The 142,220-nt window shown below is 42.6% G+C and overlaps 7 protein-coding genes across 11 annotated transcripts in view; 4 read left to right on the forward strand and 3 right to left on the reverse strand.

Annotated features, from left to right (window-relative positions):
• cant1a (calcium activated nucleotidase 1a) overlaps positions 1-1,885 on the reverse strand; it is a 7,392-nt gene extending 5,507 nt beyond the window's left edge. The window contains exon 1 of the mRNA XM_030089436.1: positions 1,749-1,885. The gene's annotated coding sequence lies outside the window, so the exon portion shown is untranslated. The remainder of the gene's footprint in view (positions 1-1,748) is intronic.
• A 972-nt stretch (positions 1,886-2,857) lies between these two features.
• On the reverse strand, positions 2,858-6,746 carry syngr2a (synaptogyrin 2a). Its single transcript, XM_030090345.1, has 4 exons — positions 6,502-6,746; positions 5,325-5,562; positions 5,094-5,224; positions 2,858-4,302 (listed from the first exon to the last, which is right to left on the reverse strand). Exons 1-4 carry the CDS (start codon positions 6,598-6,600, stop codon positions 4,108-4,110), a joined length of 663 nt encoding a protein of 220 aa, XP_029946205.1. The 5' UTR covers positions 6,601-6,746; the 3' UTR covers positions 2,858-4,107.
• Positions 6,747-7,489: 743 nt separating this feature from the next.
• On the forward strand, positions 7,490-14,219 carry LOC115387568 (transmembrane channel-like protein 6). Of its 4 annotated transcripts, none has more exons than XR_003931393.1 (21): positions 7,490-7,583; positions 7,656-7,733; positions 8,330-8,448; positions 8,568-8,732; positions 8,804-8,956; positions 9,080-9,188; positions 9,291-9,372; positions 9,453-9,722; positions 9,798-9,970; positions 10,048-10,192; positions 10,359-10,502; positions 11,056-11,219; positions 11,510-11,600; positions 12,146-12,243; positions 12,329-12,424; positions 12,506-12,581; positions 12,727-12,855; positions 13,268-13,444; positions 13,557-13,635; positions 13,884-13,965; positions 14,078-14,133. XR_003931393.1 is itself a non-coding variant. In XM_030090342.1 (21 exons), the coding sequence occupies exons 2-20, from the start codon at positions 7,678-7,680 to the stop codon at positions 13,962-13,964; spliced, it is 2,412 nt and encodes an 803-aa protein (XP_029946202.1). In that variant the 5' UTR covers positions 7,490-7,583; positions 7,656-7,677; the 3' UTR covers position 13,965; positions 14,078-14,219. The 4 variants fall into 4 exon arrangements, 3 of the variants coding, with proteins under 3 accessions (XP_029946202.1, XP_029946203.1, XP_029946204.1); XM_030090342.1 differs by having other exon boundaries at positions 12,722-12,855; positions 14,078-14,219; XM_030090343.1 differs by having other exon boundaries at positions 8,619-8,732; positions 12,722-12,855; positions 14,078-14,219.
• Positions 14,220-16,908: 2,689 nt separating this feature from the next.
• Positions 16,909-19,409, forward strand: cenpx (centromere protein X). The gene is made up of 5 exons (XM_030089840.1): positions 16,909-16,946; positions 17,211-17,262; positions 17,352-17,405; positions 17,887-17,975; positions 18,134-19,409. Exons 1-5 carry the CDS (start codon positions 16,911-16,913, stop codon positions 18,146-18,148), a joined length of 246 nt encoding a protein of 81 aa, XP_029945700.1. The 5' UTR covers positions 16,909-16,910; the 3' UTR covers positions 18,149-19,409.
• A 35,115-nt stretch (positions 19,410-54,524) lies between these two features.
• Positions 54,525-61,735, forward strand: notum1a (notum, palmitoleoyl-protein carboxylesterase a). The gene is made up of 11 exons (XM_030089706.1): positions 54,525-55,065; positions 57,723-57,775; positions 57,900-57,995; positions 58,352-58,412; positions 58,496-58,554; positions 58,632-58,734; positions 58,846-59,037; positions 59,122-59,219; positions 59,311-59,458; positions 59,673-59,720; positions 59,834-61,735. Exons 1-11 carry the CDS (start codon positions 54,734-54,736, stop codon positions 60,135-60,137), a joined length of 1,494 nt encoding a protein of 497 aa, XP_029945566.1. The 5' UTR covers positions 54,525-54,733; the 3' UTR covers positions 60,138-61,735.
• Positions 61,096-115,287, reverse strand: LOC115387129 (ras-related protein Rab-26-like). Of its 2 annotated transcripts, XM_030089709.1 has the most exons (10): positions 115,102-115,287; positions 112,927-113,037; positions 98,624-98,665; positions 96,835-96,901; positions 91,926-91,978; positions 78,958-79,023; positions 78,684-78,740; positions 77,819-77,895; positions 77,529-77,662; positions 61,096-61,141 (listed from the first exon to the last, which is right to left on the reverse strand). In XM_030089709.1, the coding sequence occupies exons 1-9, from the start codon at positions 115,285-115,287 to the stop codon at positions 77,563-77,565; spliced, it is 759 nt and encodes a 252-aa protein (XP_029945569.1). In that variant the 3' UTR covers positions 61,096-61,141; positions 77,529-77,562. The 2 variants fall into 2 exon arrangements, with proteins under 2 accessions (XP_029945569.1, XP_029945568.1); XM_030089708.1 differs by lacking the exon at positions 61,096-61,141 and having other exon boundaries at positions 77,305-77,662.
• LOC115387128 (arf-GAP with dual PH domain-containing protein 1-like) lies at positions 63,297-71,600 on the forward strand. Its single transcript, XM_030089707.1, has 11 exons — positions 63,297-63,477; positions 64,395-64,525; positions 65,162-65,253; positions 66,533-66,615; positions 69,046-69,158; positions 69,386-69,532; positions 69,666-69,749; positions 69,870-69,932; positions 70,045-70,116; positions 70,351-70,579; positions 70,661-71,600. Exons 1-11 carry the CDS (start codon positions 63,387-63,389, stop codon positions 70,687-70,689), a joined length of 1,134 nt encoding a protein of 377 aa, XP_029945567.1. The 5' UTR covers positions 63,297-63,386; the 3' UTR covers positions 70,690-71,600.
• Positions 115,288-142,220: the final 26,933 nt, after the last annotated feature.

The following is a 142,220-nucleotide window of genomic DNA, read 5'->3' on the forward strand; positions in this document are numbered from 1 at the left end:
AGCTCAAGCTGGTTTTCACTGTTTGTGAGTGCAAACAGTTTTACAGCAATATCTCACTTCGAGATTTTGAGCATCCTTCTTTGAGTGTTTTTCAAAATTGGTAAGTTTAGAGTCATTTTTTATTTAAAACAACACTAAGGAACTTTCAGTTTTCGTTGATTTTGGCGGCGCCAGTGGACAAAAGCGGTAGTGTTTTGCCTGACCGAATACTACAGTTCCCATGAGGCCGAGCACGTGGTGTCATAAATTGCTGCTCCCGGTGGCATGCTGTTGGACTGAACTCGCCTACATTTGTTTCCAGTGGCTGTGTGAAGGATGGATAGCGACGAGGTAATGATCTAAATGAATCTAATGGTGGCTAAACAATGTTATATCGTGATGTGACGCATGCCGTAAAGCAGTCCGCACATTTGGAGCTTGTTAGTGTGCAGGGTTCCTACCACCCTCCTCACAGCTGTTCAGTCCAAGTGAAAGCAATACTGACGCCCTCAGCCCGTGACAGAGGGGTCATTCAACTAGTTGTAAGTCAAAGTATCATCACAAAAGATATTAAAATGTTTTATTAAGGTTGAAAAGTTCCTTAGTGTAGGTTTAAGAAACATCTTACCTGGTCATGTAGCTGGTAATGCAATAGTTAATTGATTACAGTATTATTATTACAATCTATAATCCAGTACTTTGGCAGGACAAGAGGATTTTTTCACTTCTGCTGCAATGTTTGTTCTTTGAATGGACAGATTTGATTTGATTTGATTTGATGTGATTTGACTACTCTTTTGTTTCTCCTGGGTGGTTTTACCCTTGCGGACAGTGTGACACAATTTAAAAAAATGTCTTCACAAATTTACCAACAATCATTCAAATACACAAAACTTTTAAGGAAGGGTGGCTTGTAAAGTTGCTCAGTGACATGTAGAGGTAAGAAATAAAGTACACACTCTGCAATACTGTTTCCTTCAGTAACTTGTTTACTTTTATTCCACACAATCTGTACTTTCTTTCGAATTGACACTGGGTGTAAAAATGTAAAAAATGTTCAAAGCAACTTTATGAATGATAGGTCGAACAGGTTATGTTTGATCCCATCCAAATGTTGTGTGAGCACTTTGCACAGCCGCCATCACCCTTTGGTGGATAAGTGTGTGAATGATATTTGCACACATGGGTGAAAGTAACTGTTATAAAGGTGTGCTGTACATGAAGGCCCATTCATTTTTAGATTAGATAAGAATATCAGTAGTTTTAACCACCTCTAATGACACAATGCAAATGGCTATATGTACAGTATCCTGACAATACAGAATCTGCACTGAAGCTCTGAGCTGGAACAGCTGTGGAGGTGGCCTTCAAAGGAAAGACTTCAAACAGACAGGGAGAGTGTGTGAGGCCCATAAACGGTTTACTAAGTGCTTTGAGGCCGATTTTAAATCATCTGCATGTCAAATACTACAGAGCAGATGTGCACGACACTGCAGGTCTGGTTTCACATGGACTGCATCCAATGAGAAGAGCCAGGGTGGCGATGTGATGCTGACTTGCGACAGAAACATGAACTGTGGGTAAAACTGATCTTGCTGCACATCTGGGAGGTGTCCCACTTATAGTGGTTTGTAAATGAAGAGAATTAAGATTCTCGTGAGTGTACTAGACATATATAAACTCACTCACTCACTCACTCACTCACTCACCTCGGCGCCTAACGGTCGGATGCCATCACAGACAGAGGACACAACACGTTCCGTACTCACCGAGAGGAACGTGGCTGTCCAGCTCTCAGGCCACCGGCGGCCGCAGCTCGCGGATGATCATGATATGTTTAAAAACTCTCCTTTCTCGGGCTCCTTCTCCCGCTGCGTTGTCCCGGACAGCAGGTCATCACTTCCTGGTTGCGCCGATGACGTAAGCATTGAACAGCGAGGACGTCGACGGAGCGAGTAATGCTGCCTTCAGGGACTGTCGGGAATATGGGTACAACATGTCTTCCTGGAAACACTTCGTTTTTACCTGCAAGAATTCATTTGGGAAACTTTTATTTATTTGACAATGGAGAAATAATGAAATAAAAATTTAATTTTTTTCCATAACAGCACAACAGATATGGATTTGTGTCCCCGAAGTTCAAACTCCACACTGAGAGACCCAGCCAGTGAATGAAAACATGGACTTGTGCTCACCTTTGCCACATGGCCCCAATATATTCGTTTTTATACTAATTCGAGACTACAAAATATCAAATTTGTGTCCAGAAAACACCAGTTTAGAGCTTTATTTTAGATGTTATCTTTGGAGCTTCATCTTTTACAATAAATCCAGCTTAAAGAATTTAACAGAGGGTTGGTAATACATTAAGAGGCCTAATAAAAGCCAGAACATCTGTTGAACCCCACACTGCTTCAGTATTCATTCAAATTAAATTCAATTTTATTCACACAGCACCATCTACAAAAAAGCAATCATATGGCTTCTTGATGAAAAAAAAAAATCCCCAATTATATTCTGTTTAAATTGCTTTCCTATACATTGAAAATTATTAAAGGTTGAATGAGCAACAACTTAGTACATTGAAGATGATAACAGACTGTTTATTTGAACTATGTGTCATTGACACACATGGACTGATCATGCCATCCAAAGGGTCCTATTTGATTTGATAGTCCATTATTTGATTATTTTACTGATTTCATGAAATGGCTGTTTCCAAAGTGTTAAAGCAGTATTTTAAAAGCACCCCTTCTTTACCAATTGAAACTACATCACGACAGGAACATACAAAATAAAACATCTTTTAAAATTTAATCAAAGACTAAAGCCAGGACAATGCAAGTTGAATTAACAGAAAATCATGGATTACATCAGATCACACTAATGCAAAAATGTTTTTATTTTACACAACAGAAATTCTGATAAAGCAACTGTACACCTTCAGGTACAAGCAGTAATTAGCCTGATCAGGACGTCTCCACTCTGACAACTCATACATTCATGATACAACTGAACAAACACAATTTATTTAAAGTTTCTCTTCCACGTCCCCTCATGGCTCTGCCTCTTCCTGTTCGGTAGCTGGATGTCATGCCTGCGTTAAACACTGAATTTGAGTCAATTGTTGTTCCGCACTCACCAATGCAATCGCTGCTCAAATATTTGTCAAAGGAGCACACAGGAGCTGCACTGAAGATAGAGGAGGATGAAGTTTGAAAGCACAGGCACAGCCAGGGGTTCAAAAACCATACGTTTTTTTTTTTTTTATTATTATTTGGCACACCTGAGTGATACAGGACATTCTGTTAAGGCACTTTGGGAATTACTGTAAAGGCACTGAGTCAAACAGTGGAAGTGTACAACCGCACTGCACAAGCGGGACAAGTGATGTAAAAAAAAAAAAAAAAAACTGGTTTATCATGTATCCTTTGGATGATAAGACTGAACAAATAATAAATATGTCACCAGTGTGCCATGAAGTGTAATGAAATATGGCAGAAGCAGCTGCTGACACTCAGAAGATGTGCGTTAGGCTTTTGCTTTTTCAAACTCAAAACACCCAAATCAGCTAAACTATAGCACAAATGGATTTAAAACATGAAACCACAAAGAGAAACTGTTGTTCAGTGCATAACAGTTATTTAAAGTGGTTTGTTTAAAAGTGAAATAAACACAGCAGTAGTTGATCGTGAGGATATTATCATTGCACAAAGTGATTAATAAAATGAAGCTTGCTGTGACGGCCAACAACTATTGTAATTGTTGTATTGTTGAAACGGTACAGTGTTGTCAATTTGAACTGATAAGCACTTTGGCTCTCGATCGGCACTCCAAACTAATAAAAAGGGGCATCGGAATAAGTTGTTTTGGTGTAAGAACAGAAGCGTCAACTGACTGAGACAGTAACCTTTAAATGATATAAAACAATTTCACCTGCGCAGCAAAAATCCACCAAACTAAAAGAAAATTAGTGTACCCAAAAATATGCAAACACGAAGCTGGAGTGCGGGGAACAGCTCGTTGTGTAAATGGAACCATTGGCATATGTCTTTATTTAAAAGAAGAAAAAAAAACAAAAACTAAACAAACTTCCTGGTGGCATTTATGCACGTGAATGTCCGGCCTTCAGTAAGATGGCGGCTGGTACTCTCCCGGCTGCTGCTGGCTGCTGGAGAAGGGCGACTGCTGGTAGCCGGTGGGGCCGCTGACGGCGTAGGGTGGGTACACAGAGCTGCTGTCGTTGGCGGGGTCGCTGTACTCCTGGTTGATGTCGGTCACTCCCTCACGATATCGTTTAAGTGCAAAGTAGAACAGGAGGCCCTGTGGGAAGAAGATCGTATCGACATTTAAGTTGATTTTCAGGGCTTTTTTTTTTTTCTATTGAATGACAGAGGTTGCCCTCTCGTGGATGTAGTGACTGTCTCTCATGTCCCATTGTGAGAATGTCTCCAGACTGAGGTTCTTTGTGGAGTTTGCATGTTCCGCCTCTGTGTTTTGCTCCGATAATGCAAAAACATACTTTTAAACCATTGTTAGCAGCCGCCTGCCTTTCTGGCTGAGTGGACGGACAGAAGAGTAAACGCAAAGTAACATTATCCTTCAAAAAAAAAAGTCTTCAAACTGGAAACTCAAATCAAAGTGAAAGCAAATGTGAGGTACTTTCCAAACTAGACAGTCCACTTGAGCAGAAGTCGGATCTGCCCTTAAATGCATCGTGAAGAGGAAACATAAACCTCTTTATTTTCCCCGCCCAGCTATTATGACACTGTGAGCACCTGCTGTTCGAGAATCATCTGATTCTGTTCCTCCAGATTTACGTTTTCAGCCAACATTAGATGTCTTTGTTTTTTCTACCATCACTGCAACAGTTTCTTTACTTGACAACAAATGACAAGTTTCTCAGACTCTCTGGACTTCTTCTGCTGCTCTGTTTCCATTGCACATACTTCCACTTCACTTTGAGATAATTAAGATATAGTCTACCATTTTACATATTAAGTATTGGGTCTTTAAAAACAAAACATGTGCACTGATGTCCTGCAGAAATGCACAGTGTCAACATGATTTTCCCCTGGAGACTGGGCGACACGTGGCGGGAATGCAAAGCTCACCCAGGATAAGATGGAGAAGAAGGAGAAGGCGATGACGGCCCGGGCGGCGTCCCCTCTTATTGACACGGTAGTCCTCGCCCACTGGTTTGACAGGAAGCAGAAGCAGATGAACCACAGTAAGGCCCAGACGCCTGTCCCACGATCAAAGGAAAAAAAAACACGGCAGAGATGAGAAGTGATGACAAGATTTCCTTCATTCCAGCATGCGGGAGAAAATTAAAACCAACTCACCTGTGAAGATCAAATCCCCTATCACGATGTACTTCCTCTCTTTGGCGTTGCTGATTTGTGGGAAGTAGGCATCCAATATAAGAAACACAACACAACCCAGGAAGGCCAGGATTCCAATTCCCATGGGGAAGCTGCAGGCGCCGTCGTTATCGTTGAACATGCACTTGACATCCGTGGAGGACGGTATATTGATGTATCCTTCTGCTGTGATTGTGGCGAAGACCACAATAGAGAACAACTGCAATAAAGAGACACAGAGAGGGGGGAATTAAGATCTAACAGCTGCAGAAGGACATGATTCATATCACGAGTTAAAGCAAGAAAAAAGTACCCAACATCTGTCAAACTAGTTCAGACAAGCAGAACCAAGCAGGTGATGGCAGCACTTAAGTTTCATATCTGGCTTAATTTCAATACTGTAGACAACACTTGAAAAAATAACTCCATCTTCTGATTCACAGCAAATAATTTTAATCCGTTCTGGGATATTTTAATGATGTCTTGAAATGTTAAATGATCCACTTTTCCCTCATGATTTGGACTAAGACTGACTGAAGCTGCAGAAAACATGTATTACAGATGTAAAGCTTCTGGACAGGATGGATTTTTTTTTCCCAAATCTGTTCACACTGACAATGGAGACAAAAAGGCAGTACAGAGGGTAGAAATCCAGTTAATGTTTAACATAAATATTGCTTTATTATCGTGGGAAAGAGGTCTGCTAAAGCTGCGTGGTTAAATAATAAATCGTTAAGGTGCCAACATGCAAACTTCACCCGACCTGCAGGTGACAACAGATGACGATAACAATGATTTCATTTCCGGATCTTTGCAGCTGACCCAGAAAAAAAAACCCAACAACGACACATTTATGCATATTTGACTTCTTTTAATCGCAATTAAAGATACAAACATTAAATAAATATCTGATACTAAATTAATCGGCTCTCATCAGGTGGTTGTTTTTGCAGTGACACAGCAGAGGATATGCTAACTACCGTTAGCAAATATGAAAGACTGCTTCCAAATATTATCAGCACACTCAGTTTGAAGTTTATTTACTATTTCAACCTAACGGACAGCTTGTGTCCCGTGTTGGCAGTGGGTACTGGTTTTAAGAAATGTCATTAAATAGTGAGTGTGGAGCGAACATCTGTTAACTCCGACGCTAACTCACCCAGCTCACACAGCGCAGGATCGTCTGCGGCTGCTTTATAAAGCTCTCCGGGTCGAAGGCACCGCCGGCCAGAGAGGCCCCGTAAGCGCTGCTCTGCATCTTTCACCCGGAAACAAACAAACAAAGAAATAAACAAACAAAAAAAGGCCGTATCCTGGCGTGTTTGAACAAGCTGAAAACTTTTCCCTGTCAGGAGACGGGAAGCTTCAGTTTGACATAAAGCTTCCTGACAACTTTTTAAGACCGCCCCTGCTGCGGCGCGTTCACGGACGCCTCGGAAATCAGTCAACTTCCCCGGTGCGGTATTTCAGTGAGTGTTGCCATCGGTCAACACTAGGTGGCGGTGTTGAATCACCATTTCCTCCTCAGCTTTCTGTCATGTGCAGAATTCTCCAAAACGAGGGTCCGGATTTGTCTCGTTTAATTTAAGCATCTGCACCTCATTGAGCACTCCTTTTTAATTCAGTTCATGGGGATGACTGATTGTGAATGTTTGGTTAGTTAACACAACTCCCATACAAATTATTTTTGTATGGGAGTTGCACAACTGTTTTTGAAGCTGGAGTAAATTTCAAATACAGGGTTCAAAAGGGAAAATCAAAAACCTTGAATGGAGGTTGAAACACTGTTTCTAAAATGTACTCAGCAGTGCTGAAAAACTCTTCAGGTTTTACATAATTCTTCACAATACTTGGCTAAAAGACCAACTTGTAGCATTGATATTATTAACTTTTTTCCACTTATTGAAGATAATGACTGAGTTATTACTCATTTTATTAACTATTGCTTTTTTAAACCTGTTCCTGCACTTCATTGGATGCAGGCAAAAGACACACTGCTGTGTGAATAAAAGACAGAGAAACCTCAGAGATGCACAAATTATGACTTTTGTTGTCTTTTTTTAAATAAAGGCTACTGTCTTACATTTGCATTTGTCTTCCACTTCTACTACCTAATGAGGAAGTTGATGTGATAAAGTCTGAAGACAGACGGTTTCACATGACGTTATCACAGGAAACACAGCAGCATATTTTACCAATGTCTTTGTGAAGCAGCGTTCCACCGGAGGATAACACGTAACGGTAAGGATCAATAGTCTGATTTCAGAGAAAACCCTCTGCTCCATGCGACTGACAGATACTGTGTATTTCCAGTGAACACTGGTCATCGGGAGTCATGGCATACAGCGTGGACTTCACTATCGACACGAGTGACACAGATTCTGACTATGAGTAAGTTCAACTTTTAATTCAATGTTCATGAAACATCAAACAACCTGAACAAAACCTGCACATCTTCGGATGCATAAAATACAATATAGATCTTATTCAGCAATGGTTTAACCATGTCTTTTAATAAAGTGTGTATTACTCAAGCGTGTATTATTGTGATGTACTGTTATATTGCTGAGGTAATCAGCAACAAGTAAAAATACTTTAAAATCTTCAAGTAAGGAAAATAAATTATAGAAAGAATTATACTTTTAAAAGTAGGCTACACATGATCCAAATTCTACTTATTCAGTTAACATTTTCAGTTGAGCACTCCTCTCGTTTGTGGTTTTCTGATTCTTAGCTGCAGAATGTAGTCTGTGCCATCTGTCAGTCATGCTTATTGAGGCATCTTTATTTGTGCTTGATGTTACTTTATGATCTCTTGACGTTCATCATTCAGATCATGAAAAAAAACATCTACATTATCAGAACTAATGTCGCGTTGAAGATTCACACAAAACTTGTTAATGTGTAAGACAATATTGCCGCATTAAGTACTGCATAAATAAAAACTGCCAGGGCTTGGGGGTGTTGCTCATTTTCCGCATTTGCAGAAACCTGGGAGAGGATAAATCAGGTGAGGAGTATTTCTTCGAGGCCGTCAGAGATCCAGGAGCAAGCAAGCGGAGATGGAATGAAACCCTGGAGATGCAAGTGTTTAGAGAAAGCAGAGGTACGAAAAGTGTGCTTGTCACGGCATTCTAATTAATCCCACTTTCAAAATGCTGTTTTCCCCTCGGAACAATAGAACGATACAAAAAAAAAGCATGACATTTGCTGCTGTATGGACAGGGGCAACTCTGGTTGGTGTTGAGAGACTTCTCAGAATGATGCTATTTTTAGAAAGCCTGTCGACCTCAAGTGAGGGGGATTTTGAGACCGTTGACGCTCTGCAGAGACACAGCTGCTCGGCTGCAGCTCTGAAGGCGCTCTCCTCCAGGCAGAGTCGAGCTGCTGGTGAGGATTCCTCTTCTCGCTGCAGCAGAACACTCATGCAGATGTTTAAAGCAATGCCCTCATGTCGACAGAGCTAAAAAGCCCGTCTTCGGTGGTTTCCCGTCGAACGAGGCGCTCATCTCAGCCGCGCCCACGTCAGCTCGTATCCCATGATCCTCCTCAGACCTTCAGACCGATCCAGGATCACATCGTCCAAGCAGAGGTGGAGGAAATCAGTCCTGAAGGTGAACAGTAGATGTAAAAGAAACCAAAGCTAAAGCTGAATTTTTCCAGCTGTCTTTAAAGCTGTTTCAGCATCTTTCACGGTTGTGGTGGATCATATGGTCGTCTGAACCTCCGCTTCACAGGAAGCGGTGACGACCAGTTGGTCTGCTCCCTCCGAGGCCTTTCAGCGTCTGACGGCACACGCAAACTGCGATCCTTGCCCCTGAGCCTGGCAGAGAAGATAAAGCTCAGGTGCATGTGACACCAGCATTGTGAGAGACTCAACTCCAGGAAATGGTTCTTTTTTAAAAAAGATATTTTGACCTCTGCTTTTCATCCTCCATCTTTTACCAGGCAGCTTGCTTTTCATGCTGAAACTTCAACAATCATCAGATATGTTCCATGCTACGCTAATATATGCATGTACATATCAAGGGTAGGTCAAAGAGTGTTTAATGAAGCTTTTTTTTTTTTTGCTGTGTATCTTCGACATGCTGATAGAATTTCCCCCCTCAGACTTGGCGTCACTGCCTGTTCGGCTGCCTCACCGCCTTCAGCTCCCTCCAGCTGTGGCATTCGCCCATGAAGAGGCTGAGCGGACGCCACGGGACCGGAGTGCTCTCCTACTTCCTGTTTCTGAGAACCCTGCTGTTCTTGAACCTCCTGATTTTCATCATCAACGGCTTGTTTGTGGTCTTCCCTCAAGCCATCCACCCTCCTCCTGCGCCTCCTCCGTACGACCACGAGCTGGACGTCTTCCCCGGGGTCTGGCTGTTCACCGGCTCGGTGAGATCTCTGTACGTTACATCCAAGCAGTTTGTTTCCAGATCTTGTCTGAACTGAATTTCTCATCTTCATCAGGGTTATCTCTCTCAGAGTTTGATGTTTTATGGCTACTACAGCCACACCCCCACTGACAGTTGTCCGACGGAGGAGTCTAATGACTGCAACACCTACGGGTACAGCATATCTACAGCATATTTCTTCACCATCGTCATCGCCTTCTTCGTCATCTGCATCTTCCTGGTCTACAGGTATGTGAATAACATGAGCATCTGTTTGGTTTTAGTTGTAAAGGGTTGTGCTTGTTGATCACATTGATCTCCTGCAGCATCTCCAAGTCCTTTGGGAAACATTTTCAAGTCCTCAAGTCCAATGGCTTTCTGGCGGTGAAGGTCTTCTGCTCCTGGGACTTTAAAGTCAGCAAACACGCTTCCGTCAGGCTTCAGTCTGAGAAAATCAGCACTCAGCTAAAAGTAGGCAATTATTTGAATGTTCTGTCAGAGTCACTGAGGCGTGCCGTTAACTTTCATGCAAATTCACAGTGTTACGTGACTCTCTGTCACATCAAAATTACACCTTTTGAGACAAACATTTCGCGGAGCTGCTGACACGACCTCACGGAGGCCCATCTTTCCACAGGAGCAGCTGTCTGAGATGATCAGAGGAGAAAAGTCACGGAGCTGCATGCAGCGGCTCTCGCGCTTCTTCTTTCACGTGGCGACGTGGATGATTTGTCTGGTCTGCATCTCCCTGAGCGCCTTAGGAATCCACCACCTGTCGGAGGTCAGAGGAAAACCTGCAGCAGTTGCACAACAGCAGTCATACCTGGCAGCAGATTCCATGTAACAAAGCAGCTTTACAGGCTTGCCACAAAAATAAATGACGAAAAAGAACCATTCAACTGTTTATCTACTTCTCCTTTTTCTTTCCTGTTTAGATGCTTGACTGGGTAGGGGTTTTTTTGTCTAGCAAGGTTAGATTGGGGTTTGAACATGGAAACCCTGTGATCTGAAGATGACTCCCTCTGTCTCATGAAGCAGATCGCCTCCTCTGGAAACGAAACAGACCTCCAGATTTCTCTGATGTTATTGGTGCAAATCAAACTGTATTGAGCTGAGATTGTCTCGGAGATTTGACTCGATGTGATACGAGATGAGCATCCCTTTCATTCTTTACTTTCCTGGGCGTTAATACCTTTAATTTAACATACTTCGAACTCAGTTCCCACTACTCCTTCAGCTCCACAAAAAAGAAGAGATGGAATTAACAACACTGTAGGGCAACGCAGCAGTTCTGCAGACGTGCGCTTCACTCTTACTGTGTATTTTCTCCACAGATCTCCATTACAGATGATCCCCGGAAAGAGTCTGAGCTGCAGCTCTTGTTGCTTCTGTCTGCAGCGGTGTCGGCCATCAACCTGCTGCTCCCGGGCCTCTTCAACCTCGCGTACGTCAAGAATACTGATTCATCTGCTGCATGCGTCTATATCTCCGTATTCAGGTGACTAAAATAAACCGCAGCGAATCTTCTTCGACATGTTCCTGTTAAAATGTCGGAAATGTTATCTGCAAGCAAAAGTGTTGATATTAAAATATTAAAAAATCGATGTAATGTTGGTGATTCTGGAAACAAAGTGCACATTTTTACACCCATATTCAGAAAAAAATACAGAAATGAGAATTTGAAAATATCTAAAATATTGCGACATAAAGTATTGCAATGTCGTAACTCTTGTCGTGACTTATTGTTGATGCTATTCTAAGCTCAGCATGTCAACGTGGTTTTCCTAGAAACCTTCTGCTGAAGGTCAGCATCGTGGGAGTGCTGTGTTACCGCTGGCTGGGGAGGATTGCTGTGGAACCAGAAAGTCGTGGTCTACAGGTGATTATCATTCTCATATTTAAAACTATAGGATGCAGCTACTCTGAGTCATCTGGCAGACTTAATTCCCAGAAAGATGCAGTGTTAGGATTCAAAGAAGTATTGTCTGCAGAAAACGGAACTAATGTCACAAAAATAGCTAAAAACCATGAGAAAAGCTAAAAAAAAAATTCAACACATGGTGAAAACAAGGAAAACAAAATATTGAAGAGCTTTTACAAAGGTGAAACTGGTAAAAATTGTACATTTTACTAAAGAAACTTATGATCAAAGTAAAACAGCAGATATAGGAGAACTTTACAAATTTATTTGACTGCATTTCAAAGTTAAAACATGTTTCAGGGCTGTCGGTGTGTTTTATTTGGTGGAAAGTGACAGAAAAGGCTCTTTTGATCCTGAACGTTGCAGCTCTCCACCCAAGCAGGAGTGAACCATGAGATCTGGAATACAACCCACTCTCCTTTTCAAGATTCTTCATGCTCTAAATAAAAAATAATAATGACGGTGTAACTCCATTCATGCTTCCTCTCTGTGTCTTTCTGCAGTGTTGGGAGAGTTTTGTAGGACAAGAACTCTATCGGCTGCTCCTCATGGACTTCATCTGCACATCACTCTACACTTTAATTGGAGAGTACTTTTGGAGGCGAGCGTCTGTCAGTCAAATAACTTCAACCTGCTGTTTGCTGTAAAACTCAAAGTTAACAAAGGGGCTTTTTTTTCCTTTCAAGACTTTGTTCTGGGAACAGGCAGAGGAGGAACAGGAAGCCGGTGTTTGACATTGCACGCAACGTGCTGGAGCTCATATATGGACAAACTCTGACTTGGTAACCGAATGATCATTTTTTTTAAATGTGTCCCAAAAAATGACAATGAAAATGATTTTGATTGTCCATCGTTCTCCCCAGGCTCGGGGTGCTGTTCGCTCCACTGCTCCCTGCTGTACAAATAACAAGACTGTTTGTGCTCTTTTACATGAAGAAGGTTGGTGCAGGAAATATTACAATCAGAACACAAAACGCAGTCCATAAATAATCCTAAATACAGCGTAGCGTGAGAAGCTAATTGTTGTACTTAAATCATCACTAAAACTGTCAACGTTAAATTCCTTGTTTCCTCCGCAGAGCAGCGTGATGGTGAACTACCGGGCCTCCAGAAAGCCCTGGAGAGCCACTCAAATGACGACCCTGTTCCTGTCTCTGCTGTGCTTCCCGTCATTTCTCGGCGCAGCGGTGTCTGTCACCTACACGGTCTGGATGTGAGTTCCACTCGCGACAGCATTGTGTGCATGCTTGGCCACATAGCTTTCTAAAAACAAATTCGAACAAGAAATAAACGTCTGCCCACAACCAGAACAACAAGTTGTCTGATCTCTGTTCTTATGAAGTGGAAGTTTTCTATTTTTCTATACATTGTACTTATAAAATTGGTTTGTTGTCATTTTCTGAAGTAATTTTTGGATAAAGCAAAGCAAAAAAAAACTAGATGGTTTCATCACATCAACTCTGAGATCTGTTTATATTTAAATATATCTTATTTGTTCAAAATGGGATAACTTCATCCCATTTTTCTTTTTTAAAACTATTACTTGTTTTCGTTCGAGCGAGACGAAGTGAAGAGTTGCAATCCCGACTGTATACGCTCAGATGCTTTCTGTCTGTTATTCACAGGATCAAACCCTCGCAGTCCTGCGGTCCGTTCAGGAACCTCACCGTGATGTACGAATCCAGTTGGCTCTGGGCTCAAAAACTAAAAAAGACTCACCCAGTTTTGTCTTGGCTCACCTGGGCCTACAAGTATCTGGTAGAGAATCCGCTCTTCCTATTTCTCACCACTGGAGTTTTTCTGTGAGTTGTAGTTGCTGTTTTATTTTCTTTTAACACCACTTTTAACACTAATCTTACAAATATTCTGAAAACATTGATTAATCTGTTTTGTTTATTATTTTACATTTTTCAGAATTGTGATTTACATTCAAACCCAGATTGTTGATGGCCAGAGGACGATCATCAGCCGGTTAGAGAAGCATATTGAAAACGTATGTTTTTCTGTTTCTGGCACCTAACATGCACACAATAAAATACTGGAATTAGTTCAAGTGTTCAACAATTGGTTCACAAGAGACAACAATACAAAACATTTGAATCTATTCACTTAATAATCTGATTATTTGTAGAAAATTTGAATAAAGTGACACCTACTCCAACACAAAACAATGTGGATGCGAATGTATGCCATGTGTCCGATATGATGACAGTGATTATGTATATTTAATCTGAAATACAGGAGGGCATGGACAAAAAGTTCCTCATTTCCAAACTACAAGAGCTTTCTGGACAGAATAGTCCGGTTTCCTCTCACAGATGAGGTAGGTGCTCTCTACAGTAGAACTTAATCTCTTTTCTTATTCATTTGGTGTAAATCCTCGAAAAGAAACGTGTTTAACTTGAATATTTTTCCTGTTTTTGCTCTTCCCTCAGTTTATGGCTGAACGAGTTTCCCCTGTTCCTAGAATGTTGTTTCTTTTATTGTGCACTGAAAATATTACAACTTATTGTTGCCTTGGGTCAAAGAAGTGAGTTTGTGATTGGTGAATAACAAAAGAAGGATTACTGTTATTTTCTTTATAGGGGTGACAAAATTTGAACTTCTTGGTTTTTTTTTTATTTATTTATTGTTTTTTTGTCATTTCTATATTGTTTGGGTATGAAAATGACACAGACAGGTGAAGATGTGCAACTCAGGCTATGGTTGATTTGCTTCTTGTGCCTTCATTGACTGTTTTGGTGTAACTTGGACCTGTGTTGACTTGCAACCAAAGGCAATAAAACCTCATTTTAAAAAAAGAAAACGGATGCTATATGATGATGGGATGTATCTAAATCTGCAGACAACCACAGTGGATCACTGTTATTTACTGGAAACGCTTAAATGACAAGTGCCTGATGTCTACAATTCAAAAAGAAGTAGATGTCTGTCCACTGGATCAGACTCTGGTTACCTGTCAAAAGAAGGGCTCAGCAGCTGTGTTTCTTCATAGTTCTCTGACAAACAACGACCAACGGCTAAAGATTTCATCGAATGTCCCTGAACGCCTGTCAAACTGTCTGGAATAAAAATGACTTATCTCTGCAACACAACCAGGGCAGATGCGACTATTTGTCGACTCCATCATTACCAAGTGCTCAGAAATGTCAGCCATTCCCTAAAACCATACATGTTTCTGTCTCATGCTGCACAACAAGTTAGTCTACCCTGTGACCACTTGTCATAAACATTTGGCCTTGAGCTTCACTTACATCAGGAATGACAGGAGGAGGAGATTTTCTTGTTGTGACACAGAGGGACAGTACATAAAGCCACTTCATAGGGAGGTGGGTTTCATCTGTACTACAGCTGCAGAGGCTCCGCTCATCAAAAAATGACATCCGGTAAGTTAGATTTCTTGCTTTCAGATTTCGTCTTCTGAGAGAAGGAGATCATACCCCAGTGACGATATCTGTGCTTGCATTGAAGTTTAATATTAAAACTGTCTATCTGCCCATCCCCAGGTAACATGGAAGTGCAGAAGGAAACCAAGAAAAGAGTGTACATCAGTTTACCGAAGAAATACATAGATGAACTGGCCAAAGCATATGAACTGGTACAACATGCATCTCAGTATTTTCAATTATTTTCATGGTTTTGGACAAAAGTAGCAATTATTTTGCTATTTGCCTGCCCTCTACAGGACCATGGGCTGGTTATTACTGACCTGAATCCCTACTTAAATGAAGGATACATCGAGGCTTACTTCAGAGAGTGGGGCAGCATCATCTCATGCAAGGTAAGGAAAAAGAAAAAAACATTCAGTTTAATGTTCTTCTTTTCTCTTTTGCCATCCCAGGTAGAGGATGATAGTCTTAACAAACTCCATTTAAACTGGATGCAGGTGAAGAGGCTGGGATCTGGGAAAGATAAGTCAGTGGCTTTCGTGAGGTTTTCCTCAGAGGATGAAGCGGACCGAGCAGACTGGGCCGGGCCTCACTTTATCGGAGGAACCGAAGTGAAGGTGAAACGATTCGTGAGTCCAGCGGTGAGAACAACTTTTATCTTCTTCTGTCTTTCACCTGTTCTTGTGAAAGCTTTGAAAATGGAAACTTTCAACTTGCAGATAGAAATTGTCATGAGCGTTAAGTGTAAATGTGCGATCTCTCTGACAGACGGGGGAGGATCCAGAAGAGAAGGCCATCCCAGTCTCGAAAAGAATTCAGCCGCGGCGCTCAATGGGCCTGGGCTACATCCTCGAAGATGCTCAGTGGTTGGAAGACGAGTGAAGAAACTGACAGATTTGAATATATTTCTTCTGCTGCTTCATATGGTTCATTATTGCTCTGAAAGGTTGTAGAAGTTTAATCGTCAACATGGCCTGAGGTGCCAGATCGTATCCAAGCTGGTAAAGGATGACCAAGAATAAAGGTGTTCAGTGCGGGTTCAGTTTTGCTCCATTTCTGAGTGATGTGTTCATCATGCCTGGGACTGTCAATAAACAACATGCATAGCATTAACTTTCTTCTTATATTAAAGCTTCTTTTCATGAATATCTTGAAATTCAAAGAACAAATGTTGAACAAAAACAAACATGTTGTTAATTTTCCTTTATTGGATGCATAACAATGACATTTTTAAATTTAACATTTTGTTTGTGAAAAATTAGGAAGACAAAAGAAGCCATAAGATAAATCTTTTTTTTTCATCCTACATTAAAATATATTGAAAAACTTCGATCATGGAACTTTCAGCGAAATTATGAATATGGAAAGATGAGAATCACATTTCCAAATGGGGAAAAATAAAACTGAGAACAATCTAACTGTAAATTTTCTGAAAGTTCCTAAAAATCTTTATTTTTATGTGTGAATAAAAGCTAAAGATTGGTGAATATTGATATTTTGTTGATATTTCAAACATTACAAGCATTACTTCATCTAAATTTTGGCTTATGTGGAAAACTGCATGATTGTTTGCTGTTTTCCTGGATTTAAATGCTCAATATTGAAAGAAACCAGAAATATTAGATAAAGAGCATAAACACAGGAGGAGTAAAACGAGTGGACTAAGTTGTTTCTATTCAACAAAGTTTCTAGGGTGTGGATTTAATTTCACAGAAAAATGTATAAATAACTTTCTAAAGTGTATTTTATGTTAAATTGGAGATTAATATGAAATTAGTTAAAACAAAATAAAATCAAAAAAATTACATGACGCAGGTTACGTCACGTATCATCAGCCAATGGCTGCGCAGAGCGCCAAGTTTGTCTGACGCGTCACAACATGGCGGAAGAGGAGACTGAAATAAGCTTTAAAAAGGTACGCGCAACAACATTTTTCCTATTTATGATTGCCGAATTAAAGCATAGTCATTACTGATTACGATGAGCCCGTCGTTTTTTATCACCGTCCCACATTTTAGGTGGATATCCGAGAGAAAGTCAGCAAATAGCCGTTTTTTGAACAGACCTTTGTTTGGACGTGGACAACATTTTAGCTTTCACGTTTTGTTTTAAGAATCTTAGACTTTACCTGTTATATGTTTATATGAAACCGTCACGGTGTTTTTTTCTCTTCATGTAGGAAACCGTAAGCAAACTGCTATGTGGTTTCTTCAAGGAAGACAAAACTAAACGTGAGTTCAACAGATATCAGCAAGTGACTTCCTGCAAATCCTCTAAAGCAGATTTTGAGCTTTTAACATATATTTTTTTTGTGTTATAGTTGGTGGTGAGGCAGCGCTGCTCATGGCTGAGTTGCTGAAAGTCTTTGTCCAAGGTAACACTTCTCTTTTCAATTGTTTTACTTATTCAACTTTCTTTTTTACCTCCTCTATGTTGTTTTTCCCGCTTGGCCCTGTGTTTATGTTCTGTCACTTTCGTATTTCCTCCCATTATCCTCTTCTTCTCACTATTACTTGTCTCCCAAACTTATAATGGCCTTATTCATCTGTTAATGTCAAACTCAATTTACCTGAGCACATGAAAGTAAATTTATCCAACCTCAGAATTTTTTTTTTTCATTGAAAAGTAAATTATCAGAAGAAACACCTCCCATTAGGCATGATGAAAGTCGTAATACATAATAGCAGCAGCTTTTCATCAACGTGCATTTTTATTTGTGATTTATCACTCTCATTGTTTTTACTTTTCTCACATTTATTCTCATCAAATGAAATTTTAAACTTTTCCCAACAGTCTCTCATTTGCTCCTTTAGGTCAGGACTACAATAATAAACGTTGTGTTATTTCCTTTCAAGAGGCTGCCATGAGGTCACTGAAACAAGCGGAAGCTGAGGACTGTGACCAGGTCGACATTGAACATTTTGAGAAGATCCTACCTCAGCTGGTAAGCTCCTGACTGTTAACACATGACTTTTTATCCGTGAACATCAACATGTTTCAACCCTGATTAGGGAATGTTTCTACATATTTATTCTGGTATTGTCATTCACATTATGGTTTTATTCTCTTTCACAGTCTAACGTATTTCTCTCTCCAATGCAGCTCCTGGACTTCTAGCACAGTGACGCCACAAGATGGAGCCACAGTTCTGTCTTCATGGCCACGGTTCATTACTGTTTCTGAGCTCAACATTTTCCATCGCTGTTTATATTTTCAGTCTCACTGCGTTTTAATTATCACTCCAATTCGAAGAGCATGAAGACTTCACCTCTGTATCGGTTTGAGCTTTGTGATTTTGAGTATTGAGTTCCGTTGGCCTCTGCACACCACCAGCACCAATAAGGGCCACCTGTGCTCCTCCGTGCAACAACAGGTGCTTCCAGCATGCTCCGTGGCGCCGTTCATCAAAGCCTCCAGGAGCAGTTGGAAGCAATTAGAGTAATAAGGGGAGCAGCCAGTCCCTTAGATGATGACAAGTGCCAGGAAAAAAGGAGTACCCCCTCCGGCCACTTTGAAGTTCCCTTTTGCTGTCCTGCGATGTTTAGTTAAAGGTGGGGGGAAGGGCAAAGGGGACCTCTGGCACAGGGGGGAAAGTTGAATGGGAGTGTGTGTGCACGTATGCGTGCATGTGCTGGCCAAACATGGTCGGAGACCACACGCGTAGATATCCTATTTGAGAGGAAACATAACAAAACACATTGGAACATGGTCCAAGAGGAGCAGGGTGTAATTCTGAAGGTAAATAAACAAAAGAGGCGAGCAGCAGAGGTGCTTTCTCTACTTTCATCACAGCAGAGGGGGAAGTCGGGCCTACAAGGGAGAGGGTAATGTGGGGTTTTCTAACCCGAGTGGCTCTGATGGTTTTCCACCGGCGGTGCAGCCGACCAACGTGTCTTTACTGTGAGTCAGCATAGCTGTACAACACCTCACACTGTTTATTTGTGTGGCTCTCGGGTGACTCACTGGTGCTTACAAGCGCTGCTCTCATACAGCTGGAAGCAACTTCGGCGAAAGTCAAAACTCCAGGCTCTTCGTAGGTGCTCAAGGACAGCACCTGGAATTTGACCCGGCACCTTTTCAGTACGGTTCAGGCTGGATTTGTGTTTCACAGGCGTCAGAGGAGGAAGGATGTTTAGTTTAATGATGCCATGAAGGCCACTTGGGCAGAAAAACGCTTTTTGTCTTGTAAATTTGTTTTTTGTAATCATTACAATATTTAATAAAAAAAACCATGCCCTGTCTGTTCCTCTCTATGGAGTTAATTTGACAACAGAATATCTTGTAGAAAAAAAGTAAAATATGCTAGTTAAAACATTTAAAACAGAATTTTTGTCCATTGTTATTGTATTTTATTGCCCCTTTTGAATTGATTTGGACTGTTCCCTTATAAAATAAAAACATTTGTGTGGAATCACTCTTTCCTTTTTTTGTTTTTTGGCTTCTCCTGTGGATGAGTTGTTGGACGTCCCCGTACCAGGAGAGTAAAGCACTACTGTACAACTTTTCTACTTATGCATCTTAGTGGAACAAATTACATCTGAAGGCGGTATTATTAAACATACGAAAGCAGTTAGGACAAGAATGGGGAGGGGCGTTAAAGAGAGTAATGAGTTAAAGCTTTTCTTGATCATACATTAAAGGCAGGGAGTGTCGACAGCCAGTCCAGACGCTTTGGAGAAGTTTTGCAGCGAGAGGCTTTTCCCAGGAGACACAGACTGATCTGTCTCCAGCCTCCTGGCTGGTCTCTACACGGCACTTCACATAGAATCAGATGTGTTTCTGTTAGATATCTGCCTGAAATAACAATTAATGTAATTGCTTTTTCAAGAAGTGCGTGTTATCTTGTCAGTGTCACAGCTTGGGTTGCGAAAAGCAAAGTTCAACCGCTTATACAGATGTTCTAAACCTTGTTTTCATTTAGGGAACTTCTAATCTGCACAAACCTCATAAGTCTCTGTCTTCATTATTCATGTCGCTCAGTGCCGGGTTTGTCAGGGGCAGTTATGTGCTCTCTTCTGACGACTCTCTGTGAGGGTGTGTTCGGGATCATGTTGGATTTCTCCTCCTAATTCTTCACTCAGTAGTCAGCGGTTGCTTTTTCTCTGCTGGAATGACACAGTGTCTCCCATCTCTCCAACTTTCTGTCATCTCAAAAGCTGCTTTCTTCTCGAGCCCAAACTAAGGTCCCGTCTGAGACAAGTCATCATAATACGCCCATTTCTAAATGCAGGCTTTTTTTCTGAGATGGCTTGAACAGCGTTCGTCTATTCGAGCGCACGAGCTGCAGCAAAATGTAAGCCTTCTGTGGCACATCAAACAACAGCACGGATGATAAATGTCCGCATGGAATGATTTTGTGTTATTAACACTGCAGGTCTCTGCTCCCTTTACCTAAAAGATCTCAAGCACATGTTGATATCAGGAGTTTGAAAAAGTAATCTCCTGTGTTTTATTTCTGTCATTCCTCCAAAAGCAGATTGATGAGAACATCATCAACACTGCAGCCACATGAGTTATTAGGCGTAAGTATAACTTTCTGTCTCATCATCTCAGTGTTTAAATGTCAAAATGTTTGAATGTGCTAAGTAAATATACAGTGCGGTGCCACGGTCCTTGGATGTTTGTGTGCGTGTGCTCGCATGAGTGTTGTGCTTCGTCTGGGGCTGTGATGCATTAGTGCTCAGGAGACAAGAGGCCCTTGTGGCCCCCTCATGGGCATGGGACTGTCTAACCATGGAGGAATGCTGCAGGGGACACAGAGTGAGCGCATTCCTCTCCGATGCCCCACGTGAAACTTGTGCACACATGAAAAGTTACCGACGTTTTCGGTTCCGTCCAAAACACAGAATACGGTCACGGGTGTTTTTCCCTGCCAGTGCGTGGACGTGGTGGACGCTTGCGTGCGTGTAAGAGAATGCAAATAACGGAGGCAGCGTCTCTGTCGACTGTATGTGCTGCCGTCACACGTGGGTTTCTGGGAGGCCCCAGGCCTCTCTCAGGGTCCTGGGGTCCTCAGGCTAAGCTTTGTTAAGGAATCACTGGGCCCACACTGGGGCTGATTAGAACATACCTGGCAGTTTGAGCCACTTGGGCGCTCCACTGGGATCAACCCTAAACGGTTGTGGCGCTTGGCTGTTAGTCGGAGGCTGAAGATGGTCTGCTGCTGTGCTCTATGTATTGGTTGGAGCTTTGGCAGCCGCGGGGGGCGGAAAGGATTCTTCCGGAACCAGTGAGGTGGATGATAAGGTCGGGGACCTTGGCACGCAGCTGAAGAGGGAAAGGGGAGCAAGAGAGATGTACAATTAGGCCCGCAGTTGGGTTATTTCTGGAGCTCTGTACCAATACCTTAACTACATTACCCTCCTCTTCCACCCCGAGTCCCCTTTTCTCTGTCCCTGCCTCCCTCCTCCGTGTGGCGGCCTGCACGGTCAGGGGATAGGCAAAAACAGAGTAATCCCCTTACATAACGCCGCACAGACTCCACGATTCAAGACCGTTCAATTAATTTTGGGGGGACGTCTAAAAATAAAGAATCAGTTCAGCCAAGGTGACGTCAAAAAGATGTGTGTGTGTGTGTGTGTGTGGGAGGTGGACTCGAACGCCAAACGAGCTGCTGAGAAGCAGAGGTCAAACGAGTGCTCTATTTTTAGGTCCCATCAAAGGTGGCGATATAAAAATACCCCAGCGGTGACCCCCGCACGATCTGTCAGTCATACTTAGAGGAACTGTGAACTTGAAGGTCAAACACTTGGAAAGATGAAAGGGCCGATGTTTGATGATATTTCAAAAGAAGCCAAGTAATGACCAAAATCGCTTTAGCTGGAGGCAGGTGGCACAGCGCGAGGTCGGCCTTTTTTCTTTTTTTATTCTTGTTCAAGGACTTCATCAGAACAAGGGGAAATTTTCAACGCAGCGACAAAAAAAAACGTAGACGAGAAAAGGCAAATTGTTGTCTGACTTATATATCCGAATCAGTCTTGGAATGATAAGAGGAAAAAGAGACTTTAGAGAGCTGTTCTTCAAGCCAGCGTAAACAAGAAACCAAGACACATTGCCATTTTTTGAACGGGGTCAGTAAGTGTGCCTCCTGAAGTCCAGAGGCCAGCATGTCGACTGTCTGTCCTCACAGTGGTCAGGGGGCACCGGAACTCTAAATTAGCCCCGGTGAGTCAACGGGACAGCTTTCATGTAGACAAGGGCTCATGTCAGATTGCAGGAGAGGTCAGGATGTAAGGGTCAGAGGTCAGCATGTAGTGTTGGTCCTTGTCTTTAACAGCTTCCTGTCTGCTGTGTTGTGCAAACCTGAGCAGTAATGCCTTGTGATGGGCGTTCAAAGTGAGGAGATTGATTGCTCCCTGGTACAGGTATGGGACCCGTCACTCCTCCTAAACTTCATCACCTTGATACCAAAGATCTGTTGATTCTAATGTGTTGATGAGTTCATTGAGAGTTTGACACATGAAGTTTCAGGCTGGGTGTGTGTTGGTTTGTTTGAGTGAAGAAGCAAAATGACATTTCAAATGACACACTTTTGGGTATTTTTGGATTTGGGTGGATTGAATGAAGTTTAGTACAAATTTTCTTCAGAATATGAACTCCAAACACTCTAGTACTGACTTTTACTGTAGTTTCCAATTTGCACTTCACATCAAAAATAAGATTTGATCTGCATTTTAACTCAAGATCTACAAGACTGTCGTGCACAAATGTTTTACTTACAGTTTGGATTCTTGGCCCTATATTTGACTTCAGTAATCTCCTGTAGTAGACATTCCCTCAACCACCACAACTTCCAGTTTCTAGTTATTTGATTAAAAAAAAACAAAAAACAAAAAAAAACATTTGTTTCACATTTCAATGTGAATGTACGATACAACCATCACTTGTAATCAGGCCTCATATTATTTGATCAAATCAAACTTTTTTTTGGAACGATCGTCATACATTTTTTTAGAAGTCTCCATTGTAATTTTCAATATGAATTTAAAAACAAATCTAAAAAAAAAATGCAAATAAACACTGCGTTTTTTTTGTTTGTTTATTTTTTCTAAAAAGAAAAACCAATTATCTGGTCTTGCACCTGACACATGTCTCCTTCACCAATGAAACAGATAACTGCCCTTGAATCTAATAATATTTCAGCTGCTGCGTTAGAATAGGACTATATTACATGATACAAAAAGCTTTGTATAAATGAAATACATAAAATTATATAACAATGAAAATAGCAAAATTTTTTGAAAAGAGAGGATATTGTGATAACTTACATGCCGTATTCTCTCTCCTTCTCTGATGGATAAACAGATTTACGTTGGACAAATCCGCAACTGCCACTGCAAACTAACCCTGAACCACAACATTCGAAAGTTTAACATCTTCTTTTAATAATGTATTTGATCTTTAACATGAATGTTTCCTTTCAAAGCACATTACAAGTCGCAGCCCTGCTGCTGCTCAGTTGCTGACTTTGAAAGTGCACCTGTTTCTGCACATCTGTGGTTGTATAGCACTGGAGGGAAGGTGAAATCCGGGGTCAATAGGTGACACAGCGGGGTACTCCACAGTGAGATGTCTCTTTTGCTCTTTGAGAGCAAAAGAATTGCAGGAAGCAAGCGCGGGCTGTTTTTGTTTCTCCAAAAGGAGCGAGCGGAGCAGGAGAGGTGATTTACCAGGCTGTCTTAACATCAGACTGGAAATAAACCAGAGCTGCTGGAAGCAAGTTGGCCTGGAGGAGAGGTGGATGGAGTGAATGCAGCTTCGCGTCACACAGCAGAGGCTGAGAAGATGTATGGGTCTGGGGAAAGATTGCTCTGAGAGGGCTACAAATCGTACAGTTTGATCCTTGCCTCAGTGACAATTTCTGATGATCTACAACAGCACAGGGGATGCCAACACAAACAGCCTCAGTGGAAAGGGGCAGACGCTCTGCAAGGCTCGGCACCATAATTGTTCTGCCTTCATCTGAAGGAGTGGAAAAGGCAATACTTGTTTCCAGGCATAAAATGTAAACCCTCTCCAAAAACAGCAAAGGAGCTGATCCACTCACAATGAGCCGCAATTTACAAAAAAAAAAAAAAAAAAAAAAAAAAAACGCTTCTCCTTGAAAAAACAATAATAAATTTGAAAAAGGCTTTAAAGAGCCTTCTAGTGCTCTCAGATTTCTGTGCATGAAACAAAGTGTCGGCATGATCAAACGCCACAAGGGCCCTTCAGTCCAGGTTAGGACAGACATCTAACAACGCTGGGAATTGGACAGGGATGCAACAGAAAGTGAGCAGACAAGTTCTTATGAAAACTAAACTTAGTGTACAGAGATCTTTGATGATGGTCGTAATGTTGTGGCTGATCGGTGTAGATAAAAGCAGAGGCCTCTTTAAAGAGATATCCTGGCGGAGCCTTTGGATGTTGCAAAGATACATTACACAGGCCGAGGAGCTTCAGGATGCACATCAATGGGAAGCCAATATCCTGCATCCTGATTCCATCGGGAAGCACAGCCGTGACGTGTCTGAGCGCCCAAAGAGAAAAGACCAGGTGTCCCCCCGGTTCTCTTCCATTTCCCCTCCATCCAGCGCTGATCTTCCAGGCTAATAGCACCAGCGATCTGCCACCCCTGGAACAGGAACCCGGATCACTGAGCTGTGGAGCTGAGTGGAAATTAGGACTTAGTTGACTAACAATTAGCACTCTGTCAGAGGAGCTCGGACAAAGAACAATTTAAAAAGAAAGTCGGAAAACAGGATGAGAACTAGAAATACACATAAGATCCGCTGTCCTGATCTATTCATAACACTATATATCAAACAGATATTTGATATGTGCTTTTTATCAAGGTCTCTGAAGTGAAAAAAAAAGCTCCTGGTTTGTATTTTTGGAAGAGATGAAGACCTTTCAAAAAGAAGTGTTGACAAAGACATTGTTCAGAGGGATGATATGAAATATTTCCACTACAGAAAAAAACACTGAGTTCAAGTCACGGGACAAAAACGTTAGACGCAGGTTTATCAAAAACACTGTGTCCATTGCATCTTCTTGTTTCATGAATGTCTTGCTCACTTGATAAACTACACACACCTAATTCAGTGATACTTCACCTGAGGTTGTGTCATGTTGAAATCATGACGGCCTCTGATTTAAGGATACAGAAACATCAATCCTGACCCTTGCAGGTCTTATTTATAAAGCTGCTGTGGAAAACGAGAATGTATAGAAATGTGGTGTGTTATGAGGAACTATTATGGGAAAATACTGTTAAACTCCTTTGTCTTTTTCACAAAGTGCTTCTTTTGGCAACATGAATACAACCCAAGGGCCTGGAGCTGCTGACCCAGACAGCACCGGACATGACACGCTCTCCAACATTTGAGGTTGAGAAACCTTATGCTTGTTGACGATTCTCCAGTCTTCTCTCTTCGTCTTTCTTCTTTGAAGAAATATTGTCACAACAGAAGAAAGGAAGCTCAGACACTGGGTAACAGTGTAAAAACCTCCCCATCGGAACGGTTTCACTCTGCACTGAGTCTCTGATGTTCGGAGGGGAAGCAGAACCTGTTCATCCACAGCTGAGTAAACTGCTTAAGTCTATCTTATATGACCACAGACATGATTTTTGAAATGGGAAAACCTCAAAATGTGGTAATGATAGAGATAGATAAACACAGTCATGTTTGATTGCCAGGCTTCCTTTTGTTATTCCACCATGTGTTTGAAGTCTTGAGAAAGTGAGCAAAGCGTTCGGGAACTTTCTTCAGTTTCTGCACTTTCTTTGAATCGAAAACCAACAGTGAAATCTGCTGCATGAGACTCACAGAGGAAAATGTGAAATGGAGCTATTGAATACTGCAGAAGCAGCCAGAGCCTCTGAGATCTCTCCTTGGCCCCCTGGACCCAGCTGTGTAAAACCTGACCACAATACGATAAGCCGTGGATCTGTTTCCTACACCGCCTATAAATATGGCCTAATTACTCGCCTTGTGGAGCTTGTGGGACAGATGTTACAGTTGTATTCCTCCACCTCGCCCCAAGTACATAGGCTATTGATGGTTCACAGACTGTTTACACTCTTTTCATTCATCTGTGCTATGACCATTCCCAGTTGTAGATGCTCGCCAACTCCTCCGGCCCGGTGGTTTACACAGCAGGGGCCCTCCAGCATGTGGAGCCCATGCTCTTTACCCTCTGCTTGTTTCGTGACTGCACACACAAGCAAATAAATAAAAAAAGCGAAGATGTATGTTCAAAAGTAATCCTTGGAGGAAAGGGCCTCGCGAGTACCGGATCTAAACAGACTCTGATGACTGTAAACGTCGAGCGAGTTAAACAAGTGACACAGAACATTAAACTTTGATCTGCTAATTATAGCAGGAAAAAACAAACTGGGACCAAAAACTGCTGTGATGAGATTTGACCGCATTACCTAGATTTTCCACTTTGAATACAAAAGGAAGATGAAAGTTGAGGTCCAGTAGGTGAGAATATTTTGTTTTCGTTTATTTTATACAATTCTCTGAAGATCTCAAGACATAAAAGTTGCTGGATTGAGAAACTGGACGTCAAGCATTTCTAGCACCTTATTAACATTTACAGCATATTCACTCTGTTTTGGGTCAAAACAGTGATGTGATTGATTGACACATCCATTTTCTCAATGCAGAGGTCGATAAAACTTATCAGCCTCTGACGGTAATTAATACTACTTCATCAGCAACCAACCCTCCCTTCCCTGATGGAAAGATCGCTAACGCTGGTTCCTTCACATTTCACAGTGTGATGTTATTGAAAATAGAGCGTTGAAAGTAGTGAAAATGAAGGAGTGAAGACCACTGTGCAGTGAGCTAAGCTAAACCTTTCAAGCTGAGGTTAGATTAAATTGATGAGACATGACCCATTTCACATTGCAGCCTTGTTTATACACGGTCTCACTGCCCTTTTTTTTCCCTATGAAAAGCAGTAATCGGTCCTGGAGCTCTGGCAATTTGGAGCCCGGAAATGTGAATGAGGGTCACATGAGGTGATCTCGCTCATAGAAACTGTATCTTTGCTTCAGTTCCAAAGAAAACTTTCAATTACTGTTAAGCTGTCAATTTTATCTTGCAAAGCTTTTGTGCCGCGCACAGGAATTAATACCTGCACCTTGGTGATGCCTTTAATTGCCATTTAGCATTAAGCCAGCTGAACAATAAAACGCAGGCCGAGGGGATGTTGTCAGGTTTAATGAGGCCCGCGGTGAAAGAGGGCCGCTGTGTCGGCGCCACCAAAGGCTGCTCCCTGAATTCGCCTCCAGTGGACCAGAGTGGTCCTGCGGGGATTTGATGGGCTGAGGGAGCACACACTGTCTCTCCCCCGCCGTGGGGGTGTGAGGGGCTGCGGTGGCATCAGTAGCTCTCGCTGTGCATGGCTTGGCAGGCAGAAAGCACAGCCCGGAGGAGGTTAGAACCGCAATGCCACGGAGCAAGGTGGAGGAGAATGACATTGTGACACTGAAAACGCCGGGCAGCGAGCGGCAGCCTTTGCTCTGCCTGACGGCAGCTGGTAGTCTCTTTCGCGTCAGCTGCAAAAAAGGAAAATGTACACTTTTGCAACGCTGCAAAAACACACGATTCAAAAAAAAAAAAAAGAAAATGCGATGACAAACTGAGAGCTCCACACCCGTATTTAAGCAGAGTACATGGTCCACAGTTACACATCAACTCCTCCGCCTTCAGACCCCATTCCAGCTACTTTGATTCTTTATTCGCCCGTCCCCTCTTTTAACCCCCTCCACCTCGTCCTTAAGTCCAGCTGATGGAGGCTCCTTTGTCCGCCGGCACCCGGGCAACAACATCAAAGAGCTGCTGGGTGTAAATGCAGAGTAGCTGAAAAACAAAACAAAACTGAAAAATAAAGAAGTCCCTGAGGGGATGGGAGATATTCAACAACAGCACCCCGGAGAGAGGAGGGAAAAGAGCTACTACATACAGGAGGGAGGAAGGGAAGAAAGGAACGAGAGAAAAAGAAAGAAAGAAAATTGTTCAGTGGCTGTTAGACATTCATTATCATTTAGTCAATTTACAAAGGTGTGGGCTGGGCTGCACTCGGTTTCGTGACAACAATAAACAAATGAGAAAAAAAAGAAGAAGAAGAAGAAGACATTACACTTTGTGAAAGACCATGATGACACTTTCTTTGTGCGGGATCATCAAAGCCCATTAGGGGACAGTGAAAGGCCTCCGCCGCCGTGCGTGACCACTTCCTCATTCAGTGACAGCTGAATTGTAGTATCGGTGGATTGTTGTGCGAGACAATGTCGTGCTTTTGCACTGAATGCTTCACTTTGATCTGGCGGGATGCCCTTGAAGCTCCATCAGAGGCTGATACGTTAACAGCCAGTCTGGTTATGGTTAGCTGTGTCCTCCACCTACCGCCCTGCCCGTCACTGATTTGTAGGGTATGGATAGTTTGGAGGGGGCGGGGGGGGCAAAGAGGGAGATAAAAGTCTTTCATCTCCGCTCCTATATGGGACTCCTGCGGAGTCACGCTCGGTGCGGCGGCGCAGCTCGTCTCCCGGCCCGCGACGTACCCGCCAATGGCACGCCGACTCGCGAGCTTGGCACCAGGTCTCCGCTCAGCGCCGAGCAAACCCTCTATTCAGCAAAGGAGGAGGAAACACAACTACATTGGCTCGCAGCTTATAATTAGGAGTCCTCAGCCTCAAAGAGCACAGCATCACCTTCATAATGGTAGGCTTCCGTCTGAGGCATTGGTTTAATACTCACTCTGAGTCCCGTCACACGGGGATGTGGACACAGGAGGAAGAGAGACATTAGGACTACAAAGAACACGTGTCTCATCAAGGATTAGAGCTTCACTCTTCCCTTAGTAGCCTAATTGCTGGATTGGCCAGATCAAAAATCACTTCATTGAGATCAAGGCTGCTGTCTTCCTCTTGTCTCACTACTCCGTTGCACAATAACTCAACAAAGGCACGGAGGGAGGGTGGCGAGGAGTGGGGGAGACGAGAAGTCATGGAGCGAAGATGAATGTAGTTCATGTTTAGAGAGCATGTTGTGTGATTAAGGGAAGCCCACATCAAACGCTGTGGCTTTAGTAAACCACCAGTTGAAAAACAAGATGCTTCTTCAGTGCAGAAGCAGCGCAGACCGGGGATGCTGTTGTTCAGAAGGCAGCCCAGCCCAAAGCCAACCCTCCCTGTCTGCCCGTGGAGACAAGCAGGGAAAGAGGAGACGCTGCAGACTGGCACTCAGAGCTCGTCTCGATGAGAGAGCAGGGTGAGCTGCGGACTTTAATTCAACGCAAAACGCGGCGAAATTAAAGAACTAATTCAAATTCCTCAAAAATTTACAAGTGGCTCAACGTAAACATTATACCTAATGTGTGTGTGTGTGGGTGTGTTTGTGTCTGTATTGCTGAGTTTAGATGTAAAACTAGGAATTCAAAGGCATTCGGATGAAAAAGAAAGCACATCAAAGCCGAGCCGAATCAAGGAAAAAAAATGTTCCAAAAAATTTTAACATTGTTAGTGGACAGCATTAACAGAAAGAAAAATGAAATCCTTCGTTTGGTTTGATATACGAACACATTTTGGATTGAGCTTTCGTGTTGTTGTTGCTTTCTGTCTGACATTCGTACCTTTTTTTCACCAAGCGCTCATCTCTGGACAGAAACGGAGCAATGTTGCGCCCATATGTGTGAGCATGTTTACTCAGCTTCGACTTTTAACTGAACCAATCTCGTGATTTCAACAACAACAACACGGCAAACTAAATTATGAGCAAGTTACGGTGCTAAACACTCTCCCCACTTTGATGGGATGCATAGAAAGTGTGCATGTGCCGACCAGCGTCGGAGCACTTCCTGGTAGATTAGAACAGGAAGATGCAAAGCCGCAAGTTTTCTGCTGTCTTTAACACAAAAGAACACACACACACACACACACACACACACACACACACACACACACACACACACACACACACACACACACACACACACACACATACACACAGTTCAACAGTCTCTTAAGTAAAGACATGGAAAGTTTATGTTTAAAACCGTAATCATGGAAATCTCCCCTTTAAACAATAAACTTTCAACTTTACCTCATCTCTCTCCTTGCCAGGACCACATCAAACAAACCCTAAGGTCAACATGGGTCAGCAAAAGGATTTGGATAATGATGAGGCTCAAAGAAAAAGATTGAGGGTGGTGAAAGAGAGATGGTAAGAGAAAGGGAGGGGAGCCGATGGGAACACAAGAAAGAATGGTGCTGGTGGAGAGAGGGAAGGTGCAGAGGCTAGGTCCTGTAACGACGGACCCCCTGATTACATTGTTGCACAAATAAACAGGCCCTCTGCAGGCTCCCTGGAGTCCAGCTGTGGCGCAGAAGAGGAAAGCTTTCATTTCAGGGGGCTGAGGTCGAGCCAGGCGAGTGATGGGATGGGGCCTGGCTGTCTACCCGCGCTGTTTCCTCACATCTCCATCAGCAAGTCAATGAGCGGAGGGAAGAGGGAGCATCTCATCGGAGAAGCTCATTGATTACTTGCTTTCCCCGGCACTTGCAAACCTATAAATGCTGTCAACACGTAAGATAATATCTGTCAGTTTCAGAGAGCTAAAAGAAAAGAATTATTGCTTCATTTTCATAACGGTGGTGATGATGAGGGACCTTCTGTATGCGGTCAGATAAGTGTTGAATAAAAAAAGGCTGAGGAAGACAAGGTTCAGATGGCCTCAAGCCACATCTGTAATCGTCTCTCCTTCACCTCTTGACTATTACAGAGTCCTGGTCCTCTCTTCTCTCTGTGTCCTGCAGCCATCAAGGCCCACATCAAGGCATGCCCCTCTCCAAATGTATGCCCCCCTTATTAAGGGGCCATCATCAGATAAACAAGATAAACAAGTCCAATTCCTGGCAAGACTGATCAAAGCACTCCACGTTAACCCCATGGCCAATTTCAAGTAGGCAAAAATCAAAGACAGATGAGGTCACATGTAAATGGAGGAAGCAAAGCCATTGTCCCTTTATGGGCACAGAAAGCCGAGGGGACAGTGAAGAGAGTGGAAGAAAGAAAGGAAATGTTTTAGTCACCTCAATTAGGATACATATCACGGTGGATCCACGATATCCTCGGAGGAAAAACAACACTTCTCCTCTTTTGCTCAGACATGTGCACCTGTTCACAGCCACACACGAAACCAAACATCAGACCGTGTAAGGCAACAGAGAGCGAATCCTTCTGGCGCTTCTTGGAGGTAAGACCAAGGGCTCCACTCCAACTACTAAAAAAATCATCTTGGCTGCTACTTGAGGGCGCAACAGCTTGGCAGCATGAAAGTCTGCAACAGTGATTCATATGCAAACTCAATTTTATTTTGGATTTCTCAGATAGGTAATTGCATCAAGCAAACCAAACATTTGAGCGTACGGCGGTTTCTCTTAAGTCTTTCTCTAAAGCTCTTGTGTCGTCACTCTTCTCTGAATCACTCTTTTTCCAAGTGTTCAAGCTAAAACTCCAGCTGAAAACAACACACTTGCCAAGTCAATAACTTTAGGCGTATTCACTGACACCATACGTTGTTTTTTGGAAACGAAATGCCAAAAATTGCTACAGATGTTTAGGGTGCAAAAAATGTTGTGAAACTTGTCAAGACGGAGAGATTCTGCTCATATGATCTGGTCATTCATATAAACCGTCTCTAGTGAGCCGCATTGAATTGTAATAATCAACTTCCACACCCCCACCAGCACCCTATGGGACCACCCACAGAGAGCAGAGGGGAACACGACACTGCCTGTAAGCCCTGCTTTTTACCAAACCTAAACACAATTAATGATAGAACTGTGGGGAGAAGCAGAGGCTTTGTGTCCCGACACTTTGATGTGTCCATTTTTTCACGATGACATTGTCTCGTACTGTTATATTAACGATCAGAATTGATTAGAAAGCACCAGCAGTTTGTTTAAATCTAGGGTTTCATTTATCATTCTAAAATTTGTAGCTCCGGGGCACAACGACGTTAAAAGCCTTCACAACTTAGGCCATGCTCTTCTGCATACTGTATGCTATTGTTTTTGTTTTTGTTGCTGGCTTATCACATAATGGGAAGAAGTGGCTTCAAACAAACAGCTTTACTCTCAAATGATCCTGATAATGACAGACCTGGTCTATATTTAGCTCCTGTCTCTTTTAGCGAGACCTGGCTGCCGTAGCTGGAAGGGAGAGACGTAAACAAAGCTGGCAGAGCTTAGGCAAGCATGTGATGACTCCATTTTGCTGAATGAGATATAAACCATAGGGGCCACGATCAGAGGAGGGTGGGGAAGATACGAGAACCGCCACACCACACCGAGCTTATACAGACATCACCACAGACTCTGGCTAAGGCTTGAGGTTTGTTTTGACGGACGGAGAAGCCTGAAGATAGGGACAGACTCTGTCAGGAGCCAGTGGGATGCCAGCGAGGATGGCTGGACTACCAACATGGCTGTTTGGCTACAGAAGACTCAGAATGTGATGACTTCTGCTTGGATTTTCTGGGCAGATAAGAGAAAACTAAGTAGAATCACTTTAATTTCTGTCTTACTTTGGCGTGTTGGGTAGAGGTGCTTGTGGTATTTGGGGTTGGGGGGGTTACAGGGTAGACAGGCCTAGCCCATTTACTTTAGTCCTGGCTAATTAAAAGACCACAAGTCATCTGATTTTTGATGGGATCAAAGAGACCCAAGTGTCCTCTTCTGTAATTTCAAATTGCTGATTTCTGTTATTAATTATACATCTAAAGTTCCTTTGAACAAGGCTGCAGACTATTCTTCATCAGAAAGACATAATGTCTGCTGCACCAAAAAAAAAAGACAGTCTGAAGACACCAAAGAAACGTCAGCTTACTGGTTCCAGTGAATCAGAGCTTCCAGGAAAATCAGCAGGCCTCGTCTTTTTGTATCATTATTATTTTTTTGCCTTGATTTTTCTCACAAAACGCTCAGTCCTGACGTCAGTGTATCGCTGTCATTTTGAGAGCCGTCTGGAAGCAGAGCTGAGGCTGTGATTGAACTCTGAGCGCTGCCCTGGAGCGGTACTTTGAGGAAGAAACCACGGAACCACAGATAATGCTTTGCAGTCCACTAGTCTCAACTACTGTCATCAGATTTTCACTTTGTACGATACTTGAAAAAGACTGTCGTCCCGGGCTCCTCCGGAGCTCTGGAGTCTTCTTCGCTCTAACATTGCTGATGTTAAAGTGAAGACATGCTACATGGAGCATGAGACTCGTGGTCACAGATAATCACTTATGAAAGTAAATCAAAGACTATGAAGATACAAATGCCTGGAACATGGTTTGTACGGTAGATGGACGTACAAAAACACTTCATTTCATTTGCGTCACGAAGGTCCAAAGGCGGTATTCATCTCATCATCAGATAGAGTAGATACAAGGATCTCCGGACAGACAAACACTGCTGCCATTGTTCTGCGTTGGGATCATCGAGAATCATCTGGCCGGAGTTTGTGGACAGAAAACAAAAACATCACAGTGTCAAAGCACACAATAAAAGTGAAACCACCTCTGTTGACTGGTTGAAGACAAGGACGGCACGAGACGCGAGTTCAAACACCGCAGAGTCTCTTCCTCGTCTACTTTCCACGGGTGTGAAGGCTTTTCAGGAGACAGGGGAAGGCATCTCCCTTTCATCCCTCACCACAGACAAACATAGACATATAAAAACATCCATGTTGAAAAGTGGCAATAGTCCTTTTAATTCCAGACAAACCCAATGTGAAGAACTTAATTACAGAACGGGGGCAACCCAGCCCTTTTGAAAATTGCACTTACAGTAAGACCTTTGAAGCAAATACTTCCTTTATCCTATTTTTTTTCCTTTTGTTCAATGTTTTGTCACTTGTAAAGCATGCCATTGACTACTGTGGTTTCTCGTGGGTCTCTGTCTTCTCTCGTTTGTCTCCGTCTCTGTCAGGCATTAACTCATCAAAGGCATATCTTTTGGACACACAGTGGAGAGCAAAAATACTCTAAACCTCAGTCTTTGCGCTGATTTTGGCTGGCACGATTTTTTTTTTTAATTTTGTTTCTTAAATAATCAATGACTTATTTGAATTGAGCAACACGTTGAAATCTAAAATATCTGCTATCAAACAATTACAGGACTCTGCCGTGGTAAACGCTGCATAACAGCGCAGCCTTTGATGGTTGTGTGTCAGACTGTACTCACTGCGAAAGCATCAGGAAACAACATTTGCCGCGAATAAAGTCAGCGCATTTATAGTTTTATGGCTCTTTGTTGACATATTATTACCTTTTGTTGTCTTATTAGGACCGTTACGACGTTGCGCCATGCTCAGACGGCTACAAATGGTGCTGACAGTCCGCCAGGTGCTCCTTTACAAACTGCTCCGAGCTGCCAACTGCCAATGCGAGGAACACAATCACCCATCAACTATTTAACCAACACAAACATGTGGGAAGTAATCCCACCGCGCTCAGGTGAAACAACTTCAAAGGTGGAGTGACATCATGCCCAGAAATGAAAAGCAGACATATCTGGTCTTTGTTTGGGAAGAATGCTATTAATTCCAATCTGTTGTAAGCGAACGTCTCATACAAGTTAAAGATTTCCTCTGCGTTCGCTCATTAGTTTCTCACAGTAAAGAAAAGGCAGAGGGGTCTGTGGTTGCGAGGGACCGGAGGAACCCGGCATCGAACCGTTACCTAAAGCCATCAGGAGGAGCCAGAGAGTGAAACGAGCACGCTGGGGGCCTTGTCTCGCTCTCATCTCTCTCTGGAGCAGCTGCAGGTGATGCTCTGCCAGGTCTAAGCCGAGGTGTTGGGTTCACCAGTAAATCAGCTTGGTCTCCAGTGATCAAACACTTTTTGTATTTCCCACACTTTCATGTAATCTCATAAAAGGCAGACCGCTCCGATGGACAGAGTGTGCCTGCCAAGACAGCCCGGCCTCCCATGCTGGCACCTCAGCGGGTCTAGCTCACGCTGGTTCTTTCTTTGGTATCAAAGCTTTGAAAGAGACACAATGAAATCTAACAGCGCTATAACACTTTTTGTAACATTCCCCGCTTCGCAGGTAAAAATCTGCAAACAGACATGAACAGAACCGGTGGTGTGCAGTAAAACTTTTAGGATGGCACTATCTGCTTTGTCCACATAACAGCAGAACGTGCGTGTGAAGAAAAAGGTGGCTGGAAGGAGACGTGAGTTGTAAAATGTCTGAAACAACAACAGCTAGAGCTTGGGAGACAGACAAAGTGAAAAGATATTTTTTTGATCTCTCAAAGTTTTTTCCTCTCTTTTGAACATCCGTCTAGCCTGTTTACACTCTGGTCTTTATTATACAACCCTGCCCTTGAAAGGAGAATGAACAATGCAGCTTTTTAGGAACCAAAAAAAAAAAAAAAAAAAGAAAAAGAAAGAAGAGAAGACTCTTCATTGACCGATCCAAGACACAAAGTTCACCAACCATGTCATCTCCTACCAAATTACACATTATATTATATGAAAGATCTCGTGATGCTCTGAAAAAGAAAAGGGTGATGGTTGTACTGGATGAACTGTTTCCAACCTCAAGGGAGGTTTACGGCTCAGTTTATGACAAATGGTCAGGAGAGAGACAAAAAGCCTACACCACTATATCCTCAAATGAAATCAATCAATAACCACAAAAAAAACAAAACGATTCAAGGATTGGATACACAATTAGCAATAAAACGAGGCTTTAGCTGATGTGCAGTCTCTCAGAACACGCTTTGTGGTCAGGATGTTTCGAATGAGCACCGCTCTCCAAGTTTAAACTACAAATAATATAAGTCAGTCACTGCATTTTAAAGTTCACCCAGCTTGTATAGAAAAAGGAAACATGTCTTCATCCCATAAGGTATTCCTGAAAAATATCATCAGTCATGTTGCTGTCTGAAAGCGCCATATGTTTGAGAATCAGTATTGTTTTTGTGTTTTTTTTTCCTTCTTTTTTTTCCTCTTTTTAACACTGTATGTTGTTACCAAATGTGCGTGTATACAAAGCCTCAAAGAAACAAGGCCACTTGTGCCCGTGGCGTCTGGCGGAGCTCGTGACTGCGCCTGTTTAACTCCGCTAACAGAGCACCGTTCCACAAAGCCCATCACGCAACCCACAGATGTCCCACAGAACAGACGGGACTGCTCCACAAACCAACGAGAAGCAGCAACAACCCCCCTGAACACACACACTCACGCACATGCACATGCACACGCGCGCACACGAGCACACACAAGAAAACAAAACAAACACATGCACGGACACATTGAATCCAATTCGACTGCTCTGAACTTCTCTAATATCTGTTAAATAGCATATTTTCTCACAGTGATTAGATACAGTTTGGGTATTGCAGGAACAGATTTTCATTATTCATTGTGGCAATCAACACTCAACCCTTCGTGCAGCTCTCATTCAAAATAGCGTGTTATTTAAAGATATTTCTATACTTTAATACTTAAAAATTAGAAAAAAGATCCAGTCAGATTGCTTGTAAAATGGTATGCAACTGATCAAACTCACACCATCTCTAGTCAAACTGTAAATGGTTTTGAAAGCCATGGTCATAAAACACAATCCAATATTCACAACAACTACACAGTAAGTATGGTTTTCAAGATTTACTGAGTCTATGGTAAATTAGTTCATATTCAACAACAATTTTCACGATTTATTGTTTTACTTGTGGAAACAAGAAATTCTTTGCTACAAGCCAAAACACTGCTATTTGTGCTAACATAATGACTATAACAAAAATCACACCTATCTCAATAATTTGAATAAATGTAACTACCTTTAGTTGCTCTGTATAAAACTATCTGGGAAGTGGTCAATACATGTGGTTAAAATCTAGCTGATTGATCCCAAATTATTTTGATTGTGTATAAATAAAATGAAGGACAGGGGTTTGTGAAGTTTTCTGAAATCACTTATGAGGTGCAGACATTTCATGAAGCCATAATTGAAGACATTTCGTAATAATGGTTATAAATAGCTGAGCGGCTTGACTAATTTAAAGATTTAGAGCGCAGTTGTTTGAATTGAAGACATATGTACCTATTAGGCAAGGCAGGTATGTGGGCTGTAAAACACACTCAGATTCACGTCATATCCTCAGTACTTATGGGGCAAATTAAAGACATGATCAGATATCCCTCTAAAGTTCCAAACCCCCCCCCCCCCCCCTTTTTTTTTTTGTAAATATGGAAATGTGTTTATCACATTTCTCCATCGGAACAGAGAAGCACCTGCACTCCAGTGCTACCAGGTTCAGGCTATGCAGGTTCAAACACTGTGAGAAATTCCCTTTGCATGAAAATAACAAGCTGTAGTGAAAACTACACACGCCTCGAGACAGAGGGGGAAATCAGGCACTTTTTTTTATTCATCTTTATATTCACAGTTTGACTACTTTTGAGAGCCGCCCGGAGCTCAGATGCAACGTAGGGCTCCGACATCAAAGCTTCCAAAGAAAATATATAAATACAAAACCATTAGCCGGCCTGTTTTCTTTAGTTAACATTTCAAACACACAGCGGAGTGGATCATGTTTTGGGGTCCCCGTGTCTGTAACTTCAATATTGATGTTGTTTTCCTTAACAGTCCCGGGGCAAACCGTGGTGCCGCTGCTTGAAAATCCTCAGCACCCTGCGCAGACACACCGGAGTCCGGCAGAACACAACCATCTTTCACTGCCGTGGGCGTCCCCCTGCCAGCTGCGCTGGAGGATGCAATGTGCATTCGGCCCTCGGCTCGGCAGCGAGAGGTCAGACATGCAGAGGCGGTAGCTGCACGGAGGAGAAAGACCCGCCGGTGGAGATAAAAATACATCATATCAGACAAACCGCCCTGACAAATAGACTCGCTTTTATTAGAAAATAAGATTATAAACAGAAGCACTTGACACTGTGAACTTCAGATTTGAGGGTGAACCTCCATGTAAACAGATTACCACTTCATTAAACAAACGAGGGCCTCAAAGAGTAACAAGCACTAAAGACACGCATACCAGAGAGAGGGAGAGAGAGAGAGAGAGAGACACTCAGATCCTCCAGCCACATGAGACGCTCACTGGCTGTCTGTCCCAGAAGTTATTACAATTCCAAACATTTATTGGAAGGAAATCAAAAAATGCGTGTCTTTTTTGTCTTCCCTCCTTATTTCTACCCACAAAATTACATTTGAGCAATAAAAATGTTTATAGGTTAGGTATATAAATGCTTGGGAATAGCACTTTGCGACTATTTCTAAACTTGCTCGGGGCTGAAATAACAACATGAAAAGGCACATGAATCAGTAAAAATAATGCTCCCAAGGAAAATAAAACCTCGCTCTGTTTCAAGTAGCTATTATGAAGGCACAGACAGCTGTCAGGAGAACTATTCCACGTGTGTGACTGCAGCGCGAGGCCGGCTGGAATCGGCCATAAAATCATGATGAAGCGCCGACTTTAGCGGCATGAAGTGATGCATGACAAAATCCTAAGAGTTACTACGATCATGGTCTGGTCAGCTAACGAGGAAGACCTGGCAGATTCAGCCAGTGGAGGTATTAATCTTCTTTAGTCCCATCTTTTACTCGGTCCTTTTTTGGTGAAATACCATGATTTGCTTCTTTGTTGAAAGACAAATAGAAAGTTAATGCTCCTCTCATGTCTGTAAGCTAAACATATTTAAAGTCTTTTGGAAGGACTGGAGATTCCCCCCAAAGATTCATCCTCGCTACCAGAGAGCCAAATTACGACACAGCACATCTACTTCAAGGACATATTTGAAATATGGCAGTTTATTTAATAAAGCAGCACTCAAATTTGAATAAACATGTATGTATTTTATATGTCTTCACATTAAAAGTAAACTGTAAAGTCAGTCATGGCGTGATAAACGCTGATAAACATCCCATTTCATCACGTTCTTCACATTCATTACAGTGAGAGAACATCAATTTTAATGTTACGCATCAGGTAAAAGGAGTGAGAAATTTTGTTTATGGTGGAAAATTGTTTCGTCAATAGGATTTTTCACACAACTTTCATCAAGCAGGCTGTCCACTGTGGGAGATAACACTCAACTTCAATTGAAAAGTATAATGGAGAGAAACAAATATGCTGATTTTGTAACAACTAAGTAAAGAAATCCTAAATTTACAATCCAAATGACCCTTTGTGTTGTTCGGGAATAATAAGGAAGAATAATTTGACTTTGTTTGTGAATTCTGGGGTCTTTCTTTGTGTGGTTTGCATGTTCTTCCATATTTTAGTGCAATCTGATTTTCTCTCACAGTCCACAGACACAAGTCAGCTGGAGTGTGAGCGAGTGTGTGTCTTGAGCTCTCTCAGTGTGTTTAGGCTGTGGTGACCTGTCCGCTGTTAAAATCTGCCTCTTCTCAATGGAAACTGGAACTGGTTCCAGTTCCCCTCTACCCAGATCTACGACGGATAAATAAATTTTACTATCACACATCTCTCGGAGGAACTAGTCTTGCAGCTTAACATCAAGCTGTGGAGACTCTTAACAGATTCTCTCGTCAGATATTGTTGTGACACTCGGTGCCCTCTCCTGTAGTCTGGCTTCTCTCCGAACCGTCATTTGGCCGTGGAACCGAGTTTGTCATCGTTTCTCACTTACCAACTCCTAAAGCCCGCAAGATGAAGAGTCTGGTTCTGCTGGACTTTTCCCTTCACACTGCACGGTATGTTCTTGTTTAGATATTTACAGATATATCGATTTAAACAGTAAAGATGCTGGAATGGGACATCAGAAGTCATTAAGGAACAGGTTAATTTATGCATTCTTCTCTAATAGGTTCCTTGTGCCGTCATGCCAAACATACTTCATAGAGGTAGCGGAGGGTCAAATGAATAATCTCTTCTAATCTCCTTTATCTCAGATGGGAAAAGTCGCCGGTCGTGTCCAGAGGAACATGTTCCGCTATGCCTCTCCGCTTTGTAGTCTCACCAGTTTGGACTCTGAAAGAGCGGTTTCATCTGATCCAATCACAGATGAGAAACAGACAAGCAGTGACACAGTGACACCATTGCAGAGGAAAAACAGACCCGTTCTCACTTCAAAGAGCCGGAGGGGGGTGCTTTTAAAAATCACACCGGCAATAAACTACGACAGAAGTTCATCGCTTTTCCACAACATGAAAGGGATTTTCAAAGTTATGTCTCCTCCAGCAGTTGCCGCTCCCTGACCCGCTTCTACCCCTAAACAAAGTTCATATCGGCGGAGGGGCTGGTGGCGTTGAGGCTTGTTTACATGAGAGGTGTTGCCATGGGAGCGGTCAAATTATTTACATTTCAAAGACAGAGGACAGCACGCCACTGTACGGCGTGGGAGAGGAGGAGAGAGGAGGCCCTACGCTTTAAACTCGCACTGCCTATAAATCAGAGCAACAACCGAATATCGCCTTTTTTTTTTTTTTTTTGTTTCACGTGTCTTTCATGCTTGCTGGTGTGACGGAAACGTACAATAACAAATACTCCAGGAACGCTTGAGCTGATCATGGCGGGGGAATGAATTACAATCCCAGAGACGGCGGACGAGAGACCGTCCTCCCTGGCATGACTAATTGAAGTAATTACAGAAGGGAGATGAAAGAGGAGCCCGGCCCTGCCGGCTCTTCACTCACTACCACAACATCAACATGAAAACAGAGACAATACGAGAAAAGGTGTAGAGTTTCGCACAGTGTGCAGAAAATGAGAAGAAGAGGAGGAAATAACCACGCTCTTGACGTGTCCACCTGTGGGACGTCAGAAAGTGTTATTTCACCCTCCTGTCATCAAAGGAAACAGAAGACGCACGAGAAGAAGGGCGCTTACAGGACAGGAGACGCATAAGAAGAACAAAATAACAGCAGTGCTGTCATTTCGGCGTCGGTGAGTGTGAGACCAGACTCCACGCTTCCTTTTGGGGTAGCTCTTTTATTTGCACACCGAACTGAAAACGCAGAAGATGGAGGAGAAGGTGGCAGGTGACACAGGCTGCACTCGATGGCTGTGACTGGAATTAGAGGTGAATCATGAGCAGTTGCAGCTCCCTCCTGAGGTGGAGGTCTGAAACTGCCGGACTGAAGTCAGAGCCGAGGGTTCCACAAAACATGAGCTGTTAGGAACGCAGCCAAAAGCTGTTGATAGCTGGCCTGAACTACGCATTGTATGTATGGGAGGATCTTCTTTCTGAGCATATTTGATATGACTGGCTGAATGTCTGTAAATGAATAAAGAAGAGATTTAAAAAGGGGAATAAAAAAAGAAACTTTTTCGACGTTTCCAGTGCGAAAGTATTTGGTTGATAAATTGACAGATGACCTTCCAGCACTGACTATCCAAATTTTGGGATCACAGCACCTTAAACTATTCTGATAACACACTCGCGACACAGCAAGGCTCTCAGAGCTGTTATCCTTTATTCTTATTTTTATTTATCTATTTTTTTTAACTTGGAATGTGATCATCAACTACATGGGATGTCACTTGCTAAGTTAAATCTTGTTCATCCCAAAGTTTCCATGGTCGTATTTCATCCTGGCTCGCTTTTTTTTTATGTGAGACATTTGTTTTAAGATGATGTGACCCGAATCTCATTTGGGTGTGAAATAAAGTGCACAAACATTTATAGTAAGTCCGAAGAGTCTTCGATCATTTCTGTGTTTTATGCTTTGTAGTATATGTGGCGCTCGCAACGGGAAAAAATAAAATAAAATTAGAGGTAAAGATGACAAAAGCATTCTGCAAATTACAAGGCTTTGTGTTTACTATTCTGAGCTCGAACATGACATTCAGTTCAACGGCACGGCTTTTACTTTTCTACAGAAAAAAATAAAAAAAAAGGGACGAAAATACCACAGCCGACTGGAAGTCCAGAGTGAAAAAAGAAGGGCCGTAATTACAGCCGGGGATGAAGAGAGAAAGTGAGTCGCCATCAGAAGCCTCATCTGCTCATCTTCATGTGTTCCTCACGTGAGAGTGTGGTCAGCTCTGGTATTGTTTTGCACAGCATGTCGACAGTCATTCCAGTAATGGCTATATATGCGAGTGCTGGGCCCTTAATGGTGTTTTCTGAAAAACACAAATTGAATCACTCCGGTTGATTCAAATCGAACACGATCGTATTATTTTTACAAGGCTCATGTTCCAGGGTTCCTCAGCCATGACAGTTTGACTTGCAGGCTGAAAGCAGTCTGAATATTTACAACAGTTTACAATTTTATGCATGTGACAACGGATACTATGCATGCATTTCTGTGGACGTGATGTGAAGTCTGCCATCTGGACACAGATGAAAATAGACTGTCACTTTGACTAAATACTTATCTGGAAGATAAAAGAACATCCGCAACAACAAATCGGTCTTTGTGCTCCCCCATTACTGATGTATGAGTTGATTGATGGCTGCTAGATTCTGTACTTCCATTCTTTGATTCATCCCATCTTTTTTCAAACAGACATTAGCAGGCCGGCCGCTCCATGGAGAGGAGCTCAAAGGGTTTTGGTTCTCCAGAGAAAGAAGACTTTTTAACAAATATAAATGTATGCTATGCATGGGAGGTTTGAATGAATGTTTCTTCATGATCAATGCAACTTTTAACAATGTACTAAAATGTTCTGCAAAGGGGCAAAAAAGCAAATGTTTTCACTATTCTCTTAAATCAGGGTTTTGTTTTTTTTTTTAATGTGCTGGGCAGGGACCAGAGAGCTTCAGGGAAGGCAAGAAAGATCTGAGTGTCAGGGGATTGCCTTTTCCCAGCAGGATTTATCCCTCCTAAGTCAAAAGGAATAACGACAAAAGGAAAATGTGGAGCGTGAAAGCAGAAATTATTCAAACACAGTGTATGATACATTTCACAAAAATGAACTTTGTTACAAAAAAGTGAGAGTAAAATCGTAACTGTAACATCCATGACTATGTATAAGGAAAAAAACCCTGATATTTAATATTTTAAACACAAAACATGCAGGAGAAGGATTCTGCTTTTTTGTTGATTATGGATCATAATGGCCGTTAATATTACCCGAGATTGTGAAAATATGGGAAAGTGGTGGCTTTCAGACAGGAAGTGTGTGAGCTTTGATCATTGGTCTCTGCTGTATGGTACCTTGTCTGTCTAGTGGCGTGAGCTTTTGCAACACGCACACACACACACGCACACACACAAACGCACGCGACTTGTGCAAAGATGCCTGAGCATCACTGTGTTTCCCTTCGGGCTGAACCTCCTGCTCTCAAGTAGATATCAAAGGCCTGCATTTACAGTTATCTCTGCTTGGCTGCGCCACGGAAGTAATCACTGCGGGTCAGGGGTCGGCACTCTGGCCCAGGACAGAAAAACAAGTGACTGACGTCGACTTCAAAGGGATGTGATCTCCTGACAGACTGTTGTTTTAGCCGGGAACTCTGGATATCATAATCAGGAGGGTGGAAGGGGACAGTAAGGGGGGAGAGCAGGGGAGTGTGTGGAGGGACGGGCGAGGGTGGGTGGTGGGGGACTGATGTCTCTGAAGCGAAGTAGATGAGAGAAAGACTACCTTTGAATAATTAGAGCCAACGAGATCAAAGAACGAGCTCAAGTTTGGTCTGCTTAACCTCCGTGACGCAGAAACTCGGCACCCCTGGAAAAAGTGCCATTTTGTGCTGTCCTGTTGTTATTTCTCTGGTTTGCGAAACCCAAAACCATGTTAAACATAATGGAAAATATTTGAGGTCTTTTTTTATTAACCAAGAACGGCTTTGATGTCCGACGTCTTTATTTGTTTTAGAAGAAGAAAGGGAAGGGGCAATATGGCATGCGAGCGATCTTTTGGAGAGAACGCGAAAAAGGGGGGCGGGGGGGGGGGGGAGGAATGAATGATATGAGAGCAAACCATGTTTGTTCATTCTACATAATCAATTAAACATCATTATCAGCCCTTTCAAGACCACTGACATGAAAGGCCAGCGGGAAATGATCAAAGTCGCAGAATTTTGTTTGAGCGCTGCCCCCTTCCCTGCTACTGTGCTCTGCTCTGGAACAACTTCACTGACGCCGCTTTGAGCTGATATGACAAAACGTTTCGTTTTTTGTTTTTTTTTTTTCCGTAATGTGTATTTCACATTTTACCCTGGCACCGCAAAGACGATAGACCAATTGATCCAGACATTCTGCGTGTAATCTGTTTTGGTTTTAGCTCTACAAAACAAAAAGCCAAAGCCAAAGAATGGTGGAAATTACAGCCTTTAGCTGAAAGACAAACTGAGAACATGAAACAGCATCGGGAGAGTGTAGTGTGTATTATCCACACCGCTTTAATTTCATCCTGCGTGGGGTGAAAACTCTCTCCGTCTGTCAGTTTTGACAAATGTGGGACAGAGCCGCTTTAATTACCTCAATTTGTCCCATTTTGCAACAGGTTAAGTGGAAGCAAATTATTGTTTTCTTCACAGCAATCGGGATGAGACGCTCGGCCGTACAGACCGACTCTTGTTCAACTTGTCAGCGGATCCGGAAAATAAATGTGCGCGGCGTCTTTGCTTTCTGACCCGTAGCTGCGCAAGAAAGTTCAAAACGGGCATTTCATCTAAAGGCCCAAAACCACAGGCCATCTCGAGTGTACAGATTCAGCAACTGGACACTTTAAATGCACGGCAGCATAAACAGAAGTCCATTTAGCCTCCTGGAAGCAAAAACAGGAGGAAAAGTGCAAGAAGGGAGTCACTCGCGGACATCCTGTCAAAGGAGAAGCGTGCGGGTGGTGAGGCATCGGGGCGGCCATCAGGAACGCCTGTGTTTCAGGGTGGTCAACTGAAAAATGGGAGAGGTCAGAAAAAGAGTGTCGGAACTTCTGAGGGCCGGGACTCATCGCTGCATTACTGCGTCCTCGCTGGTCTCAAGTTTCCAGGCAGGTGGGAGGCCATCAAACCTCATGACTAATCGAAGCCACGAACATTTCGTCTGTCATCTGCCTTTGCTCTGAATCAGAGCTGGCAGAGCTGCAAACTTTTCTAAATTGGCCCTTTTCCTTCACTTATAGACTCATTTCACCTGGTCTGCCTGATGATGGTGTGTTTGAGCTCCACGGTGAAAAACTGAGCAGTAACTTGCCTTTTGCTTTGAAATCCAAGTCTGTTCTACTTGAAAATAAAGCCCTCACTTGTCCATCAAAGGGTTTATATTAACCAGTAAAGTGGTGTGTGTAGCGCTGCAATTACTTAATGAATAAATACTCAAAAACCAGCTTTGGTCAGAATCAAACTCAGGGAAGCTTCGTCAGAACCAAAAGCAACAAGCGGCAAGCCGATTCATCCCCTGTGTAAACTTGCCGGCAGACGTCCAGTCGCAGAGGGCCTTGCTGTAAAAGTTCTGAGACTGTGCGTCGCTGGTGCGCAGGAGGGACATTTGATCTAAAGCCCGCGCGGTGGTCTGTTTTGTCTGTCGCAACTCACACACATACGCGCTCATTCACACGCGTAGGCACAGTGCTGAATCATGCCAAAAATGCTATTTGATCAGCGTCAGAGCCGGGAGAGGTGACGTCCCATCCGACGGGATTCACACGCTCTCCGGCTCCTCCGCACAAAAGGGCAGAACAACAATATTATGGCGTCCGCTGAGTGCCTACCCCCCAGTAAAAACATTTCTGTGAGAGTGGGCTTGACCTACCTCTTTTCTAGTATAAAAACACAAAGCTGAGTGTACTCCGACAGCTGCTGCCCGGGCGCCCTGTGGAGAACAGAAGGAGAGCTTTGAAGATCTTGACCTTCTGGAACAATAAAATGCCATCATCAAACGCTCTCCCGAGGCCGGCTGCTGACCGACACATCCAAGTGTCCGCTTGAAATAATTCATATAAAACTGTAGGGCTCGCGCTGCGTTTGATGCTTGCAGGATCGCCACCAATGTAAATCTAGAGTCATCTGATAATCCAGACAGGCAGCATGTGGAGGATGGTTTATACGACTGTGAATCAGACGCTCTGCAATACTTTTGTATATTGTCATACTCTCGATAGTGACTGAGTCCAGTTATATATCCTTTTGTGAAAAAAACGTGTGTTGGACATAAGTTTAGCATTAATCGCTCATTTAAATTCCTCCAGATGATTCATTTATCAGACATCACCAGACGATTCAGTGAGTCAAGAAGCAAAAGTAATCCCACAAGGCATCAAGGCACCTGCAAGCTGACAGGGAATCATTAAGTTGAAAATGATGCATTATGACAGTTTCACCGCCTTTGGTAATAATGCGCAATTTGAAAAAATAATACAAAATTACCTTGTATAAGCAATAACAAAATTAGTAAAAATGTAAGGCTGTTGTCAGTTGTTGAAGCTCTCTCTTGCTGCTCACCTTGCTTTAACTGCAGCTTTTTCTCTTCACTGAAGAGCAGCACTGTGACATGTTTACTAAAAACGCTCAGTGGAGGACCGCTGTCATTAATCCTGAAATTTACTCAGTCCTCCCTGCAGCAGCGTGTAAACAGTCTCACTCTGAACACTGTCAGTGTGACGTTCACAGCTCAGTGGTGATTTGTCAGTGATAATGTTGGCATGATACATAATGAATGTTGCAGTTTCAGTTTTTTTTGTTTTTTTCCTGCCAATTTGGTGGTGAGTTGAGGTCATAAATCTGTTTCATTAAAGACAGCTGTGCCTCAGTTGGTGCAGCGGTTTGATTCCCCATCCCCATCTCGTCCTGCCGATGTGTTGAAGTTACTTCGGGAGAAACACTGAATCACAGTTTGTTCCGATGCTGCGCTCCTCGTCCAGGACTTTCACACACACAATCATGCAAGGGTTTGTTGAGATAGCTCAAGCTTTAAATTAGCGAGAAATTTGAGAGCAGATTAGTGAAATGATCAGTTATATACGTATAAATTTTGCGTTTTATACCAACCTGCAGCAGCTGGTTGATCCAGCGATCGTTCAAGAATTTCATTTGATCAAAGCAGATATAGTATAAAATTAAAAAAAAACGCCAAAAAAAACCATTCTCTTAGCATATATCAAAGTTATATACACCCTCATGAAAGACATTCTTGAATTTTCCGTTTCTAACTTTGCATTAATTTTTCGGTTGAAATGGATCTGAGCTTCTGCTTTGTCAATAAATACATTCTCATAGTAAGGTCACACTTAACAGTTATTAAATTATAATTTTCACCCATGTTGGTCAAACCACACACACACACACACACACACACACACACACACTGCTGTGTTAAGTATCTCTCGTTGGATTTAGTTACTCATGGGCAGACAGAAACAGAGCTGGCTTCAAGACTTTATACTCGGCGGAGTTTGTGGTGGTTGCATAACTTCTAATGTGGTTTGGGAACATCATTAATCTTTTAGCTAAACTCTTTAATGGAAAGCCAATGTTTTCTCAAATAAAACTCACCCTGAAAACTTCAGTTAATAAAAGAGAAGTAATCACAGATGAAGCTTAAGTTTCAGTATATTCAAAGAAAATGCTAAATGAGGAGGTTTCTCATTTGAGGTAAAAACGTCAATATCAACTGTTGGGAATAAAGCCCAGTACCGATCAGTCAATGTGGCATTCTTCACAATTTGAAACATGATTTTTCAATCAACATGTAGATTCTATTCAATGTATTTCAACATTTTTTTCTTTATTCTTGATATACGCAAAACCCTGTGGTATCTATGTGTCTCTTCTGAGTCTCCAGCTTCAAGTTCAAGGTAAAATCCTCACAGCTTTGGAGAGAGTATCACTGTCTACTACCTTGAAAGAAAAGTCAGAGAGCTTTCCTTCTTTCCCACACTGAGTGAGACACGTTCAAAACGTTAAAGCGTGGAAGGAGGAGTGTTTTAGTACTGATCTCCGTTCAAGTGCTCGCAGCATATCCACAGATTAATTGTGTAATTTTATACACGAGGCTTCAGTTAAAATAGAAAATAAACGATCCTTTGATCCCGTATAAATCCACATTAGCATAACTGGCAAAAGGTGTTGCGGGGCAGAGATGCCAGCTGGGTTCTTGTGCTCGTCGAGCCGAGGTCTGCAGGCCCTCTACCTCCGTCCACATGTTGATCTTTACAGGGCACTCAAGAAACTGGTGTTGACAGCCTCGATTTGAGGTCAAGAGGGGGCCAGGGGTCAAGCACTTCCTGCTGACATGAAAGCACATCCAAGCACACCTTGCTTTTGGTATTTGTTGTCGGCCCCCCTGACCATCTGTACCTGCATAATCTGGGGCTCATCGGGCCCAAACAAAAGCCATGTGTTAATTACCTTTGAAGGTGTAATGACTTCAGGGCCGATCTTCATCTGGTTTCAAAGCGAGGGCCGGAGAACAGGTTACGCTCCAGACATGTTACAGTTGTCCTGTCTCTACCTGCTGCCTCGCTTTCATTTTCAGAGGCATAGCAGCGTCTTTCGGTCTTCCCAAAACTCTCCCGTAAACAAAGTCAGACGACACATGACTACTTCACTCTCACTTTTGCGGACTCTTAAATGAGTAAATTAAGGAGAGACTTCAGGCACATGAGAAATGCGACTACACCTGCCCTCCAGATGTGACCGCATTCACTTTGATGGAATTTCATCTTGTTCTCCTGATGTTTGGTCCTAATTGTTTTGTGCTCTTCGCTTTAGGAGCATTACTTCACACTTGACAGTCACTGGAATGTTTTTAATGTACATCCATCACAAGTGAAGGGAAAACAACTATTGAAGTAAAGGGAATATATAAATGATATTTATGACTAGGTAATTTTTTGTCCACAAATACCAAGAATGTGAACTATTTTCGAAAAGATCAAAACTAGATCAACAAAGCAAAAAGGTGCTGGTAGCAATTCGCTCATTAGTCATCACAAAAACAAGACGATGTGTCCCAGTCACTTTTTTTTTTTTTTTTTTTTTGCCCTTCGTGAGTAAAGCCTGAGTAACACTTTCTTCTTTCCCACAAATGACCACCTTCTTCCTGCCACAGGAGAAAGGGAAGTGGGTGTTGTATATTTCCAAACAGATACATTACAAACACAACCACAGGTGAACTCCGGGGCAGAGATGAGATCTTTGTGAGATGACACGCAGGTTTCAGTGACCTGGATGGCTTTTTGCAGGAAGCGGCTCTCCGCCGCGGCTCAATTTGGTTTTGTTGTATCTCTGTCCGTGTTTCAACGGAGATCACACGGCGATACTGCGAGCGTTTGTAAGGAGAGACACACTCTCGCATCTGAATACATCAAAGAGAAGCGCGCACTTGGCAGCCACATGAGTTATGTACCGTCTATCCCTCCTCGGCCGCTTGAAGATATGCAGTCATTCTCTACATCCTCTCGGCTGAGAATAAACAAACATGTCCTCTAATCCTTTTGAAATGTTTTTTTTTTTTTTTCCCCCCCGTTTGAAAATCCTGAACTCTAATTTCCAGTCACAGGATGGTCAGGGGTGCGCCAACACCTCTTGATCCTCAAGGGCATCCACGGGGAGAGTGCGTATGATGTGGGGAGACGGGCCCGCCTGCCCCGCACTCGCAGGTGGAGTCACACAGTGGTCCTGTGAGGCCGACGCCGGACGGAGACGCAACTTTGCCGGTGGAGAAGGCGTTTATAAATATCCACCTCACGCTACAGTTTCCTCGGTTTCCTCCAAAGGCAAACACCTCAGGTTCTACCTTGTAATTTATCACTGCTCTCTTCCCGTGGAGGGAAAATCAAGGGAAATGAAATGTTGAGTTGAAAGATTACAGTGCGAGCACTTGTCTTTATTTTCCATTTTGTCTCAATGTGTTGTTAATAATTACTGGGCCGGTTTCTTAACTATCTCTCAGCACACGCTGTTAAATAACAGTTAAAAAACACAAACCTGTCCTCAGCTTTTTTTTTTTTTTTTTTTTTTTAATCCACGGTACAAATAATAAGTGCCCTGTTGGCTCCGAGCGCTGTCAGCACGCCACACAACTTAATGTGTGTCTCAGATGTGTGTTCCTTTCATTTAAAAAAGTGAGGGTGTAAAGGCGGGACTGATGATTTCAGATTCCTGGGAGAAAATTCCCAGGCCTGGAAGAGCCTGTGGAAAGTAATCAAGTAGCATAGTGATGTAATTCTGATGAAAGGCAGCCTGTCAGACTGCTGGCAACTATGGGTGCTCTTTGGCATCGGCCACGGCCCACTATACACCAAAATATGACATCAAAGCAGGTACCCAGCCAGGCCAAGAGGCTGGCACTGATCATTGTCTTCTTTGATTACAGTAGCCTCTTCTTCTCACCGAGGGGATAAAAGAAAACGGCTGCTCGGTGTTAAAAGAGTGTCAAAAATAATGAGGTACATACCACGCGCTAATGGTGCCCCAGTGCTTCGGCGGACTGTGTGCTCACAGCATTGTGGGACAACTTTTTCAGGCAGGGAAATCCAGTTTCTGGAGCTCTCACGGGATATTTCTGCCTTTACATCGTGCGCTTGGCTTAATTTTTCAACCAAGGTTTTGACCACAACAGATTTCCCTTCCTGTTTTATTATTTATATTTTAAAGCACATTACAAGAAAAAGCCTGGTTACTATCAGGACTTCCTACCACGAATCTTTAAAGTCTACAGACTGAAACAAACAGCTCCAAATGCAGCTCTGAAGTGATTGAATAATGAGCATGTTTTACAGCTGGGTGTGGACTTCAAAAGAACCTCCCCATCGAGACGGGCAGGTTAAAGGACAAAAAGTGAATAATGTGTTACTGCTCTACTGTCATGACCTGTAATAAGGACCTTTCCATGTCCTTTGGCAAATCTGTGGCATAAATAAACATTTATGAGACTGAAGGCCCTGATTCTCCTTCTGTCTCAGTGAAGATGAGAATAGGCGTGCGGGCAGGAGACCTGCCGCCTCTCTGATGATAATAATAGCAGGTCTTGAGTGGTAATTGGTCTCTCTTCCCTCCTTCCTCACTACCTGGTAGAGGGCATTGCAGCGGGTGATTCAGGCAGCAGTCATGAATGGAAAACTCCTGCAGGAAGGCCACGCACTCACGCACTGGTACCTCCAACACAGCCCGGTCCGCCCCGGTCATCCTCCGGTACACAAACACATTCCTACACACATGCAGGCACACACGCAAGACGCGCATGTGCCCCCACGCTGGCGGACACAAACATCCATCATGCTTAGTTTGAAAGACCCGACAGGACTGTTTACAGGCAACGGCAGCTACTCTGCGACTATCACTCCGAGGAAAGATCAACAACAAACAGCTGACCTGTCAAGTGAACTATTTGATTACCCCTTGGTGCCAGCAGGAGCACTAATGCAAGCTGTCCTATCTTAAAAGAGTTCATTTTTATCAAACAGGGCATCATCTGTAACCAATAGAAGGTCTCCTCTTACGAAATGAGAGCCTGCTCGACAGATGTCTTCTGCCTCTCTTACTCTCTCTCTTACTCCCCATTTACATCCACATCTTAGATGGCACCTCTTGACTTAAGTCAGGATCAAGGCTGTTTACTTATTCTCTGGGTAATATCAGGAACATGTGGTGGGGGCACATGAAAGGAGCTCGACAGTGCGTTAACACCGAAAACCTCTGTACATGTTTGTTTTGGGTTTTAAACAATAGCTTCAACATGAAATTAAGGGGGTCTGCTTCCGGAGGTTTGCCTCAAGGTGACACGGAACAGAAGCTTGAGGTTTTCACAGAGGCAGATCAGAGATCTGTGACATTACAGCCACGTCAGCCTGTCAGCTAAACTGTTATTATGCATCCTCCCATACACACATACACATATATAGCTATATCTATATAAATATATATATACCTTGTGAAAACTGTGGTAATACATTTCAGAGAATCAAACAACTTATTAACTGATACGCAACACCTGAGTTGTATCTCCAACATTTTCCCACTCCCCTTTTCTCCTGGCTTTTAACAGATTTGCACACTTAAACACTTTGTGGCATAATACCACTAAACCCGAAGCTTTGCTGTTGTGACCTTCGTGGGATTATTGTGCTGCAGCTGAGCGCCACGATCACTAACCTGCCGTCATATGTTGAAACGTCGGAGACTGTGTCGTTGGGTGTGTAGGAGAGGGTGGCAGTTTAAAGGAATTTAAAGAAAAAGAGCACTTCTATGAAATATAAAAGTTTTATAGATGGTGATCTCCCCTTTGTTCTTCCAATGAGGACTTCCACCTGTTTCTGATGATGTGAGCCAGAGCCTGTCCCTTTCAAGAGGCTGATCCCTCCTGATCTCTTTGATGTAACCTGACCTAACAGTTCCAACTAGCAGGATTTGATGATCACGGATGGACCTTCAACAACAGCATGTGCAAATCAAAACTAACAGGCATGGGGAGATGGACGACAGGGATGTGTGAGCGGAGCTGGCAGGCTGTGCAGACAAGAGAGGGCTCACTGAGCTATGATGTGTCTAAACGCCAGGCAGGCAACGGTCACATGATCAATGCTGCCAGCCCAGACTTAAGCAGTAAAACCTGTGGATCTGTGAGGGCACATGCAACTGATCGGAGATGAAAGACAAGCTTTGACTTTCACAGGAGGCCTGGAGTTGGGGCGGGGGGCTACGGGGGCACTTCTGAGGGACTGCCATCAGAACAGCTGGGTCATTTTCAAATGACCTAATTCTGGGATTAATCCATTCAGACTTGCATGGTTAAATTTGTGTTCATGCTACAGAAAGAGGAATGGCAGGCAAAGAAAAAAAAAAAAAAAAGAGTAAGAGAATTACTGGTCAATGCCAGAAAGGCTTAGTGTGAAGAGTTTGAACAAGGTGCATGGTACAGAAAAAAAAAAAAAAAACCCACAGTGCACAAACGGTAGCAGAGCAGAGGAGCATTTCCAGAGTTTTATCCAACCTCATGCTGTTAAGGTTAGGTCACTTTACAACAGAATCCTTTTATTCTCCCTCTGAATATCAGATCCCTCAAAGTGCGAGCATCTGCAGCTCACACATCTTCGGTCGGAGGACGTTTTAACGCCGGGGCATCTCTTCCTAGCAGCGAGTGTGTCAGAGGCCAGTGTCCATCTGCGAGTGATTTAAGGGTTACATTTTTGAGGATGACGCGTGATAAAACGGGGAGGTATGGGTCAAAGTGACTTGACTCAATCTGTGACAGAGCCTCTCCTCCTGGGCCCTACCACATGTTTTAATCTATACAAGCATCTGTTTGAAGTTCCCAATGAATACCATCAGTCCTGCCAGAGACTTCATATCCATCATACCTGGCTATCCTTTAGAGCGCTGATTAAACATGGAGTTCAAGTCGGTAGGTAGGCTTGTGCTCTTATATTGACATTTTCAATGTAATTTAAGTTCACATCGTTTTTTAAACACACGACATAATGATATAAGTGAAAGATAAAGATTTATTCCTCCAGTCAGTGATTGTCAGTCTACTGTGAACTGAATCAGATATCTGCACCTCTTTCGAACCCTGTCAAACTAAATTACGATATTCCCACATCAAAAAGAGAAAAATCTGATTAAAAATCCCCCAAAACATATACAAAAGCAGAATGTATGGATAGAAATCACTGAAACGTTCACACTGTTAAAACTAATCTGAATTATGGCGTCTTGTCACATGGTCAAAAGTCCCCCACACACCATCATGTAGTCTTAAATCTTGTAAATGATTGTTTTCGCCCTGTGGAGTACACTTTAACTTAAATGTGTCCTTAAAATTAAGGGTTGTTCGAGGGAAGTTGAACTCAATCGTAACAAGGCATTCCTGTGCTAAAAAGCTGGCTTTCCATCAGGATGCTCTGCTCAACTGAAAATATACAGTAGAGCAGGAGGGTTTGGAAGAGACTGAAGTGGGAGGGAGGAGGCGAAGAGAGGGGGGAGAAAGAATGATGGTTGCTTTGATCTCCGGAGGCCTGTCTGGATTAAAAAAAGAACAACAACAAAAAAGTATTGAAGTTCCTCTTTCAAACAGTAAGAAAAGGTTCTTCCTCAACTTGTCAGAACTGGAATCGCTTTCAAAAAAAGTGCTTATTTATGATAAAGAGAAGGAGATTATCTGTCAACAATGATTATTATCTACATAGTTGGACACAGAATTATTATTAAGAATAATGACAATAATGAAGATGATAACATAAATATAAAATTATTTTAAAACGCTAAATATTACAGTGCATTAACACTGCTTTAGTTTTTATTTATTTATTTATTCCCAGTTGCTTTTCAAGCAAGTGTGCAACAAGATGCGTATTCTCACTTCATAAATTTGCGGTGGAATGGGAAATGGGCATTTCAGGGCCAATAAAAGCCACCACATCAAATAAAACATTGTGGATCAAAAGAACCAACGCATGGACATTTTTTTCCCTCTATAAATTAAAAAGGGGGTAGTCAGTCTGCCAGGCTGGATCATGCCCCGAGTCCTGCCCCACTCCTGCGATTGGCTGGACGGACGCGCAAGGGGGGAAAGTTTGAATAAAATACACGAGCATGGCACCAGTGTTGTCGTTCAAGCTCGTGCGCTTGGTCCAGACGCAAATCCCCGATAGGTGGGCAACGAGTTGCGGGCGCAGCCGGTGGTGAAGTTCCAACAGAAGTATCAACGTGACTGTGGCTGATCGGACAGGACTTTTGATTTTAGTGTAAAGTTGGAGAGTTTGCGTCTTTAAACACCTTTTTTTTTAACCCCCTCGAGAGTATCTTACATTTAAGAAAAACGGACGTTCAATGTCTAAGATGCCAGCGGTCAGGCTTGCTTCCTCCTCCCTGCTGCTCCTGGTGCTGATGCAGTCCGGAGCGCTCTGCGCGCGGAGGTTCCGGGGTGGCCGCAACCCTCAGCCGCGGCGCGCGCCGCCTCCCCCCACGTACCGGGGCGACACCACCGAGAGCTTCCCGCTGGACTTCACCGCGGTGGAGGAGAACATGGATAACTTCATGACACAAGTGAAGAACCTGGCGCAGTCCCTGTACCCGTGCTCGGCGCAGAAGCTCGACTACGACATGAAGCTGAACTTTTTAGAGAACACGTCTGTCACCTGCAACGACGGGAGCTCCGCGGGGTATGTACCATCCGGTAACGGACAGGGTGTGAAATATGACTCACGTGGGAAAAGATCACAACCGGCCAGTCTTCAGGTGTTTTTTTTTTTATGCGTAAAAGTCCGTCCCCGTCCATTCCTGGTGCGTCTGTCCAGTCGAACGTGTTGACATGCAACATTTCATACTGGATTTCCAATTATATATATAAAAAAACTTTTTAACAACACTGAAAAAAGAGTGTATGAAAAATTTAAAGTGCATAAATGGTGAAAATCTAAACATGAGGTTATAGGCTCCCTTCTCGGAGATAGACAGCTGCTTTGCGTCAGCCAAGCGTGAAATGTGCGGATAGCCACATGGCCTACGCTTCATTTCCTTTGCTTCAAATTAGAATGCAGGATTTGCTTTGCTGAAAGTTTAGTTTTTAGTTTTTTGGGATCCCTGCCCATCTCGTTCTGAGTCTCTCTGAGACTTACAGTAGTTCAACATATTGCTGACTTCCACATAACTGTACTCAGAACAAGTTTTATGTCAGTGGCTTAATCTTTTTTCTTGATTTTTCTTAAATTGATCAGATTGACCAAGTTCGAATATTTTATCATTATATTTACATTGATCTTCACTGCTGACATCTCAAGTAAATGTATTTATTTAAATGCAAAAAATTCAGCATTATTCTCTACAAATGCGGATAAGCAAGAACACTTGAAGAATCTTACAATTACAAACTACCTGCAGTGCTTCCTATTATATAATGCCTAAACTAAGAACAGGCTTCAAACAGCTTCTGCTAGTAATTTGGTTGCAGGGAGTTCACTTGTGTGTTAAACTGATTATTGTGCAAATTATATGGATCCCTTTGATTTGTAGCTGTAAAAGTTTCATGTGTGCATCAAATGTATTTTCTCTTGTGTTGTAAATTGTAAATATATCATGATGCATGAGGAGAATAAGCTTTACCATCAATGCACTCGCATATAGTTTTCTTGTAATACATGTTGGTATAATTTGCAGTTTTCAGTCACATATTCATTGTGTCCCTTGAGCAGGTTTCGCTGATTGTGTCGTTATTATCTCAGAGCGGTTTGACGATGGATCAACATGCCTGAAATGGAGTTTGATATACATGTCTCTTTATGGATTTAGAATCCCGTCTAATTCCCGCTAAACCCCAAAGTGCTGGTTACATAGAGGAATCCGTGAGCACACTAAAGCTTTTTAGCGCTTTAGAGACGCAGCTTGGAGACGAGCGTAGGAAACAGCGGCAGATGGCCTTTTCTTTCACTGTGGCTGTTGTCAGTTAGGATGCTAATCCATGTATTTTTTTCAGAGTGGCATTGTAAACAGTTGCACATACATACATAAAAATGCAGTGTAGGAAACAAAAAAAAAAGCATTCACGTGGACAGGAACAGTTGTACTGTGATTCATCTCCTGGAGATGCACTTGTTCCAGTGAGTGCTTCACGTTGCACCTTTCCTGCTCGGTTGGCTTCGCCTGCCAGGCCTGACTTCACTTTGTTGTTCGGAAATGAAGCCCACAACATTCTCCGTGACTCGAAATGATAGTGCAAAACATTAACCGCAGCTAAAGTATGAGTCAACACAAACAGTCCAGAGCTTCTGCCAAGTCTGTTTTCCTGAAAGCCACTGAGATGTGTACGGCCGTCCTTTGAGTCACTGGCTTTGTGGAGAGGCTCCTCACTGACTCAAACAGCAAATTAAAAAAAAAAAACAACAGCATCCAAATTATTGGAGCTCACTTGAAGGTTTTCTTGTCTCAGATGACTAAAGCTTCATTAAACACGAAAACATTTGTTTGCAATTATGACATTTTTCCACTTTTTGAAATCAAACAAACATCCTGTTGAATGAAGACGGATGATGCGTTTGTCATGAATCGTACATCCTGCAGCCGATCGTGACAGTGTTTCCCTCCTCTGGACCGTCAGTACACACTGTCTCTCTACGCTGCGGCACATGTTAACATTTTACACTCCCAGCCTTGAACAAAAGATCCCTTTAATTCACTTCGGCTCACTTTATCAAAAGGACATAATCTCGTTGTCATATGGGCCCTAATGCTAAGATCTCCACCGGCAGACTGTGGCTGCCTTGTTTCTCATTCATTACTGTGGCTGGAAAGCCTTGTTGTGGAGACTCATGAGCTCATAGTACAGAGATGATGGTACATCACCTATTTTCAAAGACGACCACGTACAGAGCAAGCAGGATAGGGGACAGCGTGATGTTTATCACCCTCTGGATTACTGTGTCAGTTTTGGAGGTGCAGGATTGACACAGAACTTCATTGTCCTCCTCTGTGTGCTCGTTGAGTCCGTGTCGGTAGAACCTCTCCTCCGCTGTTTTTCTCTCACCTTATGGAGATAGTAATCGACAAAGTAACAACATGTTCTTGTTTCAAAGTGATGGTGTCATGTGTGTTTATGTTTTATGCATGGATACCATCGCTGATGTGGAGAAATGAGGGTATTACTTTCCACTGTTTATCTTATCTTTCTCAGGAAGAACATGCATCATGTCAAAGTTGTGGAATGAGACCGTATCTCATGGTTGGGGGAAAATGTGGTGTTAAAAACAGACAAGGAAAACTTCTATGTGATATTTGGATGATGACAAAGCATGAACACTGTCTAAGATGTGTTTCGATTTTCCAGGTACTACTTAAAAGAATCTCGAGGCAGCAGACGGTGGTTGATATTCCTAGAGGGTCAGTATTTTAAAAGAATTCAATTTAATTCATTACATTTTTCAATGCAGGTTTTTTTTTAAAAAAAGAATATTTTGTCTATGAGGAGTGATCCACGTCGTGGTGCCTGTGTGTCTTTGTCCAGGCGGCTGGTATTGCTTCAACAAGGAGAACTGCGACAGCCGATATGACACCATGAGGAGATTGATGAGCTCCTCCAAGTGGCCCCAGACGAAAACAGGTGAGCTTCAGCCAGCTGGCGCACTTCCGTCGGCGCTGTCGTCACTCTACCTGTGGCCCCGTAGGAAAACCACGACCACAAGGTGAAAAACATCCGCAGATACCACTTATATGTCTCAGCAATTAAAAGGCTCAGATGCATTTGTGTTCATTTATAGTGTTATTACGACCCACACCCGGTCATAATGTTGCTGCGGTGCGGTGCTACCTGGCGCCCACTGCTATAGGAGCAGAGACGCCTCCCTCTGTCATTGCACTGTAATAACTGTAATCCAAGTGGTAATGATGATGAGTGAGTAGAGGATGTGTCTGGGAGAGCCAGGATGGCTAATGATACATGTCAATGTGTCTCTGCAGGCACTGGGATCCTGTCTCCACTGCCTGAGGAAAACCCTCACTGGTGGAACGCCAACATGGTGTAAGTTCACTCGTGTTTGCGTGCTCAGTGACGCTCAATTTGTAACCGGGGCTAACAATATTAACTCTGAGTCTGCTGTGCAGGTTTATTCCCTACTGCTCCAGTGACGTGTGGAGCGGCGCTGCAGCCAAAACGGAGCAGAGTAAGACTAAATCTTCACAGTCACGACGTTATCTGTCCTTGAAGTGGAGGAATTATACACATCTTCTTTGTTATCAGGTGGTTATGCCTTCATGGGCTCACTGATAATTCAAGAGGTAGTGAAAGACTTGCTCAGCAAAGGTCTGGACACGGCCAAGGTCCTCCTGTTAGCAGGAAGCAGGTACGTTCAAGTGTCAAACATTGGTCTGAGGTTTCAAATTCCGAACTTTCTGCCTGTAATTTTGCAGAGTTTGTGTGAGTTGATTGGTGTGTGTCGTATTCCCGTGCGCAGTGCGGGTGGCACCGGGGTGCTGCTGAACGTGGATCGTGTGGCAGACCTGCTGGAGGGTCTGGGACATACTGGGATACAAGTGCGAGGGCTTTCCGACTCGGGCTGGTTCCTGGACAACAAGCAGTACCACTGCACGGACTGCGTGGACGCTGTCGGCTTCGCCCCCACCGAGACCATCAAGAGAGGCATCAAGTAAGAAACGATACGACGGAGCAAATCATTTGGAAAAATGTTCCTGTGTTCCAATACATCCTGTTTGCACTTTTTATCTATCAGGTATTGGGGAGGAATGGTACCAGAGAAGTGCAAACAAATTCATGAAGGAGAAGAATGGAACTGCTTCTTTGGTTACAGAGTTTTCCCATCGATAAAAAGTTAGTCTTTGAGTCAACTTGTTAACATGTTCCATATTATAGAAACATACAGTCACGTCTTTCATTGACCCTCTTGACTGTTCCTGTGCAGGCCCGGTGTTCGTGGTGCAGTGGCTGTTCGACGAGGCCCAGCTGACAGTGGACAACATCCAGCTGACTGGGCAGCCCGTGCAGGAAGGCCAGTGGCGCTACATCCAGAACCTGGGCATTGAGCTGAGGAACACGCTCAAAGATGTCCCGTAAGGAAATGTCTTTGCATTTAGTGGGACGATTCAGAATGAAGACTTAAAAGAAAGCAGAGAAATAGAGTTTTGCAGTTTGTACAGTTATTGCTTCCTCAGTCTGGCTCTTTGTACATTTATAGGCAATTTTACAGCCCAATGAACAAATTAGATCTGCTCAGTCCAGTCTTGACAACTATGGCTTAGCTTGAAACTCATATTTCTTTTTCAGGGCTATGTTTGCTCCGGCATGTCTGTCGCATGAAGTTATCACCAGGAAGTGAGTATGACTTAGTGTGCGGAGGCTCTCTTTTCAATGTCACAGACAGAAAAGCTTCATGATTGAGACTTTCTACCCCTGAGCTGACGGCGCCCTCTTGTGTTGTGCTCCAGCTATTGGATCGACGTGCAGGTCAAAGGCACCTCCTTGCCCCGGGCGCTGCACTGCTGGGACCGCAGCCTCCACGACAACAGGAACAACAAGGCCCCGCCCAAAGGCTGCCCCGTGCACCTGATCGACAGCTGCCCGTGGCCCCACTGCAACCCCACCTGCCCCACCATCCGGGACCAGTTCACCGGACAGGAGATGAGCGTCATTCAGTTCCTCATGCACATGGGCTTCGACGTGCAGAAGATGGCCCAGCAGCAGGGCATGGACCCCAGCAAGCTACTGGGCATGCTCAGCAGCGGCAGCTAAATTTAAAAGAAAGAAAGCAAGAAAGAAAGAAAGGACAAAGTAAATCAAAGTCTCTCCAAGCTAAAACCGAGCAGAGCTGACTCTGCATGCCTGATACCTCTAACTACCAACCCCGCGAGACGACTCAGTGTAACTATAGCCTATTCCTGTCTGACCTCCTCTTTACTTTAGTTTAAACCTCAGTCAACACAGGGACTTCACATTTCTGTCCCTTTTCTTCATAACCGGTGACAAGTACAGGGGAAAACCTGCCATCATAGCAAAAACACAACTCTCTGCTATTCTCCTTTAAAATTACTCTTTTGCTTTGTGAAAGAAAAAACGTAATATCGCGAATGAATGTAATCCAGTTTTAAGGATGCTCATTGATGTTTCGTTTGGTTATTTTCATACCTCGGCATAAATTAGGAAAAAACAACCAAAAAACAAATCCACAATGGAGTAAAGTTGCTGTCTTTTTTTCTAAGTAGTCAATATACATTATACTATTAAGGTGCAATTTTGTAGAGACTGTGTTGTGATTGATCCTGCAGACGGCTCAACACAAACAGGCAGAAACCGACAAATCGAGTAAAGAGAAAAGCACTGGATCAGGAGGGAATCTTTTGATATTTTCTACAAACTAAAGTAAAGAACAATAGAGAAACAGCTGACACTCAAAACTCTCATCAACTAGCATATAAGAGACAAGGCCAGCTGGAATAAAACACTGTTAACTTAGTTAAGCTACTGAAGACACTAACAAATGTCCACCTTTAGTCCTTGCTAATAAGAATAGCTAAAAACAAATTCGAAACAAAACAGCGATAGAAGACGAATAGCATGTCTAATACTGACTGTGTTGGAGTCTAATTGGTGAGTTTTAATGTCTGTGAAGATGCTCACGATGCCCAGTTTAGTTGTATTTTAATAACTGAGTGCGGTGCTACAGTGGACTTTGGAATGCTTTATCAAAAAACACAAACACACACACACACACACACACACTCAAACACACACACACACACACCACAGTGCCAATACTCCCAGTCTATACCTCTCCTTCTTCAAGGCCACGTTATCGTCAGATGACTGTTGAAACCCGACTGGAGGGTTCTTCATCATATCAGATCTGTTAGGTCACCTCAGTAGTTCAGCAATCCTCAAACCAATGCAATGAACATTTAAAGGGAGACAAATATTGTGCTTTGTATATTTTTTTTTTGAGTATTTGTATAGGTTCTTTCGAGTGTTTCACTATTGTAACTCCCTTCTTATATTTTATAATAGAGATCACTTTTTAATATAATGACAATGTTGTATGTAATGATGTCTTTATAAATGATGTTTTTAAAGGACCTCTATTTCGCATCACATCAGAAAAGGAAAAGTATTACTAATTGTAATTTTATTCTGTAACATATTTTTTAACAGAAAAAAAAAACTCAAGCTACATTGGTAATTTACATATTTATTTTGTTATGTAAATCATATTTATAAGTGCTATTTTCACAGAGAAGTGATTCTTTGTAAATTGTAAATACATTGCTGTTTTAATTCTCTTTGTGTTAATTGCATGTATTTGTATCAGATCCAGAAGTAAAGACACATTACAAGTACTACAAAGTAAATACTTTCTGTGCGGTCTCCTTATTGCTGTCGCTGTGATGATCAACATCAGTGGCAGCACAAGCAGTGCTAAAGATTATGTGCATGAGGCTCAGTGTGCTATTAAAGATAGTTTATCGTCTTAAAGAAATAAAATAATCTCCTAACAGGGACAGTAAACTCAAAATATGAGAAGCTCTAGTCAATGCAACAAGGTACGATGTACAACTATGTAAAGTAATCATTCAGTGTTGCAAGTTGTGCAACAAATAACTAAATGATAAGGTTGATAGCAAAGATGAGATTCATTTAAATAACATCCATCCATCCATCCACCCATCCATCCATCCATCCATCCACCCATCGTTGTTTTTAAAAATATATTGCACATTAAAACTGCTTGTGTCACTTGTTCTTCAGATCAAACATCAAAAAGGACTGATGCTCAGACAGGTTGAGCTGCCGGACCTGTAGGGTGTACTGTTCAGTTCTGACTGTAAGTCAGTTCTCAGTTGTTTGCAACATGGACATTACAAAATGCCCAGTTCCTCAAGTTCTGCTTTTAAAACATGGACTTTTAGTTGCTTAATCAAATTTCAATGATTTTCTGTGATTTGTTTGGAAAAAAAATACACTTGTTCAGTTAGTACATTTATTTATTCATCCTACTTTTGCCAAATCATTTTTATTTGGTGAGAAGCACAGTCCACAAGAAACTACTGCAGCTAACACAAGAAAATAAATAAATTAATTAATTAATTAACAATCTAGTGAAACGATCAAACACCTGTTCCAGAGGTGTTCAATAAAACGTTATTTTTAAAGCACTATTTAAAGAGAAACCTTGAAAATAATGTGTGTGACTGACAAGTTTCACTGCATTTTGTGAGCGATCTGATTTTACAATTGGCATGAAATATCCGGTTTTATGAGTTTAATTGTAGCTATACATCCCCTTCATCGAAACCTTTTCAGTGATTAAAATGCTGAGCTGATACATCAACTTGTCAATAAAAGGTTTGTATAAAGTAGTTGTCCAATTCTTGAAGAAGTTACAATTAGTGAGCCAATAAGCATCCAGGACAGCACTCGTGCCATCATTTTTTACAGTGAAAAATACAAAAAAATACTTTAAAAAAAAGATAAATCTAGCCAATCATTTCCTGTTTGACTTTGTCAGCTTTATGTTTTTTTTTTCCCGTCTCTGTGACACAATAACCGGGTTGCAACTTTACGCAATGGCTTTTACACATCTCTGAAAACCACAGACAAACAGAGCTCTGTCCTGAAAACATTAAATCACTATTTTTTTATATTGAAATAATTTCAATTTCTAATAAAAGAAAAAAAGAGAGAGAGAGAGAGAAAAATGGAAATGAATATACGGTAATAAAAGAGGTCAAGTGAAAAGTGCAAAAAGTAAAGTGAAACTGCAGCTCCTCCTACATGGCCGCTAGGGGGCCTCGCTCCACGCGAAGCCTTCAGCAGTGAATGTCTGAGAACTCAGGACTGACCTCGCTGGTTTTCAGCCGCTTCCTCCTCCTCCTCCTCCTCCTCCTCCTCCTCCTCCTCCTCCTCCTCTTCTCAGACTCGCCCTGCCGTGTCTGACCGCAGTCTCACTTCCAGCGCGTGAAGTTGCTCCGAGCAGCCTCCGTCCTCGTGATGGCTTCAGACCCGGACCGGAACCGGCAGCGCGTCCACCAGCTCCTGGAGCGGCCCGGGAACGAGAAGTGCGCAGACTGTGCGGCCGCAGGTAGGCTGCAGGACTGACACAACTGCATCTTCCTTCTTCACAAAACACTAACACAGGTTTTCACAGAAATTGAATTAAATTAAATTTAAAACCCATTTAATGTATCTTGGACGATTTTCTTTTGTTTCATTCATTGTAAAGGAATCTTCACTGTAAAGAGACCTGATTGTGAGATTATTACAGTGACTGATGCTAAGAAGTTTTGGCCATTTCATGCTGTGGTTTGTGTTCAGGAAATCCTTTGAGATCTGTGTCTCAAGTGCTATTTGCTGATTGGCTGTCTGGTTTTATGTGCATCCTATTTTCTATGTAAAATGACCTCTTTGTGAGAGAGATAACTGTACTTTAATCAAGCTCTCCTGTGCATGCCCTTGTATTTGTGTAACTTTGAATTACATGCTTTAGTAAACACGTTGGTCACATTATTATTAAAGTATAATTTTTCTGATTAAGAGAAATTTATTCAACATGCCTAAAAAAACCAACATAAACAACAACAACACACAGTTTTTTTCCTTCTTTAATTCCATAAAAATCATATTTTCATGCTGCCCTCTCTCTGCACGTGCTTTCCTTTGAAGAAATGTTTGAACGCTGATGTCCTGACCTTTTGGTGACCCCTGTGGAACAAATGTCTTGAGCCGTTAAACCGAACAGGATGTAACATTTTCCATTTGCTCCATATCAGAGTGTGAATTTAACATGTCAATGTAGACGTCCACATACACACACATACTGTTTTTCTGGTTTGACTTTTAAAAACGTGCTCTAGTGATCTCGGTAGTTTCCTGTCTATACTACAGTGAGATCATAAGAAACATGATCAGCGTTTACCTATGAGTGGCTTTGTACTGGGATTATCCACTTTTGTATGAGTTTGTTTGATGTTGTTCTGTTTGTCTGTGTGTGTGCTGCAGACCCAGAGTGGGCGTCCTACACGCTGGGTGTGTTTGTGTGTCAGAGCTGTTCGGGCCTCCACAGAAACATTGCACATATCAGCAAAGTCAAATCGCTCCTGCTGGATCCCTGGAGCGCGTCTGAGTTAGAGGTGAGAAATGATGTCTGTTTTGATTATGATCAGTGGAGAAACTGTGTGATTTGTACAGATCCCAGCAAAGTCAGAAGGTCTGCGCTTTGTCTGAGAAGAGACGAGCCGCTGATTAAAAGCTCGGCTTTAGGCAGTTTTCAGGCGCGGCCCTCGCCCGTCCCACCCTGCTGCACCATGAGGGCTCTGCTCTGCCTCTGCAGCGCTGCTGGGAAGAATGAGACAAGTCATCAGTATCAATTCAGCATGGTGTGAAAGGCATGAGCCAGCAACTGGCAGCCACAACCAGCATCTTTGTGTGTGTGTGTGTGTGCGTGTGCGTGTGCGTGTGCGTGCATGTGTGCGTGTGTGTGTGTGCCTTCTTTAAGTAATGGAACATTCAACAGTTGCTTTTCACAGTTAGATTTCAAAAATAGTGTAATTGTGTGTCATCTTTTGGTTTTGCTACCTGCATGAATATGTGTGAAAAAAAGTTTGTGCTGCATTATGCCGTTATTTCCCCCTCTATGCCGTTATTTCCCCCTCTGTCTGTTATTTTCTCACCCTGATGCATGTGCATGCATGCCTTCCTGTGTGTAAGCTATCTATGAATACACAGACATGGTTAACCGACACTGTGTGTTTCTCCCTCCTTCACAGTTCATGGACTCTGTGGGCAACAATAAAGCCAAAGCCAAGTATGAACAGATAGTTCCAGCCTTCTACTACTGTCCCACCTATAAAGATTGCATGTAAGTGATGTGTCCTCCACCGCCATCCTCACTGTTTGATTTATTTCATGCATAAACTGTGATATGCAGCATTTGCTTTTCATTTTTATTTAAGTAGTAAGTTAGTCACTGTCAAGGTAACTGGCTGCAGAGGAAACTCACTTCTTCACATTCTGTGCTCAAAGCAGGCATCGTAAAAAATCAGCTGATTGTACTGCGGGAACTACGTGAAGCTGCTGGAGTTCGGTTAGCGCAAAGTTCAACCAGAAACGGCTGCTGTATTGAAGAAATTGTTAATGCGATTTGCATGGCGCCATCAAAAAGCAGTGACCTGCAGGATGTGTGCACAGAAGATTTTTAGCGTTTTCTGAATAATATGCTTTGAAGCTGGTGAAATGTGAAGGACAGCAGTTCACGCTGCTTCATGATGCTGGCGGTCATCGCAGTTCACCTGTTTCTGGTCTGTCACGTCCTCGTGTCCACGTGATTAAACATGATGAGTTGATCCTGGCTACTTGATGCTGACCCTCCTAAATGTCCTCTTATGTTTCACCACATTGTGCTTTCTTCAACAAGTGGTTTGGGTCTGTCAGGATGAGCTGCAGAAACTGAGCCATGATAAGAAAGCCGAGTTCCTGCAGGCTGAACAGGAAGCAACTGTTCAGTTTGACTGTTTGTTCTTAACCATACAGCGACAGAAATAGCGGTATGTGATGCAGAACAGAGAGCTGTGGAGTTACAACCGTAACTCGGCTGCATTCTATTAATGAGCGATGAGAAAATCCATCTTTTTGTTAGTCTGTAGTGTGTGTGTGTGTGTGCAGGTTTACTGAGACCGACAGTTCAAGGTACACTTCACAAAGACTGACATGCTGGACTTAAGACTGAGAAAATAAATGCTATAGCATGAAACTTGAGTCACATCTGAATTTATGGAAAAAAGGAAGAGCTGGATTCAGCAGATGAAGAAGCTGAATTATTTATTAGTTGCGACTTGGATGGTCAGGGTTGATGTAGAGGACGAAAGATGTTAGAGATGAACCTTTCAGGTATTGGGAGAGTAAGAAACCTTTACCGAGATTATTGGTGGGACAATTGATTAGAAGTTAGGAGTGTGAGGTGGAGGGAGCAGCCGACAGACAAAGATCAGCACTCACCTTTAGTTGTATATACAAACTTAATGGTCACAATGTGCTTTGAATTTTTTGTTTTCAAATGAAGACCAGAGAAGTAGCGTCAGTTATTGATATGCTCGCGATAAAATATTAACTCAGAGTCTCTCATGTACTTTTTTTTTTAGGCTCCTCCGGGAACAGTGGATCCGAGCCAAGTACGAGAGGAAGGAGTTCATGTGTGTGGAGAGGCAGGAGCCCTACTCAGCAGGTGAGACTGAAGCATGTTTCTGTGGCGTGATCCGCATCACCACATGGCAGGTGGAGGAAAAACAAAACCAGTCATTCGTTGTTGCTTTTTTTTAACAATTAAGCAAAGACATTATCTTCCATATACAGATTTAGCCATTCTTCTGTGCAGTTCATATCACTTATCATTTCATTTTAGACGTAATTATCCGGATTATGAATGCTCTGCTATTTCGTTTGGAGAAGCTCTCTGGTTTTCACTGCTGCTACTGGAGGGGGAAATGAGAAACTGTCAAACATCAGTACTCTGCTGTATTTAAAAAAAAAAAAAAAGACGGTTAACTTTTCTCTTTTTATTAGATACAATTGACTGTTTGTCACGATGTCTGTGATAAAAACAGAAAGTTATAGGGTATGCATTAATTTCAGAATATGTCCGGCTTCCATGTGTTACTGAAGCTTCTCCTCTCGCTTCACATTCGTTCTGACATGATGTCATGGTGTCGCAGAGCTCGGTTCGCGTGTCGCGTAGTGGTGATCGCCATGAGGAAACAGACTGTGGCCTGTCTAATCTACGCAGTTCCCTTTTTTAGCAAAGGCATGTCAGGTCGTTTCTGGAGTATCTTAAGCAACCAGTTGCATTATTGACGGCATTGATGGCCAGTTTGAGATTGGTGGTTTCACTGTGCATTAACACACAGTCTCATCATTGGTCTGTCTGGATATTTAAAACCAAATCTCTTACGGTTATCTAAGGAGCAGTTAGATCTGGATTTGAATCCAAGACGTGAGTTAAAGCGGCATTCTGTCATGCAGAACTTATATGGCATGTGCATTTAGAAACTAGAAGTGCCGTCTCCATTTCAGACGGAGGAGCTGAAGTGCAGGGCTGAAACCTCATGACTTCCAAACTGTGTGTTTATCAATGGCCTCTTGTGTTGCACTGTGCAGAGGTTTGGGAGCATGTGGCTGTGTGTCTCTCATGAAGGGATAATGCCTTCTTTTGTATACATGCATTCAATGAAAAAACTAATACAAAACAAAAACAAAAAGAAAAACACTAATTTATTTCAGGCCCAAAACACCAGAAGTGATTTGTGCAGTTTTTAGGAATGAGAAACACGCCGGTCCCAAACTCACTTTTCCATCTCAGACGTTTGCAAATATTTTGCAACCAGCCTTTAACCATGAATGACTTTCCTTCTTCTCGCTGTGTCGTATCATTGTGGACAGGCTGACCTCTTCCTCCCACTGTGGAAATGTTCAGTCTCATAAATTATTGATGAAACATCGCTTCACGAGAGGTTTTCTGCTCTGAGTGCCGTGTAGGAAGACACAGAAGGAACAAACGTGAAGTGAAATACATTTATTTACAGTGATGTTCCAAACATTGCTGTAAGTTTGTGAGGAAGTATTTAGTTCATTCCCATGTTGCTACTTTAAAGAAGTCTGTAAAAATACAGCAAGCAATGTGAAAAAAGCACATTTAACAACACTGTAAGATGTAAAGGACACAGTAAAATGAATGCTTTAATATAAAAAAAATTATAGCATAATTTCCATTAAAAATTATAATTTTTATTGCATCGTGTCTTGCACTGTAATTAAAATCGTGCTCGCAGTGTTGTGCTCTTCTTTCTAGGGAAATGGTTCCTGTCTCGTTTCTGGCAGGGGAAGTCATTATGTTTCACTATTTCTGAAGTAACCTGCAGAGCACAGGAGATATTGGTTTTAAAAAGTGGTATTTCATCACAAAAAACTGATGAAAATATGGTAATAATTCATAGTTGGAGTTTTATCATTGACTCTGTGATGGACTCCTCTCCCGTCTAATTCTGCTTTAATTTGCAGTCAGCTGGGTTAAACTTCAGCACATTACAACCCGGAGATGGAAATAGCCGTATAGAAGAATGATTGATGAACGTTCTGTTCAAACAGCAGTGACAATGCATTTTCTCTTGGAGAGCGTTTTCAGTTCGATAGTCGAATGGCGGCCGGTGTCAGGAAGAGGCCCAGGAAAAGAGCGAACCGGAGCTGCGTGTCTTCGTGCACGTCTGAGAGAGAGAGGAAGAGGCGACGCTTCATTGATCGAAGATGAATTGCTCTTATCGATGAGTTATGTTCTCACTTGCATTCGAATTTAAGCTAAATTATTTACAGACAGCAGGCTCTGCCATGCTTCCTCTCACCGCTGCAGAGGTTCTTGAAACAGCGACCACCGATGCTAAAAATGTGCCGAAGAATTACACAAACACTTTCACAAGATCGACAGTCTTGTAATGAGGGAGATCTCTCTGCTTTCCACCAATGGAGTGTTAAATGTTTAAAGCAAATGCAAAAATGGTCTAATCTTGAAATCGAGTCATGATTATTTCCGATTCATCCAACTATGATATTTTGTTATTTAAAGAGAGTTTGGTGGAAGGGACTCATCTCACTCTCGTCCTGGCAGGCTATAGAGAAGGGTTTCTATGGAAACGGGGCAGAGACAACGGACAGTACCTCAGCCGAAAATTTATTCTGTCCGAACGGGAGGGCGTCCTCAAGTATTTCAACAAGCATGATGTGAGTGAGTGGTTTTTCTAAGTTATTGATGAACATTGTTAGTGAGAAGAGTTTTTTTTGTTCATGTGTCCAAACTTTGTGGCACATTTCTCTCAAACCCTGTTAAAACGTTTTTAACGCTGTTAAGTTCTGTGCATGAATAATCTGTCCTAAATTCTAAGCTCATTTTGGATAAATGAAGCGATTCACATGTGTAACTGTCTTTAATGATTTTCCCTTGACTGCAGGCTAAAGAGCCCAAAGCCATCATGAAAATCAGCAGTGTGAACGCCACTTTCCAGCCTGCTAAAATTGGCACTGCCCACGGCCTGCAGATAACCTATTTAAAGGACAACAGCACCAGGAACATCTTCGTTTACCACGAGGACGGGAAGGTGAGGAGCTGGACCTCTCTGCTTGGTATTTCACGTATGAAGTCATGAACATGAGGATAATTCGAGGAAGGTTAAACATATGTTAGTTCAGCTCAGTGGGAGTGAGCTCCTGTCTGTTTGTCCTCTCCTGAAGGAAATTGTGGACTGGTTTAACGCCATCAGAGCAGCCAGGTTTCACTACCTACAGGTTGCTTTTCCCGGCTCGCCCAACTCAGAGGTGAGTACAGAAACTGTCCCTCACATATTTGAACATTGACTCAGGTTAACTGAGAGTTAAAGCTGTACGGTACTCGCTCCACTGCTTGTTTTGTCTGAATACATGCCTTCCTTCGTTTAGTTGTTGCCAAAGGTAACCAGGGCGTACATAAAGGAGGGGTACATGGAGAAGACGGGCCCTAAGGTGACCTGTTTTTGCTTTATTCATGCAGATTTAGTGTCAGTACGTTATGATCTGACAAGAAGATCTAATATCTTCAGGGTGAAGTGAAACTCTCTTTGTTTCCGTCCCACAGCACACAGAGGTTTTCAAGAAGAGATGGTTTACGATGGATGAGCGGAGACTCATGTACTTTAAAGACCCGCTGGTAATAAAGTTGAGGGACTGAAGGGGAATTTTGCAGTTACACACTGTGACCAGCAGGTGCTGCTGTGCAGCTTCTTTTTTCTGTCTTTACTAAGGCATGAACCTAAGAGGAAACAGCTTTGAAAGTCTTCACTTTTTGAGTTATATTCAAAGATGTTTGCTGTATTTCAGTTTCAACAAAGTTTTCCCTTCATTTCAGGAGGAATGAAGTGTTTCTCTCTCTGTCTGCTTGCAGGATGCCTATGCACGCGGTGAGGTGTTCATCGGTTGCAAACAAAACAACTACACCGTGCTCTCCGGCTTTCCCTCCACCGTTCAGGGCAGCCATTGGCAGTTTGGGATTACGATCGTAACTCCAGACAGGAAGTTCCTGTTTGCCTGCGAGACTGAAGAGGACCAGAAGGACTGGATCGCTGCGTTCGAGGCAGTCATCAACAGGCCGATGCTGCCGCGGGAATACGCAGGTACGTTTAATTACAATCAAGTGTTCACATTTCTATCACTCTGAGAGTCCAATGCATTTTATTTTGATTGTCTTTCTGCAGTGGAGGCATATTTCAAGCACAAACCATGACTGTTGTCGTGCTTGAAGAACTATAGAAGGAGAAAGAAGAAGTAGAAGACCTTAACGCCTCACTTCAGAAAGATATTAGAAGGACCTCAAGGTTGAGACTGCGTTGACCAGTCACTACCAAAAAGCGACTCACCCGATGTGCCAGGCTCATTTCACGGAGGGTCAGGTCTCCTCCTGAGCTCAGGAATGTTTCTGCTAACTCACTCTTCGAGCAATGATGTGTCTTCCTGACCTTGATGGGAGGAAACCATGCATGTATGCAAAGGAACCAAAACCACTGCTGCTCACATATAAAGAGATTTCAATGTATTCTCTCATCAAAAATACATTATATGCTATTTAATTTACCTGGCATTTTCTACATCGCGCACAATTATGACAAGTCCTGAGTTATCAAATGCTCACGCTGTTGCTTGTGTTATTTTGTGTTTGAGTACAGTAATATTTTATTCAGCATATATATTTATTTTTTTAAGTGTGTGATTTGCTATTGGCAGCTTCATGTTGTGCTATTTAAAGTACAGTAAAAGCTATTCTTGTACGTGTTATAGCTGTTTGTTGTAAAATCTAAGCATCCATTAACTTTTATCTTGTAAAACTGAGGCTCATATTCTGATTCAGCGTTCTTGATCACACCGTGGATTTCTGATCCAGTAGAGGGAGACATAGTAAAGGTTTTCAACTTTCTGAATTCATCGAATGATGTGATACAACTTCTATAACCAACAGTAAAGCGCTCCAGTTCTCTCATGGAAACTAAGTGACAGCCATTGTAATTTGTAAAAGTCAACAAGATACTTATTAAAACAACTGTCATTATTTAAGCAGCAGCTGTTTACTTACAAGTGAAAAATGATTAGTTCAGCATTAGGCCTCATTGCCTCCTGCCATGGAATAAAACTGTAAGTGCGATTATACTTTGGCCTCCTGTTGTGTTATTTCTCTCATAAGAAGCTGAACTTCTTTTCTTGTGCCTTTTCTTCTTGTTGCTGTCCTACCTGTGAATGTGTAGAACAGCTCTTTACTGTCGCTCACCTGTTCGTCACGTCCTGCTTTGTTTTGATTCACGGGTCTCGTCTGTCTCCGTCCTGTCTTCCCTCCCTCTGTGCTTCTGATTGAGTTGATGGATTTCACCTGTGTCTCCTCATTTCACAGTGTGTAAAATCCCTCTTCTTCTTGTTCCTGTGTTTGATTGTCAGTTATTTTGTCTCTAACATCCTGTGTTCTATCATGTTCTGACCTGTCTTGAGTTGCCCCTTTGCACACCTCTGCTTGTGCTCCTATCTGCTTTATTGGACTCTGCTTTTGGCCCTGACCCCATTCCTAGTTTAGACATCTTTGCCTGAGACTTTTTGTAATAAACTCTGTAAACACTCAGCTTCCTGTGTGAGTCTGAATTTGGGTTCACCGCAGTCTGTGACATTTACTGTGGCTGTGATGCACATGCACAGCAGCAGCACTCTGAATAAGGTGTGTTTTCCCCTCATTTCTATTGAGATGGAGTGTCAACGTTTTTGTAAAGTTCCACTTTGGGAGTCGTCTTCAAAAGGCCGTTTTCTCTCCCTCTGCCATGTAAACAGACGCCCGACACGCAGTGAGTTTTCCGTTTTCATTTAAATATGGCTGGTAAATGGGGCCTTCATGAATGCATGATGAATAAACTTGACATTAAACTTTATTCACTTGAATGAATAAACTCTTGACTAGCATATCAGTCATTGCTGTAGTCTGAGAACTGTCATGCACTTCATTGCACCACCTACTGGCACAACAGGGTATTACAAGATCCAGCAGCGAGGCAAGAGTTAAAAAGTGTGCGAATTTCATCACTGTTGCATAGGATGTTTCCTGATACTTTGTTGTGGTGATCAAATCACTGTTCACTAACACTCGATCCATGTTGAGTGTGGAGTTGAGTAAAAACGAGAAATTGTGTTTGAAGTCAGAACGAAAAGTGTGACTCTCATATAAACTTTTATGTTTAATGGTAACTTTCAGATACAAGAAAAAAAGTTACAAATAGAAATGTATCACATTAAAAAAACGAAAGGAAGATTACTCTGAACTTCATTAAGTACTGTACAATAAAACTCCACTGATGTGGTTTCTGTGGTTAACATAGAGCGTACTCAACAGAGGTGGGACCAAGTCCTTGTTTTGCAAGTCAAAGTCGAGTCTCAAGTCTTTGCACTCGAGTCCCGAGTCAAGTCCCGAGTCCTGACAGTCAAGTCCTGAGTCGAGTCCCAAGTCAAGACAGTCGAGTCCCGAGTCGAGTCCAAGTCCTTAACGTTTTTCCTCGAGTCCTAAACAAGTCATTAAAAAAAAACAAAAACAAACTGGGGAGGCACTGTTAAGGAAATTTTTGACTGAGATATCGATACTCTTTTTGAGAAGCGAGCTTGTAGATTGGGTATTTTCACCATATCTATCAAACACAACATAAAGGTGCTGTGCTCCACCTGCCCCCAATGACCAGTAACCACTGCTTTTGAGAAGTGCTTGAGATGATGACTATAACTGATTTTACTTTTGGTGTGGCTGCCTTCAGATGCTTAGAGAATTATTTCACATTGTAGGTGATTGTCATGTTTTTAATAAAATCCTCTGGCCTCAAACTTTTATGTGAGTTACAAACCCAACAATGCTGAACTTCATGTTGAAATCAGCTACGTGTCAGATATATCAGCTACTTGTCAACTGGATTTACAGTTCAGGGACAACACAGAAACAAACCACTTAACTCTATTCATCACAAATAGGAATAAGGTCAAAGCATTTCCAGAATAAAAGAATAAACCTCGGGAGGACAGTTGGAGTTACATTAGAACACATGCTGTTACCAGAACATTATATCTGTGACTGGGTGAATCTTGGCTTCAAGCCTAACTATCCATTTCCACTCAAATCGAACATTTTACACAAAGCAACTCCAGGAGTAAATGCAAAAATTACAAAAACACAGTTAGGCAGCCCACAACAGAAACACCCATGATCAGTCTGTCTGATGACTCTGTCAACTTTGTCACAAAAACCTGGTGAATCAGCAGAGGAAGAACAACATGAAGCCTTATTGTCTAACCTTTGTTGCTGGGAGGCTGGAAAAATTTATTATCCTCATTATTATTATTAGCTTTAATTATTGGAGCAAAACTCTGTCATGAGTGGATATTCCAGGTTATGGTATGACCTCTTCCTCTCCTGCTCTCTGGTGTTTCATGGAAGTTTTAATTCTGCTGTGCTGTTTACTGCCTCCTGTACAACCTGCGTACGGCCAGTCATTCTGTTTCCTTCTTTCATTTATAAAATCTGAGGAAAGACCTAATCACAAATCAACATTTCAACATTTCAAAAAGAAAAGCAACCGACATCAGAAGAGGCAGTCTGTTAATCCAAAGAATCACCATCAGACGTCCTCAGATAGCTTTAGACTGATCAAGCTAATGAACCAGATCTACACATACTGACATGTCTCTGATCTGGTAAAGATGCTCTGCCACCATTAAAGAAATATATTAAAACACTAACTGTACCATCGACACAAGAACAAACATTACTGAACATCCAAGGTGTGTTAGACACAGAGAACCATCAGTCTCAGGAGTGTTTTCCATTATTTTATTTGTCCAGGAGCAGAGTTCAACAGAAATGAACAAAGCTGACAGAACTGGTGATTGAAGAGGTGACGTCTGCACAAAGAAAGAAAGAAAGAAAGAAACAATAAAATAATAGTCCGGTTATCTCCCAGGTTACAGATTACTAGTTACAATGGAAGTGCAAAGTGTACTTATTTGATCAGGAGACCCTGGTTCTTGCTGGAGGTCCCAGTGGAGACCCTGGCCCAGCTCCTGCTGGTGGTTCAGTGTTCTCTTGTGAAGTGGAGAGCAGCCTCAGTTCTCTGCAGCGTCTGAAAATGAGGCTCTGCTCCACGATGTCCCAGGAGAGGCTCAGCAGTGTGACGCCGAGCACCCACATACTGCGGAACGGCTCCGCTGCACTGCGCCGCGCAGGTCGCAGCACTCACGCAGCCTTACTAGAGCGCCCACCTGATGCGGTGCGGCTGCGCCACAGCACTCTGCCTTTTGACCAGACATGCGCTCAGCGCATGTGTGGGGTTATGTTTCCATGACTATCTCCATGTAAAAATGTTTGATCAGGCACTTTATATCGTTACAATTTACTCACCACTCACGCCAATAACTTCAGCTATTGTTGCCCGAGTGTTCTCCTTTCTGCTGGTGTCTTTATAAAAAAGATGACTGGTGGTGACCTGTAGGACTTCCAGTCCTCACAGCTGCAGTTCTGTTGGGGACAAAAGACAGTGTCTGAGTATGTTTAGCTCTGTTTTCTATGTTCAGTGTTAAATGTCCAGTGAGCTGTGAACCAAGGGGCAGATTTAAAAAAAACAGTCTTCACTGAAGTGTGCACATTTAAACCTATCTTAAAATAAATTGTGTTTCCTTAATGAAATAAAGCATCTTTGATGCATTCTTCTTCATTACAGTTCAAAAATAAAAATATGAAATTCATCCCTATTCACATCTTTCAATAAAACTCGCATTTCTTTTTAATCAAAAGCAACAGGTCCCCCGGGGACGAAAAGTATGTTGATGATGAACATTAGCTGAGACTAGAATGAGGCCAAACAGCCTCAAAATGTTGCTGTTAGCATGTTGACAGTAAAGTTCTTCAGGGCATATCCACATTTCAAAACAGACTACCGCCTCTTGCATAAAGTCTATAACATGGGATAATCACAGGGTTAAACTAGCAACCAAGTTTTCAAACTCACCACAGGTGCTGCAGAAGACAGAGCTGCTCTGTGTGGAGCTTCCACTGGAACAGACGCACATTTAGAACAGCCGCACTTTTTTGTTTTGTTTTTTTAATCCTCTGAACGTCTGTTTGCGTCTCTGATGCTTGCGGATGGTGCGTTCAGGAGCATCGGAATGTTATATAGTACTGAAAATAACCGGGGGTTAAAATGGCTACACGTGAAGGATTTGTGTGTAGTGGAGAAAAAAACACCCCTGGCAAAAGTCTCCCCCTAAACTGATGCCTATGCGCGCATTCCAGGCGGGCAGTGTTGAAACCAGTTTATTAAAAACAATCGTGGCCGACCTGTTGTGTTGTTTGGAATGCGCCTGGAATGCGCGGGTGTCGAAAACGAGCGCTCCCGTCAATGCGGAAGTGAACGAACTCCGCCCGTTGCACGTGGTCTAGGCGACACGAAACAAGCGCTCCCGCTGCAGGCGCACCTCGCCACTGCGATCCCATGAAATGAAGCGATAAAAAATAAAAATGATTCATACATCGCACTTTTAAAATGACTATTATGACTTGACGTGACTCGTCGAGTCAAAGGGTTCGAGTCAAGTCCAAGTCTAGAGTCACTGAGCTTAGAGTCCAAGCAAGTCCAAGTCTTTTTTTGATTTTATCAAGTCGAGTCAAAAAGTCATAAAATCGTGACTCGAGTCCGAGTCGAGTCCGAGTCTCGAGTCCAAGTATCCCATCTCTGGTACTCAAGCAACAGCATGTAAAGAAGCATATGCTTCTTCTACAAGTAAATGAAATCCTGTTGAAGCATTATAAGAAACATAGATAAAATATTCAAGAAAGAATTAACATTATACAGCCCACATGGAAATAATGGATCAAAGTAACAATAGAACATAAAGCAGAGTCAGAGCGATCTACTACAGCTTGCATGGACTACAAATAAAGCTGTAAACATAAAATTACATGTTTCTTATACTTTAGATCAGTGTAGCTTATGATTCTCTCGATGTTTGATTGGAATGGCAGGACTATTGTAAAACCACTGAAAAACCCACTGTGTGGTCCGATGAGCATGTCCTCCAAAACTCTGTAACCTCTGCCCTCACCCCACGCTTCGGTTTATCTAAAGTGCAGTTTTGCTCTATTGCATTTTTTTTTTTTACATGCAAAGGAAATACTGTCCATGTGTTTTTTGTTGGTAAAATATTCACTGATTACATTCAGTAAGTAAGTATAGTAATAAGACAGGAAGTTGCAGTTCAGTTCTGCAGTGATCAACATTGATCCTCTATTATTAAAAACATGACAACAGGCTGTATGTAACACTTGTTACCAATGAATAACCAAATAGATTTTTTTACCATTTTACATCCATTAATTATATTAATTATTAAAAAATAACGATTGATGAACTAATGTTTTTTAAAACTTAGAACATTTTGTATTCCCAACAGCAACAACCACTTGTGATGAGTGTATGTTGAAGTAACACATTTTTATCAAATCTGAATTAATGCTGGTGAGCTGAAGCGGCTCCAGTGAGCCCAGTGAATCACGATGAGTCATGGCATGAACGCCGAAACATGAGCAGAGCGTTCATCACTGCACATCGAGTATACCAACAGTAACCAACAACAACTTACACCGACATTCTGGGTAGACAAATTACAAAATGCTTTTTGTGTCTGTCGTTTCTGGTTCTAATGAATCCGTCCACAATGCGATCCTCGCAGGGTCAAAAAGATAATTATGCAGCTGAAGTTATGAATGCAAATGTCCATTAACAGTGTAATGACTGGAGTCCGATGCCCTTTTTATTGTTTTTTTTTTTTTTTTTTCTTTTTGCAAATTATAACCTTGGGCAACATCATTCACAGCTACAGAATGAAAGTGAAAAGCAGGAAGAGAGGAGCTGGATGAAGGTTTTATGCAGTTTGACAAAGCGATTTGAAGGTGGAGAAGCTGAAATGTGACAGGGTTTATACCTCGCTGGAGCTGACTCCCCACATCTGGCCGTGGAAGTGAACACATGCAAATGAGTGATGCACACACGCACACACAGGTATTACGGATCAAACGGGTGACCAAAGCAGGTATTTAAGTCCTGCAGCAGCCGGCACCCTTCATCTCCTTGTTCACGTATTCCTGGAGCTTGAACTTCTCGTTGGGATCCTTCATGGACCTGTGCTTCAGCTCCCTGTGACACAGGATGAACGAACAGATGCCTCAGGGAACTCAGTGTGCCAATATTCAAACATGAAAATGCCTTGTGACTCGTCTCTATAACATTCTGGGAGCTATTCTTCTGGGTTATTGTCATCCATTGCCAACAGTTGCACTGATTAACTCTTACTTGGCCACCGCTGTGAACGCCAGCTCCACGTTGAGACCTGATCTAGCACTGGTCTCCATGAAGGGAACTCCAAATTCCTGCAGAGGCAGAGAGAAGACCATTAATCCGCCGCATGATATTTATGTTGGGGTTTGCAGCAGAGGACTTGTTAATTTTTCCTAATCAAGTTCTGAGGTGATGGGTTTGTCTCCAAGCTTTATTTCTGCAGAGGGATGCGTCTCAGCAGATGGTAATAACAGACTGGGCCTTAGGTTACTTTGTTGCTCTAATCTCTGGGGAGAGTTGGATATTTTGAGGCAGTGTTTGTCTTTGCAAGACCCTCTTTGCCACAACTTTTCCAATTAAAAGAGGTCCACTACCCCCTCTTCATTAATCAAGGATAACAGTCATTTGAAAAATGTGCAACAAATAAGATGTAATTTTGTAAAAACTACGTGAAACCACTATGTGGAGGCTGAGGCTCACAGAAACTGCTGTTATTTATCACAGAACTATGAATGTTTTCATGTATGTCAATGCAGAAACAAGCTTTATTAATCTACAAATTTAATACTGGTTATCAAAGGTTTATTATCCCAATCTTTTTGTTTGCAGGTATTGTGTTTCCCTCAAAGCACAACGAAATATGTGAAAAATAGTGAAAGTGAAAAAGTAATTGAATACCGACATGAATCCATCAATAGCCACCAAAAAAAATTCAATCAGTCACACAAATCCCTTTAGAAAATTACAAGAAAGGACACAGTGCTGCTTTCAGCGTTCCCGTAATGACATACCAACCTTAAAGAAAAGAGGCGAACCAAGTTTTTTTTTTCTTCGTGTTTTATTAAGCCTGGGGCCGGGATGATGAAATGTTGTTCTTTACCTTGGCAAGTCTCTCACCGTCCTCCCGCTTCACCACTCTGTCATGGGTGGAATCAGCCTGGCGAGACAGGATTTATTTAAAAAAACGACCATATCAGCAGCGTGTGTCACCATCACTGCTGACACTAAAACATACTGTAGGGCCGCTAGTTATTCTCCAGGTACTCCACAGCCTGCGTGAGATTAATTGGCCAGTTTTGAGAGTTTGTCGGACAAAGCAAGATAAAAGATTTGCTGATATTTGATTTTCATCAGCATGAAACTGGAGTTCTTGCCTTGTTTCCCAGCAGCATGAGCACCACGTCCTGCTGGGCGTATTCATGGATCTCTGTCAGCCATGCCTGTTAAACACATGGAACAAGAAACAATATGGAGCTGTTACATAAGAAGAAAATGCAAGCGTGAAAATGAGAGAAAAAACAGGAAAATATGTTGTGAATACTGTACATAAAGAAGTCCTTGACAAGGACAAACCTGCACTGGAAATTTAACAAGATGGATTTTTGAATAGGAGGAAATGAAAAGTGACTTTTTTGGCTTTTTAGATGATGAATACAGAAGGAGAAAAAAAAAAAGTTTACAGACGGCTGATATTAAAAGAAATATGGCAAGGACATCGAGATACGGATATAAAAACAACAGAAGGCACCGAGAGGGAAAAAAGAAAAAAAGAAAAAGGAGGACCGTAAGTCATCACAACAAACCTCAGTTTAATCAACACTGTCTGCCGCTTCCTGTTTCAGCTACAGCGCGATCACAGGGGAGCGATAAAGCCTTGCAGGGAAGCCGGCAACGCTTGTGACTGCATGAGCTCAGACAGAAAGGGGACCGACCGCTCACCGTTAATGAGAGATTAATTAGCCGAGAGGAACACCTGCAAACCTTCCCGCTGAAATATTACTCTCATCTCAGCACACCGCCTAATTGCACCCGCGGTGAATATCTCCGCGGCGGGGTTTTGCGACTGGCCGGTAGCTCGATCCCGGCCTTCCCTCGGCGGCGATTAATTCTGGGGATGACTTGGTGTTTGGAGAGGGATTTCACGGAGGTCACCTCCAGCCAAAGGTCACGGTAAATAATCGGTGATGAGATGGACAGTGTGTTGACCGATTGTGTGTGTGGGTAGAGGACACTATGCTCGTGTCAATTGGAGTAATGATCATCTAATACATACATCCATTGGAAATGCATTATACTGATGGGTGTTGAAATTAAATGGCAACTTACATCTCACTAATTATAAAGGTATGAATAAAAACACACAGCATTGGCAATCTAATCAATACAGCGCAACATCAAAGCAATGATCCAGAATAATCCACCATTGTTCAAGCATTTCCCAGTCTGTCTTTGTCTCCTGTTGTCATTTAATCCAACCTGCGATCCTTTTGTTTAGTCAGCTTCACGTCTACCAGAGTGATGCAGGGACCTCGACTGGTTTCACGTAATTACATGACAAAATGACAAATGCAGGTGTACACACGAATTAAAGATCGCTCCCGTCCCGTCACACTCAAAACTTACAATAAAAGACTTTATTACAAGATTGATTTCTGAACAGAAGAGAAACATGCAGGGTTTTTTTTACAGCATGCTCATATGTCAAAAGTTGTGATCAATCCTTTCTACACACATACATATTCAGATAGTTTAGCTCAATAGTTTTTTTAAAGGATAAAGGAAATCCCATGGATCTATAGGCAGAAGAACTCCTGAATAAAGATGAGATAGAATACACCTGTGGCACTTACATAAATCAAAACATTCAGAGTTTAATTTGGAGTGATGTTGATTTTAACTTTTCTCAGCTAATACTCTGTTCAGCTCTAAGGAAACAGACCACTCTTCTGTCCAGTAGTTGTTGTTAAAGAGCTGCTGTATCCTGTTGTTTGTTCAGCCTTCACACATTTTATCCTTCAGCCGGTCCTGGATTTTACTGTGCGGCCGTTAAACCGCTGCTGGATGGGTTTTGCGTTGTGAAGTGCTTCGGAGTTAATGAGGTCAGAAAGGTCGGCCGATTTGGAAAAAAACCTGAGGATCTTTAATCACCGAGCTCCACGCGGACACGCCGAGGGACAGCTGAGAGATCGAAGCCTTCCGCCACGTTGAACACATGGGAAAAAAAAAAAAAAAAAAGACTGAGCTGGGTGTGAATTTATATCACTGCCGCTCCTCTGCATAGTGCTGAGGAGGTGAAATGTCACCCAGGAGCACTTTGCATGTGGCTAATCATTCGCTTCATGTATAATTCAAAGTTTTTTCCCGGCTCAGTCACTTGCCATTGTTCCTCATCTTTAAAACTGTCTCCTCCTTCAATTCCTCTAAAGAGTGGTTTGCGTTTTCATGAGGTAGGTAACCTCTATCCAGTCTGAATTTCTTTCCTCTTGTGTGTTTGGCCTTTGGTTATTGTTATCTCTCTCCCAACCTGCAACCTCTCATCCTCCCACAACAGGTCCGAGCGAAACCTCTGCAGCATCAAATCTAACAGCTTCTCTCCTGGCGCCTGTTTCCTTATGCTGTGATTACTGATGAGCCATAGCTTGTAATTAGATCATTCGGCTGTTTATAGCACATCGTCTCACGGGTCATTTCACAGATACAATGCCCGATTCCAGATGATGACGCTGGCTGCTTAAATCCCTGAGAAATAAAGTCTTCTGCAGTGTTTTCAAACACAGAATAGTGACGGCTCGCGCATCAATGCAGCAGACGCCGAAGGGGATCAATGCAGTGAATTCCTTCGATGTCGTCTGAATGAATGACACAATAAGTTCAGCTGAATGCGTTCAGATACGATACATTTGTATCACTTAGGCTGAAGGAAGAATGGCAGGACCGTGGATATTAAGACAAACTGCTGGAACTATAATGGCACAAACATCTACAACAAAATATAAAACAGTTCAGGACAACACGATGAGAAGCTAATATAAAACAGATCAGTCTTCAGGAACTGTCAAACACTGCAACACACCTCATGTTGAATAATTAAATGTTTGGCGTTTTCCCTATTGTTTTCCCGACTCTCTGCAACACAGATGTGGTACTGATTAAAAATAGCATCAATAATGTGAAATATGCTGAGTTGAAATCCACCGACCGGGCCTCCATATATAAACATGAAAGCACGTGTCTGAAAGATCAAGGAGAAAGGAAGAGGCTGCAAATGTGCTGCACCAGGCAGAAAAGCACAACATACGAGCAAAAGAGCTGACAGGACGGCGACGGCACGTCGTCCTGCTCTGCAATGCTGATGCTCGAAAATAATGTGGAGCGCACAACCGGAGAGGGAGAATCTCAACCGGTCCTCATCAACCACCTTTCTGAAAGAGTCAGTGCAATTGAGTATGTTTTGCACTAAATAAAGAAGTTGCATGATCAAGCTAGGTGAAACACCGTTTTGTAAATCTTTGCACTAAAACAAATGGAAATCATTTGAAGGAAGAAGATGGATAAAACTCCAAATAAGTCTTCATATCCTCACTGGACAGGTCTGGAGGGAACTGGGCAAGGTTCATGTTTTATTCAGGATTAACGCCAGGATCTCTGGCCATACGCTCACGGAGCCAAATGTCAATGACAGTGTGACACGGCGTCAGGAAAGGCAAGAAGTTTCTCAGCTTATCGTTTTGCCATTAAAACTTATAAACAGAATCATGGATCAGATGCGGCTGGGAGTTCGCTTTTGTTTGTATGAAAAAAAAAAAAAAAACTTGCTCAAAACTCAATTTCACTAAAAAAAGACACCCCCGATCTCTTTTCTTCACAACTGCCTGGATTTAAAATGCCAGTTCAAAGGTTTTTAATACTTCTCAGAACAATGATGAAAGCCGTTTACTCTCAAACATGAATTTTCATAAAGTTTTGACGTTTACGAGACGATCCAAGAAACAACAGCAGGGATACGAGAGAAGGGAGGAGAGACGTGTGGGAGGGTGAAAGAAGACGGAAAGATGGAGAGACGGTGACGGCGAAAGACAAGACCGGGACCAAAGAAGGTGTATCAGAAAGGAAGCTGCTTCGTGACACTGGAAAGACAAGTTGTCACTGAAAATCTGATCTTGAATGGGCTTTTCCGTTCGTTGCCGGGAGAAAGCAGGAGCACGCATCGCTCCGGGACATAAACCCGAGCAGGTCGGCTGTTGGCAGCGGATTTGTTTTGCTGGCCTTCGTTTCCTCTGTAGCTTTCTTTATTCACAAATACGGTGTTTGTCTGGCAGCAATTTCTAAAATGATACGGTCTCTCCGTGCTCTGTGTCCAGGAAGGATCTGTCGCTGATAAGGCAACGTCGCAGAGCGTTTTGTTTACAGGGTATTTTTAGAACAAGCCTTTTAAGGGTGAAAACAAACACACACACACACACACACACACACACACACACACACACACACACACACACACACACACACACACACACACACACCTGACGCTGGCAAAGTGCCCGTGAGAACCGGAGCTGCAGATACAGGATGCAGTTTATTTGGAAAGCTAATAATTCACAAAGTTTTTCATTCATTCTTCTTGACAATGAGAATGATGCGTAATGTGTATTTATCTGTCGGACTCACACAGTTTTGAGATGCTTATCGATTTTAAATAAACACTGGTTGGCATCATGTAAAGTCAACACCTGAAGCAGTCATCCTCTTATTTCTTACACGACATAATCTAGTTGCATCCAGGCTGTACTTGAAGCATAAACGTGACCGAATCTCCTCGTGGAACTTGCGGTTTTTTTCCCCCACATGACCCAACTTTTCCTCTGCTGCACTTTTTTGTCAGAGCAGATTTGCTCTGGGTGACGATGCTATTCCTGCCCGGCTTTGATCAGAGTATTAGAGAAACAGAGAGAGAGGAGAGACGTCTTCGCCCAACAACAGGCAGAGGCAGAGCCGACCCAGAGGACTGGGGGGAAACTAGGACTTCTCCCCCGAGAGACGGTTCAGGCAGCTGAGCCCAACACAGTGACTCCATCTGACACAGGAGCACACACACAGATCCTGTCACACACACACACACACACACACACACACGCCTGCAGAAACACAAACACATGCAAAGTAAGCATTATTGGCAACAGGATTCTTGCTTTTGTGGAATAAATGTACATTTGATCTTCTGCACTTCATAAAAGAAACATGCTCAAGCCAAGAGTTTAGTAAACAACCTTTGTGTTAGAAAACCTCCTAAAAAAAAAAAAAAAAATAGAGAAAAAGTGTCACAATGAAATACAGTGACAGCAGCAGCAGCCTTGTTTGCAGTCTGTGGCCTGACAGGAAAGAGAAAAGCTTTTATGTTTATGAAACAGCCACCAGATGTGTGTGTCTGCAGGGAAACACGGGGCCGATGCAGTGTGTCTGGATGACTGATGCGCTTTGAAAAGATGAAGTACGGCTGAATGTGAGCATGGAGGAGAAGGCTGCTGATGGACGGACGGATTGAGGTGAATAGAATTCAGCTGCAAAACAAAAGAGCTCACAGACATGGTATTGCAATGAAATTTGTTCTATTTTTTTTGCATTTTGAACACTTAATTGTATTGTATAGTTTTATTATAATAAATTGATTTGCCAACCAAAACGTCATGACAGAAATCAGATGCTGCATTTCTATGACTGTGTGCTCATACAGTTCTCATTATCATGGTATACTCCATGACATTCGTGCTTGTTTTTTTCCAGAAACATGTTCAATGTGTCAGAGCAGGATATGAGCCTCCGAGCCTTTCCTGCCAATCCGGCTGATGTCTTGTCAGGCCTGACGTCAGTCCTTGTAAACACAATCCCTCACTCTGAAACAGGGCTTCGTTTATGAAACAGTTCGGTTTTTCCGCTGGTATCGAGCCCATCCGTCCTCCCGAGGTAGCTTTTTATTCAAGGTGAGCTAATTGGCCCTGATGAACAAAGAGTCAGAAGACGAGTGGAGGAAAACACAGAAACTCTAAGTGGATTCACATCCACAATTAACTGAGCAGAAGAGAGGATTTCAAAGGGATATGACGGAGCACATTGTGACACATTTGTTTGTTTTTTGTCAATATTTCTCTGTATAATCCACAGATCCGTCTGTGGTAACACAGTTGGATTGTTTGTAGCAAGTAATTATATCGCTCTGTTTCTAATTTCACAATAATTTCTAAAAGTCACCTCTGAGAACACTTACTATTCTGCTCATAGCAGCAACTGAAATCAATTTTCACAGCCTTCCTCTGTAGGGTCCTTTAGTCTGCAGACTGCAGTCCTTTAGATCGAAAAACAAGCAACAGAAATATAGATAGTTCCTGCGTTTGTTCAGGCCAAGAAGAGATGAAACTGAAGACAAGTTAAAGTTTTTTGTATGTATTTACAAAAATACATATCAGAATGCTGAATGTCTTCTTTCACGATGGCGTGATATTGTTTTGGCTGTTGGGAGAATGCCGGCACAAAAGCAAGGATTCGGGACGTGAAACTTTCATTTTGAATGAAACCGCTTGTCACTCGGTGGCGTTGGGGAACAGAAGCTCTCTATATTCACACGTCATAAAGGCAACACTTACATCACACCTCCAGTGGATTTCAAGATGTTCTTGGCAACTGTGATTTTGCCCAAACATCTCCAAAAGAAAGAGAGAGACAGAGAAAAAAAAATCAATGCTTTTTCAGCTTGATTTCTTTTCTTTGGACAGACAACCAATCCAGAGAAACCGCTCGCCAAAAACAACATTGTCATTCAAGGTGAGCCCATAAAACGCAAAGCCTTGAATATTTCTTCTCACTCCAACGCGACCTGTTTGCTGAGATGTCTGAGGATTACAAGACTGTAAAAAACACAGCTAATATACGCCTAAACTACTTCAATAATCCCTGACATGATGCTGCAGATAGTATAAATTAGTTAAACAACACAAGAAGGCTTCCGAAAGTGTGATTAATGTATTTTCTGTTCTGTAGGTCAAAACTTTTTCATTTATTTTGCAGGTCAAGTGACTTCAACTAAGAAGTGATTGCTATATCAACATATAACATCGATTGCACTTCATAGTGCAAACTGTCAAGGGGTATGAAAATGGAGGTTAGATTTATTTATTTATTTTTTTTTAAAATTGGAGCAGAAGGACCAAGAAGGGGCAAATCTCCATCAACTCAATTTTTGCAAAATAAAACCACTTTCCTCTTTGTAGCACATTTTTTGTAACTCTTGACGAATTATCACGACTCAGTTCATGAAATATTAGCTGGTTGATCTTAATATTTTATTTATATGCAAGGTCACTCAGCTGTCGTGCAGTGGCCCCTCATAAAAAAAACCCAAAATAAATATTGCAATAACACCACTGAAGATTGGCCTGTTGCAAGCTGTTCTTGCCAAACAGTTGATATCATCAATTTTCATGAAAGTGAGTTAATTTCAGATGCTTTGAAGGCATTAAAAAGGAGGGGCAGAAAACAACAGTTCAGATTCAGATTCATTTTCAGGATATTGACCTTTGACCAATCAGTCCAATCACAGGTCAGAAGCTTTCATTCTTTCTGGAAAGTTACAACAGACTCAGTCGCTCATAAGAGACACTTTTCTGATGAGCAGACTGAAAATATATCGTTGAACCAAAGAGGAGTGAAATGAGAGAGAGGACACAGTCATTCTTGTTTCATTTTTTCAGATTTTGAAACCATTACAACAAGGTTAGTCTCATAGATATTCATCCCTGGGACATGTCTGCTTCTTTATTCCCTCTTAAATTGATTTCACGACAACAAGAAGCGAGCAGCATGAAGAATCCTGCCATTAGTCTTGCACTGTTTCCATGTGTTTGCACACACCTGGGCGGCCCATTAGTTTAGCCTTTCTGCAGATGACATCTGAGTGACAAGATGACAAATGCAGATTACTGCATATCAAGCACATACTAATTCCTATAGAACCCGATGGTGCAGAATAACACGGTTCAAACTGATCTCACAAACCTGAAACTAAATTGCCGGTCTCCTGTGATTATTAATGAATGGTATTTGACTTCATATCGCTGCATTATTTACCGACAGTTTCTCTCATCACCATCTGGTGCGGCGGCGCCTTGACATTTAACTAACAGCCACGCGGCAGGCAGGCGGCCACTTCATTTGAAGCCAGTCCATGCCCCGGGGACGGGCCGGGAGTGATGAATGGAGACGGCGCTTTTATCTCACCCATTGCTTTCATTGTGGTTCTGTAACACAGACGCGCAGAAATGATCAAGCATTTGGACACTGGCACATGCAAGAGGGAAGAGCGACTGCAACCACGCCGCCATGCAGCATTTGATATTCAGTATCACGACTGGGCCGTTCAACAGGTTTAGATAACATGGATTACACACTGAATTCTACAGTATTCTAGTAATCTACTGTGAATATGTACTAAATACTGTGAGAAATAGGTATATTTGATACAATATAGTGGGTACAAGTAAATATTTCCTCTTCCAACAATCTTGAAATCAACATGAACATCAACTTGACTTTGTATGAATCTAAGCTGAGCAAACAAGTCAATCATGCAAATCAGTTGTGGACTATATATAAATTCACAGGAATGCTGCTGCACCATAAATTTATTTTAAATGTAAATGTTGGCTTCCTACACAAAGCTGCCTGAATAATTTAAATTAATATTAAGAGTTCTTTTCTGAAGGCACATGCTTTGCATGCATTTCTGATATTATGCTGGGAAAATTATCTCACAAACTAAATTACATTTTTACCCCTATTTACACTATTAGAGAATTAGCAGTAGATTACTCGGAGGTGTGGCAGTTCACGCTCTCTCTCCTCACAGGGAAAAATATCCCCTCTTCCAACCTGAAACTGGCTGCTTTTTCCTGTGGAGTTTGCATGTTCTCCCTCCGTATGCATGGGTTTGTTTCCTTGGTTACTAAACAGATGATGTTCATAATCTGCGGAGCCATACTGTCATCCATTCCGTCTACCTGTAATCCCAGACGGACCGATGGACGGACGGACGGACACGTGGAGGGACAGATGTAAGGCCAGCAGTACCTTGATTATCTTAATGACCGACAGGTTCTCTCATTAACATTGCAGATTGTCCCTGAATTTTAATGCCGGAATCTCTCTCATCATCAGACGGGTCAGCTGCAGGTCAACCGGGACACTCTGTGCGCCGAATTCTGATTCGACGATGCTGCGAACGCCGAGCCGCGGCGAGCGTTCTGACCTCTGAACGATGCCACTTTGCAGGAATCAGTCCGCTGGCTCGAGGACGATGGAAACACTGCGTTTGACAGGGAGACATTCCTCATGTCACTAAATGGCCTCTGCTTTATTCCCACAACATAAGTGAAATAGACTTCAGTCTGCTGGATATTACAAGAACGAGGACTGATCAGTGGCTGTTGCAATAATGAGGGCAAAGTTCACCTCACTCTGGTTGATGCAGTTGAGCTTGACGTGCACGTGTGAGACTAATGGAGAGTTTTTTCTGCCACAGACAGACGTCTTGAAGGAAACTGTGTAGGAAAAAAAAAAAAAAAGATTTGTCCGTCTTGTTTCTCTCTTTCCTTCGAGTGGAATTCATCACCATTAACGTTCATTAACACCAGTTAGCGCTCGTTAGGCAGCGGCGAGCCGACAGGCATCTGCAGCTCCACGAGGACACAGTATTAGAAAGAGGGAAGGAAGTGGCTCCGTAAACAAGACGAGATTATGTTTGGAAAAAAATTGAAGCGTTTTAGATAATAGACTCTCTACATCCAATAATTGATAAAAATCTAAAGCAGTTAAAAGAACCTTGGTATCTTTTTTGTAATATTTAAATCAATTTTTCTCTGTGAAAGACGCTGCTGCTGATTCAACAGACTTGAGAGACTCAAGATAAGTAACAGAACTTATCTTATAATCCCAGAACTTCGGTTTAATAATATTCCTGAAAAATATTGCATGTTTAATTAATCAATGTAGAATGAACACATGAAAGGTGCTGTAGGCAGGATTTGGCATCTCCGCCATCTTGTTTAGGTTTACCTAAGCAAGATGGCGATTTGACCCATCTAAGATGGCGATTTGAAACCCGGCACAGCCAATCCTGTCCTGTTTTCTCTGACGTCACGTCCTTACGCAAGTTAAGCCCCTCCCACAAGAACGCGACGAACGCCCCTCGACCAATCACGGTTAGAGCCTCAGGGGCTCTTCTGATTGGTCAAAGATACCGGGAGCGGTCGAGATTCCTTTTCAGCTCAGAACAGAGACAGATGGAAACGCTGCGCCCTCGCGGTAGTGCAATTTTGCTACACTGCTAAAGGATTATCATTGGATACTCTAACATTTAATCCAAAGAAAACACAGAAAAATTTGCATTGACTGGCAAAATCCTGCCTGCAGCAGCTTTAAATCAAAGTGTATTTAAGAAAGAGAATGTCACAAAGTACAGTAAAAAAGACAAGAACAGGCACAAAATTAGATGAAGGTAAAATCAAAAGATGAGTCTTCAAACGCTTTTTAAAAATATCTACAGAGTCCACAGTTCAGCTCCTTCGTTACCTCATGCTGAGTGGATCTGATGGACCTCTGACTGAAATTCATCCAAAGCTGCATGCTCATCAAAAGAGACGCGATCTTCAGTGCAATCTAAACGCAAGTTTATCCAGATCTTTAAAGTGAAATGCAGCTTGGATTTTGGCTTTGGTTTGCAGTAAGTGATTGATAAGCAGAAAAAAACAGATGTCAACGAATTATTGATCAATGCAGGTAATAAAGGACCAATCCAATTTATGACTCTTTTAATCAGTGAAGATGAAAGATGTCTGACGAGCCGGAGTGATCAACCAGTTTATACAATTCCTGGAAGGTAACGGTTTAAAAAACTGTCCAAGATTGGTGGCGAATGGATAGCAGAGGAAAAGAAGTTGGATTTAAATTTGCTTGAATGGGAGTAATTTTTTTAAACTGAAAAAATGGAGTGCAAGATGTGGCAGTATTGATTGAGGAGAAACAACTGGTGGTTTCAAACAAGACTTTAGAGATAGAGTATGTCTGGGAAGCTGTATGATGGTGTTGTGTGAAATATTTCGGGTTGTTTTTGAATGTAAATACGCATATTGGACTTCAATCATTACGGGGATCGAGGTGGCCAACAGAGACATTAATGCTTTTCATTACACGCCGAGTTCGACTGCATGATTCATCTAATTCGTGGCCTTTCTGGCAATCTTTGCACTGCGTTTATTGTTGAATTTGCTCCAACAGCGATGGAAATACCGTTAATTAGTCGGCACAAGTGACTAAACACTAGAGATTGAAATATAATGAATAATTCCGGGTTTGGCGGAGTGCAGGTACTTGCGTAAGTGTCCTCAAATTCAACTCAGCTGGAGGTTGTTGAACAAAAACTAAACAAAAAAGCAAAATGAGTGTATGAAACAAAGCCTGAAGCACTCTGGTTTCGACTGTGAGCACGCAGGCTGAGGGCTCTCTGCGGCACAGCACAGAGCGAGTTGGAGGCTTTGTTTTCGGCGGCTGACAGGTTGTTTCTGATCCTCCCCTGCGTTACTGCTTTTCCGATGTATCAACGTCCTGCCTTCTCTGCTTTCTCTGCTCCCAACACACCCATCTTCTTTCTCCCGCTTTGAGCCGTTTGTCTTCCGGACCCTGGAAGCATCTTTCCTGCTTCAATGATCTCTCAAGGCGAGCGCGTCGTATTTCTGCCGCACACACTGCTGACAAACAGCCTCTCCTTTCCTTAACAAGCTCTCTGCTGCTCTGAAGGAGCCATTCCCACCCCGTGTCAATTAAGGACATTGGAAATTGCCTCTTCTTTTGTAGCAGGTAACATTTACTGCACAGAGCGAAGGAGGATGGAAAATAGCGTGGTGACACCAGCTGCCACAGCTGAAATCTCCCTGACAGCTCTAACGACGGCGTTTCTGAGAAAGCAGCGCCGTTTGAGAGCTAACTTCAGCAATTTGACACGTTGGGGCCCCAAAATGGAAAACGGTTCATGGAAGAGTGGTGCTTAGCTTTTCCTATCATGAACTGTGTCTGCTTTTCCAGTTTCTGCAAGGTGCATCACAAATACATATTTTATTTCTAGATTAGTCATTTTGAGACAATATCTGTTGTCTGCTTAGCTTTAGATACAGCCACATCTTGTTTTATTCTTTTAGGTGAGAAAGACTTGCTCAATTAAATTTAATTAAATCATAAAAGTAAGAATAACTCACCACCTAAGGGAGCAATTCTAGGGTCCGATTTATCGCACAGCAAAATATTGATTCAAATAAAATCCAACAACAAAAAGTCATTAGGGGCTACTTGTTATATTATTAATATATGGCAGGAAGTAAAATCTATGAAATCCCGGAGGCCAGACCGTCTTGAAATGCCATTTTCTTTTAATTAGGTGAATCACTAAAGTCAATACTCGAGCCAATATTAGACTGTGGGTTCATTAGTGGTGATTTTAAAAATGACACTGCGCCATGTGTCGAGATCAAAAGACCACCTGCTTCTTTAGAATAAAATGTTCTTCTGTAGCTTCCGTTCTCAGAGTGTTCATGTGACTCTCCTCGGCTTCGTCATCTGGTCTGGTTCCTGCTGGGAGGGAGCGTCAAGCATTGACCAGACGACAGGAGCCACTTTGGTTGAGTGGTCCTTGCTACAGGGGGTCTCCCAGGGACTTTCTGTCTGGAGTTTGCATGTTCCCCATCGTGACGTTTTCATATTGATCGATTCCATCTCGAGCTTGAGTTATTTCTCACATGCGGCTGAGCACTGGTCCATAATATCTGAGACGAGCCAAACGCCAAAGAAATGCCTCCCCAAATAAAAGGAGCTTGACATGAACTGCTTCATAAATGTCAGCCTCCCGCAGTGAAATAAAGTTGGATGTATATTAAAATTTCAATCTAGGAATAAGAGCACTCATGCAAAAAAAAAAAAAAAAAAAAAAAAAATTAAAACCATGAAAGTCCAGAGGAAAGGCAAATGCTGATGATGTGGAACAGCAGACAGAAATTACATGATTTAACTGAATCGCAGTCTCAATCTCACTTGAGCCTTCCTGTTCTCTCTGCCTGTGATCAGACTAATTTAAACAGATCCTCAGGAATGAGTTTGTTAGGCAGCTTTATGAAAGAACAAGAGTCTGTTGAAACTGCACAGAGAAAAAGGTAAGAGCCAGCACAATCAAACAGAATCACTCAAGTCGCTACAGCTGCATAATTCACTGTGTGTCTTCATGTTTTTCTCTCGAAGGAGCAGCGCTTACCTGTATGTTGTCAAACGATGTCTTGTTGGTGACGTCGTACAGCAGAAGAAGAGCTGGAAGAAAGCAAAACATTCAAATTTGAAATGAATTAAAATCTGAATTATAGGAGCAAATCTTTAATTTTGTGGTGGATATTTGACATCCTTTTTCTCTTTTCGCCTTGTAAACTTTTGCATGAGACTATCACAGAATCATCTAATTGAATGCATTTTGTCATACATGTTTTGTTTCTGGGTTATTTTGACATCTTGTTTCTTGACATCCCCTCCTGTGTCTGATTGCCATTCTCTGTCCTGATGTGTTTCACCTGTGCCTGATTGCGTGATTGTCTGCACCTGGTGGTTCTGGGATTTATCAAGCTTCAGCTCTCTGTGTCCTGGTTGTTGGTTCGTGTGTGCGTGTCATTGTTCGTAGCTGTCCAGTGTCTCAGTATTTCTTCTGCATGTTTGCACTTTCCCATATCTCTTTGTCTTCTCCTGCAATGCTTTGTTTTGATCATTTGCAGTTTCTAAATTATTTAAAATGCAGTTTCAAAATGAAAGACGAGCTAATCCAGTTTTCCTGAACTGTGATCAGTTTATATACACCATGAATATGAATCAGTCATTGGGTCAATCCCATCATGCTTTGCACTGTGACACTGGCCATTTGCAACAAGCACAAATAACCCAGCATCCCACTTAATGTCAAGGCCAATATGGAGATGGATTATTTTTTTTAGCGTGGCTTTTTTGGTTACAGTCACTCTTGCTAACGTTAAAAGCATCGACCATTTCAGGTTTTTTAAAAGTTTTTTTTTCTTCTTCTTCTTTCCACATGGTGAAGTTATGTAACTGACAAGAACCTTGGGGTGATCTGATGATGCATCTGCATGGACACAGGGTGCACCAAATGTTTTTCCAACAGCTCTCAGTCAAACATACAGATGGATTATAAGCAACAGTATAAATGTTACGCCATCACATATAAAGAGGGTTGCAGAGGGGCCCACTCCTTTCACTGAATCTGGATCAGTCAGTCAGTCGGGGCAGGTATTTGAGAGGCGGTCTGGGACTGCGTCTGAGACAGACATGATGCAGAGTGACAGTGGTGTAATAAAGCCAAGTTGTCCTCAAGCTGCTTTAAATTCTTCTTATATTTGTCATCATCGCTCAGTGGCTCAAGTCAGGACACAGAAAATCATGAACCGACTGCAAAATGGTTGTGTTTACACAGGCATGTCTGATAACGTTCAAAGGCTAACGTCGGTCTCAGATGATATTTGTGCAAAAAGAAGAAAATTATTTATGTGCAGTTTGGGTGTCAAATATAAAGAAACAAAAAAGCTTCAGTTTCATTTTAAGCAGCAAAAAACAAAGGACTCAATCAAAAGTCTCATTATTCGTGAGGCTTATTGGCAGATAGAACAGCGACACTGGGGTTTGATGAAAGAGATGAGCAGGGATTGTGAGCGCTAAAGGAGACAGATTTGAGGTCTTGAAGTCACAAGCGACTTGAAGATGAAAAACAATGTACCAGTGAAAGAGACGAGCTGAACTAGAAAGGCATTAATAAGATCAAAGGAGGGAAGATAAAACCCCCAAACCTCTAAAAACTAACACGACCATGAAGATCCTTGTATAATTTCCTTATCATATCTTTCCACTTTGATGAAATTGAATAACTTTCTGAGCGGAGCCCTTGGACTGGAGCAACTTGATTTATAGATTATTCTAGATGTTCGCTGCACCCTGGTTTTATCAGATGCTTCGGTATGAAGGTCACAGGACAAATCCTGTCAATAATAACTGTTTTAAAGATGAGGAAAACAGTGTGTGCAGTCCATTTCTTCCTATTTATTTTAACAAATACAAAGAATGATCGTCAGTACAGTTTATTTCTGTGCAGACAGTCGACGGATGAAAACACAGGAACGATAAAACCAATATAATCACATGTTTATAATAAAAGAGCTCAAAAATACCTGATGAGTGTCTACATTCTTTCACCCACACACCAGATATGCTGCCTGTCCACCAGTCTCGGTTGCTCCTAATCCAATGTCCTCCACCCTCCTACACTCTTCTCTGAGCGCTGGCGCTCCGGCTAATGACTCGGTTCCTGCAGCTCTGCTCCGGCCTCAAAAGTCCAAATGATCGCAGTTCCTCATCTTTGTGACGGAGTTTTAGCTGTGTTGTTAGGGTCATAAAAGTACTGCCGATTGACGATGATGGATGAAATGAAAACAATATGGACAACATGTCATACATTGTCACATACATTTATTCTGTGAAAAACAAACATTTCATATCAATTTAAGTTAACTGTCAGCTGTTCAGTGTCACGGCCCAAGTCTGAAGTGATGTTGTTGATTTAGTTTATTAAGATCCACAAGTACTCGGATGGGTGTATCTTAAGAACAGGCAGGATGTGTTTTATTTTCAATCGCATGAGCTCAAACACTTCCAGAAATCACTGTCTGTGAGTCTGTGGGAAAAAAAAAGTCCTATTTAAAGTTGCATTCATTCACAGCATTGTCTTCTGTTAATTGATAATTGCTAAAATTAAAAACAGAAAACTGCTGTGGGATCAGATGAATGAAGATCTGAAACCACGGTGTTTCACGGTAAATCAAGTGAGGGATTACAGGACTGCAAGTCTTTACATCCTATTTTTGCTGCCTTTGTATTTTCTAGTCCCAGATAGCAGCATTGTGCACCAGCAGTGCTGATTTTATTGAGCTACTGGGCGTACAGTAGAGCGCTTTGTACTGAGACAGAATAACAAAATCCCCTGTTGCACAGACCAGTTTGAGATTTCTGGTAGATTCAAAACACTGCTTTGCCCAAGGTTAGATAGGATTATACAGAAACCTGCAATAATTACCTAAGCTGTACAATCAGCAACTAAAGAAACCTGAATTTAGCTCACAGAGGTTTTTGATGAAACACAGAATCTGACAGTCAGGAGAGCACAGATAATGAAGGCTGGAAGGGAGATCAAAAAGTGTGTGTTTTCACTGAAAGCTGGTTCAACCGCCACAGCAGACCCCTTTGCACAAATGTTTTGACTTCAAAACCTCGCCGACAGTCTTTTGCTGAAACAGGACTTTGTTGAAACAAAAAGTTGCAGTGAATCGCAGTCAGCAACATTTTTAACCCTTGTATCTGTAAGAGTGTCAAAGTGATGGATGTCGTATATTACAAAAAAGAAGAGCATGGCCTACATGATACACATGCACCTTTAAATCAATGAGTTTGTTTCAATAATCCCACAGTAGCCAAGAAAACGCTTGGCGATCAGCTCCAACCCTGATGATCTTCCATCAGATAGATGGTTACTTAACTCTAAAAGCTGAAGGTGATCAGAGTTCAAATGGTCTGATTAGAAACATTAACACATCCTCCGGACAGAATTTTCAAAGCAAAAAGTGACTCAAAGTCTCAGATGTCCTCCTGAAACCCTTCTTCCATGTGACAGACTCATTTCTGTGAAATAAATCTGCAGTAATTATTCAGGCTGAATTCCAGACCACAATGAGGATGAAACAGACATGATCATTTACACTCACTGAATAATTTATGCTGATGCACACACAACATATCCATGCTTAAACTGTGCAAACTCAAAGAGATTATACTTCACACACATCCAGATGGTGAAACCTCTCTTTGGTCAGGTAATATTCCCCCACTACCCGGAGAATCAAAGACCAAACAGAGTGATGCTCTAAACATACCAGGAGATTTAAGTTATGTAATCGCTGAATGACATCGGGGCATACTGCAAGACCTTAACAAGTTTTAAAACATTCTGACTTCTATTCAGTGGATGTTATGCAAATCTCAAGCAACATCAAACAGCTGAGGAAACATTTTTCACCCAGATTGCGCTGAAGTTCATGCAAAAACCACAGAGTGCAAATTCAATGAGATTCCAAGTGAAAATGGTCACATGACACAAATGTTCTTACATATTTGTTCTTCATCTCATCTCAACCCCATGTGGGCTCCTATTGACCTACTCAGAGATAGGAAGAGATTGGGATATAATATGTATAAAAGGGCCTGATTACGCAACAATGTTTTGATTGACGTCCATTTAGATGACAACAGTGCTCAGAGCGACTGAAAACAAAACTCAGTGAAAACCGCTCCCAAGGCAGAACTTTTTGAAAATGCCATTTTTCTGAAGTGCAGCCAATCATTCTTCTGCACACATGTGAGTAGATGGACAATAACAACAACGTTAGCCCTCAAAGTGTCGTGACTCCCACATGGACTCGGTAGTTTCAGAGTTGACAGTCACGCCTAACAGCAAGCCAACTTCGTCTTCTGTCCATACGAATGTGTTTCATTACAAAAATAAAGAACTTTTCCTGGAATGAAAATGTGAAAAGAGCTTCAAATTGATTCGGCAAGGTTGCAATCACAACAGGACTGTGTTTACTCTTAGATGTGCTGCCTGACAGCAAATGAAATACATTACGCTTCTTTATATGCCAAAGTTTCAGAGTCATAACAAACCAATGAAACGCACTGAAAAGGAACTTCCTGAAGTCAGTAATGACAACAAAATGAATACAAGGCTACATACACACTGTGAGTCACACACTGACTGAAATGCCCACATATGAGTGCTGATAAACAGTCCTTGACTCCTGAAAGATGATGTTTTTTTCTTCTTTTCTACGTTGATTATACCGTTTCACAACACACAATTGCCATAAGACACATTTTGATAGAAAAAGCCTTGGCCTCGGAAAGAAATCATTCAAACGCCTTGACACTTACTGCATGCCAGAAGAGTGGATAACATACAATATAGTCTTATGAGTCACCCAAACACAATGCCACTCACTGAAAAGAGAACATATGATGATAAAGAGAGAGGACATGTTGATAGAGGCATGTATGCTGCAGTGTCTCACCATGGGCATCACGGTAGTAAGCATGAGTGACACTGCGAAACCGCTCCTGTCCAGCTGTGTCCCAGATCTAAAGACAATGAGAGAGGAAAGTAATCACTGAATAAAGTTTCTATGATCGTCTTTTTAATAGGTCTTAAGTTTGCTCAGTCAGCCTGTGGCCGTCCATTCAATTTATCCCAATGATACTGAATAAAGCCTGCAGGATGGAAATGAGATCTTTGTGGAATTATTTAACATTCATTGTCTGTTGGAAACGATTTGCAGCACTCTGGAACACTGACATCCCATGAGGGGAGTTAGTGCGTTTTGCTTGGTCATGTTCCTGTGAGCATGCAGAGTGTCCACTGGTCACGTAGCTCTGTTTATGTATTTATTGTACTTTTTCCAGCATTATGCCGTTACCGTTACCCAAATGACGTCGTAATCTAATCTGCATGGCTACTCAATGGCATATCTAGGTCAAATTAGGTGATGATGTCATTTAAAACGATACACTGTTGCCAACTCCTCGGTTAGGAAAGTTCTAAATGATGATGTCATCATAGAGAAAGAAGGAACCGTATTAGTGTCATGTGACGTGACAGAGCTACAGCCATAGAGAGCTCTGCTCATTCAAAGGCAGCTTTTAAATGTAATTATAGACATCTTTTGACATACATCTACTGTGTTTTATTATTCTTTTTCAAACGTAGAAATGCTGTCTGCAGTTACAAATGAAATGTGATTGGTGTCTTGTCTCATATTATCACACAGCAGCATTCACATAATTTGGATTAATGTAGTGTTTCCTGTTTTTAATTTATTCTGTCAAGTGTCCATTGATTTTGTTAATATATTCGGTTTCATAATAACTGCACATGAATCTCAAAGTTCCATTAAAATGGGATCCAAACTGTGACATAAACACATTTTTTTTTTAAAGTAATGCAATAGTTACTTTGCTGAGTAATTATTTGCTTTTAAAATATTATAACTCAGTTAGATTTTTGAAGAAGTAAGTTGCCCAACACTGGTCATTAGAACCTTTGAATTTGAATTTTAAATTGTCTTTGTTGTGGCACAGAGCATGTGTGACAAAAATATCTGTTTTCACAAAACCAAACAATTATTTTAAAAACCCCAAAATTATGACAAAACACTTCTCCTAAAGCTTTTGCATGTTTTTACACACTCAGCCTGATCACATGACTTGAAGAAGCAAGGCATCCAGTTTTCATGCCGATATCTCAGCCGCTGTGTGTCCACTACTCTGTGGAATCTGTGAAAATAACAGTTTTCTTTGACATTTTTTCAGTTTGCTTAGTAGTTTGTGAGGCCAGATCGGAGCCTCTTCCTGGCCGGTTTTGGCCCACGATCTTTATGCTTGACAACTCTGGTGTAGACCATGAATTGTCCAGAATTAATTATATAAGATGACAGTGTATGAGCAGAATTCTACACAAGAGTTTTTCTTTCTTCTTCTTCTTCTTTTCTTGGTGAAAGTGATAATATTAAACAGAAATCCCCTGTGGTGCTCCGGCCTCAGAGGAATAACGCTAATTAAGTCTTTTTTTTTTCCCATCAGGCAGCGCAGTCTGGCTTCACCATTTAGCTCTGATGGCAGTTACATTTTCTCCTCTCTCCAGAGTCGTCCTGTGCAGGGTGACTGCACACTCATTTAGATGACGAGTAAAAGTCATTTATGAAGTGCATTTCTTTTCCAGGAAACATTATTTTTTTGGGGTGCATGTCTCATTAATCACTCAGAAAACCCCCGTCTCTGTTTGTCGGAGTAAATCAAACGTCTTACCTGCAGCTTCACCTTGACTCCGTCGATGCTCAGGACTTTATTCTGGGAATGAAAGCAGGAAAGTGATGTGAGCGACAGTTCCTAAATTTAAACAAGCCTCCCAACTCGCAGCAACTTTTTTTTTTTTTTTTGCTTAAACGAAACAACCTTAAGTGTGTGTGTGTGTGTGTGTGTGTGTGGTCAGACGTTTTGCCTGAACAGTCTTTATTTCATCTACCTGCCACACTCCTTTCCACACTCTCCATCAATATTGCATGTCTCCGCCTCACTTTGGCCTCTTTTGATGAAGCTTCGCTTCTCCGCTCTGGAGGATTCACCCCCGCTGCTGCTCTCCTCACCTCCCTCTGTCTCTGCATTTCATGCACACTTTCTTCTTATCTCTGCCTCAATCTACCAGCGGCATCATTTGAGTTCGGTGGCAAAGGTGCCTGTCTACGCAACAACGTTTTCAAGTAAAAATGCAAAACTTTCGCCGTATTTTGGGAGTCTATTTACACCACAGTGCTCAGAACCACTGAAATAGCAACTTTTTGAAAACGGATTTTCAGTGTTTCTGCTGTTTCCAAGTGGACGGACGTGATTTTCACTTCAAAGGTTGCTGTAGAAGTTGCATAAATCTTTCTAAAAATGAAAAAGAGACGGTGTCAACCAGTGGCTGCTGGGAATTTTTAGTTTTCAATAAAACTGGAGGAACTTGTATGGTAACCAACACTGATTTAAAAAAAAAAAAAAGTGGCTTTTAACATGCATAAGCCTGACAGAATGTCTAAAAAACTCTTTTAAATTTGACATTTCCTGGGCTTTCACACAACCAGAATATTTCACACCCAATGGTCATTTTCCTTTTATTAATATCAGTCAGTGAAAAGACGGGGTCAAGACGTTCGAGGTCCTGGAAAACCGCCGTTTTGTGCTCCATCTCCCGGCGCCACGGCGACGCTCCACATCCTCCCGTGTAACTCCATACTTAGTCTTTTCACGAGAGAGAGAAGCTGTTGACCTTTCAATTTCTCAATCTCCAGGGAGAAGCAGAAGAACTTCGGGCCCGACAAGATGCTGCTAATCCTCCAGCGGAGCACTTAGAAACAGATACGGTCTTTGTCGAAGGCGTCCGCAGATCCACCTCCCTGAGAGCCACAAAAGGAAGAACGACTATACATATTCATGGGGGAACTCGAGCTGCAAGCTCGTTGGTAAGTGCGCTGTGATCGGGATCCCGGTCTCTGAAGACTGCCTCCTTGTTGCTGTTGGCGTCGCGAAAAAAACAAACTTGTGATGTGCTCAGAGGCCTCATAAATATTTAGCGACCTAAAAAAAAAGAGTTTCATGGCTTCACAGTGGTGAGAATCAGATTGGTTAGCCAGGCTTGATTGCGCTGATAAAAACGCCGGACTTGTTCAAAGGAAACACTTGAAATCAGGCTCGGGAGAACATAATAACACAGAGTTAATGACGGTGGGAAGTACGGACGCAGCGGGATGAAGCGGACGGCAACTGAGCGGCTTATCCAAGTGAGTCTATATACGCATGGCAGGACCGGGAATTAAAGGTATTGTGGATTAAAGACCGTCAATCACACTTTTACCGGCGCTTTCATAACTTTCTCCAGCTCCGTGTAGATACAATTGGGTTTCGAGAAAGTTGTTCCTCTTTATGTCAATTTCCCCAAGCAACGGCAAAAACACCCTCCAAACAGAAGAGCCTCTTCCAACACAAACAGCTTTGAGTTTTAGCAGCCAGAGATTTAGAAGTCGGCTGTTTAATCTTGTTCTCCAAAGGTACGGCGAGTGAGACTTCACACTCACTTCACAGGGATTAGAAAATTACAAATGTATGAGGCGCCTATGTCATGCTGGCATAGACATATGCACACACACTTCTTTTTTTTTTTTTTTTTGGCATTTAGCCACATTCCTACCAGCCATTTGGTTTTAAATATACATGAGTGTATCAAATATCAAGTCATAGAAGCAAAATAGAATGCTTGCCAACGCTCTGAGATGATGAAACGACCTGCGACTGACGCGCCTTCCACATCTAGCATCCACTATCCTGACTTCCACGTTCGATGTCAGGAAATGGAATTGGCCCAAAGAACGGGCTTGAAAGCACTTGAGAGAAAATAACTGTAATTGCGCTCGCAGTTGTGGGTGAAATGTCAGAAGCTTCCAACCGGCGTCTGTGACAGCGGTGACCTTCTGCAGCTCGCTGGAACTGTAAAGTTACTGTTTTTATGTGTGGAGTGCAGCCTTTATGAGGGGACGGCCGTAGAAGAGGACACTCGGGGTGATTACTTTTCATTCTGTGTTTCCTCTTTGGACATAGCGCGGCCAGCACTTTCAATCCAGATGACACTTTTGATTAGGATGGACTGGATGTTCTCCTTGAGACAACAATCACGCCATAAATCACACGGCAGCAGACCTGACAATGTGATTTAATGGTTTTGTTTCCTCACTGCAGAGAAATGAAGCTGATATTGCTGTAGTTGTAATTACTTTCTTCTTTATTTTAAAGAATATGGAAAATTGCTACATGTGATTTTCACTTCATACAAACCTCCAATCGATATTTCATTGAAGCTGGGAAAGAGAAAGAATTGCTATTTTGTGCATGGCAGCTGACTGCCTTTTCTGACTGAGCAGCAGGTGTAATGATTGGAACTTTCCTGTTATTGACTCCTCCGCTGGGTGAGCAGGTGAGGTTGAAAACAGAGCCTAATTGAAAAAAAAAAGCAATGGGCCTTGGAGGCCCTCCCTGACTGACAACCGCATTGCTTCAGAAATTAAGGATTCCTCCTCCTGCTGCAGAGGGCCTGAGGAAAACAGAGCAGCAAATATACAAACAAGCACAAAACTCAGCGTCTGGCGAAGAGTTGGTGCTTCTTACAGCATCACCTGGCAGCACGGCGCTCGATAATATGAACACAGTCCTGGAAGAACGGCTTTAAGGTATGCTTCGTGGCGTTCTGTTAAACTGAAGCTTTCCTGATGCCCCAAGGAGAGACAAAACTTTACATCCGAGAACCGACTGAAAAGAAAGAGGAAGAGCAAGAGAAGCAGGCTGACTGTGTGTCATATCTTCCCTCAAATTGGTTGTTATGAATCCTCCCTTTGGTATCTTATGCACATAAACACACACTGACTTTATGATGCCGTATTGATTCAGGATTCGGTTGGATGTGGATGTGGAGACAGAGAGTCTGAACCCATTTAAAGGTTCTTCCTCGGGCTCCTTCGGTCAATAAAAACCCAAAGTGGAACATGACAGTTTATGCTTGTGATCTTGTTGTTGTGAAAGATGATAATTGTTCTCCTGTTGCTGGAAACAGGCTGTGGGCTCACTGTTCATTCCATTTATATCTTTTTTTTTTTTTTCTGTACAATTTTATCCAACCACAAGTGCTATCAAATCACATGTACCAAACTCACAAGTTCTTTTCTTTGCAAGTAAACACAGAAACGTTGAATATCTTCACTTCTTTTCTGCTAAAGTTTTCTAAGAGAAGCACTTTTATGCATTTCAATCCGTTATAACGACAGACTTTTCCAAAGAATAGGCCAAGGTCACTGAGTAAGCAGCTTAGCTTTATTAGTTTCAAAACCGCTGAAGGACATTTTTGAATAACTGTGGAGACAAACCGCTCAAACCTGCGTAAATTCCCGAAGACTTCCGACTATTCATAAGTCACATTGTTCACCACAGATCCTCAGAAGAAGTCGCACAGCTGATGCAAATCACGGCTCCCCCAGTGAAGAACCGACGAAGATAAAAAAAACAAACAGGTTAACAGGAGAACGTCCCCGAGCACTTTTAATAAGCACGCTGTGCAACTTGTGATGCTCGAAGGATTTGGATTTTTCCTCACATGCTTGCACACACGCACACACACACACGCACAAATTTGCATTATAAGAAATGGTCTAATGAGCAGCTTATAAGGGAGTTTGTTCCTGCTGAAACAACCAGTTTCGGGATGCAGTCTTACTCTTTTTAATTCATTTCAGTGAATGCTCTTGAGATAATACTTGAATAATTAAGCTGCACAAAATAAGTTTAACAAAACAGTAATGCTCACAAGATGCATTCAGAGGCTCAGATGAGTTTTACTGATGAATTTTACATGTCCGGATACTATTTTCTCTCGCACGCATCTCTTTATAAACTGCACTTCTTTCGTGTTGTCGGCCGCGTCCATCAATCGGCCCTATATCCCACCAATTCGCTTCTTTCGCGGCGTGGTTAAATATTCATGGCGCTCCTCGGGTCTCGCCTTTTCTGGATCCCCGTGACATTAGGGCAGCAGGTGGCAAAGCCGCTTGTCATTAATTACAAACATCTCCCCAGGCAGAGCTGAACCCCCATCCCAGCTTTAAAATTAGTCAGGACTCCAGCTTATATAGCAGCAAAGCTCCACCTGTAGCAGCAGGTACGACAGCATTAAAAATAGAATGAAAAGAGGCTATTATATCCTACTTATGTATGCATATTGATATGCACACAACTGTATGCACAAGTCTCAGCCAAAGGAAGTCACGTATGCATGCAAATGTCCATGCAGACTTCTCTTTTGTGTGCCTCCAAAGCATTACATTTTTTTTGTCCACTTTCTAGCATGATTACTCTTGACACTTGAACCCACTCAGAAAAGACCGGCAGCGAGCAAACATGCAGGCGGAAGAGTGGATGAAAGAGAAATCAGTCAGCTGTTTCCTATGAAACTATAGGAGCAGTGAAAGAAAGGTGCAAAAAAGACCATTCCGAGTGTGGGGACGGACCGGCGGTCGCATCGGCGATGACGGCGGACATATCAAAGAGGGGCTGAGGCTTTCAGAGAGGAGAGATGCAATCATTAAGTCACAGCTTGAGTTTTATGACTGGTCCGTTTCATTCTCCTGCTTGCCAGTGCTGCCTCTCTCCCTGCTGTCTCACTTCTCCCTTTCTCTATTCGCTGCACTGTCTCTGAAACCCAGCGCCTGATGGAGTCTCCTCATGTGATCTGCAAGTTAATTTAATTCTGATGAGTTAAATACGGTGCTGTCAATATTTAGTTTTCATTAGTCTCCGAAACTAAGTATTTTCAGGAATTTCTTAGTAGTTTTAACAAGTCCAAGCAATATTTTGATCATTTTGATCAGGAAAGATTTAGTTTCACATGTAGAGTTGTGAATTTCTTCTTCGTCTCTTCATTAGAAACATTCTGGAATAGAAATGAAGCACCGAGTCGGTGCATCGGCTTTTCATCAAAGCAACAAGCTTTGCATCTGTCATTAGTCACTTTTCCTCTACAAATATCAAGCAGGTCTCGAAAAGCTGCACAATCAATTGTAATTTTACGCAAGAGGGAAACGAAAGAACAGGTGTTCGGCAGTCTCGAAGCGAGACAGAATCCTCAGAGCGTACGGTCGAAACCTCCAGCTGAGGCGCAGCGACGACGTGATGACTAATCTCTACTTGTTGCATGAGTCACTCTCTCAAAACCATCTGATGACAATGACCTCATGTTCTTTCTGACAAAGTGGTCGCAGAAACTGTGATCTGCTCATGCACGCCGAACATCGTATATGACGCTGATGAACCAGATTAAGACGAGCAAGAGGCTCTGCAGTGTGTGGGCGGGCGTGAGTCCACATCTACATGCATGTGGAAGTGAATCACATCATGCCTGTCCTCGTTTCATCCATTTCAGAATCATCTTTCCAAGTCCCGCATTAGAGCTGCTGTGAATGATTTGTTGTCTGGAGATTTTTCTCTTCACTAATCATCAGGAGCTTATCGTACAACAGAAGACATGGCAAAACCTTTGAATTCATCCAGTCTCTATACATCTTTATGCATTTCAGAGATACAGTCAATCCCAGGGCAACAGCAGGAAGCTGGAGAACCAATAGAAAACTCATGAATGTACATCCAAACTCCACCCAGTGAGCGATCGCTTCAAGATCAAAGTTTCTCTAATGATTTGAAATCTAAACCCCCGTCATAACTCACCAGTTTACTGGTGCAAAAAAGTGAAGAAAATGCATTTAATTAATCAAAATAGATCAATATTGTTTAATAACACAAGAAAAAGTACCTAAATTGATCTATTAATTGCTTAAATGAAAAACTCACATCGACCAACTGTTGCTTAAGCGCTCAATCACCAGCTTGTTTATCCTGAGAGACACGTTTTTTATTTTTTTCTTACTTCATCAATTGTTATCTATCCTGTCTGTCGTCTGCCTGCATCCCAGAATACACCGCCAGTCTTCACAGTAGTCCTTTGCCAGCAGTGACGTAACGCTGACAGTAAACGCGGCGCGGTTACCATCAGAAGACGGAGCCACAGCGGCCTGCCCGGACCTCCCCTGCTTCATTAACAGCTGCCACATCCGCAGAGCTTTGTTATCAGTGTGTGTTTGTGTACTCTGCTTGTCTGTTTATGTGTGCGCGATGTGTGTGTGTGTGTGTGTGTGTGTCACTGACAGCTACTCAATGTGTGAGCGAAAGGAAATGAATGTAAACCTCACCGGCTTCTCACTTCATGATTTAACACAGGAGACACAGGCAGCGTTTCCAAACATAAGCGGATACTTTCTTTCCACAATATGAAATCTTTACCTGTTTTCTGATCTAAAACCAGCCAGTCGGCTGTTCGTCACATTTCCAGGCCCATTTGCCTCCTAAGCTGTTATCAATTCTATTGACCACACGGTGAGGCCTCCGTCCTCCAGGGACGCAACGAAACACTGGTTTTCTGGACGTTGACCACAGAAAATACTTTGTGTCTTCGTGATGAATCGTCCGCCTGGAATCACCGCCTCAGCATTATGCGGGGCAAAGGTCGGGCGAGAAATCGATACACACTGATCGAGTATCAGTGAGAATGGGAGAAAACAACAGCCCATCATTTCCAGTAGGAGGGAGGTTTATGGAGCATGTTGGGGAGGGGATTGGGAAATGTAACGGCATTGAACTTCAGGTCAGATCCACTACTGTGGCACTTCAACGTGACTTTTTTTTTTTTTTCAAGCAAATAATGCAACCGTGCTGATTCAGAGAGCACGATCGCTTGAGGGAAAAAAAATAATACATACAGACAGCTTGTTTTGTGTTGTGCTGAGTCTAATTAACAGTCTAATAATAACCACAGGACCACGTTCATGTATTTACGTAACAATTGCAAAAGCGCTCTCAGAGTGTAATGTAGATGAAACAGACCTACACCACTGGGTTACAGGTAAATCTGAGAAAACCTCATCAATAAATCCAAACAGGCGTGCACGAGCATTATGTTACTCCTGTTTCACCCTGCCATTAGTAAAGCCTCCGATCCAGCTCCTCTCAGCCATGCAGGCCGCTGCAGCTGCCTCCCTGCTCTCTGCAGAGATAAGTGGACCATCCCTGCCCTCAGTGCCACGGAAATATCCCCACACTTATTAAACTGGATCTCCAACACTCCCGGCTCATTCTAAATATTCACTGAGGGTTTTGTTCCTTGAACTGAGTGAACTTCAGAGGAGGAATGAAAGCAGATCCATGTCTCAAGTCAGTAATAGAGAATTCTAGGAATCTCTTATTCTCTTTTCCAGGCCGGGATATCATTCCGAGCACTGTTTTAAAAACGCTTTTTCACATTATTATCTAAAGATCAGGCAATTAGAATGTTCAGTGAAGGTTTTGCAGAGGTCTGATTCATCGCCCCCCCCCCCCCCCCCCCCCCCCCCCCCCCCCCCCCCACCCACACATACATACTGAGTACACCCAAAAATAACAGCAGAGGAAAGTGAAATATGAATCAGTGGGGCTGTCTGGTATGCGCTCAGCTCTCCTGCTGTGCTTTCAGGAAGAAAATTTGAATTTACGTACATGAATGAGACCCAGCATGTGTCACAGGCGGGTCAGCGTGTCACCGAGAACACAGACGGCAAGAACTGACATAAATCACTGGAATAACAAGGAGGGCTTCTGGGAGAATGAAGGTTGTTTTACACTCGTTTTCACAAAAGTTCTTCATCTGGTATCGGTTTTAACATGTTCTTGCTGAAAAAGATTAAGCACAATTTAGTTTTTTCTTTACTTATACTTGTGCGACACCATGGGATTTAAAAAAAAAGTGCTGCCCAGATGACGTGTCGAGAACTGACAGTATTAATCTTTAGTTGGATTCAGAGTTAGAGTTGAGGGCTTGTATGAGCTAGGAGTGTTGATACAGATTTTATTCCGGAAAAAAAAAGCCAAAGCACGGATTAGAAATCTGCTGCCTGAGAGAACAAATGCACATTTTTTTTTTAATTGTAATTTACTGTTTAATGATTCATGCAGATTGACGATTTATTGTCGGCTATTCAATTCATCGTCTAATTGCACTCTGAGAGGAAAGTGTAGAACAAAGAAGTTCAGTAAAAATAGAAATCATGGACACACTCCAGGCGTTCTTGTTACAACTGAAATCAAACATTCTTCAGAAACTTCTTCCAACTCTGTTGCAAAAGTTCCCACAAATGTGCAATATTTGTCAGTAGCTTTGGTTTCAGTGGTGCTGTTTCACGGCCCAGACGAGCCTCTCTGTCTTATTCTGACGTCTCAGCAGTGTCGATCTTGCTGCAACTGATTCTGTCAAACCTGCAGCTCCAAGTCTTCTCTTGATGCTAATTCTCAGAAACTGTAGCTTTGGTTCTGCCAGATCTCTTCCTGTCAGAGTTTCGCTTTCTGAGCGTCTTTTGATGATAAAGGACACTGTTCTCACCGACACCTTGACTCTCTTAAACATTCCTAACTGTTGTGATGATCTGTTAATTGCCTTTTTCTCACCTTTATTCGCAGGGTGTTTTGAGTGATCCAGAAAAGTTGGAACACTTGGAGGAATTAGCAGCAGCAGCAACTTCAGGACTGGATTAACCTCCTGCTTCAGAGCAGCCCTGTGACTGAAATCCCAGACGACAAACACGACGGGATGAATCAGTATTCCAGATGTGAACCAGGCTACTTGAATCAGACGGTTTATGGACCACTCCCAGATAAAGTGCTCTACATAAATCATCAGGGAGCTGCAGTGGCGATGTTGCGTTTTCTTCTTTTTTCTTTGCTTCATATCGTTGTCTACGTTGATTGACTTCATATTTTGAGCAACTCTGAGAGACAAGAGTGGTGTCCAAGCTTTTGATTTGGTATTTTCATTCTATTTAGGTGCACATCATCACAGATCGCATGAAAACAGGAGATGGGATTTTGTGCATTTTCTCTTCATATCAGGCAGAAGCGGGGAAGCTGTTGTCATGAAGGTCGGGGGTGGTCGTGCATCTCAATCAGAGAGGGGGTCAATTCAAACACGGTGAAGCTCAATAAAGGGAAATTCACCACATGGGAAAACAAAAGCATCCCCCAGCCTCTCGGCTGGCATAAACAGGCGGGGGGAAGACATGCAAACACAATAAGTGCTTTATGAAAACCCCGAGCAGCTTCCAAGAAGATTTAAACTGTTGTGACACTGAAATGAAATTCATCTTAACACCTTGAAAGGTTGAACATCAACAGAAATACATTGTTGCTTAATGATATTTCACTTTTCTGCATTGATTTCAACTTGAAAAAAGATGCAAATGTCTAGAAAATTATAAATTTGCTTTGCTGCCAAAATACATCTATCTTTATTTGACAAATACATACTTTGGCCAGCATGCACTTCATGTTTAGTGGTTCTCTTTAATGTAGAATTCACCAAACCAAAGACTCAAATTCCTATAAGAGTTCATAGAACTTGTTCATGGCTGCAGAGCAAAGGTCATCCCTACAAGCAGCAGGATCTATCTCAATTTCTTTGCAGTCAGTCTGACGATGATCCAGAGTTTGAGGAAAGTCTTCCACTCCGTCCTCACAGACTTCATTATCAATGTGTGTCTTGCTGAGTCAAGTGAGTCATGTTTTATATTGTGCAGGGAGGTGAAAGCTGCTGGTTGCATAAGAAGTCTGTCACTTGGGGCGCAGAGGATACAACTGACAGCTGAGAGCAGCACACTCGTCTCTCGCTGGAGGTGAGAAGCGACGCTCTTCCTCTCGCCACGTCCTCAAAGGAACAACTGAAACACTGCTTCTGTCCAAAGTCATGAAGTGAAGTACACTGCGGATCAGAGGGAATGGTTGGTTTTCAAGTACGAGGTGAGCAGATGGGGGATTTTTTTTGGAGCATTTCTTCTTATCTGGCTCTTCTTTGAGCATCCTTGCATTATTGCTCTCGCTCACATTAAATGTCCACTTCATCTCCCACTTTTCAGTGTTCTATCCCGGTAATATGCCTTTTTATGCGCTGTATAAGAAAGTTTGGCACTCATTCCCAGCTAAAAAATGTTGTTTTGTGCTGAGTAACATCACGGAAATCATTACATTTACAGCCAGCAGTCAAATACCTAATTATTATGGACGCAAAGAACTGCGAGTAAGATCGGCCCGTTGGTGAACGGGAGTCTGGCTGCAGCAGATCAGGACAGACTGGCTGACATTTCAAACGTTTCAGGAGTTTGGAGATGGATTGCTGCGCTCGTTCACCTCGTGCACTTCAGAGGAGTTTAGCATGGCAGCTCTCGTCGTACAGCTTCTCCAGGATCCTCAAATTAATTAAGTCCCGTACGCTGCTCCTCTGCTGGAAATAGCGATATTCACTTCCTGCAACTGTTTACAGCACATTAATGAGCCTCGCTGTTGCGTCTCATTACAGTGAACATGACATTCAGCTGAATAATAATTGTGTTCCATTACTCAAAATTAATCCATTTTTTAAGTGGCTTTCATTTAAAATTGTAATGTGCAGCTGTTTAATAAACTAAATGATAATGCCCAAACATATTTATGACAGCAATTTCAACATCATCAACAAAAACGAACAAAATTAAAAAAAAAAATCTTCTCATAAATGAAGAATCGATGCAGAAGTTCCTAACAATGATCATTAACACTTTAACAGTTTCATGGTGGTGTAGATTTCTTTCTCTTTCTGTGAACTGAAACAATCCTTTTGTCATAAATGCACATTGCAATGAACTTTTTGTCTTCCAGCCATTAGTTATGCGTGAGGGAGAGGAGATCTCCACAGCTCCTTGATTTATCCTCCTGGCTTTTCCAATAGAGATTTAAGATGATGTTTGGATTTAAGAATGAGCTTGCAGTTTGGTATTCAGTGTAACTTTGTTTTCCGCATTTAATGAGGGCCATGCTTAACTCTGTGTTAAATCAAATTTAGTCATTAAGTGTAAAAACAACCCATCCAATTACTGCTTTGTGTTCCCTTCCAGAGATGCATCTGTGAGCCCTGATGAGCCGGAGCCTGAAGCGAAAAGAAAAAAAAGGGGTTTTCGACTAGACTAAAGCTGTTTTTCTTCTTTTTTTAATGCATCCTGCAGAGATATTTCAGTTTGTTTTATTGAAGCTGCCTTCCACACAGTGGGATCCTAACCTCCAACCAACTGAGTACACGCGCTTCAGAACAAGAGAAAAATTGAGAGCGTGTTGAATAAATCCGAACTGATTATTTTTATGCTTCTGTATCTGCATGTAGTCCACTTTTTTTTTTTTACCTCAGAATTGAACGCGGCACGAGAAACACACGGATAGGCCATTTAGGAGAAGAAAAAGTGAAATCTGGCCTCGGCAGCAGCAGCAGAGGTCGTTTTACACCCACATGATGTCCTGTGACCAGGCAGTGAGCGATTGAGGCTCAGAGAAAGGAAAGTTAAAAAAAAAAAAAAAAAAAAAAAAGCGAGCACTGAATCTCCCTGCATGAGGAGTCTGAGAGCTGCACACTGAAGCAGGACGACAACCTCAGTGCTCCGGTCTCACCCGGTCACCTGCTCTTTCATTAGCGTGTGCATGAACAGCGTTTTACTTTGCGGGTGCACGGCGCTCCGGCTCTCTTCACCGGCTTGAATCGAAAACTGAATTCATGCAATTCTCCAAGTATCACAAAAGCTGAAGTTAGATCTCAAAACAAAAAAAACCAGGATGTTTTCAAGTATTTTATAATATATTGAAGTATTTATTTGTGATTGTACACCTTTTACATTTGTCTACATAAATTATGGGGAGTATTTATAATCAAATGCAAGCAGACGGCCTGTATTTTAAGCCTAACAAAGCAGCAGCGCCGCGCTGTAATCCGGAGAACATGTTGAGCCTTAAATGAGATGAGACTCCAACAAACAAGAGGAGGGAGGAAAAACCTCGTGTCTCGCCGGAGCTTTGAAGTGGGAGCCGGATCATATCCCCACACGAAGCAGCAAATAGCTTTCCCACCGACTAAAAGGGATCAAAACCCGTCTTTCCTAAAAATAACAATCGCTCCCCGGCTTCTGTCTTCGGCTGTGTGTCTTCCATGGGAAGACAAACACCCGGAACCTCTCTGCTCTCTTGTTCAACAGAGCCGTGCTCCTTCAACTTCTGTACAAATATACTGATTGTTTATTCAGCCTTTGGATCTTTTCATGAATTTATTCATCCAATTCGTGTTATCTCCGTGTGTATTTTCCTCAATTACGTACATGTAAATATTGTGCAATTTTCTGTGAAGCGTGAAACATGGAGACGATGCTCCGACACAGGATGATTCTCATGAGTTCGGATAAGTTCCATTCAACTTGTAGCAGGAGGCTGAGCCTTTTTACCAAGGAACCACACAGAGGCCAGCCGGCTGGCCGGTGGACCATAATAAAATTATTCATTTCAAACAGCTCTGAGCTGCACCGCAATTAAATAAGTAGTCAATACGCCTAAAGAGCTGAGCTCAGCTCCAAACTTGAGTATGAGTTTTACACCTTTTCCTCTATCCGTAGTAAATGTGGCGGCGAGAAAGAGCTGATGAAAGCGTCCCTTTTTTTGCTTAGATAGGCCTCGGCATCAGCACTACGGAGAGTGTTACAAGAGGCGTTACGTAAGTAAATAAATCAACTGCTCAACCACCCACGAACTCACCATCCCACACATAGGGCTATATAATGGTTGGACACACACACACACACACACACACACACACACACACACACACACACACACACACACACACACACACACACACACACACACACACACACACAGGTGGACAGTCAAACAGTTTGCCTCACAATAATCCAGCGATCTAATGCAATTTTATACAGAAAGAAGCAGCTTTGGAACTTGACTCAAGAAGTAGTTAATTTTGCTTGATAAGTGAGGGAGGGGGAGTTTTTTTTTTTTATTATTATTATCAAAAACAGGGATGCAGGAATAAACTACTGAGTGCACTCAAAAACCAGTTGGATTAGATTAAATCAGATTAGATGAGATTAGATATTCCTTTATTAGTCCCACAGTGGGGAAACTCCAGACACAGCAGAGCGCCATTTATTTGACCTCCCACAGTCTGCGTGCCGTCCTCGAGGTACAACACTGCATATGAGGAAAACACTGTTCTGTAGCTCCTCAGGAAAGGGCCGAACAAAATGGAATAAAGGTTCAATAAGTTCTGTCACTTGAATCAATATCGGCAACCTGGAAAGAAGCTGACTTCATTGGACATTTGCCTCGGTTGTGGTCTGCGCTAACTGCTCCAAGAGGAGGGTAAGAGAAAAGAACAGATCTCTGGTGGTGCAGTATTGATTGCAACCCATTTTTCTTCAAGGCTCAACTCTCTGATTTGAAAATTATTACAGGGCTGTGATACTGAATCTGTGCTGTACCGTTTTATCAGCCATCACAAACAAAAACTAAAGAGATTTACTAGAAAATGCATGAATTAAATAAGCAATGCCCTCCCTCCGAGAGGGGCATCAGAGAGAGTCAGGGACCAAAGGAGCAGGAGGGTCAGAGTTTGAGGTCAGATTTCTTTTTTAACTTTGAGCATCCAAAAAAACTGCTAATGACAACAACACACAATGTGAAAAATAGGAGGAAGAGCTCAAACACAGATCATTGTGCATGCTTGTGTGTCAGTCAGAGGCTGATTGACATAATATCACCTGAGAATGATCATCAGGAAATACAATTTCCTCCCCGAGGGCTCACGAGGGAGCCAGAAACTGGCACATGATAGACACTGTAATCATCCAGGGAGACGAAAAAACGAAAGCATGTCAAACTAATTTAAGAAATCAATATCTTATCTTGTGAGACTTTTGACACAGGGAATACTCACAGCTCCGAGGCATGTTAAGACACTGTAAAGCTGTGAACAAATCCTATTAGTACATAGTCCTATTAAAAAAAAAAAAGTGTAAAATCTAAACTGTGTGAGTGATTATTACTGTTTATGTGTGGAAGGTGATACTTTATAAATACTTTTATTGTTCTTGACTCACCCTAAAGTCAATGCCCACAGTGGAGATGAAGCTGCCGGCCAGAAAAGCTCCATCTTTGAATCGGACCAGCAGACAGGTTTTCCCCACACCAGAGTCTCCAACCAGCATCACCTTCACAGAAACCAAAGGAGTCATTCAGGAGTGACCGGCGCACGAATGAGGGCTTAAAGGGGGAGAATGAGACATTCCAGTCATGCCTCTGGTGTACACAGAGCGGCAGTGTTGAGTCACTTTGCTGTCCACTTGTTTTCATTATGCTCGTAATGTCTTATTTCAGAGGGGGGAAGTCATCAGCATATCCAATGTACATTGTATCTGACAACAAAACTGTTTCGATGTATCTGCTCTTCTTCAGCTGTTTCTTTGCATGACTCAATACACCATCTTGTGGTGCACGACTGTATTGCAGGTTGGGGGTAATGTCCCATTTTCCCCTTAAAAGCAGCACATCACATTAATACCATTTAATTGACATCTTATCATTTTTTCCCACATGTATTATACATTCAATGTTACCCATTTACAGTGAAACAAAAGCATTACGCCATTTCCCATTCGAATCCTAAAAATGAATCAAACTGTTTATGAGTAAGCAGGTGCTGTTGCTCGTGTTTAAATATATATCAGTGAATGATTGTTTGTCCTCAGAACATTTGAATCACTCCTCTAAATTAGTCCTGGCTTCCTGGTGCTTGGCCAGTGAAGAGGGTGTACATGAATGAGTGTGTTGCTGCTCACTATGGCCATCAACAGACAATATTATATCTTTATATTCACCTGTATGTGTGTGTTTTATTCCTGAAGAGTAACAACTGTCGATTGATTTTATTCTGAGCTGTAACAAGGTGAAATGGTTTTTATATGATTACTGTCGACAGGTTATCAGAGGGACTGAGGGACCTGCTCTGTGGAAATGTGAAGTGCCTCCTGGGTCCACTGGGGGGGCAAATAGGAGGTGAAAGATGTTTGTTATTGAAGGGAGGCACACTAACAGGGTCACTGAGCAGACATGCAACATTGCACAGAGGTGTGAGGTCTTCCCCTCGACTCCCCCACTGCTCAGTTCTTCTGTCTTTTCAGCTCTTAAACCTGTTTTTTTTTTGGACTCCTGTTATCCTGTGCACTCCCTTCAAACAGCTCTGCATAATCATGATGCTTGCAGATGTCTGAGATGAGCTACCTGCTATTCTACATTCCACAGGTCACAAACTGACTGTGACTTCAAACAGAAAATCAGTCTGATTCATAGTCTGTGCAACATAAACACAGGGCGAATTTGAAAGCACCTTTTTCAAAAGGCAACCTTGAAGAGTTTTAATTGATTTCTATTCACATTTTACAGCATCAAACAAAATATTGAAGCAAAACACTTTACTTTAAGGAAGGAAATATTTTCACTTCTGCTGTTTTTTCTCAACACAACTTCTCAGGTCAGGTCACTAAGTGGAGGTATTCAGTGAAATGCTGCAGTTGAGGCAGTTTATCAGCTCAGATTTGTCTCTCAAGAATTCAATTAAACGAAGTTTCTCATTTATATTAAAGCAAGTCCAGATTTAAAAAGGAGAATCTGGCTTTTTATGAACAGTGTGGAAACAACAGCCCCTCTGCCAATGGAAAAAAAAAAGAATTATTAAATAAACAGCTGTAATTAACAGAGGAAGGGTCTCAGGAGGAACATTCAGTCCAATCCTGCAAAAAAAGGCAACACAAAGCAATCTCTGCTCACATCAAACAGGTGCTTCAAAAAACACAGAGTAGGTGGCACAAGTCCCTTGAAGCCATGTTGGGAGTGCATGCTGAGAGCCTGTGGGTGTGAGTCTGTGTTTGTGTTGAAGTGGCACAAACTATTACGAACGCAGACACGATCTGCATGCTGTAATTGCAACCCCGGCTGAATTCTACCGGTCTTGTTGCACGAGCTCATAATAAGGATGCGCGCCTTTGCGGAGCATCGATCGTCTATTTACACAGCTGCTGTTTAATGAATAGAGGTTGCAAAAGGGAAGACAAACAACTCCGGTGAAGAAACAAATCACAAACAGGACGAGTCCCAGATGTGTTGTTACATTTTAATAAGATTACTTTGCGGAGATCTTATCATATGAATCCAACGTATAGCCTACTTTTGAATGAGTTACTGCATCCAATGTCCACCGACGACAGCAGAGTTCTCACCTTGAAAGCGATGTCGTAAAACTCGCTGCTGTTGCTGATGGAGGGTCTGCTGGGATGGACCACGCCGTTCATCTGCACGATCCCCGGGCTGCTCCTCGCTGCCTTCCCGGCCCCCTTCCCGGAGGGACTGCCCGCAGACGGGCTGCTGCTCGCCGCCTTGCCTTTCACCGTCTTCTTGCGAGACATTTCAACCGGATTTCCCAAACTCTCTCGGGTGGATTGTCGGGAGCGTCAAAAAAAAAAACAAGTCTCCTCCTAAACGCGCGCCAGGTGTGGAGCCGAGAAGTTGTCACGCGCTGCTGGACTGCTGCTTTAAAGTCATGTTGCTGCGTTGTTTTCCCCCCCCTCTGAAAAGTAGGAGTGGAGGTGACACAAAGCCGCCTCGGCTGTGGATGTGTTGCTTTCCTGCTCTGGACAAGTTGCTCCTGTTCGGACGGACGGCAGCCTCAGCTCTGCGCGCGCGAGCTGCTCCGATCACACGTGATGAGGCGCGCAACAGCCAGGAGGGCACATGCACTGAAAGCCTTTTCATCAGAAACACAACAGGAGTCCTCACTGCCTCATTTCTGTAATATATTGACGACCTCTTCTCTCATTATCATTTGACTTAACAGAGGAGCTCCATAAAGACTTTTCCATCATTCGTGATACTGATGGATGGCACGAGGCGCTGTCCATGGTGCTGAAAATGCAAAAACAAATACGAAACAAATTAAAATCAGCTGAAATGACTGTGTCTCTGCAAAAGGTAGATCGCATGCATAATTTATAAGAGTGCAGGACTTTGCATGATGATGAGACGCAGGTGTGGAATAACATGCAAATGGAAAAAGCGCCTCAGCATATCGGAATATGTGCAAGCCAGGTGGACTATTTCCCAAAATACAAACGAAATCTGAAACATTTTGTGAAATGAGTGAGTAATGACATTTTTAATTTAAGTACAACTATGGCTACATTAGGTAAATTTAATTCAAAAGTACACTTTTTGACTCACACTTGATTCCATTTAAGAAGAATCTTGTTTCTTTAGTAAAGTAATACACTTGTTAACTAATCATACTTCAGTAATCCCTTTGGGATTTTTTTTTTTTTTTTTTTGTACATTTACCTATATCCCTATAGGATACAGTGAACAGCTACATTACTTTGCTCTGGGGATCTGTTTGAGGTCAAGGGTCACGATCGGGACCCACAGTGGTGACGTGTTTGTTCAATACTAATTGAGACTGTACAGTTTTATTATATACAGCTTGCATAGAATGTTTTATAATTGAGAGGTGATGGAAGCAAATACTTGAAAAAATGCTACATTATTGCAAAAATATGCTTGTATTGAATTACTATATACCCACCTACTGGACAGAGGAAGCAAGGACCCAATTCAACTCAAGAAGGAAGGAAGACTGGAAAGAAAGTGGTTGCACAAGACAAATTAGGCAAGAAGGAAAACACAGAGGGCAGGACATCTATACACATGGGTGTCTAATGATACACAGGTGCACACAACCAGAACATCAGGTCAGCTGCAGGAGCAGAAGAGAGAGACATGATCATACATCACCTGAAACACAGGAGAGAGAGAGCCAAGCACACCCAGTTACATATAACATCAAATGTACAAACCAACACAACAAGGAAACACGAACATAAACATGACGAGTCAGAGACATGACATGAGAAAACTCAACAAGATCCTTGACCACCCCACCACAGTATATTCATCTAATAGTCAACAAAACAAGTATTCTTCCATGTATTTTCAGCACATACGAGTCTGCTTTCTAATGGGATAAACATAATTTATATTATGATGATATTGACCCCAAAACTGCATTTCTCTCAACTTTATGCTTTATTAGTTTGCTGATCAACACATGATTTAATAACACAGCAGATTTTTGTTGACCATATCCAACTTCATCCTATTTAGAACACTTCCATATTCCACCCGTGACATTTTAAAGGAAGCCATATCCTTTATGTGTTGTTTGTTTCTATGTGGGTCATTCGTGATGAACAAAGGAAGTTTGATGATAAAATGTGACAATATTCCACCCATTCAATTTACGAATTTAAAAAAAAGTCTACGCATTGGCAGATGTAACTCATTAGTGAGAAGTGTATCATTAAAAGTGCAACTGCACCTGCTTGACTTGTAACTTCAACCAGGAACCACAAGAGGGCGCTGTGCGAATATAAAACAGATAGAAGAGAAAGGGTTTCTGTGGAGCTATCACCTTTCAAGTAAATATGAAATTAAATTGACAAAAAAAAAAGGAATAAATGCAACCTATGAATTAAAACTAAAGTAACTGTATTTCTCAAGTATATCACAGAAAAACAGACATGAATATCAACAACATATATATCAAATGGTGCTGCAGAAAGTCATTATCCATCATAGTTGCATCGATTTCTTTCAGTTTTGTCTCTTATTATCTCTAAAAACTGCCAGTTATCTCTACAGAACCACCTTGATCAGATTATCTGTGACTTTCAGACAACCATTATGATTCATAACTTATTTCTTAGCAACTCACAGGAAGTCAGTCTGCAGTGGGATCCACATATTGTCCACATTTGCAACAAAGAATAGCAGCGCATTGTGATTCGATCCGGATCTTCTGTGGCCGGTAATGAGATGCTGTGTTGCTCTCTTTCTCCCCCTGTAATCTATTTTGTTACGCAACTTGAAAAAAAAAAAGTTGTGCATGATGTCGCTGTCTTTCTGTAGAAGTGCCAGACTGTCCCGCCTCATTAGTCTATTGTTTCAAATCATAGCCCAGGGAATCCATCTGACAGCAACAACAGGAGACTGAAGCGAGTTTGGTTTACCTTTGACTTTGATGGTTAGAGGTTAATTTGTTTTGTATGTGCAGGTTTACCAGCGTGAAAACCGATGTAGAAAGAATCAACACGCATGTCATATATACACAGGGGTTGATGTGGTCCATAGATACTAATGGTATTGTTCACCTCTCTGGATTTACTCACAATTTGATCCTCATGTGGTAAATATTAACTGTGGTAAACTTTTTGATGTCAAAATTAGATTTTAGCATACCAAAAGTTTGCAGTTCCTCTCTTCATCTTCCAACTGTTAAATCTCTACCATACTGCAGTCGCGCTGCGCAGACATTTTGGGGACAGCTCTTGTTTGACCCCAACATCAGAAGTGCTGCGCAGTCTGGATGTAAACACGGCGACAGCTGTAACCCCCAGATTCTGTCGCAGAATCTGCTCTCTGTCAGCATTTTCCACAAGACATCCAACGTCATACAGAGCGAGGAGTGGAGTGTCGCCAATTTGGGGGAGCGCAGACCTCAAAATCCACCGACACCCCCCCACCAGCACCGCTTCCTTCGACAGCTGAGATTTGTTCTGCCCCCAAAGCAGCTGTCAACTGTGGCAACAGCTGGGCATTTTGGAGGGAATAAGCAACGGAGATATAGAAGGTCATTGGAATCCATCCCTGGTTTTAAAAAAAATTAACAACCTTGTCAAGATGAGTTAAATATGTACCGTGCATTGCAGTGTATATGTGCAGTCAATATATAACCAGGGTGCCATATGCTCGTCTTTTTGAGTGCCTGTGCCAAAATATCAGGCAACGTGTGTGTATGAAGAGGCCTGTACTTACAAAGTGTGCAATCAGTCAAAAACAAACAAAAAAAAATCTCATTAACCAAGTTTGCTTTTCTTTGCTAAAACAAACAAAGTTGCAATCAAATATTCTCAGCAACACTGTGATTCATATGTCATGTGATTTTCATGATGTTCAGTCTCTTCAGAATATTGCACTCCTCAGGACTGTACTGCCTACAAAGCAGTGTAGTGATTAGCACTCCGGCCACAGAAAGATATTGTGGGTTTGAGTCCGGGCCAGGCCAAACTATGGGAAGTTTGCATTCTCTCCCTGTCCATGCAAGCATGATCTTCAGGTCCTCAGATTTCCACCTTCTGTCCCAAAAATTGCCGGTACAGCCCGGCTAAGTGGATGTGTTGGTGCCCACAGCGAAGTGAGGTCACCTTTGCTCCGGGGTCACACCGCTCTGCAGACACGCCCTTCGGCCAGGCATTTGTCAGTTTACCCAGGGTCAGGTGCCCGAAGCGTGAGCCGGGTGGCGTGCAGCAGCCCGGACAGTCGCTCAGCCAAAGTCATGGCAACTGTTGATCTGTTGATCTTTTCCTCAGCTGCCTGTGGCCCGAGTGCAGCGAGGGGAGACGTGGGGGTGGGTGAGGGGGGGGGGGGGGGGGGGGGGGGGGGGGTATTCTGCCTGCTTGAACCCCCTGTTTGTCAGGCTTTGGCGAGAGCAAGCGACTCTGGACTGGTACTGCCTGGCACTCATTCGCTCAGTGAGGCATCTCGCAAGAGAAAAACAGAGTGTGTGTGTGTGTGTGTGTGTGTGAAGGAGGAGAGGAAGATTGATATGTTGAGGTTGTTTTTCTCTTGAATTGGTTTGTTTACTTTAATTCCTTCGCCCTCAAATGGAAGCAAATGATTTGTTTACCAAATACCATATAATAAATCAAATTATGATCTCAAGCCATCATTTTCTTTAGTGAGAACTTTGCATGCAGAGAATCCAACATGTTTTAGAAAACACACAGTGATATTTTAAACACTAAAACATTTTTTTTTATTGTTGTATTGTCACCATTCACATCATCCTCCATCAATTAGTCCATCTATCCATCAATCCACCCGTCCTTCCAATACAATGTCTCATTTAGGATTTCAGGATGATTAAAAAAATAAAAATCATGTTCGTGATGATTAAAAACCAACTGAGTCACATCCACTGTACGACTGAAAAAGACAGTTTAGTCACATTGCATTTTTTTATGCATTTTAATTTCAATTTGATGCAATTAAAATTGTGCTATTGAATTTCATCTTGAGAAACTTAATACAAATAGAAAAAAAAATAATGCTGCTGTAAACTCACAGGGCTCTCATAACATGGAAAGAAACGGGCCTTTGCAAAAAAAAAAAACAAAAAAACTCAGTCTTATGGCTGCTTAAAATTGCTTTGGCATGATCATCTTACACAGTCATGCCATATTTTAATGTGCTAAACAAGTGAAGCCAAGCCATGACTTCAAATCTCTCTTCATACAAAATTTTTAATTCTCTTTCCCGTGCATCATAAAAAAAAAGGCGACAACACTGAAAATTACCTTTCCAAAGACGTCACCACAGCATCCCAGTGTCACACTTGCAATTCCCACCTCTATTTTACCACTCTTTTCACAGTTGACACTTTTTTTTTTTCTTTTTTAATTTCGCTGTAACCCAACAGGGGGTCTGCAATAGCGAGGCCTCAGAGGTGCTGTAGTGAGGTTTAATCTGAAGTGTTGAAAATAATACATGCCCGGCCCTCTCCGGACTCTTTAAAAGATCCAGACATGAGAGTCTGGGCCAGTGTACCAAAATGGAAAAACTCCACAGGGTAATAATCACTACCTGATTTCTCCCCCCCCCAAAATATATGCTCCCTGTTTCAGTGCCCCGCATTTATCTGGATCCAGGCCTTTTCATTTAATGTGATCTGAATGTCTGTGTCCCTATATGGACTGATTTAAGCTGCATGATGCTCGCTTTTACTTTTACAAAGATGCCAGTCTGTCATCTTGAAATAGTGGCGCTTTCAGAAGTGATCAGTGTGTTATCCAAGGCCATAAATCCTCGCTAATCCAGGGTGCTTCCTGCAAGCAGCAGTGTCACTGTATTCCGTTGCGCTGGTGATCAGATTTATGACCTTGCACATGGCGTTGCTGTACAACAGGAAGCATTTGTTGTTGCACCAACTTGCCCGTGCGCACTGAAACATGCAGAGTAAGCACAGAAGTGATTTTTGCGCGCCGGTCATGAGCTCCGGGCCTCCGACACTGAGCAAGTCTGCGGGATGGATCAAGCCCGACGCTTGGAGCGGAGACTGAAGGAGTCTGAAAGCAGAGACAAAGCAGAGATTCCCTGCAAGGCGTGTCTAAATTGCCCGGTGCCATTTCAATCTCCTCCCCTGCCCTCAGACGCAAAACAGACCCAGTTTTAGGTGGCTGCAATTTTCAACAGCCCGGGAGAAATCCAGAATCCAGAATTCCTCTCCGTCACTCTGCAGGGGCCAGAGGTGGGCCGCTTCATGTCTGCCGCTCAGCTGGAGACGCAACAATTACAAAAGGACGCACGCACACGTAAACATACACGCGCTTTACATGCAAGCTGCGGGCCGAGAGTGGGCACGCAGGCACCAACTGGAGAGAGCCATGGTGAGCGGGAAAAGGTGTGAGCAGGAAAAGTGGTGTGTGTGGGTGAGTGTGAATATGGGAGAGTGTGCGTGTGTATTTGTAGAGTTTTTGCAGTTGTGACAGCTGGGATGAAGGAGTGGAGGCGGCGTGTGTGATTGGAGGAGGTGCCAACGGAGCAAGTGTCTCTTTATTTTCATCACACACAAAGTGCGTCTGTGTGCGGATATATGTTCATGAACAGTATGTACATCTGTGTTTATGTCTGGTAATGGCTTTGTTCATGGTAATTTGGTGTGTATGTACGGGACAGTCTGATCTCGTTTCATATGAGGCCAATGTATGTAAACTAGCATCATATGTTTTGTTGTATTTGTCACTTCTGAGGCAGCTAAAGGATCAATTTAACTGGATGCTTCCCCCTCTCCTTCCTTCTCTCTCTCTCTCTCTCTCTCTCTCTCTCTCTCCTCCACACACACACACACACACACACACACACACACACGGGTGCATACATACACTAAAATTATAATTTTTTTAAATATTGCACGCAGCTTCTGTTTCATTTGTCAAAGTTTTTAAATCCAAACTTCTGCAACTAATGTCTGGCGTCCAGTTTGATGGAGGGAAATCAAAACTGTTGATGAAAACATTTCAAAATGACATTTGACTCATTAGACTGCAACGACACACATTATACCCTGAACTTATTACAGGCATCTGTCTCCTCACAGAGAGCAGCTTTGAGATAAAACCGCCTCTAGCTTGTTGAAAATAATTGAAGGATTGTTCCTTGAGAGACATGTCATTGTCAGATTTTATTAAAACCATTTTCCATGTTTCAGTTGGTACAAACGCTTCCATTCATCTCCGCATCAAGTGGAAACAGAAGCCTGGGCATATTAAACCAGAGCAAGTGGAGATAACACCAGCGCGGGTCTTGCATGTTCTGCAGCAGAGTATCAGGCTGCTCTCCATGTGACCGTGTGTGTGTGTGTGTGTGTGTGTGTGTGTGTTGCGGAGGTGAGGTCAGAATAACGAACCCCGGCAGCCGCCGCGGGAAAGAAAGCAGGCGGGCGACGATGAGGTCATTCGGCAGGCGGGATTAAGGCCGTGACAACTGGCGCTGCAGCCAGTGCCAGTGCTGACCGGGGCAGTTGTGCGGTGGGCACGGTGCTCCGGCCCCGAGCTCCGCACCGACATTACTCCAGTGTTGTTTTTTCATTAGCTCGGTGCTGGCCCAGAATGTTGCGCGGCCTGCCAGGCACACAGCGTGAACCCACAGTTGTTGCAGGGCTTTACGGCCTTCTCTCTCTCTCCCTCTCTCTCTCTCTCTGTGGTCACACACTGTGACCACGGCCCTCACGGGGAATAAGGGATCAGGTTACATACCAAACACACTCGTTAACTCAATTATGCAAGCCTGTAAAGCTTTGATGTGCCGCGATAACGCCGGGATTACTGAAGGGACAGATGCCATCTGACCACAGCGGAGCTTTGTTGGGGCATGCCTCGGCTCCGGCTGGTGATGGACGGACAGAGTGAGCGGGCGAGGGTCAGGAGGAGGATCACTTATAACCTGACGGGGTTGAGAGACGGGGACAGACAGGGAAGAATATCAAAGTGTAGGGAAGGACTTCCATCTTCGGAGCTTGGCAATTGGAGTGTGAAAATCAGAAATAACTTCATGAAGTAACATCTATTAAAAACACAAAGAAGAAACAGTTTGTGAGGCTACGCATTTTGTAATTTAACTCTTGTGCGTGCTTTACATTCTCCTTAAAAAACTGCGTTTGAAAAAAAAATACATAAAACACAGCAGCTTGCCTGACTTGCATTGGTTCCCACTTATTTTAGACTGGCGCTTGGACATAAACCTAAAACCATTAGCTGCACCGCCGAGACCAATTAGCAAAGCGTAGCCAAACAAAGCTTCCCTACTTCTTCATTTTCTCTCCTTTTTTCCCTTCCTCATCTACTCCTTCAGTTTTCCTCTCACTCACTTACAAACTGTCACAGGACTGAACCTCAGGAATTTATTCAGTAGGATTGTTCTTCACGCTTTAACTGTAGGGACACAACACTGAAGGCCTGTTGGCTCCAGGTGTTGACTAACCAGCTTGATTTATCAGTTTTACCAGAGCACTTGAACGTCTCAGACACTCTGAAGTGAGTCTGAGCTGAGACATTTCACTGCTTTACATTAGCCTTCACACCGCATGCCCACTCTTTTTACTGAATATCAAATGGTTTGACGCCACAGTGGTCTGAGAACAGTGGAGAGGCCTTCCCACTAGGTGGCAATGCAGTTGCAGACTCACATGAGGGAGGGGAGAAAAACACCTGTGGGATCACAACATCTCACTTCAGGCGCTCTCCCTGCTGTCCTCCAGCCACGATCAGAACATGTTATTTTGCCACTTCGAAAACAAAGAACAGAATGCTGTTTTATTTTGCAGAATTCACCCAAATTCCTGCCCAAAGAAGCAAAAGAAAGTGCAAAAACAAAAGACAGATTTTTGTTTTCTTTTTTTGCACAAAAGATTGAACTATTTCTGAGACCAGTCATCCATTTTAAGTATGATGGTTTGAAAGAATATCCTGGTAAGTTTGATTCATCACTTTTCAACTGTGGGTTCACCTGTAGAGACTATAGACTATAGACTATAGATGACCTTGAAACAAATAATCCTAAATCACAATTGAAGACCCAAATGGCAGCTGACTCCAACATCCTCATGTGATGCAAAAACAGGCATCGGTGGCTCTAAATAGTCAATAAACATGAATGTTTTAAAATCATCTGTTTGTCCTCTTGTGGATTTATCATTTTTCTGAGCTGGGCTTAGGGTGTCTTCATAATGAACCTGTGGGCTTTCTCATGACTATGTGTTTGAATTTGTCCAGTATGCACATTCATTCTCCCTGCAGAGATCAGGTTATGCGCCTTGAGTTAATTCCAGCTGTATAGAAGCTGAATGAAACCAACCTTGGTCTGCAAAGAGACACCAGCTCCTCTCAGCACACTTCCACAGTTTTAAAAGAGACTTGAACGAAGGTTGACTCGACTGTGCTAAAATAAGGACTCTGTGGCGGCCAGACCACCATCCCACCCCTTGTTCTACCTCAGGCTGAAGATAGTTCCTGATGAACGTTGGCTGTACGTCTGGTATTGTTTTCCTCTGATGCTGAAGATATTTGGACTCAGTCAAAGCAGCCTTGAGTCACAGAAGCCTGAAACCTGTGCAAAGTGCTCTATTTTATACAAAATCAAAATTTTTTTTGCCATAAATTTCCTTCATAATAAGTGAGATTTTCACAACACAAGTGAAAGTGCAAGATGTCACTCTCAAAGCTTCACAGATTTGTCTACGGTGGCTTGAATATGTGACCGAAAAGAGTCATCAAGAGCAGAAAGTCACCGTGCGGCGGCAGCTTCGGCTTGAACCAGTAAACCACCTGCTCTGCCAACCTTGTTCCAGCTGATGCTTTAAACTCAACCTAGACAGAAAACAGGGGTAAACTGTGAAGCCCTGCATGACAACACAGCACAACCGCTGATGCCTGAGCTGCTCGCATTGATTTTTTCATGACCCCTTCCACTTTTTTTTTTTTTTTTTTTTTTTTGTTTTGGCTCTAGATCCTGTTCTTAATGTTCAGCCAAGAACAACAAAAACAGTGTTTGATGAGGTCTCTTTCTGTCTGCCTGGAAGTCCCCTTCTCCTAAACACGACCAAATGGTGTCCTGTAATTCATGATGTGCACGAGCATCATTTGAGGGCAGACTAAACCCAGAAGCCTGACCCTGGGATTTCTGCACCACATGAAATAACTGCCATGTTCAATATAAATGCACAGTTGATAAAATAACGATAAGATAAACAAACAAAACAGCATGAAGAAGAAGAAGAAGAAAAAAAAAACACAAAAATTAAGAAACTTTTAGTGTGTAATTGGTGATGCTGTGGTTTTGCCTCTGAGGGATGCAGAAAAGATGACAAAAGAAGAAAGGAATGACGTCAAATCAGGATAAATTGGGTGCTGAGACAGGAGAGGAGAGGATGAGAAATGGAAGAGACACAAAAAGGAAGAATGAAAAAGCGAGCTCGAGGAGAGCCGAGCCTGGAATCAATGATCTGGTTTCTCCAGTCGGGCTGAGGAGGCGAGGAGAGTGAACGGCGCCCGAGGACAGCAGACCACATCCTTCCTTCCTGCGAGGCAACATGGGGACAGGAAGGGCCACCGGGGGAGGTCACTTGGCCGGCGGATCACTTCCTGTCGGGGCTTGCCAGCCGTCGGGGGGGGAATAAATGCATCCGGGTCATGAAGAGAGCCACCTGTCTCTGATTGAGTTCCCGCAGCAGAGGTTAACCTCAATGGCAGCCAGGTGGGGAGCAGATAGAGGGTGACGGGGAAGGGTGCTGAAGGAGGAGGAGGGGAAGGCAGTAATTAGAGGCGGGGGGGTAGAAGAAGACACATGAGGTCATGCGTAAGATAAACACATGATTTACATAAAAGATTTCACAAAAAGGATAGGCGGTTTTGTGCTGCTTGTATGTAACTATAAGTAACCTGGTGGGTGTGTTGGAAGCATCCATGGTTTCTTTTAACTCTGGCTGGAAGCACTGAGGAGGTATTAATAGGATGACACAAGCAGAAGAACCTGCACTGAAGTGAAAAATGTAGCGTAAGCTCGTGGCACAGAGTGCGAGAAAACCCGACAAACTCTGCCACTGTGACAGCGAGGGGGAGCTGCAGCCAGCTGAGGAGTGTGTGTGTGTGTGTGTATACGTACGTATGTGTGTGTGTGTGTGTGTGTGTGTGTGTGTGTGTGTGTGTGTGTGTGTGTGTGTGTGAGTGCACTTTTGAGAGTGTGCCAAGCTGACCAGAAAGCACTGGCAATTTCCCTGAGACGCAGAGCTCCACCGCACTCCCCAGGGGGACACCAAATAAACCTCAGATGTGCAGCAGGATTTGTTTCCCTCGTCTTAACGCTGCACCCCCCCCCACCTCACTTCCAAAAACACTCGGGAGAGGAGAAGAAGAAGAAGAAGACGACGGCAGCAGACAGAAGAGAGGTTAAGAGGAAACCAGAGATTTCTGCTGTTTCATTTTTTCGAGCTCCTTCCCTGTGAGTTGTCATCGTTGTCAGCTCCGGGGAGGTTTGCAGATGTTTATCATGTACCGAAGGGGAAGAAAAAGAAATCATAAATTATTCCACGATGCATCCAAGGTCACAAGTTCAGGCCCATAGAATACACATATAACTCTGCAAAGTATAATTATAGAAGTAAACGTCTACATTTTTGGCCACAGGATTTAACCGCACCGACCCATGTGGAGCATTCTGACTGGAGACGGCTCTTTGATGAACGTTTATATTCATACATACATTGTGGGACCAAAAGGTTTTGAATTTCAGAGGCACACATATGAAGATATAAAACTCTGAATGCACAAAACCTCCCCTTCAAACTCGCAGCTACTTTCTCCCAAGCTGGTGTGAGTGTCCGTTTGCACCCGTGCTGCTGAATGTAATCTCATTCATGTGATCAAAGACTTGCATCTTCATCAGCATCTAATCTGACTACCTGGAATAGATCGGGATAACGCAGCAATTTTGATGTAATCCGTTTAGAGATAATGCTGTTTTGGGGGCAAAGAGAGAGAGAGAGTGTGATGTTATCATTCCTGAATCACCTGGCAGTCCAGTCATGCTTGGTAGTTGGGAGTTATTTTCCTTGAAGTAATGAGAAGCCTGTCACGCCCTGTTTCTGAGTACGGCTTTTAGGACTCCGTACGCCAAGCACACACAAGTCTCCACCCCTTTCCGTGTCTTCTGTACTTCAACACACACTGGTAGGTAAGCAAAGGTTGTTGTATGAATGATTAAACTGAAAAAATATAAGTAAAAAAATCTGAAAACAACAATAAAAGGGATAGTATGTGTGTCATCAAAGAAGCTCAGATATACAGCAGATAAGAAAGTGCACAATTTAAAGGATCTGTCCTTAACATTTAATATCAGCCGATAATGTGCAGTAGTGTGTTGTAAAGATGGAAAACATTATGCAGTATGAACCAAAAAAGCCAGTGAGGAAAAACACATATGGATCGGCGTCTGTTTGCAAAGATCTTGAAATAAAAAAGGCTGTCATGAGTGCCGTCACATGTTTGTGGGAGATACTCACAAAAGATAAATGAGAGATAAAAAGTTTGAAAATGTTTCTTTCCCCCTGAAGCTTGACTTGTATTAAGAAAAAAAAACTAGCAGTTTGTAGGCTAGAGGTGATTCTCTCTGCATTCATACTGCAAGATGAATCAGTTAAGCACATTTGACCTCAATATCAACATTAATTAATTCTTAAACATTGGAAAACAAAATAATTTTAAGGTGAAGTTGATCAGATGCATGCAGTTCAACATCGTAATAATGATAAAATCTGACCCTTTGAAACACACCATTACAGTTTTTGGCTTGCAGCATGATATGCCTGATATGCCTGTCACTCACATATAAGACTTTTATTGCAATGGAATATTACACTTGGTGTGACTTGGGAACTCTCAAGAACAATTCCTTAAAAAAATATACTAAAGAAGTCATTTTGGGAGATTCTCAGGAATAAAATGTAAGAAAAAAAAAAAGGGGGCTTATTAAGGAAAGTGTCACTCTAAAGCCACTCCTTTTGGCAGTACGAGCTCGTATCTGTTAACAATTATGAAATCGTTATTTAAGTGAAAATAAAAACTGTTTGAATCCGATCCCAGCTGATCATTGACAGAGGCCGGGCACACCTGCCTGAGGTCAGCCGTCCATCATAAAGCAAACAGAGAGACAAACAACCACACATCTTCAGGAAACTACACAGAGAAAACCCTTAATAGTGAGTTTTCTCACCTAACAAGATGATAAACATGAGCGTCTGAGACACTGGGATCGGCTTGTCATTGCGTCTTTAAAGGGTAAATTGGTGGAAAGAGCACTCTGGCTAAAGTTACCGGGGTGGAGAGGTTTATTTTCTTTCAGTTCACAGTATAGGCTCTCCCCTGTTTCCAAGCTCAGCCCTCCAATCCTGCCAACCTTTTTGGCAATTCCTCCATCCTCCTGCATTCTGAGCGTTTGGCCAAAACTGGTTGATATACTGTGAAAACATCCATATGTCCACCAAGTCCAGCTTAGTTTTGAGTGGATTGGAAAATGTCATTTTGATAGACACGCAGCATATTCTGAAGCATCTTGCACGAGTCTGATCCGAAAGAGACAAAACAAGTTTCGAGCCAATCCCAAAACCAACTTACAAAACCGCAACAGCACCTCAACCCCGGCTGGTACAACATTTTTTTTTTTTTTTCCTTTTCCCTTTTAGACTTTTTCTGTTTAAGCAATCATCATTTAACAAGGCTGCGAGCCGCAGCGGCAGCAGCAGCGAGCGCCGTGGCGAGATATGAGCTCGCGATGGATGTGAGGTTACTGGTGCCTTACCCGGACTACTGGGATCACAGCGGGGGAGTATCCGTTTACCCCGGGTCTCCCCTGCTCTTTCTGTTTCTGGAAGGATGCCTGTAAAGCCAAAATGGAGGGAGGGAGGGCGGGGGGGTGCAGAATATGTGTTTCCATTACGACTACTGGGCCCCTGAAACACTAGAAGGCTCATTTCGGAGATCCAATTTTATTAAATCAACTGTGTGACAACATTGGGCTGTTTCCACAACATGAGCAGGTACGGTGGGTGTGAGGTGCGCAGACAAAGTGCTCTTTGAGTGCTGCGGTCAGGCGCTCTGCCAGACACCTTTCCACACCTAGCACTTGGGGAGCCTTATTGAGAGCGCGAGCCGAGCCTGTCGTTGCCTTTACCATTATTGCACTCAACACATGGCCAAGAGGCTCTGATAGCTGCAAACGCGTGTTTATAGGTAGGCTGAATGTTTTTTCTGCTTCTGTCGGCGTCGGTGAGGAGGAATGGCAAAGCCTGCTGTTGCATAAATGTTCTGACAATCATTCTGCATGAATATAATCTGGCCGCGATTCCTCCTTAATGACGAAAACAGGCGACAGGTGTGTGTCTGAAACGACACGTCGGTGTGTGTGCACGCAGAGAAAGAGAAGTGTGACAAGAGAGCAAGCAAGTCCTTTTAGCCCGATAGAATAATCGAGAGGCTGCAAATCATGACGAGTGCCCGGGTAAATAAATAAGGCAGAAATTATTTATTTGATTTCGGGGAAGCTGGAGCCATAATTCATGTCTCGTTGGAGTTGGCGCCGGCGGTGCTGTGGTTTCCAACATGCTGGAGCCTCCTCTCCCCACCAAGCACCACTCTGCTCAGACTCACGACTCAACGGCAAGAAACTGCTAGCACCCTGGAAGGAGAGGAGCGAGGAGAGGTCCAAGCTCGGGGAGACGTCGGCTCGGGTCGCGGCGTTAATGCGTCTACATGCGGGCCGGGGGTCACGAGGCAGCCGAGCGTTATCGCAAAGGGTTCCCATAAGTTTGGGTTCACACAATGCATCAGCGGAGAACAATGAGAAAAAAGATCTGTTGGTTGGGTAGAGAGTCCTCACACATTCTTACATGCTGTCTCCCTTCAACAGGAGGTCTGGGAGGAAAATCTCTCATATATTTGCTTGGACTCTAATCCTATCCCTCCTTCATTGGCTGTCGCTTTGCCAGTTGAACAGTTTACAGGGCGGCTGCCATTTTGGCAGGTTGAGTCTTTCCCTTACATACTTATTAAAGCCTGATTTTTTCCCTTGGCCCAGATCTTCTGAAACAAGGTGTGCTCACTCACAGGACAGGGCCGAAACACACTCCGGGACTCATTTAGAACCGAGTCGGAGAAAAATGAATTTTACTGAGAAGTATGATGGAGTGCTGGCCGGAAATCAGTGTCATGTCGCAGCCAGATACGATGATGGTAATCTTTATTATTTTTGACCGCGAGTACATCAATTGAGTGGCTGACAAGAATTTTCTGGTGAACTCTTCCTCCAGCAGCTTTCTGAGACCCGCATATGGAAATACCTTTTAGCCGCAACAGTGACGATACGCCACGGAAGACAACAAGTCTACAAATTAGCCTGCGAGAAAAACCTCACATGCTCATGTGGTGGTGTCAGCCGGTGTCACATCACATGTGAACAACCAAAAAGAGCAGTTGCCATGGTGATATGTCTGGGTAGACCACACATTAACACGTACGCGCACTTGAAGACAAACACAGTCATGCACACATTCGCGGAAAATAGACACACACACACACACACACACACACACACACACAATTGGCTGCAAGCACAGTCCAAATGGTGATACTTCCCTGGCTGAGACAGCACCCTCTGGCCTGTAGGGCTACCACAATAGGATCCATTCTGCACTGCTCTCAATGCACTTTTCACAGTCGCCCCCTCCCCTTCCTCCCTTGTTATGACTCATGACCTTGGGGCAGGGGTAAGTTAGGGGTGAAGGTGAGCGAACAACATCATCACCGGATTCGTACTCACCCACAACAAACAGCACATTAGAATATATATACATACATATATATATATATATATATATATATATATATATATATATATATATATATATATATATATATGTGTACATATAGTGTTTAAATCGCAGTTAGATTCTTCGATGCAGCTCTGCATTATAATGTCTCTCGTCAATCATTTGCTGTCTCCGAACCACGAACATCAAAGATGTCCCAAAACTGAAGGAGTAAAGAAAAAAAAAAAAACATTTAGACATTTGAGGAAAAGTTAGCCGGACAGCAGTTGCTGCTCCAGCATGGACGCCAGGAAAGCTTTGAACATGTGTCACCATGAAAAAGCCATTCCATATTAGGGCCATTAGAAGTATGCAGCTCGGCAGTTGTCACATCTCGCTCTCAAAGTTAAAAAAGAAAAGAAAAGAAAAAGAGAGACGCTTCAAATAAAACCCAGAGTATCACATTCCCTTTTGGAATACTTTAAATAGGCTACAGGACTGTGTAACTGTCTGAGGTTAGTCCATGCTTTTCTCAAGCGAGGGAGCACGGGGAGGGTGGCGCGAGGCCAGCGCCCGTCGAGGGGAACGTGTGCGGGGTTCTGGGGCCGGGGCAAAAGGCTCGGCCTGGAGCGCACAGATGTGGAGGCACTGACGGATGTGTCTGCAACAGATGCTCGCCTCGCTCAAGCATGTGCAGCTGTGTGTGGATGTGTGCACGTGTGTCGCTGCGCCTTTCCTGTGTACAGTAGTCATGTATCCATAGCAAACTGTGTTTGCTCATGTATGGTGAAACGGTTCTGCTTTTTAAACATTTTTTTATTGATTTTTTTTTTTTTTTTTTTTTACTGGCCCCGTATCAGTTTCTCAGCTCCAAAGCAATTTACATTTTTGGCTGCTTAGTGAGAGGCTAAACAACAAAAAAGGATTTCAGTATCTAAAGCCGCTGGGTTATTTATTAATAACTTCTTGATGATTAAAAATAACAAATAGTAATTCGCCAAAAACAAAAAAAAAAAAAAAAAGAAGAAGAAGCAACAAATCAATGTGGCAGAGACAAAAAAAAAAGGCAGCTAAAGGACTTTCAACAGCTCTCTGCCTTTTGTTGCCTTCAGTGATGGGTTTCACATAGCACAGAAGGACAACAGAGTGAATCAGAGTGTGAGCAGTATCTACGCCCCGCTGAGCACGAGAGCGCATGTGTGATCGCTGGAGCTGTAATCACAGTTTGTGTGGGTTACTGTGCGCACGTTGGACTGTGCCTGCACACATATGTGTGTCAGAGAAGTGTTTTCATGCACGTGCGTCTGAAAACGATATACAGGGGCGGCGCGGCGTCCAGTTAGCCGCTAATAGGAATACCTGCTTCTGCTGCCTGATTGCAAACAGACGCAGGTAAGTGTGTGACAGCAGCCGCCTCCTCCTTTCTCCAGCACTTTTTTTTTTTTTTTACTCATTCCCGACTCAGGCAAACTCACTGTAATGACTTTCCAGTCCCACGTCAGCCGCATTGCTCACCACACTGCTAATGATTACAATTTGTCCAGCCATCTGATTAAGAAAGTGGCTATTAGAGCCCCGTAGCTCGCTTTTAAAAATCCTCCCCCACTGACTTGGCACACAGAGTTTTATGGGCACAGGTGATGGAGTGTCACTGAGGAATAGCTCAGCACCATCAAAGCCGTAATGATCCTTAATAGCATATACATGGATTTTACAACTGTGCGGCTCTCAGAAAACCAACAATTATACAGAATGTCATTCGCGAGTTGTAGTTAAATTCATGCATTCTGCAAGGAGGAGTGCAGATTGTGGCGTTAGCCTCCCAGACAGGAAACAAAGCTGACTTTTACAGGGCAGGGGGGGTTCAGAAAGTAATTACTTATAACATAGGTTCGGGCTTGTAATAAACAATTACTTGGATTACACCAGTGTTGTGCCTCATAAACACCGTGGTTGAAAACTACACCTGAGCTTTCAGCATGTCTGCTGGCCGCGCCAAAGCACTACCTCATAGGGGAGCCATGTCGGACAGCCTGGCTTTACTCCAACCAGGGAGACTGATTTTATCATTCTGCAGGTTGTTGATGTTCCGGTAGACTAAAGTCATCGTGTTCTGGTTGTGTGTCTTCAAGTTGTCAAATGAAAGACGACTGGAGCTATTAACCAATCTTTTAAAACACATTTTAAATACCTTTTTTTCTTTATATGATTTATTTTACTGCACATAAAGATGGTTTCAGGATCTTTGCCTTCCCCTCATCATGCCTGATTGCTGTTTCCCGGCCTTATGTGTTTCACCTGAGTGTGTGATTATCTTCACTTGGTGGCCTCAGTATTTATAGTGCGTCTTCTGTGTGTTTTGGTTGTTGGATTATTTGTGTTTCTAGCTCTTCTGCAAGTTTGGACTCTCCAGCCTGTCACTGTTTTCTCCCGTGAACTCAGGAACTTTGTGTTTTTGGTCGTTTGGTTTTTGGTTTGGCCCAACAAAATGAGCTCCTGCTCCATCAGCGGAGGTGTTTGGCATCCTCCTTTAAATAAACATTAACAAAAGGTTTGCTTGTAGCGTAAAGGGTGCGAATGTGATTGCAAATGTTGCATGCAGACACATGAGGAAGTTCCTCTCCGAATAGGGACACTGAGGATCATAACACACACTATCGACTTAGTGCATTTTATAATGCATGTGGAATATCGGGACTAAGTTCATAATTGGGTGTTGATAAATTATTCTGTCAACATATCACAGAATTTTACAAAGTCTTTTTAGAAACGTGTGAAAACATTCATAATATTCATAGTTTAATCTGTTTTTACATAAAGAAGATAAAAACTGGCTCAGCCTTCAGCAGAGACTAGTTTTTGTGACACGAAGCATTTAATCAACAGGCTCCCCACAAGTTTTATCTGCAGATTTTATTATAATTATAATTGTACCTTGTTAGGTATTGCAACCATTTCTCTTGCTCTTGTTTTTTCTTAGATTCCACTCTCGATATCTTTAAGATATTTCATGTGTTCTTCTTCGGTCTGGCTATCTTTTCTGAATCTATTCTGTTGTTTCAACTTTTCCCATAGCTTTGACTTTGTGATCATCTGCCATCATGTGGTTTTCATTTTTATTCTTTACTGAAATTCAGATTTATTTGATAATTTCCTCCAGAAACATTTCTGACTCCATGGTATCACAATCCATTATGTTTTTGGAGGGGTTTGGTGCTCTATCCAATCACTCGTTGGCAAACTTGAGCAAACGAACATGGTAATTATACTGTTCCAACTGATCATTTCTGTGTAAACATGGCCTAATGCATGCACAATTGTCTTTTCAGGACTCTTGATTGTGCATGAGGTCACTCACCGTGTTGTTCTTCCATGATTCCTCACAAAAAGCACAGAAACCGAAACCTTTCTGCAGGATTCAGGCCTAATATCTTGAAACGCTGGAAAGATTAATCAATCTGAGAGAAGTTATAGCTCGATCTCTGTGAGGTGAACTTTCAGAAACCCTCCTTCCTTGAGATGAGGTTTTTCGACACCAACGGACTATTAAGAGCTGTGTGACTTGTGATGCTCTTACAAAGAGGGGAGTATCACAAATAAACAACAGGCCATGTGGTTTCTGGTATCCAGCACACACGATCTGTTCCTCTTCCCCCCAAAGACCAATAAAACAAACAGCCCGCACTCCACAACACACTCACACCCAACTTAGAAGGAAACTCTCCCCATCAATCCTTTTTCTACTCATCCTTTTCAATCCTTCATGTTCCTGGCTTATTCATTCTCCTTTCCACTAAATCATTCCTCCTCTGATCTCAAGCCTTCAATATCTGCAGGAAAAAAAGTCCCAGAAGAAGGGATGAATAAAAGAGGAAAATTTAAGTGGACAACAAATTAGAACCTTGCTGCACGCTATAGCCACTCCTTCCTTGGACGGGCCCTGCTTCCTTCTATTCATCTTTCCTCGCTGGCTTGCGTCCCGCGCTGTGCGAGAAGGCGTAGTGCTGGAGCGCTCGCTTCCTCTCTGCGTCATCTCTCGCCTGCTGGACCTCGGACGAGCCGGGCTACCAAAAAAAACCGGCAAGTTCCCCGAAACGGCGCCAGGTAAAAAGTAAGAGTTAACATGAGCCTGGAGTCATAATGCTGCAAATGGGCCGTGTCCAAAGCAACAACTTTTATAGCACCTGCAGCACACCAGCTAATCTGTCTGACACCTTTGACCAAATAAACACAGCAAATGCCACTACAAACACACACACACACACACACACACACACACACACACACACACACACACACACACACACACACACACACACACACACACACACACTCTCTCTCTCTGTAGGCTTTGCACATAAACAGCTCTCGGTGAGGAAACGCAGACACCAAAGCAAGCTACCTGCAGAGTTTGTCACAATTTTTCTGCCGGAATTGCGCTTTTTCGACCGATTGCATGTTCATTAACCTCTGACCTCCGAGGTGGATTCTCATGGGCCGAGAGTGGCAGCGGGACGGCGTGCTCGCGCATCGCGCCAGACCCCGCTCTGTCTCCGTCAACACACCGCCACCTCTGTTCTGCCCGTCAGTCAGTGCCGCGGCCAATCAGGCCAAATAAATCCAATAAAGCAAAACGCAGACCCCAACATTTAATTAGAGGAATTGAGATGTTGAAGGAGAGTGTGCTCCGCCAAACAGACATACTAACTCCTTTATTGACAAGCACGCTGCACTAATTGCAGCATCTGTGATTATATAATTTAACTGTATTTAACTACATTAATAGGACCGTGTGTGGGAGTGGACATAATCTTCGGAAAGCGGAGATGTATATAATTGAATAATTTGTGATCCGCGGGCCGATAAGGAGACGAGCAAAGGAAGTGAACCTCTGCATGCTGGTAGCGGTCTTGTACCATAGTCATCTCATTAGGCGCAGTCAAAGAAAGCTTTGTGGCGAGTTTGCCCTGAGCAGGAGACTATACTGCTCTGTGAGTGAGAGGACAGGAATGAGTGTGTTCCCAGGGAAGCCCGGGGTTAAAAGGTCAACAATGGTCAAGACCTTCTGGAAGATTATGTACATGCTGATATTTGAAAAGGCAGCGCAACACCTGAAAACTGGCAAAAACCTGAAATTCTTTGCAAAACGTACAATTGATGATCAGTGATGAAATTTAAAAACTCATCCATAAGTTATATTTTTAATCAGTTTATTATTATTTTTTTTTTTTTTTTACATTTTCTTTACTGTTGTTCCTGTTTTTCATTTTTAAAAATAAGAAATATTAAGTTTAATAGGATTTAGGGTACACATTTTTTCCCACCTTTAGAAAGATTGATTTAGAGAATTATTTTGTGGTATATTAAAATGGAAAACCCAGAATCTGTCAAATCTGTACGTTGCAACTGTAAACAAACAAAACAAAATATTTATTGATTTTTACATTCTTTTTTTTTTTTTTTTTGGCAAAATTTTTTTATTGACATTTTCCGCAGGATAAAATAATTGCATGGCCAGAAAGTATTAGGAAAGGTAGTACAGCAAAACTTTAGTCGTGCAAATTACATTAGACTCATTTTATAAAGGAACGTTAAAGAGTTTCCACGTTTAATGTGAAACAAAGGCCCCTTCAGGCCTTGGGCGTAACTGCAGCTTAGTGAAACGCTCGTGCCTGTGGCTTGCGTCCATGTACGTGCACAGAAGAGGGGAATAAAACTGCATTAGTAGCCTTGGCATGCAGAAGAGGTGATTGATTCGCAAGAATGGCTTCAACTGAAGTAAGTAAAGTTATATTTGTAACTTTTGGTTAGCCTCCTTCCTCGCTCTTTTAGTAGCGCTCAAGTAAAATTTAAGTTTCTTCTGCCTGCGTGGGGTCTGTGCTGCAGTTGTGGCAGTGCTAGTCTTTTCTTACTTTCTGGAGGATCCATCCTCAAAACTGCTCAGTTGTTGCTCGCTAAGCATCTGGCGGAGTAATGTCGGACAAAACGAAACCTAAGGAAGTCAGGCCAGCGGGAGCGTGCATTACGTCACATCCTCTCAAATTCTCCCCAAGAAATACAAATTGCCAGACCAGCAGTGCAAGTATTCAAGGGACAATTTAGCTCTGTTAGCGGTACTTTCGATGAATATGTCAGAGCACAATCTACACATCACTGAATATTTGTAACATATTTATCGTGGAAAAAAAGGGGTTAAAGTGTTTAAACTCCTTAATGCACCTTTAAATTATTTTCTGTTGACCAAGTAAAGAACTGATCAAGTCTCTAATTTGGATGAAAATACTGTAATGTTAAAAAAAACTTAATCAATAATACATTTGTAGTTTTCCTTTACATCCATAATAATTTCTTTTTTGGTTTTCTTTAAAATTAGCTCAATGCAGCTTCACTTCTTGTGAAACTTATCTTTGCATTTACGGAATTAATGTTTCTATATCAAGAGTTTTGTTTCATATTTTTCAGATCAGTTTGTGGATGAATCACGTTTGCCATAAAATGTGACAATTTTTCCTCTTGACATAAAAAAAAAAACAAGTTTTTCTTGATTTTCTGCTCTAAAGGTGCCGATGTAACCGGATACATCAGCAATGGCAAAACAACGTGTTCTCGTTCACTCAGGTGAGGAGGCGTCATGGATAAAGTTTTCATGCTCCCCATTAAATACACACCATATTTTCTAAAAATACTTTTCAAACATGATGATGTATTTCATCAAATTGTTGCTCTTACAGTGAAAAGTGTTCCAGACAGCCGAAGATGATCCTTTAACTGTGTCAAAAATGTCACTACATCACATGACGACACCACATGGTGCTATTACAGCTTTCAACTGCAGCGACAACAGAAAAGAACCAGAAAAAAAGTGATAAAGTAGCTTTTTCACTTTACATAAATGCTACTGAAACAACTTCTTAGTCAGTTTAGATTACCAAATTGTAGGTGGTGAATGTTCCTCTGGACTGAAAAAAAAAAAAAAAAATTACTGTTGAATTTAGGTTAGTGAAGTGTAGCAGGTAAAAAACTATTGGTTATGTGTATCAAGTTCTTGAAATTCAAAAAGAAAGAATCACAAAAGCTGAATGACTGCAGATAAGCAGATATCATGACAATGATAACAGTGTTTCAACAGGACTACAGTGGTGCTGATGAGCGGAGAGATTTATCGGTCCCACAAAGGAACGATGAGGCCCCGCAGGCGGAAGTGTGGGTGATGAACCGGCAGACCAGGACATGTGGTCAGGGTCGAGGGTCACCTCACCCCCATCTCCAGTTCCCCCGCATTGCCGCACACAGGAAGTCCGAATCCACACACGGACTCACAACGGCGTGCGCGCACAAACACGTAAAGACACGCACGGCTTGGAAAAAATTCCTGGTCGCTCCTCCAGGGCCGAGTCCCCCCCCCACGGCGGCCGCGCTCTCAGTGCAGCCGTGACCTGCTCCTGGAGCTCATAAACACAGGCCACCCAGAGAGAGCGAGAGGGAGAGAGAGAAGCATTAGCCTAGAGGCTGCTCCATACCGGCCAACTGTCATGTCCTGTGACCTGACCTGCCAGACCAAGAGCTGTAATAACACACACACACACACACACACACACACATACACACCGTGGGAGGAGAGTACAACACTGTCAGGGAGGCAGATTTCGTTACTGATGCTGCAGAAGTGTTTTTAGTAGGGACACAAAACAATCATGAAACCAACGTCATTTTTTCTCAGTTCCAGTCAAAAAAAAAAAAAAAAAGAAGAGGAAAAACCTGCTGTACAGGTTAATGAGGAAGAGACTGAACTTTGAATGTGTCACAAACTCTGCAGCCTGATCGGTGCGACAGGTGGCCGAGATGATGGTTCCTCCTTACGCCCTGATGCAAATATCCCGTCAGGTAAAAGAGGAAGTGCACCTGTTGAACTCCTGAACTCCGGTTGGCGTTTGCACGCCGTGAGCAGATGATCTCACCTCGCTTCGTAGCTCAGCCGAGAAATCAGTCAATAAACAGCTCCGGCATGTGCGCTTCAGAAGTTATCGAATGAATCGTAAATATCCTTTCAGCTTGCAAAAACATCTCTAAATGGTTCCTTTCACCAAACTTTTTTCCTGTCCAGAGTTAGCAAACAGAGGTTACTGTTGGACAGAGCATTGATTATGTGCTGAATGTGTTTGCTACTGAAAGATGGCAGGGGGTGTTAGATGAAATAACAGTGTGATGACTGTTCAGAATCCTGCCCCAGACACAGACGCTCATTAATGGCAGGAGGTCTGGTCATGAACTTGTGGCCTTGTTAAATAATGAACGCATTTGTGGCCACTCAAAGAAGAGGGAAAAAAAAATTGTCACTTAACTTCTCTCACTTCTTGCAGATTAATCTAATGTTTTCCGTTGAGGGCTGTTTTAATTGAACTTATCAGTGGCTCGGCAGATGTGTGAAGCGCCAGATGTGTCGGGCACCTGTAGCGCGCTGTCAACACTGAAGAGAGGACCCGGCGGCATGCGGGACAGTGGGGCTTGTCCGAGCAGACACAGATGCACAGGGTCACATAGGGCGGCCATTGTGTGCGCGCCATTTCTGCACAGACAAACGCACACACACACATCGACGGGCGCAAACACCTGGGATGGAGGCAGCAGCAAAGTGCCACTGTGCTGATCCGAATCCGAGAGCCAGCTGCTGTCTTGCTGTTACAAGGATCCACCAGTAACACCAGTCAGCGCTGGCAGTAAAACTGCAGAGGTCAGACAGAGGCTGGCTGTGACTGGCCGCCATGGCGGCCAGCCTGCCATCATTAATCGACAGGCTACTAATGAAGAGAAACAAGCTAACATCCATTTTCTGTGATACTTTACAGCTGCTTTAGGGAGAGAGTCAATCCCACCTTACCATCGGCATAGTACCTGCTGCACATATGGTTTTGCACTGTAGCGCATTTTATAATTTCCATTTATCACATTTAGATAGTCGGCATCAACATTTTCTGCTTTAACAAATAATTATTGGTGGTCAGCTCCATTTATTTCATTGTTTCTTATGGAAACTGCAAGACATTAGGCAAGCTGGGCAATCATACGTGGTTTGAAAGCTGAAACGTCTGCGCCACCATCTTTATCGTTTGATATTTTGAACACAAAGTAAACATTTGGTACATGGAGGACTTGTAATTATATGGAGAATAGCTTAAAAAATGAAAATGAAACTATGTCTGATCTGAGTAATTTCAAATTGATGCCTTGATGCACTCAAACTAAATGTTGAGGGAAAAATAAGTGTTTGAAGAAAACATGTGAAGTTGATTGTCTGAATCAAATCAAGAATAAACCAGAGCTGTGTGTGTATGTATCACTGCACCTGCTTGATATGGAAACAATGACAGTTGCTGTAGCAGCAATCTGGCCTGATTCATGGTTTTATTATTGCAGACTGGTGGAGATAAAGCCTCTTTTTCAGCTTTTTGTGAAAAGAAAGAAAGACAAGCCCACGTTACTTTAAAGAAACTTGGAGATCAATAGAAACCCAGTGAGAGTGAGGGGTGACTGCAGGGGCAGAGAGGAGGTGGAGCCCGATCAGAGGTCAGATTATGTCATAACTCCATGCGAAATTCTTCTCCATTGTATCGACCGCTAAGTGGACGATAACAACATTCTTGTGGCGCTCCGTGCCCGGTTTAAAAATGCAGATGTCAGATAGTAACCCCCTCTTCCTCCCCGTTCCCTCCTCTCCTCCACTCTTGATCTCTCCACTTTGATTTATTCATTTTCTATGTTGGCGAGCCAGCCTGGACAATGGCGTCTTTCATAACCGAGGCAGTGTTCCCACTAGCAGCACCGCGCAGTCCCCCAGAGTCCCTGGTCCACCAGGCCCAGCTGATGTGACCCGCTCCTGGAGGACGGGATGTACTGGAGTAGGGAATATAAAAAAAGGACTGAAATAGAAGTAAACACACACTATTATATTATAAAACTTATTCCATTAAAACTATATAGAACAGAATATTGCTACTTGTGGCCGGGATTAGAATATTAAAGATAAACACTGTGTTTCGGGTGATTCATTACTTTGACAAAAGTGGTGGAACTTGAAATTATAAAAAGACATCAGTCCAACACAAGGTGAAAAAAAAAATGTTTCTGGATACCCAATTTTTTTAATGGGTAGAAACTCCAACTTCATAAACAAACAAGAAAACAAACAAACAAATAAACAAGTAAATAAAACTAAAAAATGGAAAACAGGTCAGTGGCAGCAGAGCACCAGAATGACTTCAGTGTTTTTGAATCTGGAAGTTGTATTTCATGGAACAGTGTAGGAGGATAACATGGAATAGGAAAAGAGGGACAAGTTCTGTAGGGATTGAAAGAGAGGAGGGGGTGGGGGGGGGGCAAACAAGAGGGGGGTGGCCAGGGGTCATGTTGCCTCCCCCTGTACTCGCTCTCTGAGGTGCATGAAGGGAGGCTGGCTGCATAGTCAAGACTCCTGCTTAGAAAGAGTGCCTTTCTTTACTCCAGGCCCTTGCTAATGCAATTGAAAGAAATTAGTATAATTATGCTCCATATTGCAGATTGAGGAGGCAATGTGGCCCGTGGGACGAGGACAGGGAGGGCAAGCTAGCGTGGGTATTTGCTGACGGGAATAACTAATTCATCAGCTACTTGTGCCATTTATCAGAGTACATTCTTGCATTTATGACATTACAGCTAATCAAATAAAGAGGTCCTGGAATGCTGCATCTTTCTCAAAATGTGATTCTGCTAATCTGCAAATGACTCCTCCTCCCGCTGCCTCTGCAGCCCTCCTGTCCGCCACGTCCCGCCGCTTTGCCACTTTGTTTTTGCCACCACAAGAATCTGTCTGAGCCCACCGAGCCTGTTGCATCTGCACTGCTGTCGCCTGGCGACAGCGCCAAATCCAGTGCCATTGTCCTTCATTAAATAACAGCTGCACACACGCTGGAACACATGTGGGTGCAGCGCAGATGATGGATCCATCAGATGAGTCCACTCTGAGGCAGATGCTCCAGAGACGGACATGCTTCACAAAAAAGACATGTTACAAAAGAAATCCATGTCAATAATTTATTTTGGCATCCCATTTCAGCTCCGGACTTCTGAGGACGGCTTTTCCCAGCCCCAAAACAGAAATATGCGTTTTATTGCCCGAGCCAGGAACACAGTTCCAGAAAAATCATTTGCAATCATTTGAATGTGACTGTGTAAATAATTACAGTGCTGCTATGCAAGGGTCAAAACGAGGTGTGATACACAGATGTGATCCTGCTTTAAAAAAAAAATGGTTAAGAAATGTGAATTATAACAATTCATTTGTGATTATCGAATGAAGGCGAAATATATAATGACATCCAGATTGACAGGATGTGATGGTGATGC

This window comes from Salarias fasciatus, chromosome 4 (genome assembly GCF_902148845.1).
Source record: "Salarias fasciatus chromosome 4, fSalaFa1.1, whole genome shotgun sequence".
Classification (NCBI taxonomy): Eukaryota; Metazoa; Chordata; class Actinopteri; order Blenniiformes; family Blenniidae; genus Salarias; species Salarias fasciatus.

Coding starts and splice junctions, on each gene's coding strand:
- syngr2a (XM_030090345.1), bottom strand. CDS start 6,600: ATGCAGAGCAGCGCTTACGGGGCCTCTCTGGCCGGCGGTGCCTTCGAC. Junction 5,563..6,501: donor TCCTGCGCTGTGTGAGCTGG/GTGAGTTAGCGT, acceptor TCTTTATTGCAG/TTGTTCTCTATTGTGGTCTT. Junction 5,225..5,324: donor AGGGGATTTGATCTTCACAG/GTGAGTTGGTTT, acceptor ATCGTGGGACAG/GCGTCTGGGCCTTACTGTGG.
- LOC115387568 (XM_030090342.1), top strand. CDS start 7,678: ATGGCATACAGCGTGGACTTCACTATCGACACGAGTGACACAGATTCT. Junction 9,971..10,047: donor TGCATCTTCCTGGTCTACAG/GTATGTGAATAA, acceptor GATCTCCTGCAG/CATCTCCAAGTCCTTTGGGA. Junction 10,193..10,358: donor AAATCAGCACTCAGCTAAAA/GTAGGCAATTAT, acceptor ATCTTTCCACAG/GAGCAGCTGTCTGAGATGAT.
- cenpx (XM_030089840.1), top strand. CDS start 16,911: ATGGCGGAAGAGGAGACTGAAATAAGCTTTAAAAAG. Junction 17,263..17,351: donor CAAGGAAGACAAAACTAAAC/GTGAGTTCAACA, acceptor TTTGTGTTATAG/TTGGTGGTGAGGCAGCGCTG. Junction 17,406..17,886: donor GCTGAAAGTCTTTGTCCAAG/GTAACACTTCTC, acceptor TTTCCTTTCAAG/AGGCTGCCATGAGGTCACTG.
- notum1a (XM_030089706.1), top strand. CDS start 54,734: ATGTCTAAGATGCCAGCGGTCAGGCTTGCTTCCTCCTCCCTGCTGCTC. Junction 58,555..58,631: donor TGCAGCCAAAACGGAGCAGA/GTAAGACTAAAT, acceptor CTTTGTTATCAG/GTGGTTATGCCTTCATGGGC. Junction 59,220..59,310: donor AGTTTTCCCATCGATAAAAA/GTTAGTCTTTGA, acceptor GTTCCTGTGCAG/GCCCGGTGTTCGTGGTGCAG.
- LOC115387128 (XM_030089707.1), top strand. CDS start 63,387: ATGGCTTCAGACCCGGACCGGAACCGGCAGCGCGTCCACCAGCTCCTG. Junction 70,117..70,350: donor TGTACTTTAAAGACCCGCTG/GTAATAAAGTTG, acceptor GTCTGCTTGCAG/GATGCCTATGCACGCGGTGA. Junction 70,580..70,660: donor GCTGCCGCGGGAATACGCAG/GTACGTTTAATT, acceptor GTCTTTCTGCAG/TGGAGGCATATTTCAAGCAC.
- LOC115387129 (XM_030089709.1), bottom strand. CDS start 115,287: ATGTCTCGCAAGAAGACGGTGAAAGGCAAGGCGGCGAGCAGCAGCCCG. Junction 96,902..98,623: donor GAGTCAAGGTGAAGCTGCAG/GTAAGACGTTTG, acceptor CATTGTCTTTAG/ATCTGGGACACAGCTGGACA. Junction 77,663..77,818: donor GCGTTCACAGCGGTGGCCAA/GTAAGAGTTAAT, acceptor CCTGTGTCACAG/GGAGCTGAAGCACAGGTCCA.